Below are 144,179 nucleotides of genomic sequence, written 5' to 3'. Positions count from 1 at the left end.
ACCTTTTTTGATAGTACATTGAATGAAGATAATTTCACAATGTTTGCTATAATCTAATCTGTTACAAAATATGGTTACAAAGATGACAGACCAACTGGCCCATCTAAAGATGATCCTTTATGTATTATCAAACAGACAGGTACAGTTATTCACGGCTTTGTGAATAGATTTCCATCCTAACCAGGAGAGGCTCAGCTCTCTTTCTCTCGAAGAGATTCAGAAAATCCATCTTCACCACATAAACGGCAAACCTGGTCTACAGGTGCAATGTTCTCTGGAAAGACAGATTTGCCTAATATCCAGCCCAGCAGTGTGCCCTGATATAACTTGTAAGAATGATATTGGTCCTCTCTATCTAATGCACTTGAAATAATAAGCCAATGGAAATACAATTGAGTCTCTTGATTAGATCACTCCCGAGTCTACACTGCTCTGCTTAATACACACACCTACCTGGATAACTGTGATGTTTTAATCATTTCGTCCTTCCCTGCATCCTTTCCAATGCCTCAATATCCCTGCCATGTGGGACACAGAGCCCTATTGAAACCTAACCACACCCTTACTGGGACAAAATGATACTCTTTTCCTCTGCTGAAGCCAACCCAGAACTCTGCTTTAGCAATAGCTTTATTGCATTGGGCATGAATCTTTCAAGACTGAGTTTATTTAAGTAGTTTATTTACTAGTGTCACAAGTAGGCTTACATTAACACTGCAATGAAGTTACTGTGAAAATCCCCTAATCACCACACTCTGGCTTCTGTCCAGTACACTGAGGTAGTGCCAATGCACCTAACCAGCACAACTTTCAGACTGTGGCAGGAAACCGACGCAGAGATGAGGAGAACGTGCAGACTCCTCACAGACAGTGACCCAAGCCAGGAATCAAATCCTGAAGCTGAGAGATTGTGCCACCCCAATGTATGTATTACATGTATGTATTACATATATAAAATGCTAAATATGATTCAGATTGTGTCGAAACTACAAAAATTTATAATGACTCAGCTGGTTATTCATCAATACTTTAAAAAGCTGTTGCTTTATTAAAATTATTGACAATAGAAGGAATGATCTTCTCAACACTCCTGCATTCCTTTGGTGATATGTCACATTACTGCTTTGAATGAACCCATAAAAAAACCATTTGACCGTGAGGCAAAGAAACATACCGTTGCGCTATAGTTGCTTTAGAAGTCTGCGTTGTAGGTTGAGGTTTTGCCCTGGGCCATGACACGTTATTATCCCTCATGCTGTTTGTGGTTGTGTTTTAAGTCATGGTCTTGCAGTGACCTGGCACCAAGTTTGTTTGCCAACGTGCTGATTCTAAGCATTGAGCGCTGGGGAATTGTGGCAACCCAAACATGACCTTTTGTGGCTCATTTCACAAGAGGTCAATGCCACAAACCCTTGTTATTTTTTTCTCAGCCAGCTTGAGATCAATTTCTCTTTGAAAACAGATTCTCTGTAAACATTGAATGGAACTTTGCGTTTTTGTGCTTCCTAACATTCCTTAATAACATGAGAACTGCAGATATTTACAGTCAATTCTGTCTGAATTTATATTCTATCAGACAGGTCTGAATAGTAACATTAGAAGAATTATCCACATAAGCACTTTGAAACATTCCCAAACTGTTAACAAGTCATTTACAATCTCAGGAATGAAGAAAAAGAAATCCGATACTTCTATTTTTGCCAGATTGGCCAACATTTTTGAGTCAAATAAGTGGTTGGTTAAGCATTTCATGCAATATCGAACCACATCAGAGAACATTGCAATGTTATATACAGTATAATTATAGAGGAATAATCCCCACAAATATTTGCAAACACTTTCAGACAGTTTACAAGGCATTTATAATTCAAGCACAAGAGGAAGCAATTGAATATTTCATACTTCAGTTTCTGCCAGCATTTTTGAGACAAATATCTTGATGAGCACTTTGTATAACATTAAACATCAAAGCATATCTTAAGTTGGTATTAGAGGATTAGGAGCAAAGCGTAACTCTCAAAGTTCTTGATAGCCTTGGGAATACACTGCCTGAGAGTGTGGTGGAGGCAGAATCAATCGCAGCTTTCAAAACAGAATTGGATAATTATCTGGAGAGAAAATATGGGGACTGACAGAATTGCTGTTGCAGAAGGTTAGCGTGGACACAAAGGGCCAAATGGCCTCCTTCTGTCCTGTGACCATTCTATGATTCTTACAATCCTCATGAATTTCATTACATAATTCCATTTCAACTTGCCTCATCGCCTCGCTCACGTTGAATGATTAAAGTGTCATCAATTGTGATATCGACAGACAGGGAACATCTTCCGGGATCAGTCAGGTTCACTGGAATATCTGTCGGAAGTCAAATTCACTAGAGTATCTGCAGGGCTCAGTCAAGTTCGCAGGCATATCTGCAGGGATCACTCAAGGTTTCCAGCATATCTGCAGAATCGGTCAATGTCACTGGCATATCCGCAGGGATCAGTCAAGTTCACTGGAATATCCACAGCAATCAGTCAAGTTCACTGGCATATCAGCAGAGGTCAATCAAGCTCACTGGAATATATTGCAGGGATCAGTTAAATTCACTGGAATATCTGCAGGGATCAGTCAAATTCACTGGAATATCTGCAGGGATCAGTTAAATTCATTGGAATATCTGCAGGGATCAGTCAAGTTCGCTGAAGTATCTGCAGAGATCAGTCAAATTCACTGGAAAATCTGCAAAGGTCAGTCAAGTTTGCTGGAATATCTGTATGGATCGGTTAAATTCACTGGAACATATGCAGGGATCAGTTAAATTCACTGGAATATCTGCAGGGATCAGTCAAATTCACTGGAATATCTGCAGGGATCAGTCAAGTTCACTGGAAAATCTGCAAGGATCTGTCAAGTTCGCTGGAATATCTGCAGGGCTCAGCCCTCTTTGCTGAGCTCACTTCCCACTGCTCTGCACCTCAGGGGTGCCTTCAGTTTATTTGTCAAAGTCTCCTTCGTTTACCATACATGAAAGGCAAAATCAATTCATAATGTCGCCTGGGGTCACAAGATCCCAACTTTCTGATGTAGAAATTCATGACATCTGGCAAACTGATCAAAAGCTCAGTTTTAGCTTCAGACTCAAAGCTCGTCTTTTATCAATCCAAGCAGTTTCAGTGCTTATCCTAGAAAAGCTTAATAACTCTGGCGTTCATTAGCTGAACATGTTTTCTTCTTTAGAAGGTGGAGAAGTTCCATGTTCATTGGACCAGAAATTTCAGTATAGGCCACACAATTGCCCAGCATGATTAATATGCATTTGCCCTGAGCTCAGACTATCCTGTCCATTGATCAAATGCAGTCTTCGCAAATCATAACATTCTTTAAAGAGTATCAATTAAAATGTTACACGATGCCTGCAAGGAAGTGTTGGACATTCTTGAAAGATTTTGGCCACTCACTTTGATTGATGAACAGTTGAGAAATGCTTCTCAGGTGTGACCATTTTGTCATCCAGAGGAAATGTTGCATGCACCTTGCCCCTTATAGAAAATAGAGCCATGTCATGATCATGTTAGAGACTGCTTACTTTTAAAAGCTTTCTTAAAGAAACAGCCAATCCCAAAGTACCCATCTAGAACAACAAGACAAAACTTGGTGGCAGCAGACAACAAGTAGAAGACGCCCAAGAAAAACTTCAAGAAAAACCTATAGACATGACAAGCCTTCAGATCTTTGCAAAAAGGAATAAAAGAAAATTGATTAAAGATCCATTTGAAAAGCTTGAAGCCTTTGTGGTGTAGCAGAAACAAGCTTTGACACAGAGCCAGAGTCCAGATCGCAGTTAGCACAGACCAGAATTCACATGCTATTCTGATGAAACAGCAACAAGTGTAGAGTTTAGTACAAGCATAGAGTATACATTGCTACTCCAAAGCAGAGAGCTCAGCTAATATAACTGGAGAAAGAGGTTTTCTCATATAGAACCACTTGTGGTTTGCACAGGATGGAATAAAAGAATCTGGTCAGGGCTTTACTGTATGTAGTTGGACCTATTGTGAACGATCTACGAACCACACACGAAATTGCTGAAGATTCCCCCAGGCATTCAACTTGTGTTTCACCATTTAAAAAAGTTTAATTGTTGAGTAAGCAAAATTCAATAAGAAAAAATCCCAGTGAATGCATGAAATCATTTATCAATGACCTACATAAGCTAGCAGAAAGTCATGACTGTGAGATATTGGAGGAAGAATTGATTTGTGATCACATAGGGGGGAGGAGGGGTTCCTAAATAAAGTTCTATTCAATCTTTTGTAAACAATCTAATATAATTAAGGCAGTAAAAATTACACAAAGGCCAATCTTGTAAAAGAAAATAAATCAGTTTTTTGTAGCGAAAGTGATGTCCCTTTAAAATGAATGAGTGAGGCCATTCAATATGCTGACCACAGAAGAGAAAGTGCAGTGAATTGGAATCCTGTGATATCCAGGTAAGGAGGTCCAATCCCATCTTCAAACATTTGTGATGTGACAGAGAAAACCTACACAGTGGAAAGAATGCCCAACAGAGGGCAGCATAGTGCCACAGCTGTGGGAAATTAGGACACTTTAAAATTGCTCACCTAAAACATAAACAGCCTACAAAAAGGAAGAGAGAATAACAAGGTCAAACCAGATAATGTATCAGAAGTGGAAGAACCACAGAAAAAGCCAACTTTCCTATGTAAGGTGAAAGAAACAGAAAATAATTACTCGAGCATTAATCTAGACGTGGATGGAAACTCCTTGGAGTTTAAATTAGATACAGGTACAGGTGTTTCAGTCTTATCTGATGAAGTAAAGTGGCTTAAGCCCATTACACTACAACCATTGTCTATCCAAATACAAGGTCTAGATTGGACTATGCAGGAAGTCATAAGACAAACACCTGGTAAAATTAAATCATTGTTACAAAGAGAGCCATGCTTACAACCAAATTTTGGTTTACAAAGTTGATGAAGTTGCTGATATTTGGCACACTAAGGCATTCAGCAATGGATTTCTAACATATTTACAAGCTTTGGAAAGCTAAAGACTGAAGCTCATGAAACCCTAAGAGTTGATGCTAAACCAATTGGCCTCTTCACATTGAGGGAAGTCTTTCACATATTCCTGGGCAAAGCCAAGAGTGAAATTCATCACATGTTACAGCAGAAGGTTATTTCTCCAATGACCATGGAATAGTCACAATCCCGATGCCTAATGGCTCAATTAGAATCTCTGTGGACGTGACTCAACAAAACAGCAAGAGATAATCTCACCAAGTGCCTTTGACATTCAATGGCATTACCGTCACTGAATCTCCCACTATCAATAATTTGGGGGTTACCATTGACCAGAAACTAAACATGATCAGCCATGTAAATATTGTAGCTGTAAGAGCAGGTCAGAGACTGGGCATTCCGCTGCAAATAACTCATCTCCTGACTCTCCAAAACCTGCCCACCACGTCAGAAATGTAATGAAATACTCTCCACTTGTCTGGATGAGTGCAGTTCCAACAAAGCTCAAGGAGCTAAAGACATCCAGGACAAAACAGCCCACTTGATTGACACCAACCCATCATCATCAACATTCATTCCCATCATCACCGACACACAGTGGCAAAAGTATGTACCATCTACAAGAAGCAACACAGCAATTGGCTCTTTTGACAGCACCTTCCAAACCTGCAACTTCTTTCATCTAGAAGGACAGAGACAGCAGATACATTGGAACACCATCATCTGCAAGTTCCCCTCAAAGTCACTGTATTGTTGTTCCTTCACTATTGCTGGATCAAAGTCTGGAATTCTCTTCCTAAGGTAGAATTGCTTTTGCTCCAGAAATACTTTGGAGAACAATGTCTCACAAGCTGGAAGACAGGAAAGGAGTAATGTGCCATATGAACCATACAGTCGCACACAGATCCTTGAAGGAAGAACATGACCACAGAGTAAGAGCAGTCCTTAAAAGTTCCACAAGAAATGGATTTGACGTTGAGCAAAAAATGTGAATTTTCAAAGTCAGTGATTAAATTCCTGGGGTCCGTAGTGCAAGCTTCAGGAATAACAGCCAATCCACAGAAAGCTAAGATCAGCCATGATCTTATTGAATGGCGGGGCAGGCTCGAAGGGCTGGATGGCCTACTCCTGCTCCTATTTCTTATGTTCTTATGTTATGTTCTTATGTTCTTATGAATAGCTTTCCCACAACCCAAGAACGTTACAGAGCTGCAAAGATTCCTTGAGATGGTCATCAAGTTTGTAGGTTCCTATCAAATTTGGCAGGAGTCAATGAGTTATTGGGGCACCAGTTGAGTCAAAGCCTACAGTGGTGCTGGAATATAGACCAGAAAAAGGCTCTTCACAAAACCAAAAACCTTCAAATTTTACTTGAAAATTCCACTGTGCTGTGACCCTGAACTGCCAACAACTGTAGCAGTGATGTATTGTCTATAGATCTGAGTCAGTGTTGTTTCAAGTTCAAAAGATGGTAGAGATAGATCAGTTTTTTGCACCTCAAGTTCACTCACAGACACAGAGAAAAGGTATGCAACAATGGAGAATGAAGCACTGCAGCAATAGAGGCATGCAAGAAGTTGTCATATTATATGGTTTATATTTGAACTGACCACAAGCCTTTGGTTACTCTTCTTAACCTAAAGGAGATTGCAAAGATGCTGCCTAGGATTCAACAATTCAGACTGAGACTAACTGAGATATGATTCAGTAACTGAGTACGTCCAAGGGAAGCACCAGATGACAACAGGTGCATCACCAAGAATATCAGTGAAGCAATCAATATGGAAGCTTTGAATTTCAATGAGGAAGTGAAAACATATGCTTCACTTATTAACAAACACTTATTGGCTATTGAAAAGAGGTTACAAAACATTAAACTAACACAGCAGCAAGATGCCGAATGTATCCAAGTGATGGAATATTGCCAGAAAGGAAAATGAATGTTACACCATCAGTTTTCAGCCATTAACCTCTGCGAAGGAATTCCTCATGGGTCTTTGATTCTGGAACTCACATGAACCAATATTTATTTTCTCTGTGGTTTCTGTACTATGAAACCGTCTTTTTGCTCTTCCTCTATTTACTGCACTTGCATGGAGGGGAATGTTACAGATCCTCCTTTCCACATGTTTTTGAATATATCCTTATCTGAGAAAGGATGTCCTTGCTATTGAGGGAATACAGTGAAGGTTTACCAAGCTGATTCCTGGAATGGCAGATCTGTCATATGAGAAGAGACAAAGTCAGTTAGGATTACATTCACTGGAGTTTAGAAGAGTGAGAGGGGACCTCATAGAAAATTCTAGCAGGGTTAGACAGGGTAGATGCAGAACGAATGTTCCCAATGGTGGTGTAGTCCAGAACTAGGGGTCATAGTTTGAGGATAACAGGTAAATCTTTTAGAACTGAGGAGAGGGGAAATTTCTTCACCCAGACGGAGGTGAATATGTGGAATTCACTATCACGGAATGTAATAGAGGCCAAAACATTGATTTCGAGAAGAAATTAGATATAGCTCGAGAGGCTAAAGAGATCAAGGGGTATGAGGGGAAGGGAGGGGATCAGGATATTTCATGATCAGCCATGATCAAAATGAATGATGGAGCAGACTCAAAGGGCCGAATGGCCTACTCCTGCTTCTAGTTTCTATGTTTAAATGTGCAATAAACTCGCCTTTTGAATTCATCCTACCTCAAGTTTTTGTGGGCTTATTAATAGGAATTGGATCACACAAGAATCCGAGGAATTGGGAAATTCGCCACCACTTATTAAAATGGAAAAAAAATCAAAAGTCTTTTTGTTTACAGATGGTTGGGGAGAGGAAACCCTAACTCCCTCGACACCCACACGCTCCATCTGTAACAATGAGAAGGTGACTAAGAGTGCAATTTTCAGCTATTCAGCAGAAGCTACTATTTGATATTAGTGCAGGTGATCATGAGAGAATTCAAGAGTGTGAGAAACACTGGGGAAACAAACAGCCTCATAGTTTCAATTCCAGACACGAAACACAGAACTTAAATTTGTTACAGCCTGGGGAAAGAATATGGAAATGAGACCAACAGAGTGAAAGTATAATAAATTGAAGGATTTCCACTACCACATTCTTATACAGTTCAGATGGATAAAGAGGGAAATATGGAGAGAAATGAAAAAGCCTTGATATCCTTGGAAAGATAGCCAGCAGAAACATGGGCTTGCTATTCAGACCGGGAAGAAGATGAAGGAAAAGAAGCCATACAAAGCTCTGCAAGCACCCAGGAGAGAGAGAGAGAGAGAGAGAGAGAGACACTCATATCGAATGAAAAGAGTCCACATAGGCCTCAACCTCAGAAACTGATCAGAACAAGATCAGGGAAATTTGTCAAGGCACCTCAGAGACTAACCCTATATTTAGCTAGTATAAAACTAGGAGTATGTAACATCTGCTGATATAACCATGATGCAATGGCTAAATAACAGCAATCTGGAGGGAAGAAGTCCAACCTGAGAGCTACATAGAGCTGTAAGTAAATAATAACGCTTTATGTGAAATACAGTAGCTTTCTTAGGGAAATAGCCAAACACTAGAAGAACCTGATCTGGACCCCGAACAAGAGACAGCAGAATTTGACACGCAGCTTGAGGTTCTCCTGCTATGTTGCAAAATGAAAGATGATCTGTCAAATTTCCCCACCTGCATTGTGCATTGAAAATGGCTATGAGGGTAAAGTAAAGAAAGACAAAGAATGCAAGTTGTTCTCTGAACATGTCATTGCCTTCCTGAGAGGAGGGCTAAATGAGTATTGAGGTATGTCAGGCACTGCATTTGCTTGGTTTTCAATCTGTGAACATTGATACAAAATCAAGCACAACATAAAGAGAGCAGGTAATGAAAGAGTCATATGTGGCATGGGGTGTATTGCCCTGATCCAACACTATACTGAAAGACTTGGTAAGGGGCCAGAGAATTTGCATGTACTTTAGATAAGGCAAAGGAATTATAATTGTGAAGTCATATCTGATCGTTTGAACACGTTAGAAGTCTACTTTGAGTGTAACCAGCTCTGGATTGACATCAAGGGCACCAAAGTTGGATGACGGGAATTTACCACCATCCAGATAATTTTGTCAGACACAGTCAGTGCTGCTGAAATACTGGCTAGTCATATCTGTGTTTTACAGCGTTGTGTTTACGAGTTGGCGTTGTTATGTAGAAAATGCCTGTGGAGTTACTTTAATGCTCATTCCCATTCTTTGAGCTGGTTTCTCCTCGGGGCCTATGTGGCCTCCTCATCAAAATAAAGCCAGTTTCAGGTCAGAAACTGAAATGCCCCAGGCAGTAAAAATTCTAATCTTAAGACTCATATTGAGCGTGCTGTAGATTTGATCTTCCCTCTTACTTTTGTTCTCTCGAAGAAAAGGATTCAATTCAATTTGATTTTATAAAACTATTCTGTTGTACCACAGGGTCAATTTTACAAGTACACACTACTCACTACAAGGGAGAAATCTTGGGACCATTGTGTAATACATGAAGTGTAAACATGCCGCCTGTGATTTGTGGCAGCACATACTTGGGAAAATAGCCTGCACTTGTTAACTTTAACAATAGGGGCAAACAAAATGTGTAACAAAGATTCACTTATAGTTTGTTGGATTGTGTAAAAACCATTCTGCTGTGCCCCAATCTCAGGTGAACGTTTTCTGCCATACTTCTAACTTCTCTTTCTAATTTTCACTCCAACCATCGTGTCAATTTAGTTCCAGTGTTGTGCTGTGTGCACACCCTACACAGAGCAAGTAAAATGGCTCAAAATGTTTCACAGGATTGGACTTTCTCACATCATTGATGGTCCTGAACCTGAACCCACATCCCAAAGGTGATTCAGATTTACTTATTAGTCTCACAAGTGGGCTTACATTAACACTGCAATGAAATTACTATGAAAATCCTCTAGTTGCCACACTCTGGCGCCAGTTTGGGTATGCTGAGGGAGAATTTAGCATGACTAATGCAATGCACCTAACCAGCACATCTTTCAGACTATGGGAGAAAACCGGAGCACCCGGAGGAAACCCATGCAGAGACAGGGAGAACGTACAGATTCCACGCAGACAGTGACCCAAGCCAGGAATCGAACCCAGATCCCTGACCCTGTGAGGCAACAATGCTAACCATTGTGCTACCATGGGGGATCGTGACATGCCACACCACGTACACTACCTACAAAGCTTTTTATTGCCTAAAGGATTTTGTACAAATTACAATAAAATGGTTATAAGGAAGAGGTAAGTTTAGAATTTCATTTCTAATTCTTAAAGGGAATACACATGTTTTGAGAATTCAGTATACAATCTGTGCAGGGGAAGACATGGTAAGAAATGAAACTGAATGGACCATATGGCACTGACTTAGGGGGAGACAATGGGTACTGTATTATCACTGGACAAATATTCCAGAAATCTAGGTTAATGCTCTGGGAACCTGGGTTCAAATCTCACCATGGTAGGTGTTGAAATTTCTGGAGTTAAAAAAAAGTCTAATGATGGCTATTGCTGATTGTTGTAAAAAGTCATCTGCCCTTTTGGGAAGGAAATCTGCCTGGTCTGGCCACCATATGGCTCCTGGTCCATTGCAATGTGATTCATTCTTATACAAATCCCCTCTGAAATGGTTCAGCAAGCCACTCAATTCGAGGGATGGACAATAAATGCTGGTCCAGCCAGCGATGCCCACACACCCTGAGCAAATTTTTAAAAAATGTAATGGCAAATTCAGTCCCGTCAACTGTGTTAAGTCCTCCTTACTAGCATGTGGGGGCTGGTGGTCCAAACCCACAACTATTGCCATTTAAAAGGACAAAGACAGCAGATACATGGGAACACATTCCAAGTCACTCAGCATCCTGACTTGGAAATATGTCGCTGTTCCTTCACTGTTGCTGGACCAAAATCCTGGAACTCCATCCCAACAGCACTTTGGGTGTACCTACATCACATGGACTGCAGTGATGCAAGAAGGCAGCTCACCACCACCTTCTTTTGGGCAATCAGGGATGGGCAATTAATGCTGGCCTAATCAACAATGCCGACATCCAAATCTTCAATGGATGAATAAAGAAAAAGTTCTGGTTGTTTGTTCACACACTTGAAGTTACATTTTGCTGACGTTCAGGATAACTTAATATGTATGGGGGCTTTTGTTGATTGTTCCTTTCTGACCAACTGCGAGAGAGTGCGTGTGCGTGTGTGTCTGCACATGTGTGTGCTTGCGTGCATGTATGTATGCACAAAGGGCATCTACATCATATGCGTTGTTGAAAAGATCTCTGCTCTCCAAGTTGCAGGCAGAGTTCCTTTACTATCAATTCTCTGCAGACTGATTTTATTGCACAGATGTTTCTCCCACATGTTGTGGGGATGAAAGTGTGTTCCACCATGGAGACATGGATCTCCTGTAGGGCGGAGTGTCGTGGCACCAGCTGTCTGGTGCAAGACGTGGCAATTCTGGACAAGCCTGACATGGTACACGCCTGGGTGCAATCATAAGGCCACCTGAATCCAGGCCAAGAGTGATTAAATGCAGGACGTGTCCTGACAGGGTCCTTCTAGTCACAGTGGAGGGTTTGTACAGTCCACATCAAATGCATTTTCCAGCTATTATTGGAGCTAAGAAGTGATATGCAGATGGTTGTTGTAGCATTGGTTTGAGTGGAACACAATCGGTAAAAGTTGGACAGAATCAAAGAACAAAGGACAAAAAACATTGTTATAGAATCTGTTTCCAACACCTCCTCCAGCAGCTGAAATTGGGTAAAGTGCAAGAATCATACTGTTAGTGCCTGGCATGTCTTCTGAATAAGGAGATCTGTGCCTTTCACGGTTGAAGCACTGAACAAACTACTGTCCACAATTGGCAGTTTCCCATCTCGCCTGCCACGGGACTCGTAGTGGGCGGGACAGGACCATGCAAAGGTCCATGGACCCTGAGTGGGATTTTTCGGCCTCACTTGCCTCCAGACCAGAAAATCCCAAAATCTGACAAGTGTTCTAATCCTTTTCTGAATAATTTGCTGGAGATTTTAAATCCTGGTGATGCCACAAAGCAAGATTCCCTTCTTTAGATTTGCAAGAGCTTGCTTCAGCCCACATGTGGAATAGCCGGCGAAGGCTGGTGAAAAGACCAAACACAGTCTCACTTACCTACTGGTCGCGGGAACAGATGGTAAAGACATTTTCTGGATCAGGAGGATTGCCAGGGTGGAAATCTCTAAAGTTCGCCAACATCTAATAACTTAATGATGAATAGCAGCATTAATGGCTTAATGATGAATAGCAGCAAGAGCTCACCCTTGAACTTCACTGAGAGAACTTACAAAGCGCTGAGGCTAAGTTCTGTTTGAAGAAATGTGTTTCTCTGCCAACATTCCAACCTACATCCTCAGTTTATATGTACCCATGGGAAAATGGAATCCAGAAGGAAAGGTCCACCTTATTTCACGGTGGTTAGCACTGCTGCCTCACAATGCCAGGGATCCGGTTCGATTTTGGCCTTGGGTGATTGTGTGGAGTTTGCACATTCTCCCCATATCTGCATGGGTTTCCTCCAGGTGCTCCGGTTTCCTCCCACAGTCTAAAGCTGTGCAGCTTAGGTGGATTGGCCATGCTAAATTGCCCCTTAGTGCCCCAAGATGTGTAGGTTAGATGGATTATCCATGGTAAATAAACGGCGTTACAGGGATACGGCAGAGGGGAGGGCCTGGGCGGGATGCTCTTTTGGAAAGTCAGTGCAGACTCGATAGGCCAAAGGGCCTCCTTCTGCACTTGAGGGATACAATGATTTTACATTTCTAGCCAATACATCACTTATTCCCAATGGGACCAGCCAAACCGCAAGCCATCAGATTTTGGTGGCCCCAGGGGTAACAAAGATACAATGACCTAAAAGCAATGGGCTACTTAATTATTTCCATCTGAACACACTTGTACGGACACTTGTCAGTCAGCCACTATCCTGGGTGAAGTATCAATTTAGATTGTACAAGATGCTCAGCACGTAAGGATTGTATCTTTCATTAACTCAGGACATCCCACAGCCAGTGAAGGACTGCCAATGTTGTAATGTAGGACAAATGGAACAACACTGGCAGGTGAAGAAATTGGTCTCCATGAGACATAGGCAGCGATACAATGCTGTAATTTTTCCTGATCAAAGTAATGCTCACTTTAATAACATTGATACCCTGGAGGTGAAGCTTGTCTGTTCGTTATGTTTGACTAATTTCATGGCTGCTTCCCAAAAACATATTTTCTGGCATGTTTTGGTAGCTGTATATAGAGGTTTTTGTTTGAAGGAACAATGCTAGACCCAACAGGATACCAGCTATCTTTTGAGGATGCTACGACTGACAGTCAAAGAAAGAAATAACTTGCAGTTATATGATGCATTTCACAATTACTGGATGCTCCAAAGCACTAAACAGTATAGTCACTGTTGAAATGTAGGAAAAAGTAGGAAATGTAGAGAGGCATGATGGCACAGTGGTTAGCATTGCTGCCTCACAGCTCCAGGACTTGGGTTCAATCCCAGCCTTGGTCACTGTCTGTGTGGAGTTTGCACATTCTTCCCATGTCTGCAAGGGTTCCCTCCAGGTGCTCCAATTTCTTTCCACTGTCTAAAGATGTGCAGGTTAGATGGATTGGCCATGATAAATTGCCCCTTATCATCCCAGATGTGAGAGATTAGCCATATAAATGCCTGGGGTTATAGGGGAGAGGGCCTGGGTAAGATACCAAGTCAGAGTCAGTGCAGACTTGATGGGCCAAATGGCCTTTTCTGGGCTGTAGGGATTCTATGATTCTATGAAACACTATAGCCAATTTGCACACAGCAAGCTCCCACAAACACCAGTTTGATAATGTTCAGATACTCAGTTGTAGTGTTGCTGCTACAGAGATTTATATCATCTAGGACACTCCCTTTGTTATTCCATAGTCTTGTGCTGTGCAATTTTTGCAACCACTCAAGAGGTCTGAAGGCCTTAGTTTAGCATCTTATCCAAAAACTGACACCTTTGACAGCGTAGCACTCTCTCAGCACAGTACTGAATGAAGGATGGGTGTTTGATTAGGACAGGTGTAAATGTTGTCCATCTTCATAAAGATGACTGTGACAACTTAAATTACAGTTGTCAACAATTGGCAGATGCAAATCGCACCCACCAATGGGAAAATTGGAAGCCTGAAATCAAATCAGAAACCCACACAAGCTTGGTGAAAATTGACAATTTCTATCCCCTGATCAAGGAACAAACCAAAGTTCTGTTCAACCAATGCTCCTTCACTTAGCTGATCAGTGCTGGTATTCCCGACACAATCGATTTTGGAGTTGGACCTTATAGGTATTTCCATGCAACATGCAAATTTCCTGGAAATGACAATCACATTTGGTATTAAATGGACATTTTTGACATCAATCACAGAGAGGTCAGAACTGTATTTGTGTGTAAATTAGTTACCGATACAGCTCTCCTCTGAATGTTTAATTAAAATCCCTGCTCACTGATATGTATTATCCTGTCACTCAGATTTGATAATACTTAATGGTGACAGAGTGCATCTCGTCCCCTGTCCATCTACAAAGAACAAAGAACAAAGAACAACACAGCACGGGAAACAGGCCCTTCGGCCCAACGAGCCCGCGCCGCCGTCCCACTGTCTCAGTGTCCTATTCGTGATTTTAGTCTACGCCTAATGTGCGAGGATCAGGGAGGTCCAATTTAGGGACAATTTAGTACCCAATCAATCAGCCTAAAAGCACATCTTTGGGGATGTGGGAGGAAACCGGAGCACCCGGAGGAAACCCACGCAACCACGGGGAGAACGTGCAAACTCCCACAGACACAGGCCCAAATCCATGTGTCCGCACAGCAACAGAGATAGTCTCTGAGCTGTCATGTTGCCCTCGAGATGGTCCAGTTTAAGCACACTAACGACATGAAGCAATAGGCAACTCCCGAAGCAACGTCCAAGAGCAGCCCACTACAACCTGCCGCATGCATGCCCCTTGCTGGACTTAAATGCCTGTGGAGACAAAAAAATTCATTATTAAACAGGCAAAGACTGTAACATCCTGAGGCAAAACGTATTCCCAAGCCTACAATGTTTAGTAAGGCCTATTATATCCCCCTATATGTAGCCCGCTCATGTGGCTGTCTAAGTGACTCTTAAACAACCCTAGCGTGCCTGCTTCCACCACCTTACTTGGCAGTGCATTCCACACCCCCACTACCCTTTGCGTGAAAAACTGCCCTCTAATATTTGTCTTATACCTAGCCCCCCTCACCCTAAGCCCGTGACCCCTCGTTCTATCCATTTCTAATAGCGGAAAAAGCTTACCACCATTTACTCTATCTATCCCCTTCATAATCTTATAAACCTCTATTAGATCCCCCCTCAGCCAACGTCTCTCAAGGGAAAACAGCCCAAGTTCATTCAATCTTTCCTCGTAAGACAGCCCTTCCATACCAGGCAGCATCCTGGCATCTATATTTATAATTCTGGGATCTCACTGTGACTTTTAAAAAAATTCTTCAAATGAACAGCAATATCTAAACCAAAACAGAAGGTGAAAAAGCAAATAAAAGAGAAAGTAACAAGGAGTGATTAAGGTGAATGGAAACACACACAGCAACACAGAAAATAGGAGGAGTAGGCCATTTGGCCCTAGAAACATGCTCTGCCATTCATTATGATCATGGCCGATCATCTAAACTGTTCTACCTTTACCTCATTTGCTTTGATCCCTTTAACCCCAAGAGTTATATCCAACTCCTTTTTGAAAACATACAATGTTTTGGCCTCAAATGCTTCCTGTGGTAGAGAATTCCACAGGCTGACCACTCACCAGGTGAAGAAGGTTCTCCTCATCTCAGGAGTAAATGGTTTACCCCATATCCTTAGACTGTGACGCCCCCAGTTCTAGATTCCCCTACCATCAGGAACATCCTTCCTGCATCTACCCTGTCAAGTCCTGCTAGAATTTTTTAGGCTGTATGAAGTTACCCCTCATTCTTCTAAATCCAGTGGATATAATCTTATCTGATTCAATCTCTCCTTAAACATCAGTCCCACCATCCGAGAAATCAGTCTGGTAAACCTTCGCTGAACTGCCTCCATAGCAATAATATCCTTTCTCAGATAAGGAGACCAAAACTGCACACAATATACCAGTTGTGGTCTCAGCAAGGCCCTCTATAAGACATCCCTGCTCCTATACTTGAATCCTGTTGCCATGAAGGTGAAGATATCATTTGCCTTTTTCACCGCCTGCTGCATAGATAGCTTCAAGGTGAGGATAGATCACTATGTGCAGACGGACATGTTGATAATGTTAGAGGGAGAAGATGAGGAGGAGACTGATTTGATGCATAAAAAAAGGCGAAAAATCCCTGTGGTCCACAGGCAGCTCTCCTCTTTGAGGGGGAAAGTTTAACAGACAAGGACAAATGACCTCAGCCAATACAAGAATGTACCCTGTTGGCATCACTCTGCATCATGAACCAGCCATTCAACCAACTGAGCTAACCAACTTCCCCTTGTGAGGAATAAACAAGTTGAGAGAATGGTTTTGCGCTGCAAACTCTGTGTAACGTAAGGTGGTGGTGCAACAATCCATTGTGGTTATGAGTGACCAAAAGAATAAACAAATACATATGAGCAGCTAGTGTCAAGTATTACCAGCAACCTTCAGCAGTAAGACCATGAGTGATGGACACTAATTATTGAAGAATATGCATGGGGCATAAGGGACAGGGAATATAAATGTGACTGACATATGAATAAATAAAGATGCAGATATCTAAATCATACCGAATATAACCTTTTCAATGCAATAATTGTTTGCCATCATAGTGCAGTTAATGTAATTGAATATTTCCATTGTATCCTGCTAGATGTTGAATGGAAAATAAATACATATTTTTTCCTTTTTGGATGCTCCATCTGCGGAATTCCATATTATTAATGTAAAAAATGCCTGTTAAAGCTTACAGTAAAACAATAAAAATTTGTAATCAACACTCTTATAAATGAATGACTTTTAATATCCCAGATGTGAGTGCACTCACTAAAAGACAATGAAATGATCCCATATGCCTATAACTAGATGAAGTACATTTTTCGCAATGAAAAAGCCCTATGCAGAACACAGGATACATTCCATGTATTGCTAACTTGTGCCAAATGCACAACCCTACAAACTGGTTTGATGAAGAAAATTGGAAATATTGTATAGCAAATTAAAATGTCCGGAGAGAGAATGAAAGTACCATTGAGTTACTCCACGCCATCTATGATCTACATACATGCATTCTTAGAAAACGACTTCAGAGAGAACATCACTATCTGAAGATAGGGACAGCATGGTGGCACAGTGGTTAGCGCCAGAGGTTTGATTCCCGGTTTGGAGTCTCTGTGGAGATTCCTGGCTTGAAGTCTGTGTGGAGTTTGCACATTTTCCCCGTGTCTGCGTGGGTTTCCTCCCACAGTTTAAAGATGTGTGGGTTAGATGGATTGGCCATACTAAATTGCCCTTAGTGTCAGGGGGCTAGCTGGGGTAAATACATGGGGTTATGGGGATAAGGCCTGGCTGGGATTGTGGTTGGTGCAGATTTGATGGACCAAATGGCTTCCTTCTGTACTGTAGGATTCTATGATAAAACTTGGGGAAGAGACATGTTTGACTCAGGGGAAATATTTAAACTAGAGTAATTTTTAATGAAATCACCTACGTTTTGTAAACTCCCATAGAAATAATTAAGACGTAGCTATACAGGACCCAAGTAGAAAATTAACAATTTTAACCAAGTATTTATTTCCAGATATTTAAAGCTGAATTAAAAACATTCAAATAGTTGTGATGGGATTTGAACTTTCAGTTCAGAAGGGACTGTTACTTTATTAACATAGTCTCTACTGCTATTGTGTATGCAGACAATTGACCATCAAAAAGCTGCCTCTCACTCTATTGGCAAAGTGAGTACTATGCCCTGGGAAATCATAAAATAGAGAGCAAAGGAAATTAATGAAAAACATAGCGTGGCAATCTCCCATCAATCTCATAATGAAAGATTTCTGCCCATAGTGTTATATTATTTTCCAATATCCTGCCTCCCATCAAATAAAAAATCTTAGGATTCCATTTTCTGATTTTCTTCTGCAATTTAGAACAACAGTAGTGCAAATTTTGTGGTGATTTTCAAAAGCTGTACCACCCGATTCTTGCCAAATGAGTGACTGGCAGAAAAATATTTGGTGGGGAATTTATTACTCATTTGCCCACCAGATTTATATTGTAGGGAAGGTCTTTAAATGAGCAGCTAGTAACTATTTACATATGCAAACAGATGACTTAGACCACTTGTAGAACCCTCAAGTTTGAATTTTTAAAATTAATTGATGGGATGTGGATGCCGCTGGCAAGGCCAGCATTGCCCATCCCTGGTTGCCCTTGAGAAGGTGGTGGTGAGTTGGCTTCTTGAACCATTGAGGTCACTTAGGTGTAGGTAGACCCACAGTGCTGTTAGGGAGAGAATGCCAGGCTTTTGACCAGTGACAGCAAAAGAATGGCAATAGATTTCCAAGTCAGGACTTGGAGGGAAAGATCCAGGTGGTGGTTTACCCAGCTATCTGATGCTCTTCTCCTGCTAGGTGGGTTTGTGGGTTTGGAAGGTCCTGCCTAAGGAATCTTGGTGAGTTCTTGCAGAGCATCTTGTAGATGGTAGGCAGGGCTGCCACTGTTCGTCAGTTAGAGGGATGGAATGTGTGTGGAAAGGGTAGCAATCTAGCAGAGACTGCTTTGTCCTGGATGGTGTTAGGCTTCTTGAGTGTTATTGGAGTTGAAATCAGCCAGGTGAGTAGAGAGTATGATTTGTGTCTTGTAGATAGTGGACAGGCTTTGGGGAGTCAGGAGGTGAGTTACTCACTGCAGGATTTTTAGTCTTTCACCTGCTCTGATAGCCACAGTATTTATATGCCTAGTCCAGTTCTGTTTCTAGTCAGTGGAAACCCCTAAGATCTTGATAGTGGGGGAATTCAGTGATGGCAATGTCATTGAATGTCAAGAGGCAATGATTAGATCCTCTCTTGTTGGAGATGATCACTGCCTGGCATTTGTGTGGTGCGAATGTTATTTGCCACTTGGCAATCCAGGCCCAGATATTGTCCAGGTCTTGTTGCATTTGGATATGAATCACTTCAGCACCTGAGAAGTTGTGAAAGGTGCTAACATTGTGCAGTCATCAGCAAACACCCTCACTTCTGAACTTATAATGGAAGGAAGGTCATTGATGAAGCAACTGAAAATGGTTGAGCGTAGGGCACTACGCTGAAGAAATCAGTGATGTCCTGGAGCTGAGATGATTAACCTCCAACCACCACGACCATCCTCCTTTGCGTCAGATATGACTCCAACAAATTGTCATCAAAATGAATGTAAAATATATGCAACTGTCATGTCAACTTTGCACTGAGATGACCTTAAAGAAACCACTGATATAAAATAGAACCATAGAAAATTACAGCTCAGAAATAGGCCTTTTGGCCCTTCTTGTTTGTGCTGAGCCATTTTTTGCCTAGTCCCACGGACCTACACTTGGACCATATCCTTCCACACCCCTCTGATCCATGTCCCAGACGGCTGTTAATGTATTTTTATTTGAATGTCTTTTGTGGGACCAGAAGGAAAATTAGCACTCTTCTGACCTGGTGTTGGTTCAGTGATGCCCACTTCTGCCCTTCCCTTGACCATAAATTGCATTCCTCCAATAACTGACCCTTGGCCGGCCTACTCCATGTAGAGATCAGACAGATTTCCAATGTAATGAAACAGCAAATTGGATTAGCACCGGTGAGAACCTGAGAACAATTTGGGCCTTTGGACTTCCATTGTGGGTTAGGTGCTGCTGGTGCGCTCTTATACTGTGCCCATTTTCGTCCCTGAATCAAATGTCTCCTGTATGTACCTAGAATGTAGAACACAGCCATTTAGTCTAACTGGTCCATACCTGCGCTTATCCTCCCCTATTCCTGTCTTCTACTTCATCACTCTATCAGTATATCCTTCCATTCCGTTGCCCCTCAAGCACTTATCTTTCTCCTTCTTCAGTGTATCTATGTTATCTGCCGCATCTTTTAGGCTGTCAGTTCCACATTCTAACCGCAATCTAGATAAAGAAGCTTCTTCCGAATTCATTCTTGGATTGGTTCAAGACTGTCTTATATTAATGGATGATAATTTAGGATTCCTTCACAGGTGGAAACATCTCAAAGTCACAATGTTTGTTTACAATAACACAGACTTCCTACATTGGGTACAAAATGATTTAATGAGAGCTCACTGACTTTTCAGGTAACATTTCCAGAGGGAAACACAATATAAAGTGATGCCTTTACTTTGTTACACTATAAGCTTACCCCTTGTTATCTCTGATTGCACCGTTTATTAAGATCGGTCCTTTGCGAACATTACCACAAAACTCAAACTTTCAAAACACAATTGGAACCTTCTGATTACTAAGACCTGGCAGAAGAACTTCAATTTCGTTAAGAATTATAGTCACTAAAAGCCATGATAAAGGAAATAACTAGCAATTTAGGGGCAGTGATGGCCTAGTGGTACTATTGCCAGACTATTAATCTGGAATCTCAGCTAATGCTTTGGAGGCTTGGGTTCTAATCCCACCATGGCAGATGGTGGGATTTGAATTCAATTTTTTAAAAATATGGAATTAAGAATCCAATGATTAAGAATCCAAAGTCATTGCCAATTGGTGAAAAAATCCATCTGGTTCACTAATGTCCTTTAGAGAAGGAAATCTACCATCCTTACCTGGTCTGGCCTACATGTGACTCCACACCCACTGCAATGTGGTTGACTCTCAACTGCCCTTGGGGAACAAGGAATGGGCAATAAATTCTGGCCAGCCAGTGAAGGCCAAGTCTCACCGATGAATAAAAAATGATATGACTCCTCAGGCCTCCCCCAAAAACATTTTATTGCCAGTGACATGTTTTTGAAATGCTATCAGTGGTATTGTCCGAATTGTGGCAGCCAATTTGCACAAATCAAAATCACACAAATAGCAAATTGATCACCAGCTTTACTGATGTTGTTGAGGGATAAATATCAGCCAAGACACTGGGAAGAAGTACCTTTGCTCTTCTTCTAAAGATCTGATTTGATTTAATTTACTATTGTCACATTATTAGCGTACAGTGAAAAGTAGTGTTTCTTGTGTGCTATATAGACAAAGCTTACTACTCATAGAGAAGGAAACGAAAGAGTGCAGAATGTAGTGTTACAATCATAGCTAGGGTGTAGAGAAAGTTCAATTTAATGCAAACTAGGTCCAATTAAATTCTGACAGCAGCAGGGAAGAAGCTGTTCTTGAGTCAGTTGATACGTGACCTCAGACTTTTGTATCGTTTTCCTGACGGAAGAAGGTGGAAGGGGGTATGTCTGGGGTGCGTGGAGTCCTTAATTATGCTGGCAGCTTTTCTGAGGCAGCAGGAAGTATGGACAGTGTTAATAGGTGGGAGGCTGATTTGAGAGATGGACTGGGCTGCGCTCATGACCTTTTGTAGTTCGTTGCAGTCTTGGGCATAGTAAGTGCCATACTAAGCTGTGATACAACCAGAAAGAATGCTTTCTATGGTGTAGCTGTAAAAGTTGGTGAGAGTCATAGCAGACATGCTGAATTTCCTTAATCTTCTGAGAAAGTAGAGGCTTTTGTGGGCTTTCTTAATTATAGTGTTGGCATGGGGGGATCAGGACAGTTTGCTGGTGATCTGAACTTGAAGCTCTCAACCATTTCTACTTCATCCCTATTGACGTAGACAGGGGCATAACCTCCACTGCACTTTCTGAAGTTGATGACTATCTTCTTTGTTTCACTGACATTGTGGGAGACATTATTGCCGTCGTACCAGTTCACCAGATTCTCTATCTCCTTCCTGTACTCCATCTCATCAATGTTTGAGATCCAACCCACTATAGTGATATTATCAGCAAGTTTGAAAATCGAGGTGGAGGGCAATTTGGCCACATAGTCATAGGTATTTCAGGAATATAATAGGGAGCTGAGGACACAGCCCTGTGGGGCACCAGTGTTGAGGATGATTGTGGAGGAGATGTTGTTGCCTATCCTTACTGATTGTGGTCTATGGGTTAGGAAGTTCAGAGTCCAATCGCAGGAATAGTAGCCAAGTCCCAGATCAGAGAGTTTGGAGATGCATTTTGTAAGAATAATGGTGTTGAAGGCTGAGCTATGGTCAATAAATAGACATGTGACATAGGTATCTTTGTTATCTAGGTGTTCCAAGGTTGAGTGCAGGGCCTGCTGTGGACCTGTTGCGGCAGTAGGTGATTCCAGGCAAGCTGGAAGGCTGGAATTGATTTGTCCCATGGTTAACCTTTCGAAGCCCTTCACAATGATGGATGTCAGTGCCATTTAATTCTATCTAAGGGAACCGGCGGGCTCTCAGTTTAATGTCACCTTTAACAGCACAGCATTCCTCTCATGCTGCAACGGAATATCAAGCTGGACTTTGTGCTCAGGTCTCGAAAGGCTGAAACCTCGGCTCAGTTTCCCTCTGTGGGGATTCGCGGGGCAACATTCCAGCGCCGGTGCCTCACAAAGCAACGCTTGTTTGAAATCAACGGTCTTTTGTATCTTAGCAATGTCTTGGCCAGGGGTCCGTTCAATAAAATGGTTTTCCACACTTTGCGAGGCTTTGTCCCATTAAAATGCAGTTTTCCAAACATTTATGGTCCTCTTAAAATCTGGGCAGAACTTCTATAAATCTGGATAAAAATGATTAAATATGCACTAAATATGTAAATATATAAATGGAAAGTATTGGTAAATATTGGAATAGAATCAGAGTGGACAACAGGATGGTTTCTTTACTCTTCCAGTTGTTCCAATCTGGAACACACTGCTTGAATAAGATTATGGAGCACATTCAATAATAACTTCTGAAAGGAATTGGATAATGATTTGAAGAGGAATTATTTACTGGGCTATGGGAAAAGAGTAGGGGGGAGTGGAGCTGTTTGAAGAGCGGCAACGTAAACTAAATGATACAGTTTCTCAAAGAGCTGGAATGTGTTCAATGGGATGAATGGCCTGTTTCTGCACTATATGATTCTATCCTATGATATAAGATGACGAGGGGGAGGTGATGGCCTAGTGGTATTATCGCTGGACTATTAAACCAGAAACTCAGCTAATATTCTGGGGGCCCGGGCATGGTGGAATTTGAATTCAATAAAAAAAATCTGGAATTAAGAATCTACTGATGACCATGAAACCATTGTCAATTGTTGGAAAAGCCCATCTGGTTCACTAATGTCCTGTAGGGAAGGAAATTTGCCATCCTGACCTGGTCTATATGTGACTCCAGAGCCACAGCAATGTGATTGACTCTTAACTGCCCAAATGCTGATTTATTGCTCTCCCTTAGTTGCCAGTGACATCCATGACCTATAAGTGAATTTTTAAAAATTATTCTGTATGATGATAAAAGTGTGAGTTTACCTGGAGCTAACACAGGCCTGTGGCTGTTCTGGGCTATGGTAAGGTGAAGAGGAAAGGGACTGAGACAAAGACTGAATTGATTCTTGGCATTGGTCACAACTCTGTTTGAGAATTAGAGTAGAGGTGTGAGGCTGAAAGATTGAAAATGTTACACCCCTTTTCAAAAAAAGGGGAGAGGAATATACCCAGCGATCACAGGTCAGTCTGCCCAATATCTCTGATGAGCAATAATAACTAAAGACAAAATTAATTGGTACTTTGGAAGAAGTGGGATAGTAAAATGAAAGCCAGGCGAGATCATAGAATCGTACAACACAGAAAAGGCCTTCAGTCCATCGAGTCCGTGCTGAAACATTGTAAACACATGAACCTCCACCTAATCCCATCTGCTAGCACTTGGCCCATAGTCCTGAATGTTATGATATGCTAGGTGTTCATCCAGATACTTTTTAAAGGATGTGAAGCAACCTGCCTCTACCAGTCTCCCAGGCAGCGCATTCCAGACCATCATCACCCTCTGTTTAAAAAAGTTTTTCCTCATGTCAACCCTAAACCTTCTGCCCCTCACCTTGAATCTATATCCCCTCATGCTGACCCTCCAACTGAGGGGAACAGCTGTTCCTTATCCACTCTGTCATGTCTCTCACAATCTTCTACACCTCGATCAGGTCACCCCACAGTCTTCTCTGCTCCAATGAAAACAACTCAAGCCTACCCAACCTCTCTGTATAACTTAAATGTTCTATCCCAGGCAGCATCCTGGTGAATCTCCTCTGTACCCCTTCCAGTGCAATCACATCCTTCCAATAATGTGGCAACCAGAACTGCACACAGTACTCCAGCTGTGGCCTCAGCAAAGTTCTATACAACTCCATCATGACTTCCCTGCTTTTGTAATCTGTGCTTTGACTGATAAAGTCAATGTCCCATTTGCCTTTTTCACCACCCTACTAACATGCCCTTCTGCCTTCAGAGATCTGTGGACAAACATGCCAAGGTTCCCCTAGTGTCCCACATTTCATTGAATACTTCCTTGTCAAATCACTCCTTCCAAGATGTATTGCCCCACACTTTTCAGAGTTAAATTCCATCTGCCACTTATCTGGCCCGTTGTCCATTCTGTTTATATTTTCTTATAGCCAAAGACATTCCATCTCACTGTTAACCACCTGGCCAACCTTTGTGTCATTTGCAAACTTACTAGTCCTATCCCCCATACAATAATCTATGTCATTTATATAAATGATGAATAAAAGGGGGTCCATCACTGTGGCTTCCAGTCACTAAAGCGGCCTTCTGTCATCATCTTCTGTCTTCTACAACTGAGCCAATTTTGAGAGCACTTTATCAAATTGCCCTGTATCCAATGTGAATTTACCTCCTTTACAAGTCTCCCATGTGGGACCTTGTCAAAGGCTTTGCTGAAATCCATATAAACTACATCCACTGCACTACCGTCATCTATACACCTGGATGACCTGATCTGGCAAAGGAAATTTGTTTTTGATTGAGTTCACAGCAATTGTTGTGTCTATGGACTTTGAAAGTAATTTGTTAATGTAACCCATTGTAAATTTGTTAAGCAAAGTTAAAGGCATGGGATCAAACGGATATTCACAACATGAATACCAAGTTGGCTAAAGAATGGAAAGCAAGAGTAGTGACAAACAGTTAGTTGTTTTTTCAAACTAAAGGAGTTGCCGGTGGTTCCAGAGGGAGGTATTATGAACATTGCTCTTTTTCGTATATTATTGAAGACTAGAACTTGGGTATACAGGATATAATTCTACATTTTGCAGATTACACGACACTTGGAAATGCTGTAACCAGTGAAGAGATTGGTAACGTAATTCTGAAGGACACAAACTATGAAGTGAGTGGATACAGCAGATGAAATTTGAAGCAGAGAACAATGAAATAGCGCTTTTTAATAGATCGAATTAAGAGAGGTAACATAAGCCAAGTGGTACAATTTTAAAGAGGATGCAGGAACAGAGAGCCCTAGGGGTGTTTGTGTGCATATCTTTGAAGGTGGCAGATTGAGAAGGCTGTTAAAATGCATTTGGTATCCTGGGTTTTATTAATAGAAGCATAATGTTCAAAAGCAAGGAACTAGTGCCATAATGAAAACAGAGAATGTTAGAAATACTTAGCAGATCTGCAGCATCTGTAGAGAAAGAAAAACAGTATTAAACTTTCAGGTCAATGACCTTACAGCTTAGAACATCATCTCAGTTTTACCCATCATGGGATTTTCATGAAATATCTGCATTTGTATAGTAATTGCCAATTAAATTTACCACCGTAATTACCCCTTAAACTATGTTTTGATCATTAATAACTATAAATCAGGTTCCATTACTTAGAAAGTGAATAAGTAGATGAGTAGAACTTCATTCTTTCAAATAGTGAATTGGAGATTTTAACATCACACTTTTTCTTATTTTATTTTTCTCTCTCTTCATCCAGTTTATCTTCCTTACCATATTTGCTTTCAGACTATACTAACCTGTATTCTGCTATTAACACATTCTGCTATTTTTATTTAGGGCAACACTGACCTTTATTCAGCTACTAACATCAATTCTGGACCAATGTTCTCTTCCTCGACAGATACAATTCCCACTCTCTCTGCCTTTTGTTCCATGATATCTTAGTAATGTAATCTTCTCACCCTATAACCTACCCCTGACCTTCCCCTTTTACCCCATCTTACCCTCACCCCATTTTTATCAGCATAAAATCCATTATATTTCTGCCTTCCTTAAGTTCCAAGGACAAGTCATATTGGATGTGAAATTGGACAAAACTCTGTTTCTGTCTCCACAACTGCTGCCTGTTTTTCCAGAATTTTATGCTTTTACTCTTTTACCCCTCTTCACTTCTTTTTCAGTACCTCATGTGCCCGATTTCACCTTCCTCCTCACTTTTTTCCCTGTTTCTTTCTTAATATTATAATCTCATTGATTGAGGAAATATAGTTTGTTGCATCATTTATCAGCAGACAGTTACTCTTGCTATGCTGTTATTAACATGCACTCCTGACAACACTGTGGGTAGAAAACATATGGAAAATCAAAACATGCATAAACAAGTCTAATTAATGGGAAGGCTTTGAGATAGGCAGAGTGGTTGGCACTGCTGCCTCATAGTGCCAGGGACCCGGGTTTGATTCCAAACTTAGGTCACAGTCTGTGTCAAATCTGCACGTTCTCCTCATGTCAGCATGGGTTTCCTTCAGGTGCTCCAGTTTCCTCCCACAGTCCAAAGATATGCAGGTTAGGTGGATTGGCCATGCTAAATTGTCCCTTATTGTCCCAAGATGCGTAGGTGAAATGGATTAGCCATGACAGCTCAGTGACTATCACTGTTTGCTGTGAAGTGACATGGATTTGGGCCAGTGTCTGCGGGAGTTTGCACATTCTCCCCGTGATTGCGTGGGTTTTCTCTGGGTGCTCCAGTTTCCTCCCACAACCCAAAAATGTGCTCTTAGACTGATTGGTGTAACAAATTATCCCTAAATTAGTCTTCCCTCAATCTTCCCCAGTAGGCATAGACAAAGGTCATAGGTAGAGGAGGGCACTCGTAATGTTAAAATGGTAGCGCGGGCTCGTTGAGCCGAAGGGCCTGTTTCCCATGCTGTGTTGTTCTTTGTTCTAAATGTGCAGGTTTATGTGGCTAGGGCGGGGGAGAGGGCCTGAATAAGTCACTCTATCAGAGAGTTAGTGCAGACTCAATGGGCCAAATGGTCTCCTTATGCATGGTAGGGATTCTGTGATATCTCATTCCATCTAAACTTGGATCGTCAAAATGAACGCTTTCAGTAGTCTATGGTCATCTGGGATAATGGCATCTTTACCTTTTACTACCTGTAATGAATGCAATTCACACACCTGAGCAAATGCTTTCTTCTTCCTCCTGCTGTACCATTTTCTCGGGAGACCACAAAGATATCCTTTTCCTCCTCTTCCTCATTTACAGGCTGACTTCCATGACAATGTCTGTGAATGCAGAGCCAGCTTCCATGTGTATCCTGCTGATATCCTGGTTGTACCTCTGTGACTGCCTGTCTAACACATGATGTGGAGATGCCGGCGTTGGACTGGGGTAAACACAGTAAGAAGTCTTACAACACAAGTTTATTTGGTAACAAAAGCCACTAGCTCTGAAAGTAATGGCTTTTGCAACCAAATAAACCTGTTGGACTTTAACCTGGTGTTGTGAGACTTCTTACTGTGTTTAACACATAACCATGCATCGAATTGCAATGTGCTTCACACTACGTCAGGAAAGTCAAAGCATCTGACACACACAATACTCCCTTCTTATTGTCAGCAACCTTGCCTTCAGACACTCAGCACAGATGCTCCTGGCAGAGAATGCCAGGGATCTGTAATAGCTCAGGCCAAGACCATAAGATGTAGAAGTAGGGTGGCATGGGGACACAGTGGTTAGCACTGCTGCCTCACAGCACCAGCGACCTGGGTTCAATTCCTAGCTTGGGTCACTGTCTGTGTGGAGTTTGCAATTTCTCCCCATATCTGTGTGGGTTTCCTCTGGGTGCTCCAGTTTCCTCCCACGGTCCAAAGATGTGTAAGTTAGGTTGACTGGCCATGATAAATTGCCGATAGTGTCAGGGGGATTAGCAGGGTAAATACATGTGGTTAAGGGGATTGGGCCTGGGTGGGATTATGGTCGGTGCAAACTAGATGGGCCAAATGGCCTGTTCATGGAATCATAGAATCCCTACAGAGCAGAAAGAGGCCATTCGGCCCATTGAGATGATGTAATAATCCTCGACTCCACTTTCCTGCCTTATCCCCAAAACACTTGACTCCCTTATTGATTAAAAATCTGTTTATCTGAGCCTTGAAATTAATATTAATGACCCAGCCCCATCTGCAGTAAAGAATTCCACAGAATCACTACCCTCTAAGAGAAGAAATTCCCTCTCATCTCTCCTTAAATGGGCGACCCTTTACTCTGAGATTAAGTTGGGATTATTTGTTCTCAGTTCTATAAAACCATAAGATACAAGAGCAGAATTAGGCCACTCAGCCCATGGAGTCTGCTCCGCTATTCAATCATAGCTGATTTTTTTTCTCATCCCCTTCTCCTGCCTTTTCCTCATAAGCCCTGCTCCCCTTATCAATCAAGAACCTATCTATTTCTGACTTAAAGACACTCACTGACCTGGCCTCCATAGCTTTCTGTGGCAAAGACTTTCACAGATTCACCATTCTCCGGCTGAAGAAATTCCTCCTCATCTCTGTTTTAAAGGATCGTCCCTTTAGCCTGAGGCTGTGCCCTCTGGTTCTAGTTTTTCCTACTAGTGGAAACATCCTCTCCATATCCACTCTATCCAGGCCTCATAGTATCCTGTAAGTTTCAATAAGATCTCTCCTCATCCTTCTAAACTCCGACAAGTACAGATCCAGAGTCCTCAACCGTTCCTCATTTGACAAGCTCTTCACTCCGGGGATCATTCTTGTGAACCTCCTCTGGATCCTTTCCAAGGCCAGTACATCCTTCCTTAGTTATGGGGTCCAAAACTGCTCACAATAGTCCAAATGGGGTCTGACCAGAGCCTTATACAGCCTCAGAAGTACATCCCTGCTCTTGTATTCTAGTCCTCTGGACATGAATGCTAACATTGCATTTGCCTTTCTAACTGCTGATTGATCCTGCACATTAACCTTAAGATAATCTAACTAAACCAACCAACCAACCAGTAGAATGATGGCTGCGGGAGCAGCAATGACTATAATGGTGTTATTTTGCCAGGTAGGAGTTAAATTGAAGGGAGAAATATATTTTTATTTATATAACAGTAAATATCGCAGTAAATGAAGTACCAACAGTGTAGTCACTGTTGTAATGTAGGAGATATAAAAGTCAAACTGCGCAAAGCTCCCACAACTATAAATCGATAATCTGATTTAAAGAGAATAGTTGAGGAATAAACATTGGCCAAACAGGGCAGAACTCTCTTGCGTCTTTTCAACTGGAGTTGTGGGATCTTTTATATCCACTGGAGGGAGCAGTTGAGGCCTCAATGGTCCACCTAAATGGGCTGGAGGGGGAGTGCAGCATTCCCCCCCATACAGCACGGGAGTATTGGCTTCCATTATGTTCTCAGCTTTCTGGAGAGGCCCTTGAGCCCAGGACCTTCCAACTCTGAGACAAATGAGGGACAACTGAGTCACAGCTGGCAGCTGAGGTTGGGTCCTTATCCACTGGTGTCTACATTCCCTGGAAGGGGTGCTGAATCTGATGTGTCTCTGACCAGGTTGGGGAGGTGGGGGGGAGCGGGGGCAGTACACTTCAGGTCAGGTCGATAACTTAATGTGGGTTAAAAACAGAAAAACCTATCTCAGCATTGAACATGCCGAGCGACTCAGTCTTCGAAGCCCTTTGCCATAAGCAATTCCACAGATGCGTTCTTCCAGCATTTTCTGTTTTTTTTTTCTCTTCAGAATTCCAGCGTCCGCAGTGTTTTACTTAACGTGGATTTCGCGGTTTATTTGCTTGTCAGACGCCGGGGGCTCAGCAGGGAAAAAACATTGCAGACAGTGACTGAAATTTCAGCTCTCTACATTCACCTGATCAGAATGAGGTACAGACATTCCCCACACAGCACTCCAGGGATTCACATAACTCAAGGCGTTTATTTAGCTTCAGCTGGGGTTTGAGAGAATGAAAGGCTGTTTGACCACACACACACATTAGTAACAAACTCGCATCTATCCGCTTCAGTGGAAGGATATGGATGGCCTGAGGGCGTCATGGTGGCTCAGTGGTTGTAACTGCTGTCTCACAGTACCAGGGACCAGGGTTCAATTCCCACCTTGGGTGTCTGTCTGTGCACATTCTCCCTGTCTCTGAGTGGGTTTCCTCCAGGTGCTCCAGTTTTCTCACACAGTTCAAAGATGTGTGGGTTTAGTGGATTGGCCGTGCCAAATTGCCCCTTAGCATTAAGGGTGTGTAGGTTGGAAGGATTAGCCATAGTAAATGTACGGGGTTACAGGGATAGGCCTGGATGGGATGCTGTTTTAGAGAGTGAGAACCAGAGAGCACAACCTCAGGCTAAAGAGACAATCCTTTAAAACAGAGATGAGGAGGAATTTCTTCAGCCACAGAGTTGTGAATCTGTGGAACTCTCTGCCACAGAAGGCTGTGGAGGCCGGGTCATTGAGTGTCTTTAAGATAGAGATAGATATATTCTTGATTAATAAGGGGATCAGGGGTTAGGGGGAAAAGGCAGGAGAATGGGGATGAGAAAAATATCAAGCATGATTGAATGGCGGAGCAGACTCGATAGACTGAGTGACCTAATTCTGTTCCTATGTCTGATGGTGTTATGCAGACTCAATGGGCTGAATGGCCTCCTTCTGCACTGTTGGGATACTATTCCATTCCGTATCTCCCCTGGTCTCCAAGGTTGGACTGACTTCAAGCGTTTGGTTGGACTGGAGTGGTGGGGTGGGGAGTAGGTTTGTGGGAGGGTGGGGAGTGGGTTTGGGAGAGGGCGGGGAGTGGGGTGTGGGATGGTGGAAAGTGGGTTTGGGGGTCGACAGGGAGTGGGTTTGGGGGTCAATGGGGAGTGGGTTTGGGGGTCAACGGGGAGTGAGTTTGGGGGTTGATGAGGAGTAGGTTTGGGCGACAACGGGGAGTGGGTTTGGGGGTCAACGGGGAGTGGGTTTGGGGGACGACGAGGAGTGGGTTTGGGGGTGAACAGGGAGTGGGTTTGGGGGTCGACGGGGAGTGGGTTTAGGGGTCAATGGGGAGTGGGTTTGGGGGTCAACGGGGAGTGAGTTTGGGGGTTGATGAGGAGTAGGTTTGGGCGACAACGGGGAGTGGGTTTGGGGGTCAACGGGGAGTGGGTTTGGGGTCAATGGGGAGTGGGATTGGGGGTCAACGGGGAGTGGGATTGGGGGTCAACGGGGAGTGGGTTTGGGGGTCGAAGTGGAGTGGGTTTGGGGGAGGGCAGGGAGTGGGTTTGGGGAAGGATGGGGGTAACTGAGACCGTGGAAAATCCCAACAAGCCCTCTAAATGGCTCAATCCTATTACAAGCGCAAACAACAACAACGCAGGTGATTTGTCTCTGGGATGGGATTTGACCAGAGCAGTTATCACTGAATGAAATCTTCCACTCCCTGCTTACTGTGCACTGTGTTTGACTTCCAGTGGCTCTCAGGAAGAAAAAAGCAGTTTGGACCAGTATTCTTATCTGATGAAGGACCATCTAGACTCGAAACGTTGGCTCGATTCTCTCCCCATAAATGCTGTCAGACCTGCTGAGATTTTCCAGCATTTTCTCTTTTTGTTTCTTATTTCCCAGTGTTTACTGGTGTTTCATTTTAAAGTCATTTTTAAAGGCAGCACGGTGGCACAGTGGTTAACACTGCTGTTTCACAGCACCAGGGACCTAGGTTCGATTCCCGGCTTGGGGTGACTGTCTGTGTGGAGGTTGCATGTTCTCCCTGTGTCTATGTGGGTTTCCTCCCATATTCCAAAAGACCTGCTTGTTAGGTGCATTGGCCCCAATAGGCGCCTGAGTGTGGTGACTGGGTGAATTTCACAGTAACTTAATTGTAGTATTAATGCACTTGTGACTGATTTAAAAAAAAACCTGGCCACTGATTGCAGCATGAGAAAGAAAGCACGTCCCCGAGGCCATTCGGCCCCTTGTTACTAGCTCCCACACACAGTTACTCCCAACTTTCCTGCTCTTTCTCCCCCTCCAGCGTTTCTGTAAAATCGGGATCCCCTCATTCCCGAGGTGATGGGTAAGAGGCTCCAGATGTGGGAGGTGTGGAGAGTTTGATGCCCGCCCCTGTACAAGCTCTTTATAAATAGCTCGGGACAGCTGAGCTGCGAGCACACAACCCCGGGAAAAGCATTCGCAATGATCGCCACTTCCCTGCTCACCCTGGCCTCCTTCTTCCTGGCAGCCTCTGGCCAGCTGTCGCCCACTTTCTCCCGCACTCTGAGCCGGGATGGCCGATGCATTTACTCCTTCACCGTGGCCAGCCCGCATGAAGAGGCCAGTTGCTCGGAGCCCGGGGAGGCTCTGGCCGCTGTCCGGGAGCTGCAGAGGGACAGGGCTGCCCAGCAGAGACAGCTGGAGTCCCTGAGCGACAGGCTGCGGCTGCTGGAGGCGAAATCCCAAGGGGAGAGCCTGAGCCTGAGCCTGAGCCCAGCCCCCGGGCAGCAGGGGGATGTCCGCAGGCTGCAGATGGAGAAGTTGGACTTACTCAGGCGGCTGGAGAGCATGAAGCAGGAGAACATGCAACTCCGAGCCAGGCAGTGTCCCAGCGCAGAAACTCTACAGGACTCACATCAAGGTGGTAAGAATAAAGAGATCCCCGCTCCATCCACTAACCAGAGGGGTTGACTATGGTGGTGTTGGCATTGGAGTGAGAGTTTGTTCATTGTGTTAACACTGGAGTGAGAGTTTGTCCATGATGTTAACAGTGGAGTGGGAGTCTGTCCATAGTGTTAATCCTGGAGTGAGTCTGTCCATGGTACTAACTGTGGAGTGAGAGTCTGTTCATAGTGTTAACAGTGGAGTGAAAGTTTGTTCTAGGTGGTGTTAACTCTGGAGTGAGAGTTTGTTCTGGATGGTGTTAACTCTGGAGTGAGAGTTTGTTCTGGATGGTGTTAACTCTGGAGTGAGAGTTTGTTCTGGATGGTGTTAACTCTGGAGTGAGAGTCTGTTCATAGTGTTAACTCTGGAGTGAGAGTCTGTTCATAGTGTTAACTCTGGAGTGAAAGTTTGTTCTAGGTGGTGTTAACAGTGGAGTGAAAGTTTGTTCTGGATGGTGTTAACTCTGGAGTGAGAGTTTGTTCACCGTTACAGCTCCCTCTGCTAAAAGGAAAAGTTCCTTCCTATCCATTCCTGTCTATGTCCCTCATAATTTTATACATTCCCCCCCTCAGCCTTCTATGCTCCAAGGAAAACAACCCTAGCCTAACCAGCCTCTCTTATTAGCTGAAACACTCCAGCCCAGGCAACATCTGGGTGCATCTCCTCTGCACCCTCTCTAGAGCAATCACTTCCTTCCTATAATGTGTGGACCAGAACTGCACACAGTACTCTAGCTGTGGTCTAACCAGTATTTTTACAGTTCCATCATAATCTGCCTGCTCTTATATTCATGCCTTGGTTAATAAAGTCAAATATCCTGTATATCTTCTTAACACCTTATCTGCCTGCTGTCTTCAGGGATTTATGGACATGCATACCAAGGTCCCTCTGATCCTTTGTAATTCCTAGGGTCTGAACATTCATTGTGTATTCCCTCGCCTTAATAGTCCTCCCAAAATTCATCACCTCACACTTGTCAGGGTCGAGTTCCGTTTGCCACAGTTCTGCCCATCTAACCAGCCTGTCTATATTGTCTGTAATCTAAGGCTTTTCTTCTCACTATTTATCAATGACCAATTTTTGTGTCATCGATGAATTTACTTATCCAATCTCCTCCATTCACATTCAGTTCACTAATTAACGTACACCACAAACAAGGGACCCCACACTGATCTTTGTGGAACACCACTAGACACAAGTGTCAGTCACAAAAACAACCTTCGACCATCACCCTCTGCCTCCTCCCAGTAAGCTAATTTTGGATCCAAACTTTGCCAAATTGCCTTGCGTCCCAATGGGCTCTTAACTTCTTCATCAGCCTCCCATGTGGGACCTGGTCGAAAGCCTTACTGAAGTCCATGTAGGCTACATCAACTGCGACACCCTCATCTACATACCCAGTTGCCTCCTGGAAAAACTCAGTCATATTTGTAAGACATGATCTCCCTTTGACAAAACCATGTTGATTGTCCTTGATTAATCCTTGCCTCCCAACTAGAGATTACATCTGTGACTCAGAATTTTTTTCAATAGTTTTCCTACCACTGAAGTTAGAATTGCTTGTCCTGTAATTTCCTGGTTTTTCCCTACTTCCCTTCTTTAATAATGGCACCACGTTAGCTGTCCTGTAGTTCTCTGGCACCTCTCCCATGGCCAGAGAAGATTCAAAAATTGTCAGAGCTGCAATAACCTCCCCCGTTGCCTCCTACAGCCGCCTGGGATGCATCTCATCTGGGCCTGGGGATTTATCCACTTTTAGGCCCATTAAATACCTCCTCCGCCTCAATGTTAAGTTAAATCGCTATGTAAGTAAAATCACAATGTCCTTCCCTGATTTCTATACCTGCATCATCATCATCATCATAGAATCCCCACAGTGGAGAAGGAGGCCATTTGGCCCATTGAGGCTATACTTGCCACAGTTCCACCCAACCCCTATCTCCATAGTCCCATATATTTACCCCGCCATCTCCCCTGACATTAAGGGGCAATTTAGCATGGTAAATCAACCTAACCCACGCATCTTTGGACTGTGGAAGGAAACCGGAGCATCCGGAGGAAACCCACACAGACACAAGGAAAATGTGCAAACTCCACACTGACAGTGACCCAAGCCAGGAATCAAATCAGGGTCCTTGATGCTGTGAGGCAGCAGTGCCACCATGCCACCCATCCTTCTCCACTGTGAACACAGGTGCAAAGTGCTCATTTAAAACCTCACCTATGTCTTCTGGATCCATACACCTATTGCCACATTGGTCCCTAATGGGCTGTATTCTTTTCCTGTTCATCCTCCTGCCCTTAATATAAAACACTTTTGTATTTTGCCCCCCCCCCCCCCCCCGTGTTTCCTCATGCCCCCTCTTAACTCTCCTAATTTCTTTTTTAAGTAATTGCCTACACTTTTTACAGTCCTCCAGAGCTTCCACTATTTTGAGCCTGCGGTACTGCCATAAGCCTTCGTTTTTCCATATCCAACCCTGAATATCCCTTGACATCTGGGGTTTTCTGGACTCATTGCTGCCACCCTTCATTTTCACAGGAATATGTTGGCTCTGTACTCTCTCTATTTCCTTTTTGAATTAATCCCACTGCTCTGATGTAGTTTTTCCTACAAGTAGCTGCTCCCAGTTAACTTTGGCCAGATCCTGTCTTATCCAATTAAAATTAGCCCCTCCTTCCCCCATTCAGAACTTTTATTTCTGCTCCATTCTTGTCTCTTTCCATCTTTCTGCCTTAAATCCTACTGAGTTATGGTCACTGTCACCAAATGCTCCCCCACTGAAACTTCTACCACTTGTCCAGCTTCATTCCATAAAATGAGGTCCAGCACCATCTCTCTCTTGTAGGTCTTTCTATTTATTGCTATAAAAAGCCAATGCACTTTAAGAATACTGCCCCCTCTAAGCCTGGCACACTTTGACTATCCCAGTTAATGCTGGGAATTTGAAATCCCTTATTATGACTTATTATTCTTACAAAGGTGGTGGTGGCCGGTTGGCAGGGGGGTATCAGTAAGCACTTCCTAAACCAGCAATGGGTCTACCACAGTTGTGATTTATTCCAGCAAAGCTCTCACCCTCTGATCCAGGATCAGTCTCCCAGGAATAGTCACACCCTAAGATCAGGAGTAGACTCCAGGGTTGTTCTTGCCCTCTCTGCTGTGGGATCAAGTAATAGTTTTAAATTATTTTAATGGTTTAGTCAGTAAAAGGGAAAGATGGCCTTTCAGCAGCTAGAGATTCATTTCCTTGGCAGCTACAAACACACCAGTAATTTAACTAAGAACATCACCCTCTTTTTTCGGTTTCTCAGCCTTTTGGCTAAGATCAAGCATCAGATTAAGCCCGAGATGGGGTGCAATGCCTTATCCTGTCAGCTTGGATCTTGTTTTGTCTCCCCTGTGGGGACCTGGAATTGGATTCAATTGGAATTTAAATTTGGGTTTTGGAGCAAGGAATGGATAAAAGCAAATTACTGCGGATGCTGGAATCTGAAACCAAAAGAGAAAATACGGGAAAATCTCAGCAGATCTGGCAGCAGCTGTAAGGAGAGAAAAGAGCTGATGTTTCCAGTGCAGATGACCCTTTGTCAAAGCTCAGGAACTAAGGCCTTGCCTTGTCCACTCTGAGCAATGTAAAAACAAATCCTCTTATTTATATTTAACATCGACTGCTGTGTTGAATAAATTAAACACCACCCCAGTCTAAGGATAAATCCTCGCTGTAAATGCAGCCAGGATTAACCTACCAGCTGGGACGAAGATTCCTGGAAAAATCCAGGAGGGCATTTCCAATACATTAAAAATTATATGAATGCTTATTCTCAAATTAGTATTTGTAAACTCGATGACCGTTCTGTCCAGCCACCCTTTGATTTGTTTATAAATGATACAAAACAATAGGATACTGAGAGCAGGAGAGACGTTTCTGAGACAGACCCGGACAAAAACTATTTCTATCTTGTCTTGTTTCAGGGAGACAGAGTTTCTCCAGTTTATCATCGCGACAGAAAACACAACCTGACCAAGGCGGTGAGTCCGATACCAAGGATTCTTCAAAAATAAAAGTTTCTCCAATATTCTTCCTGAAAAGTTTTGATTAAAGAACAAAACTGTTTATAGAGAAAATAATTCACACGCTTTTCAATATCGACAACATTTCTTTGCGTTTTTTTTCTAATGACAAAGTCCAAAATAATGTTTCCTATCCCTAGCCTATAACTGGAGCTTCGAAAATGCTGGATACCAGGAGCTGAAATCGGAGATCACAGAGATCCCAGCTTCCAGGCTCATACAACGGAGCAACGCCGGCAGCCCGGCCACAACACTGCACAGTTCAGGTAGTTGCAAATGAAGTGCATGCACTGAAAAATTCCCTTGCTCGACCGATTGTAGCAGAAATCCCGGGACGCAGACAGCTATGGGTGCAAGGCGATTTCATTGAACACTTTGAGCATTTTAACATCGAGCCCTATTTATTGAAGTGGCCAGCAGATGGCGAAAGGGCACCAGCTTTTATAGCAACTTGTATTTCCTACATTTAATACATGCCTCGCAGAACCATCACAAATTAGATTAGATGAGGTGACCAAAAGCTTCGTTTTAAGGAACGACTTAAATAAAGGAGAGTAAGAGTCACAAAGAGATTTCGGGAAGTTACTCGAGATTTACACAAAGAGCGACTGCGGTCAACCTTTTGCTTTAGTTATTACTAAATTAAAAAGTTAAGTTTATTTATTAGTGTCACGAATAGGCTTAAATTAACACTGCAATGAAATCACTATGAAAATCCCCTAGTCACCACACTCCAGCATCTGTCAAGTGAACCGAGCGTGAATTTAACATGGCCAAATGCACCTAAGTAAGAAGTCTCACAACACCAGTTAAAGTCATTTACCATTTATATAGATGATCTGGAAAAGGGAACCGAGTGTATGGTGTCGAAATTTGCTGATGACACCAAGATTGGTGGAATGGCAAATTGTGCGGAGGGTGTGGAGAGTCTGCAGAAGGATCTAGATAGGCTGAGCGAATGGGCCAGGAAATGGCAAATAGAATTTAATGTTGGCAAGTGCGAGGTGGTCCACTTTGGTAGGAATAATGGTAGGAAGGATTATTACTTCCTTGGCGAAAAACTGCAGCAGGTGACGGTGCAGAGGGACCTCGGGGTCCTTGTGCATGAGTCGCAAAAACCCAGCTTGCAGGTACAGCAGGTGGTCAGGAAGGCGAATGGGATGCTGGCCTTCATAGCGAGGGGGATTGAATATAAAAGTAGGGAGGTCTTGCTGCGGCTGTATAGGGCATTGGTGAGGCCGCAGCTGGAGTACTGTGTGCAGTTTTGGGCGCCGCACCTGCGCAAGGATATTTTGGCCCTGGAGGGAGTGCAGAGGAGGTTTACTAGGCTGATACCGGAGTTGAGGGGATTGAGCTATGAGGAGAGGCTGAATAAACTAGGCTTGTACTCGTTAGAGTTTAGAAGAATGAGGGGAGATCTCATTGAGACGTATAAGATGATGAATGGGATGGCTAGGATAGAGGTGGAGAGACTCTTCCCGCTCAAAAAAGACAGTAGGACTAGGGGGCACAGCCTCAAGATAAAGGGGAGGCGGTTTAGAACGGAGTTGAGGAGGAACTTCTTCACTCAAAGGGTGGTGAATCTCTGGAATTCTCTGCCCGTTGAAGTGGTGGAGGCTGCCTCGCTAAATATTTTTAAGAAGCGGGTTGATGGGTTCTTGATAAGAGAGGGGATTAAGGGTTATGGGGAGAGGGCGGGAAAGTGGAACTGAGCCACGACAGATCAGCCATGATCTTACTGAATGGCGGGGCAGGCTCGAAGGGCTAGATGGCCTACTCCTGCTCCTATTTCTTATGTTAAGTCACAACAGGTTTATTTGGTAGCAAAAGCTACTAGCTTTTGGAGCGCTGCCCCTTCGTCAGGTAGAAGGGGCAGTACTGTGTTTACCCCAGTCCAACGCCGGCATCTCCACAAACGCACCTAACCAGCACATCTTTCAGACTGTGGAAGGAAACCAGAACACCCGGAGGAAACCCACACAGACACAGGGAGAAAGTGCAGACTCTGCAAAGACAGTGACCCAAGCCCAGAATCGAATCCCAGTCCCTGGCACTAAGGCTAACCATTGAACTATTGGGTTGCACATAGTTTCAGTATATTTCAGTTAGCCTCATCATAGAGGTTTACAAACTATAGTCAAATTTAGTAAGCTTGGAACTGGAATATAAAATGAGACTGGATGTAAAGTTTATTAAAATTTATTTATTAGTCACAAATAAGGCTGACATTAACACTGCAATGAAGTTACTGTGAAATTCCCTTAGTCGTCACAGTCCAGTGCCTGTTCAGGTCAGTGTAGCTAATCAGCACGTCTTTCAGAACGTGAGAGGAAACACACAGGGAGAATGTGCAAACTCCATACAGATAATGATCCAAGCTGGGAATCGAACCCAGGTCCATGGTGCTGTGATGTAGCAGTGCTATCCACTGTGCTACCATTCCAGTGGTATAGTAGCACCAGAGATAGCACTGCAAATTGGTACCTTGCACCCAAATTCAAAAGAATGAGAAATATCCAAAAACGATTGACAGGAAATAAATCCTCCTGCCCATTCAAGCCTATCCCACATGGCTGATACCTTGTGAACTCACCATGGACACTCCTCACCCAGTTGGGCAGGATTTTCCAGCTGCGTGCACTCATGAACTAGAAAATCCCACCCGAGGTCAACAGACCTTTCCATTGTCCATTCCTCACCTGCTACAATTCCTGTGGTGGGCAGGATGGGAAGATACCACCCATAAACTCCTTGGGAGGTGAAAAACCTGATCAAAATCCCTAGCAAATCAGGGTCAAAAAATATCTGACAATTTCTGATCCGTTAGGGGTGATCAAAACATGTCCAGATCATAAAGATTCCAATTTATATTGAGGTTAATATATTAAAGTTACCTTTGGGACGATTCACAAAAGTTCCCAGAATGATAAAGTAACAGGATTTTTTAAAATTTAAAGAACAAAAAGAATAATTCCACTTTGCAAAGTTTTCTTTTTTTTAACAAGTCTCCTGCTGTAAATTTTTGAATGATAACTTTTGGTGCCAAACTATAAACTAAGGAACAGTAATATAACCAGTCAGTCCTTCAAGTCTGTTCTGTCATTCAAAAGAACATAAGAAATAGGAGCAGGAGTAGGCCATCTAGCCCTTCGAGCCTGCCCCGCCATTCAATAAGATCATGGCTGATTTGAAGTGGATGAGTTCCACTTACTTGCCTGCTCCCCATAACCCTTAATTCCCTCATCGATCATAAACCTATCGACCCGTGACTTAAACATATTCAACAAGGTAGCCTCCACCACTTCAATGGGCTGAGAATTCCAGAGATTTACCACCCTCTGAAGTTGTTCCTCCTCAACTGTTCTAAACTGTGTCCCCCATCACCACCTCTCCCCCCCCCCACCCCCCCTTATTTTGAGGCTGTGCCCTCTAGTTCTGGTTTCCTTTCTAAGTGGAAAGAATCTCTCTATCTCTACGCTATCTAGCCCCTTCATTATCTTGTATGTCTCTATAAGGCCCCCCCTCAGACTTCTAAACTCCAACGAGTACAGGCCCAATCTACTCAATCTCTATCCTCAAAAGCTAACCCCCTCATCTCCAGTATCAGCCTGGTGAACCTTCTCTGTATTCTCTCCAAGGCCAATATATCCTTACGCAAATAAGGGGACCAAAATTGCACACAGTACTCCAGCTGCGGCCTCACCAGTACCCTGTACAGTTGCAGCAAGACCTCCCTGCTTTTATATTCTATCTCCCTCGCTATAAAGGCCAACATTCCATTCGCCTTCTTGATCACCTGCTGCACCTGCAGACTGAGTTTTTGCGATTCGTGCACAAGGACCCCCAGGTGTGTCTGCACAGTAGCATGCTGCAACTTTTCACTATTTAAATAATATTCCATCTTATTATTTCTTCCAAAGTGGATAACCTCACATTTGCCAACGTTATACTCCAACTGCCAGGTCCTCACCCACTCACTCAGCCTATCGAAATATCTCTGCAGACTTTCCGTGTCCTCCACGCAATTCGCTTTTCCACTCATCTTCGTGTCATCAGCAAATTTTGTTACCCTACACTCAGCCCCCCTCCTCCAGATTGTCTATGTAAATGGTAAACAGTTGAGGCCCCAGCACCGATCCCTGCGGCATGCCACTAGTCACCAACTGCCAACCAGAAAAGCACCCATTTATTTCAACACTCTGCTTCCTGTTAGACAGCCAATCCTCAATCCACGCTAACACTTTACCCCCAACTCCATGTACCCTAACCTTCTGCAGCAACCTTTTGTGAGGCACCTTATCGAATGCCTTCTGGAAATCTAAAACACCACATCTACCGGTTGTTTCAGATCTGTACTTCAGCTTCATTTAACCACCTTTGATTCATTTTCTTTTGATACCAACTCAAAAACCTGTTGACCCATCTTGCACACCTCAATTTACCCACCATCCCCAATTTTGGGAAGAGAATTACACATTTTCGCTACACTCTGTTCTCGGTCATGAATGGCCTGTCTGTGGATTGTGTCTCCTTGTTCTGGCTTATTCCAAAAAGATTAAAAAGTCAAGGCACCCAAGAGCTTAAAATCTTTTTTAGTTTATTTATTAGTGTCACAAGTAGGCTTACATTAACACTACAATGAAGTTACTGCGTAAATTCCCAAGTCACCACATTCCATCACCTGTTTGGGTACACTGAAGAATTTAACATGACCAACGCACCTAACTACGCATCTTTTGGACTGTGGGAGGGAGGAAATTGAAGCGCATGGAGGAAACCCAGGCAGACACAGGGAGAACCACACAGACTCCGCAGTGACCCAAGCTGGGAACTGAACCTGGGTCCCTGGCACTGTGAGGCAGCACTGCTAACTACTGTGCCACCATGCTTGCATGTAGTGTACCTTTTCAATCAGGGGGTCAACTCTCAGATTCAGTTTGCTGACTTGGGAACTAAGTCCCTGCTTGTGTGGTATAAGGAAGTTAAATGCAGTGCCTGAATCAACTTGTTTCTTAATCTTGCCCTGGCAGGTTGTGGAATGCTAGAATGGGTAGGAGAACCAGTTACCTTCCAAAAGGCAGACAACATTGCAGGCAAGTACGGAGTTTGGATGAAAGATCCCGAGCCAGTGCCACCATACACCAGGGAGTCCATCTGGAGAATCAACACAGTTGGCACTGACATTCGGCAGCTGTATGAGTATCATGACTTAGATCAGTTCATGAGGGGCCACCCCAACAAAGTTTATGTGTTACCTGAACCAGTAGAAAGCACAGGGAGCGTCATTTACCGAGGGTCCTTATATTACCAGAAACGCAGGTCAAGAACCTTATTGAGATACGACATGAAAACAGAGACCATTTTAGTTCGCAAGGACTTGCCCAACGCAGGCTACCGAGGAGTCTACCCATATTCCTGGGGTGGTTATACAGACATAGATTTTGCTGTAGATGAGCTGGGGCTTTGGGTAACCTACAGTACCAATCAGGCTCAAGGAGCCATTGTGATCTCCAAATTGAATCCAAACACCCTGGAAACGCAGCAAACTTGGACAACGTCTATACGCAAAAGATCAGTTGCTAATTCTTTCATGATTTGCGGGACACTCTACACACTGAACAGTTATTCCAATCACAACGCCATCATCAATTTTGCCTACAACACCAACACTAACAGCAGCAAGGTGCTGAATATCCCATTTGAAAACCGTTACCGTTACAACAGCATGACTGACTACAACCCAGCAGAAAAGAAAATCCTGGTTTGGGACAATTTCAACATGGTCATGTATGACATTAGGCTTTCAAAAGTATGAAAGCCTCCAAAATATCTTTGATGGACTAGAAACAAATTGTTATTTTCTCTCTTTTCAAAAATGTATATAATGGCTAATTATAGCACCGCAGTCATTTAAGCACTAATTTCAGAGCAGGGACCAGCTTATCATTTAAGAGTGAAGAAAATGTTAAAGTAATTCAATATTAAATGTTTTGAATAGCTGTGACTCAGATAATGCTCAATTTAATTAAAAATTCTTGAAAATTTATAACGATGTTAGATTATGCATGTAAAATCATTCCTCATTCTTAACCACAGTCCCAATATAATCTGACAGCATTCAGTTCAACTCAGAACCGGAGTTTAGTTGCTTTACTGATAGCTGTTCAATCCTTTTGTTTCCTTCATGGTCAAAAATTAAAGGTTTGTGGAGTAAAGAAAACGTGGACGGAATCCAAAATTGGCTCAATTAATTCGATACTTGCTTTAAAGAAAAGCCTGGTCCAACTCAATGGTTTGATCTTTTCTTTCGGTGAGCATATACAAGTGTCAGACTGCACTTTTGAAGTTAACATCTTTTGTACTTTCTACTGCTTCAGTCATCTCTAGACCAAAAATAATACAAGCAAATATACATTTAAAAAATAATCGCTGTGCCTTGTTAGTAAATGTAAACAATCATGAAGAAAACTATTCAAACACGAATCTGTATTATTTTCATTAGACATGAGAAAAACAAGATCCTTGCGTGTGTGCTGGAACACAAAAAGAATGTGCTTTCAAATCACTAACAGTGTTTCAAGTTGTACAATTGGACTGAGTTAAGAATTCAAATTTACCAAGTGAGAGATGTGCACCACAAGACTGGATCTCTGCACCCCATACCTAATGTATTCCCACTTTTCAAAAGTACCAGCACTGGATTTTTTTGCTTTTTGTAAAATAAAAGTTGAAGTTGGTATAGAACTTTATGTATGTTCTTTTCTCATACAAGGGCAAATAATTTCAATCAGCATTATTTATGGAAAACACCTCATCTCTGAGCATATGGAAAGTGTTGAAATGAGTATCTTCAATAGGAACCATCATCAGAATTGAAAGGTAGGGAGGTTATGCTAAACCTGTATTGAACCTTAGTTAAACCAGGCTTGGGAATCTGGATGCCGTATTACAGAAACTATATAGAGGCAGTGGAGAGAATACTGAGAAGATTTACAAGGATGATGCCAGAAGTGCACGAGTATACATATCAAGAAAGAATTAACAGACTGGGTTTTTCTTCCCTTGAAAATAGGCTAAGAGGTGACCTCAAAGGTCTTTAAAATTATAAAACATTTTGGTAGCGTGGATAAGTGAGAATGGTTCCTCTTGCGGCGAAGGGCGTAACTAGAGACCACCAATATAAGATAGAAATCCAATGGGGAATTCAGAAGAAATTTCTTCTCCACAGAATTACAGAATACCAAGAGTATTTGAGGCAATTAGCATAAATGCATTTAAGGGGAATCTTGATGAGCACTTGTGGGAAAGAGATGATTGTAGGTTTAGATAAAAAAAGATGGTCAGCTGCTCAAGTGGAGCATAAGCACCAGAAATGGACTGGTTGGTCCAAATGGCCTTTTCTGTGTTGTATATCCTATCCTATGTAATCGCAGAATACACAGCCAACCAATGTTGTCACTTTGGCCCCGAAGTTTCAAACACACATCCTACTGCTCATTTGCTTTAACGAGAAAGTAAAATCTGGAAGAGGTGAGGGGAAGTAGGGCAAGGGAAAGAGAAGTAAATCCATGGTCATTAGCCAAGTCAGTGTTTCTCCATCCAACATTAAAGTTTTGATAATGCAAAATATACCACACATTGCACCTGGCAGCATGATGAAAGTACTCTAAGTGGAGGAAAGAAATATGATTTGCTATTAAACAAGGTAAAAGAATCTGAAAAATTTCAGAGCATATTTTTATTAGTTATGTAACCAAACCAAATTAATCGTAAATAAGATCGTACATATTTAATAGTGCGTTAACCCTGTACAAATGAAAAAATTAAAGTATAATATTTCTATACCAATATGGCTGTTAACTTCTGTACAATGCCAAACGAATACACAGTACAGGTGGAATACAAATCTCAAAAGTCAGACATCACAGCTGAATTTTCAAAGTAAGCAAATAAAACTGAGTGCCAAAACACATTACTGATGGTAAGCAGCCTTTTCAGCAGTGTAGCTTCCCCAAGTGCCACCCCAGCCATGTGACAAAAATATACACATCAATAAATCAATCTTTCAGTTCACGCTTTGTGCCAATGTTTCCAAATACCAATAACAGCAATTCTCTATTGTTTTGTACCTTCATCAGAACCTTATTTGTATCAAACCTGGGTAAGATTTCTGTAATAAAAACAGCTGTGTTGCTAGCACAGTCACTAATTAATGATTGATCATAAGCAGATAGACAAGATATCTTACATTCACGTAGTATAATACAGTACATCCTAAAACTATAATACTAGCATACAATCAAAAAAGGCAATATTAGACTTGTGATTAAAATGGTGTATGCGTAAACACAATTGGAATTTAATAGGTTCAAAAAGGGAGCTGAACTCAGTCATAAGTGAATCACTGTAGACTTTACTGTAATTAAGCTTATGAAAATGTTTAAATGATACATTTTTAACAAGAGGATTATTAAATTGCTGTCTTTAAAAGTGTAAAACTGGTCAGCCTCCATTCACTGGCTTGGCCATTTTTACTTAATTTCAGTGATTATCTCATGGAAAGGAAATGCCACACAAGTCAGACATTGCCTTTTCAAATTTTCAAGATTCAGAAGTCAACACTAAATGTTCATCATAGGATTAGTTTACACATCTGGGCTTTACCGTTGCTCAAAATAATGATCCATTTGATTCTGCATATCTCGAGATAGTTCAGTTTTCATTTAACTACTTCACATCTCACTTCTTTGTTATAAAAGAAATTTCATGTTTTGAGCTCTATTCTTCTGCTCTTATCTCACAGAGAAGAGCTCTCATTACACCCGAGGATGTTTAGAACACCTACTCTGTTCTCACAGCAACTTAGGATTTTGTTTCTTCTGTTTTAACTGCCTGAGGTTTGATTGGTCCAGTTCGAACGGGTTTTGACATGGCCGGCTGACTTGAGTTGGGCTTTTCTTCCACTTTCTCGTCTCTTGTGCTCGTAACACCTGCTCCGCTCTCAGTCGGTTTACTCCCATTGCTCTCATTTTTGTGAACCTTGCTCATTGGCTGTTTGATTTGCTGCTGCTGCTGCTGGTCAGAGAAGAACTTGTGTGTGGATTGAAGCACCTCGGCTCGCTGCTTAGCCTTAAACATAAAGGGGTAAACAATTGAGTATTTTGATGAACCTTTTGGACAAGAACTGGAGGCACGCACTAAAAAAGATCTAGTAATGTGGCAAAGAGCTGGAAAGCATTCACAGAAATTGTCCCTCTTTCAAGGTGTGCTGGAAACCAACCCAATGACAGCACACAGGCAAGAACTGGTTGCAAAGATATGAGCATCTCTGAAACAAGTTTTTGATACTATCCTCTACATGGTATTCAGAAACATGTTCAAAATTATTAAACCTCCCTGCTTAATGTGTGTAAATGCCCAACAAGACAACATGGCTGTGATAATTCAAATACCTGAAAAATTCATAGCAGGCTTCCAATATGTTTATACTGTAAAGCTGCTACAAAGCTGATATGCTTGCAAGCTGTCAAGTTCGAAATAGGGGGATGGATGGGTGTCAAATCTGTTCCTCCAAGAAAACTAATTAATATCAAATCCTATTTTTATTTTGTAGGTTGGATTTATTCTCTTTGTATTGGAAAATTAATGTGTGGACATCATAATGAAATATTATTGGCAGAAAAATATAATTATTTTTCATTATCCCCAGGGTCAATGGTAATTCATACTCCTCATGCAAGTGGAAAGTTAGAAATTTAAGAACTGCAGCAGGAATAGGTTGATTACAATATGCCTGCCAGCACTGATAATTAATGTACTTTCCCAACTTAATAAAAATAGTGGCATTCTTTAATGTTCCAGATCAATTAATTAATAAATAAGCCACTATAAGAATAATGTACATATATTTTTAAGCAGAATCTTGACTGTCCACATTTCATGTTCTGATTAGGACCACAGTCGCATTTGGTATCAAGGTTTTTAACAGGTATAATTTATGTAATTAATTTTTCTACATAACTGCCAGTAATGCTAACCTTCAAATCCTGTTCAGCCATCATTGCAGCTTGGGCCTGGTTTCCACGGATCCCCTGTGTAGGTCCTGAAGGAACCCTTGGTGTATGCTGAGGACGAGTATGGCAGATGATACCTGTGGTCATTTGAGGTTGCATCTGATTTGCCAGGGGCATTGGAGGCCTCTGAACAGGAGCTGAAAAAGTATTTCCATGAGGTCTTACCAATGGAGGGACCAGGTTAGGTTGGGAAAGCATCTGGTGAAAACAATTAGAATGGAATGTAATTCCCCTCTCATGTCCGGACTGTGTGACGCCTGCATTATAATCAGCAGTATCATTTTAACACAAGTGGAAGCTACATAAAACACAAAGGCTGAAGGCAAAACAGGATCCTCATATCAGATGCATTTTATTTAGGTTGAGAATTGATACGTTTGCACTGGGTAGGCAGTAACGGTCAATGTTCCAATTGGTTAAAAGCAAAAGAGACAGCAATTCAGTCTGGTTCTTTGTTTCTGAACATCGCCCAGTGACTCTCGCTGTAAAGTTTCTGTCTGTGGATGTTAAATGTTCATCAAACTGGGTTCCAAATTTGGATGCTCCATTCAATCAACAGCCTAGCACAGTGATCAGCACTGCTGCCTCTCAGCGCCAGGGACCCAGGTTCAATTCCAACCTCAGGTGACTGTGTGCAGTTTGCACATTCTCCCCATGTCTGCGTGGGTTTCCTCTGGGGTGCTCCAGTTTCCCCCCATACTCCAAAGATGTGCAGGTTAGCTGAATTGGCCATGCTAAATTGTCCCTTAGTGTCAGGGGGATTAGCAGGGTAAATACATGGGGTTACAGTGGTAGGGCCTAGGTGGGATTGTTGTCAGTGCAGACTTAATGGGCCAAATGGTCCCATTCCATACTAAAGGGATTCTATGAATCTATATACACACACACACACAAAGAATGGCCATATTGTTAAAATACACCGGAGCTGTTTATATGCGCATCTTTCTGCTTCAGTCAGCATATTCAGGCAAGGAGACACAAATAGAGACTTCCAATAGTTAACCCAATAACTAACCCAATTACTTGACAGTCTGAATTAAATAACATAAAAGAAATCTAATCTCATTGTAGTGACAAAACATTTGAGTAGAAAAGGTTCTGGTAAATTAAGCATAAAAACTGGTGTTACGATAAGTAAACTAAATCAAGAACAAAGACATACTCCTATCAACAGTGAAGACTCTTCAGAATTTAAAGATATAACATTTTTTAAAAACAATCGCAGCCATTTGATTACAGTACAGTCCTTCACAATTACAGTATTCTTTCTGCAGTTGCTCCTTTACAAACATGAAAAAAATTAAAGGTCACACTATTGGGTTGGCTTTAACGTTTCAAGAGACTATTCAAAAAACAGAAATGGCAGGAACAGCGTTAACTTCTAACATGCTACCAAACAAGTTTATTCACCTGGGTATGTTATTGATTACTGCCTTGCTCATGTACTTCTCATTCCTGTTTAATGTATATTTACACAATAGACATTTTAGGCTGCGTTTATAGTGTTACAATGACAACATCTAGCATCTTTATTCTTTGACACCAATTTACAATCAAAAACACAATTTGCTCTGAGAAATAAAATAATAAATTTTGGCTTTTAAAGGACAAAGTGCCACAAAATATTGGTATAAAAATTCTAAATTTTACAGATAAAATAAAATTACATGCAGAAAGAATAAGAAGCTTTAAGGAAGCTGAATGCTTAGAAGCACAGACTGCAAGCTGAAATGCCAGCCTGGGGAGGCAATCGCTATGTGGACTTTGGAGTTTTTAAACTTTGTCACTTAGCCCCAAGAATCTCCCCTTCTACACCACAAGAAAAAAATACATTGGTTACAAAATATTTTATGAGCCAGTCATGACAGAAGAAGATTAAAAGCCTCTGCATGCTCTTCAAAAATGCTGAGGTGTTGTTGTTATCTGAAGGTATGTAACCCAAAAGTAAAGTGTTATAAAGGTATTAGAGCCAAAGGGTCTTCAGTTTGGTTTTAAAAATACACACCTGTGGTGGGAATTGTGCTGGGAATGGTTGTGCAATCCGAACCCCTGCTGCAGAGGAAAATTGTTTCTGATAGACCATATTGTTTATTTTGCTGGACTGACTGTTTGGACTCGTAGAACTGGCTCTAAAAATGAAAAATCAATCACAAAATGCAAGTTTATAAAGATAAATCTGTATTTGTCTGCAGTTATAGGATAATAAAGGTATGACATATATCACTTAACAGATGATAAAGGACAGAACCCCTTTACAGAGCAATGCTTTTTTCAAAATCGAATAGTTAAAATGTAGATTAGTGTCCCCTTGTCTTATTATATTGCTAACATTTTAAAATGTACCATGTATCTAATACATCTCAATGAATTAACTTGGTGTGATCAAGTTGCATGGGTGATTATGACTTTTGTTCAGCTCAACAAATGGCCTCAACAAGCAAATACATCATCAGGAATAGCACATACAGGCCAATCAATGTTCTCACTGAGTGCCAGCAACACAGCTTATATTAATATAGCACTTCTAACGAGGAAAAAAGTCTTGAACTACTTTATAGGGAACTAACAAGACAAAATCTGACACCAAGCAAAAGAATAGTGTCAGGTCAGGTGGCTAACAGTATGGGACAAAGAGACAATGCAGCTGGGAATTCTAAAAATAAGCTGAAGGCATGGCCATCAACAGTGAGACGAAGGAAGTGGGAGTTGATCATTGTCAGAGCTGGAGAAACGCAAAGCTCTTGAAGCACTGTAAAAATGAGGAAGTTAGAGGTGAAGAGGGGAAACATTATGGAGGCACTTGAATAAGGATTAGTTTTAGATTGGACATGGTGCAAGCTGGAAAACAGGTTGCGGTGAATTGGACGCGCTTAGATTTGTGGAAGGTGAAAAGATAGGTGGCCAGCCAGGAGTAGTTGAGTTGGGAAGGAACAAAAGCATGGATGAGGGTTCCAGCAGCAGTTACAGTGATGCGCAGTAATGAAGGAGATAGATGTAGGTCCTATTTGTGAGGGAAAGGATGTGCAGGCAGAAATTCAGCTATGGATCAAGTAGGAGGACAAGGGCCAGAAGGGTTTGCTTCAGTCTGAGAAGCAACTTAAGGTGGGGATGGAATCAAGAGTGAGGGAACAGAGATTGGGATGGGGACTGCACGGTGCCTAGGATGTGGAATAGCAGTTGGAAAAAAACGGGCAACTGGGGGCGGGGGTATAGTTTGATATTATCAATGTACGTGCAGATCCTTACGTAGTGTCACAATTACTTTTCTCTCCATTGTCCAGAATTTACCTGAAAGGACTGGAGGTTGGTGTAATACTTCGTACACTAATTGGTGGTGTACCTGGTTTTACATCTACACTACATCCATAAGGTTTTAGGTCCATCTCAGGCATCTGAAATAAGAAAATATTTCACTTTTACTCACACATCCTAGCTATGAATATTGTAAGCTTAACAGTTACAAAACTGTTTTATCAACTGAATGTCAACTAAACGTCTACACATTTGCAAATTGAACACATTTTTACACCAAATTTGATGATAAAAACAATTCCAATTAATTACTGATCAATCCCTTTCATATCCCTACCTTGCCTGGTGCAGGAATCATGCCAGCCTGTGCTCCTGTTGCAATTAGACCCCTAAAGGGTTGGTTGATCTGTGCTGGCCTACTCAGGTTGTGAGGCTGTGCCTGTGCTGGAGTGTGCTGTAAAGGTTGTAGCGATTGGGGTAAAGCAATCAAAGGCTGTCCTGCTGATCCAAAATTGGGTAAGGAAAGCTGTGAACCCGGAAGAGGTAAAGTTACCTATGAGGAAATGAAAACAGTCAGCACTGGTAACAACAGGTTCTTCAATTTCTCTAACAGTCGTACACAATTACACCAATCTACTGATTTACTCGAACAGCGACAATAGAAAAGCTAGCAACGTTTCTTTAGTTCAGACAGTGTCCCACAGGAAGGATGCAAATTCAGAGAATCAGTTCTGAGGTTCCACTGGAGCACTGCCTCAATCAATTAGAGAACGAGATGGACAAAGCGCTGACAGTTAGTCCCCAAAAAATATTCCCATCTGAGGGAGATGGCCTCGACCCATGATGAAAAGAAAATATATTACAAGGAAAATTAAGAGCTAGTCAAACAATTGATAACCAGAATATATTGCAAGTACACAGAGTGTTAGAGAGGATGCTCTCAATTTTAACATTTTTTTAAAACATAGCTGCCTTTTTAGACTATTCTGATATCTTAGACACAAAGACACCCAATGGTTTTTTTACCTGTTGAAGAGCAGCATTGGGTGACTGTGCTGTGCTGTAGTAATTATTTTGGCCAGGTTGTTGAACCTGGCCTGTGTAGAGGTTGGACGGCTGAGTAAGACCTGGCCTCGCCTACACAGAAACAAGTCGTTAAGTACATTGGTAGAAAGAATAACTATTTTAAATGGCACATTTTTTACAATTAATTAAAAGGGAACTCTACTCTATTTAAAAACTGTAAAACTTCTGATAGGCTACTCACCATCACAGTCCTGTGCCCCAGAGGAATTCAGCTTGTATGACTATGTAAATTAGGCAATATTTGTGACTCAACAGTAGCTAGGTTTACCAGTAAACGGAGGTAAAAATACATTTGTTTTCTAGGAAATCTGGCCATGTTGAGCTATGAGAACCAAATAAATATAAGGCGTCTTTAGTAAAACGCAGTATGGTAACAAGCTGAATTCCTCAAAATTAAAGCAGCATGTACTAGGAGAAGCAGGATCGCCTGTATTGGTGAATAACTTATTGGAATGATTCATTTTTGAGTAGAGTAGAGTCATAAGCGTGCAAAAATGGTGGCATACCTGCCCCCAAGAGTTTATATTTAGCCTAATTTACTTTATCATTCTGTATTTTCGTGCTGGATTAAAACAACGACATGAAAATCAATTTACATGATTTTTCTGATTAAACTAATTACTAGCAATACAGATAATGTATATGTTGTTTTCTTTTGAAAATATTTCTTTAGAGGGAGTACTTACTTTCCTATGATAATGTTGAAAGGTATGGTAGCATATATTGTAGTTGCCTGCTTCGGCCTCTCCTGTTCTCAGACCCTGCACATGCCATTGATTAGAGTTCCCCTTTAAAAGCAGACCCATGCAACACTTTTGATCATAAATGCAGACTGAAAAAGTTTCAATACAAACAATATTGCCCTTATTAACCTCAACCAATGAGTAAATTATTTGTACATACCTGTATCAGATGGGTATCAATAAGTTGAGAACCAGCCAGACCTGACGCCTGATTTAATGAATGCTCATATAGGATAGGAATAGGCTGTGCATTGGAAGTCTGCTGAAATGCTAAACCAGACTGAGCCTTAGCTAGATCTTGGGCTTGAACTGCAGAGAAGTTGTGTAAAGCTGTACTCGAGAGAACTACAGGGGATGGTTGGGAGAGGTTGTTTTGCATGAAAGCCTGCTGGGTCCTGTAGGATGAAATAATGCAGCAAAAAGTTAACAGCACTGATACAGATAAGCGCATGAGGATATCTTTAAATTACATTTTCAAGTTACGTCCCAAATAATATTCAAATTTAATGTGTTACAAGCATTAGATATTTTTGGAAAGGAATGCAAGGTCTGCAAGACAAGAACTGAATCACAATATTTGTGCTGATTTACACAGTAAACCTTCTGGGAAAAATCAAAAAATTAAGCACAGACCAAAGTATCCAGAACAGAATAGAAAAAAAAGTGAGTCTTGCGAGCTTAAATAGTAGTACTAACTACACAAATTATGTTGATTCAAGTGTTGAAATTTTTATTCTTTTTGATCAGTGGGAGCTACCACTGCTTGAACACTTAGTTATTTCTGGGCTGGGCTTACACTAGGCCTTTGATAGGATTTGTACCAATCAAGAGAAGCCACTAGTCTTAATAACAAGGAGAAAAAAATTGAATGTGTAACTGCCACGATACAGATTAAAAATTGCTGGGAGCAACTTTACCTAAAAGGTTGTAAAGATGTGTTGAACATTTCCTGGGCTTGGGAGACAGAAGGGCCCCCTCCTAAACTCAGTTGAGCCTGTGGTTGACCCGGAATTGGTGCATATATAGGTATTGAGATCTGTTGAACTGCAGTTGGCTAATGCAATAAAAAGGAAAGCAATTAGTTCAAGAAACATCACATTCCCTCAAAATAAAATTTTCCACAAGAAAATAGAGATGTTGTTAAGCATACAACTGCAGGAAGTAAATCCATAACTCATTTCCCACAGTCAACAGTCTTCCCCAAGAACAGTAATACATGTTCTCAATAGTGACTATCCTTTTGGAAGAGGGGCATAGTGAACAGGTTCTCTGAATTCAGTACAATGTTCTAGTGTTGAGAGATAAATGCAGCCCTCACTCAAGACTGTACCTAAATGTACTCCTTCTATCATAATTGTTCATTGCGGAAACTCGAATTGATTAGGCAAAGAACCTTTCAATGCCACTTTCAGCTTGTCAATCAGAATTCACAGAAATGCATTCAAGTATAGGAGTCTGCAGGCATACAAGTAATCCAAATATCAGTAATAGATTTATAAACATGATGTTACTTCGTACAAAATATTTTTTTCTTTAGATATCTTCTCTGGTATGTCACACTAAAGTGACTGTACAAATTAACTGGCAACTATCATAAACATTGCTTTGGTGATTTACCCAGGAAGCTGGTGGCCCGCCAGCAATTTAAGAACATAAAGCAGCATGTCCCCAACTTAGGTATTCATTCACTTCAAGGGTAGCTAAAGACAAAAGGCCCTGAAGCACAAACCTTTCAACAGGTCTGAAGGGGAAAAAATAAAACTGGAAACTCCCAGTTAATGAAGTGTCCTCATGTAGGTTTACTTTGGCCAAAAGAAAATTTAATGTCCTACCCAAATGTACTATCCTCAAAAAATCATATAAATGCTGAGAGATTCTGACAGGCATACTTGTGAAGGGCCGGTCTGGTAGCCTTGCTGTTGAGCCAGAGATGGGGGAGCCAAGCGGGGATGTTGTGCATTGAACAAATGGCTGGTGTCCATGTAAAAGGTCGGGATCTGTCCCGCAGGCCCTATGAATGAAATCAAAAATGTTTTATTCTTCACACTTACTGTATTCAACCATAAAAAAATTCAATCATTGCTGGCATTTTCAAAATAAGACAAATTGAACTAGTGTTAAAAGCAAAATAAAGTCTAGAACAGTCAAGACATTAATTTTTAGTGAAAACTAGCATATTGCTCACAGATGCAAATTTGAAGACGACCTTAAAAAGAACCTCTGTATGCTGACTCGAGAATGGCTAGCACATGGGTGCACTAAGCTTCAACTTTCCCAAAAGCACTTTTCATGAAGTGCAATACAATATAAACTGCATCGTTTAAACAAGTTTTCATAAAGCAAACTAAATACCAGATAAAACAAAAGACAATTTTGTTATGTAAAAGCTTTTACGTCTGTTAAACAAACAGCATTTCCTTTCAGTTGAAGAAATTTTAGGCATTCTTTACATATATTGATATTAGCTTTACAATTAATTCTCCTTCAGCTCTGCTCATACTGGTCTCTACTTTATTAATCTTCATTGTTGTAAAATTCCTAGATAAGTTGTTGTTTTAACTGAAATAAACTAAGGCCTGATGCATTCAGATTAAATTGCTCAGACCCAACTTCATATGCAACAAATATGCACAGTGGAAGGAAAAACTGCATTTCAAAGCTAGGAGACCATGTCAGTGTTCCTTAAATTAGTATTCCTATCACAAGAATGTAAATAAACACAAAGAACATGAATTTTCAACAAGCTACAAGGACCCTTGATTTTTTTGGGTACAATTCCAAACAGGTTAGAACACTGTAAATAGGTTAGTCACTGTACCTATTTTGAAATATGCTGTTTCTTCTGGCAAACACTACATCATTAGGGCAGCTACTATAAAATTGCTCAAGTGAAATTCATGGGCAGTTAAAAAATACTTGGGAACCAAGCAATCTTTGATAACTTCAAATCTGCTGACCAGATGTTTCACTGCATACCTGCTGCAGACTGGGAGACATACACCTGTGGACTTTGCTGTTGAGGGGGTATGAGTGAGGTTACACAACCTAGCTGCGAGAAGTGGCTTGCAGGGGCTATGTTACTGTTCTGCAGCTGCTGAGGCTTCACTTTACAAATATTGGGTGGGTCGGAAGTGGTGGTTGCTTTTGTACTCAACGAGGAGGTAGTATATGTTCCTGTACCTGTTGAGAACAAGAAAAACTATATTGCTTAGCTTATACAATCGCAATCTAATCAATTTGAATGCACATTTAGCAATTATCTATATTTACGCCAGCCAGTGCTAAGATGGAGCATAAATGAAAATACGTAAAATGTAAATCTGATCAGAAATTTGCTTCGTCCAAGTTTACCTGCAACAACTAGCTTGTAGGCATTTTCAAACCAAAAAAACTAACAATTAACGTGAAAATATTTCTGACTTTTTCCCCCATTTTAAACAGACCCAAATCCAACATCTCTTCATCTGGTCAGAGCCCATGCAAAGCACATCTTGGTTGGTACATTACTGCAGTAGACTCAGTCTTTGATGAGGGAGGCAAAATTTGCAATTGGGGCACAACAGTCAAATGACATTTCACTTTTTTCAGAATTATCCAACATTCCTGGCATTCTTGGTTAGCACTCAAAGCCTAGAATTAGTTCAGCAAAAAAAATCCATGCCATGCAGACACAATGACTGTTCAATTTCACCAATGTTGGAAAAGCATGGTAGCAGGTTTTGCAATCAATAACTCTAATTGCTTGGAACTGATGGGTCTCAATTTGATTAAAAGATTTAATATCAAAGAATTACAATAAGGGCTGTGTGCCAACAGCTGCAAATGAAACAGTGAAGATCCACATAGATTTGGCTATGCTTTATTATTTTTCTCCTCACAAAGGCTAACAGGTGCTCCCTGTTATTAAATACATAAGCTGCACCAAGTGCTGGCAAGCTGGTTGGTGGTGGAGCACAGAACAGGACATCCTGGTTTTGTCCATACCTATTACCCATTTGTACTTACAGAATGAGTCATAAATCACCATACAGTAAAATAACTTTGGTTGACTTTATCCTTCCTGAAACTAGAGGAATTGCAGCCAAATGAGGTGCCATTTTACTTCCTTGGCTATCATGAGATTACAGAAAAAGCACACAGCTGCAAATACTAAATTAACTCCATGATGTAAGAATATTGAATGGATAAAGCTTCAAAACTTGTTCCTGGTACAAAACATGAAAGGTATCAAAAGGGAACATTCACGTTGCAGACATATAAATTTCAGTACCTGCTGGGAAAGATGAAATGCAGCTATAAAAATGTAAAAGATCATGCTTCTCATTTAGGTGAAGGAATATTCATTTAAATATGGGACATTTTGCAGTTGCTGATGTTTTACTTTTTCATTCAGGACATGTAAATGATTTGAAAATGTAACTGCTGGGGAACCATCTGCGCAAAGCAGACCTCCTTTTACACTGGGTTTAATAGTATTGCCAACTCCTAAAGCCAGTAGCAAATTTACTGGATTTATTGGGCCTGATAATCTTCATCCCAGAGTGGCCCTTGAAATAGCTGATCAATTGGTGGCCATTTTCCAAAGTCTTTGAACTCAGGATGATTTCTAGAGATTGGAAGGTAGCTAATGTAAGCCTGCGATTCAAAAAGAGAGATAGAGAGAAAACAGGCTACTCTCGACCAGTGAGCTGAATGTCAGTAGTAGGGAAATTGCCAGTCTATTATCAAGGATTTCACTGCACAGCATTTGAAAAGCAGTGGTATAATCAGATACGGTCAGCATGGATTTATGAAAGGACTTGACAAGTCTACTGGAATTCTTTGAGGATGTAACAAGTTGAGTTGACCAGGGAGATCTGGTGGATGTGGTTTATTTAAACTTTCAAAAGCTTTTGACAAGGTCTCATAGCAGATTAGCAAACAGTTGGAATAAATAAGTCTTTTTCTGATTGGCAGACAGTGACTAATGGGATTGTGCTAGGACCTTAACTGTTCACATTATATATTAATGATTTGGATGAGGGAACTAAACATATTATCGCTAAATTTGCAGATGGTATAAAATTGGGTGGGAGAGTGAACTATGAGGAGGATGCAGATTTGGACAGGCTGAGTGAGTGGGCATATGTGTGGCAGATGCAGTATAAAGTAGATAAATGTGAGGTTATCCACTTTGGTAGCAAAAATAAGGCGGCAAATTATTGTTTGAATGGGTGTAAATTGAGAGAGTTGGGAATTCAACGGGACCTTGTGTCCTCATGCATCAGCCACTGAAAGTAAACATGCAGATACAGCAGGCAGTAAAGAACGCAAACAGTATGTTGGCCTTCACAGCGAGAGGATGTGAGTATAACAGGGATGTTTTACTGCAAATGTATATGGCATTGGTGAGGCTACACTTGGGCAGTTTTGGTGTCTTTGTATGAGGAAGGATATTTTTGCTATAGAGGGAGTGCAGTGAAAGTTTACCAGGCTGATCCCTGGAATGGTAGAACTATCAAGAGGAGAGACTAAGTTAGGATCATATTCTATTATGGAGTTTAGATGAGCAAGGGGAAATCTCATAGAAGCTTAGAAAATTCTAACAGGATTATACAGAGTAGATTCAGAAAGAACGTTTCCGATGGTGGGGGAGTCAAGAATTATGGGTCACAATTTGAGGTGAGAAGAAATTTTTTCACCCGGAGAATGGTGAATCTGTGGAATTCACATCACAGAAAGTAGTAAGGCAAAAACATTGTGTTTTCAAGAAGGAATTAAATACATCTCTTGGGGCTGAAGGGATCAGGGGATATGGAGGAAAGGCGGGATTAGTATATGAATTTGATGATCAGCCATGACCAAAATGAATTGTGGAGCAGACTCAAAAGGACAAATGACCTATTCCTCCTTCTAGTTTCTATGTATGTTTCTACGCTAAGGTTGAGTACTTAAATTTGCCGTTTCACAGATAAATCTTCATTCACACAACGCACAACAGATTTACTACTTTGTAGTTACCTGACAAGGATGTAGTGGGTGTGACTGAGGCTACTGGAATAGGAGGCATGGATGCACTGGAGAAGGAACTGTAAGTGCTACTGCTACCTCCATTACCGCTGCTGATTGATGATGCTGTCGAGGTCACTGGAGAGCTTTTCTCACCTACCGTTGGTGAATTCTCCCATGCCTTTCGTGCACATTCCATCTTAAAAAGAAGAAGCATTTTTTTTTGCCATTTGTTCAAACTAGACTTTCTTCTTTTTTAGGGAGTTTCAATTTAACATCACAATCTTGCTTTAACATTTAGCATCCCAAGTCACAATGTTCACAATTCAAAAATAATACAAAAAGACTTCAAAAAATGATCTAAGCTTGAGGTAAATCAGGGAATGATATACAGGTATTATTTGCAAAATAACAATAACATATCTCGTATACTAAATAGCTTCTACAACATTCAAAAGCTTGAACAAAATTTCTCTCTCACATCAACTTCATTTCCTAAGTATCATACAGTAACATGAAACAGTGGATAATTGAGCAAACCCTGAGGGACAAAATAAATTTGCATTGCTATAATTTACATCAAACTCATTGATATTTTCAAAATGTTGAGATTCTTGCATCCCATTAAATCAATTACACATGCCAAAGCTCTAAACATTGCAAGTTAAATCACCAGTGTTTTAAAAACATTTTGATAAGTAAAAGGCTTAAACATCCTAAAACTTTCTCTCAAAACGTCCAAAATAAAACTTGTTGCATTTTCTAAAACGTGATCTAGAAAATTACATCAGATAAAATGTCACCTACCTTTGCAACAAGAGCTTTCCATTCTCCGAATGAAATTCAATCTCTATAAAACTAGATCACTCATTCCAACACACACATACATACCACACACACCCACAGTTGCTTAGTTTTGCATTGACGGGGTTGGCTTTGCACACAAGGAATCCAACCGCCTCACCATCTGCCCTGAGCCAATGCAAAGCACACCTTGGTTGCTACAAAGTTTGCAAGCAGGGCACAACAGTCCAAGGACATTTCGCCTTTTTTAGGATTATCCAACATTCCAGGCATTCTTGGTTAGCACGCTGGAAGCCTAGAATTAGTTCAGCAAAAAAAGCCATGCCATGCAAGATGTCAACACGATGACTTCACGTGCACCAATGTTGCAAAGGCATGGTGGCGGTTTTACAGTCATTAAATCTAATTGCTGGCACTGATGGATCTCTCAATTTGATTGAAGGAATTGTAATGAGGGTTGTGTGCCAAAAACTGCAATTAAACAGTGAATGTCCACAAAAATCATAGATTTGGCTATGCTGTATTATTTTTCTCCTCACAAAGGCTAATAGGTTCCCCCTGTTATTAAATACACAAGCTGCAGCAAGTGCTGGCAGGTAGTGCAGCACATCACAGAGCATCCTAGTTTTGTCCACACCCATTATTCATTTGTACTTTCAGAATGAGTCGCTACGCATCATCGTTTAGTAAAATAACTTTGGATGACTTTAACCTTACTGAAATTAGAGCCAAATGTTGAGCCCTTTTACTTCCTTGGCTATCAGGGGATTCCAAGAAAGCGTGCAACTGCAAATACTAAATTATTAACTGCATAATTTATGAATAATATCAAACAGGTAAAGCTTCAAAACCTGTTCCTGGTACAAAACAGGAACAATATCAAAAGGAAATGAAATATTCGCAGTGTGAATATATAAATTTCACTGCCTGCTGGGAAAGATTAAATGCAGCAAGGAAATATAAAAGATCATGTTTCTCACTTGGGTGAAGGCTTATTCATTTAAAGATGGATGTTAAGCAAAGGAGGAGGAATGTACAGGAATGATTAACATTTCAGTCTTTGGACTGCAGTTTCCTCTACAGTACCAAGTCAGCGAAGACACAAATTCAAGGTGGCAGAACATGAATCATTGCTAAAGTTTTATGATGTATTATATTGTTAACTTTATTGTATGCTCTCATCTTTATTTACCCCCTCATTGCTGTCTCACCTTCATTTGTCATGCCACAATCACGGTATGCTATACCCAGCATCAAAGTGCTCAAGGGTCACATAATGCTTATGGAATTGGGATTAACAATCTAAACTTTGAGCGCTCCAATCCCAGCATGACAAATTGCGAAACTCAACTCAAACCTGGCAATGTGCAGGTTGTTGTCAGAAAAGAAACAATCATAATAGTTGCCAAACTGTTGTAAAAACCAACTGGTTTACTAATTGCGTTCAGGGATATGACACTGCCATCTCTATCCTGTTTGGCCTGCACACATGTCCTTGAAAGATTCTACAGCTGGGTAACACAACTATCAACCTACCATAGAATAAGCAAGCGAAATGCTTTTCAGTCAAATTAGAAAAGCACAGGATAGAATCAGGACCACCAACTTTCGCTAATGTCCTCAAAAGGCAGTCATTTTAAAAGTAGGAGAATAAATGGATATGCAACATTATTGAATAGTAAATTAGATTGAACACAGGTTCAGAATAAATCATTTCACATTCATTGCAATAGCATGGTCCTCTCCCCTACCCAGGCTCATCTCCTGACTCAACATTTTCCCTACTGAACTGACTATCCAATTTCCCTTTCTAAACACAAAATGATTCCCACAAAATTACTAGCCCTTGCACTTTCAAAAACAATTAATGTTCCCTTCACTCTCGAAAACGATTGCCCTATCATCAGTGTGCTGTCACTTTTCAAAATAATTAACCGTCTTTCCCTAATCCCTGCCTATAATTCAAAAACTCTGTTCACCTCTCTCCAATCAGCACCAAAACAACCCAAAGTCACAAATAATACTCATTGTCGCCCTGTCAATAAGTTATTTCGCCTCACCCTTTCTAGTATTTGACGTGATCACCCACTGGAGAGGCTTTCAATAAGCACTTTGTCCAGGTCAGAGACTATTCTTCCATGGTTCCATTCTAACCCTCCAACAGGACAGAGAACATTTTCTGCCATTTCTCCATCATTTGCATAACAGTACTTCTAGGGTTTCCCAAGTACCTATTGTCACATCCGCAGTGCTCGTCTGAAAACACTGTTCAGCTTCCACACGTATGCTGATGACACCCAGATCTACATTGCTATTATTTCTTTCAACTACTCCACTGCCTCTGTTGCTAGATTGTTTGCCTGATATACTGTTTTGGATGAGCTGCAATTTCCTCTCACTCAACAAGACGACTGAAGCCAAATTCTGCATCTGAAAACTAAATCAGATTAAGTCAAACTGTTTGTAATCATGGTGTTCCATTTGATACAAAGCTGAGTTTCTGATGCCATATTCTTTCCGTCAAAGATCACCTACTTACACTTTTGTATTGATACTCACTTCCACCTCAGCCCAAATACTGCTGAAACATTCATCTGTCACCTTCAATCTTGACGATATGAATGTTCTCTTGGCTTGTCTCGCATCTGTTACCTCCCCAAACTTCAACTCACTAATTGCTTATATTCAATTCCCCACCAACTCAGACATACCCATCACCTATTTTCTTACTGGCTCCCAACCCCCCAAAGTTTCAAACTGAATATTCTCAGTTTTAAGTTTAAATCAGGCAATGGCATTAACCCTCCTCTCTGCACTTGTGCAGCCCTAAAGCCCTGCTCCAAATTCTCCATTCTTCCAACTGATACATTTTCACAGATTCTACACCAAGGTAAATACGAAGAAATCCACAGCACCAATAATCCTGCAGTGTTATAGGGCTACTACATCAACATTAGGACCATTGCTTTTCTGGTTATGGACTTGAGAAGAGGGGCTACCATTCTGAACATAGCAAATGGTGAGGATATCAGCAGACTGGTGAAATGGGCAGATGTGATTTAAGGTACGTAAGTATGAAATGGTGCACTTTGGGAGAAACATGGCAGAGGCAGCACAATCCAAAGTGCAGAATTTTTAAGGATCTGGAGTACATATTCACAATGCTTGAAGTAAACGTGCAAGCTGATAAGGCAGTTAAGAAAACAAGGGATACTTTGCTTTCTGAACAGGCACACTGAGTATAAAAACAGGGAATTCAAGATAAATCTTAGGCCCCAGCTGGGAATAGTATGCACTGCTCTGGAGAGCACGCTTTGGGGTGGATTCGGAAGTCTTGGAGATTGTGCTGAAAGAACTTAGCATTTCAATATTTTCCATCATTAATTTCTTGTTCAATTAGTGAAAAATAATAACTTGAATTATGTATATATTACTTCCTTTTACATTTCACCTCATTCTCATACCCTGCTTCTAATCATACTGGAAATTTGTAGGATCCAAAGCCATTATCCAGTTTGAAATCAAGATAATTAGTTCTCACCAACTGCTGGGGTACCGATAGCCAAGCTATGTAATGTCATCTGCCGTTCTTGAGAAAAATAATTCATAGAAGACAACAAATACAGCTGCCTGACAGTGGTGTTCAGCAAGCAGTGCACCTTATTAGGCAATTGTTGACAACACAGAAGCAAACTTACAAGACACTTCATAGAAGACTGTACAACACTTGCAATAGCAATTTAAACTGTTTAAATTGAAATCGCAGCTTGGAGCACCCGTGGCACTGCAGGTACAAAGTATTTTTATTTTGGATAAAGTGTGATTGCCATTTATATTTCTGTTCTTCAGCCATAAAGCATACACCAGATAAGTAAATATATTAAGGAGTAGCCACTATTACAGACCATGACAAGTTTAATGGACATGGGATATTCAGGTAGAGAGGTGATGGAAGGTAAGATGTAGGGTAAAACGATGTATAAATTGCATCACACCCAGCTCTCTCCCTGCACATCAAAATACCCCTAGAGGGATCAAGTACATACCTTGAGGGTGAAGTCGACAGTGGCGGGAGAGACTGGTGTCAGGCTGGAGCTCTGTTGTAGAGTCTCCCTCCTGGGGATGGGAAGGGTGTGGGGCAGGGGCACCTGAAATGCAGGCAACACACATCACACTCTCACTAGAACTAGAAAAACTGCAGTATCCAAAAATGTTCAGAAAAATCCTGAACTAATAATTACATTTAGCAAGTTACTACAAGAATTATCCTTATCCCCATTTACACAAGAGGACTGTGGTGATATAAAAGAATGCAAGCTTCAGGATTAATTTCTAATGGCTCAAAATTCCGGACAACTTCATATGCACCAAGTTTCTAAAAAGTGCTTAGGGAGTGGGAAGTCTTAAAATGCATTTAGGCTGCTTTAGTTAAAATAAGTAAAAAAAAGTAATAAGTCAAATAAGTCAATATTTCAAAGGAGCCAACAGTCAGTACTAGGGTGTATAAACATGTCTGCCATTCCCATTTTAAGAGATATTCAACCATGATATATTTAACCTGGTGATGAGATTACCTAAAAGGCACTCCCAGGTTTCAGTTTAAAGCACATTACTCAAGACAATATTCATCGGATCATAAATATTCGTGAAGTGGAACTGCACATCATGATGTCCAAGAAAATGACAACGTACTCTATTTTGGCTTACTTACATTGCTGGCCAAGGAGTCCTCTATTTTGCTACTGCCAGAAGACACAGAATCTGACAATGATGAAGAAGGCACTGTATAATCAGTCATGGATTCCTAAAAGTTAAAATTTGCACATATTCAGATTTTTTAAGGTTATTCACGTGACCATGCCATACATTTGAAATCACACTGGCTACACCAAATACACCAATATCATTTAGACTATTCAACCCTTTTGTTAAAATCCCACTTTTAACAAATCCCACTTTAGAAATTCAGCTTGTATTATTTTAGTTAAGAATCAAGATATCCAATCTTTTTTGGGCCACATCCGAAGTATTTCAGCAATGGCCTGGGTTACCATTGACCAGAAACTTAGGATCAACCACATAAAAACTGCGGTTAGAAGAGAGATCGAAATTCTGCAGCAAGCAATGCATTTCTACTACCCCAAAGCCTCACCATCATCGATAAGGCACAAGTCAGGAGTGTGATGGAATGCTCCGCTTGCATGGATGACTGCAGCTTCAACAACACAAGAAACTTAACACAATTCAAGATATGATAGCCTGTTTGAAAGGCACTCCAGTAGCCAACTTAAACATTCACTCCCTCTACCACTGATACAGATGGTGCACACTGCCGCCACTGTGTAAGATACATTGCAGCAATTCATCAAGGCTCACTTGTGGGCACTTTCCAAACCTGAAACTCTACCACCAAGGAAGGGCAAGGATGGTAGACACACAGCACAGCACACCACTACCACTACCTGCAATCTCAGAACTTCCTCCCTAACAGCACCGTGGGTATAGCCACACCACAGGGACTGTAGTAGTTCGAGGTGGCAACTTACCACCATCCCAGCGCAACTGGGATGGGTAGTAAATACTGGCCTAGCCAGCGATGCTCACATCCAATAAAATAAATTTTTAAGAAGTGGTTCAGATCAGTAATGCACCACGTAGAAGTGTGGTGGAAGCTGGTTCAACAGAGGCATTCAAGAGGGCATTAGATGATTATCTGAATGGAAGAGATGTACTAGGGTACAGGATAAAGCAGAAGAATGGCACTAAGTCATAACGCTCATTTGGAGAGGCAGTGCAGACACGAACTGAATGGCTTCCTTCTGTGAAGCTGAGGAACATGTGGTTTACAATTGGAAGTCTGAACATACCTGAGCTACAGCATAAATTAGCTTCCATTTAAAAATAAAATTAGGTTACAGTAATGAGACTTTAAGGATTGTGTTATTTACTATAGTTTAGAAGTCCATTCAATCATTTAGAGGAATCATTTCCCAATCATTTAGGGGAAACTACCTCTGGACAAATAAACCAGAATTATATAGAGTTACACAACTTTGCTTATTGAAAAAAAAATCAGCCACAAGACTAAAACCTACATTTCTAAAAATTCATCCGTGGGTGTCGCTGGCTGACTAGCATTTATTGCCCATCTCTAGTTGCCCTTGTTCATAGGGCAGTTAAGAGTCAACCACATAAGAACATAAGGAACAGGAGCAGAAGCAGGCCATCTAGCCCTTCAAGCCTGCCCTGCCATTCAATAAGATCATGGCTGACCTGAAGTGGATCAGTTCCACTTTCCCGCTTTCTCTCCATAACCCTTAATTCCCGTCTATCAAAAACCTGTCTACCGGTGACTTAAATATATTTAGCGAGGTAGCCTCCACCACTTCAATGGGCAGAGAATTCCAGAGATTCACCATTCTTTGAGTGAAGAAGTTTCTCCTCAACTCTGATCTAAACTACACCCCCCCTTATCTTGAGGCTGTCTCCTCTAGTCCTGTATTCCTTTCTAAGCGGGAAGAATCTCTATCTCTACCCTATCCATCCCCTTCATTATCTTATACGTCTCTATAAGATCCCCCCTCATCTTTCTAAACTCCAACGAGTACAGACCCAGTCTATTTAGTCTCTCTTCATTGTCCAACCCCCTCATTTCCGGTATCAGCCTAGTGGACCTCCTCTGCACTCCCTCCAAGGCCAACACATCCTTTCCCAAGTGCAGCGACCAAAACTGCACACAGTACTCCAGCTACGGCCTCACCAGTACCCTGTACTGTTGCAGCAAGACCTCCCTTGCTTTTATATTCTATCCCCCTCGCTATAAAGGCCAGCATCCCATTCGCCTTCTTGATCACCTGCTGCACCTGCAGACTGGGTTTTTGCGACTTGTGCACAAGGACCCCCAGGTCCCTCTGCACTGTAGCGTGCTGCAACATTTTGCCTTTTAAATAGTAATCCCTCCTACTATTATTCCTGCCAAACTGGATAACCTCACACTTGCTAACATTATACTCCATCTGCCTGGTCCTCGCCCACTCGCTCAGCCTATCCAAATCTCTCTGCAGACTTTCCACAGCCTCCACGCAATTTGCCTTTCCACTCATCTTCGTGTCATCAGCAAATTTCGTCACCCTACACTCAGCCCCCTCCTCCAGATCATCTATATAAATGGTGAACAGGTGAGGCCCCAGCACCAATCCCTGCGGCACTCCACTAGTCGCCAATCGCCAATCAGAACACCACCCATTGATACCAACTCTCTGCTTCCTATTAGACTGCCAATCCTCCATCCACGCTGACACCTTACCCCAACTCCGTGCACCCTAACCTTCTGTAGCAACCTTTTGAGGCACCTTATCAAATGCCTTTTGGGAATCTAAAAACACCACATCCACCGGTTCCCCTCTGTCTACCGCACTAGTCACATCCTCACAGAAATCCAATAAATTCTTCAAACACGACTTCCCCTTAACGAATCCGTGCTGCATCTGCTTGATCAAACCATTCTTTTTCTAGGTGCCTCGCTATTTCTTCTTTGATGACGGATTCTAGCATTTTTCCAACTACAGACGTTAAACTAACCAGCCTATAATTCCCTGCCTTTTGTCTGCTACTGTTTTTAACAGCGGCGTAACATTAGCTGTTTTCCAATCTTCCGGCACTTCCCCAGAGTCCAGCGAATTTTGATAAATAATTCCTAAGGCATCCACTATCACCTCTGCCATTTCTTTCAGAACCACATTGCTGCGGCTCTAGAGTTACATGTAGGCCAGACCAGGTAAGAACGACAGATTTCATTCCCTAATTAATTAATAAACTAGGTGGGTTTTTCCGACAATCGACAATGGTTTCATGGTCATTAGTTTTTTAATTCCAGTTTTTTAAAATTGAATTCAAATTCCACCATCTGCCTTGGCAGGATTCGAAACCGGGTCCCCAGAACATTTGCTGAGTTTCTGGATTAATAGTCTAGCAATAATACTACTAGGCCACCACTTCTCCTGATGCTGACCTTGTTGAACATTTAACTTTACTGTAAAGGTACATACACTGTTCCATTAAGTGCAGATTACAGTTTTCATTGGAATAAAAAGTCAAAATCAAGTGCTAATTTGGGGTTAAAATGTAACTGAATCGCTCCAAGAAAGATCGGTAACTCAAACATACTTCCTTGGTTTATTTCAACTTTCACTCCTTTTGGATACTTGTGGTTGCATTTTACAAAAACACCCAAGTTAATTTATATTTGTTTGTAAATCGATCTCAATTTTTACTTCAATAGGACTGGCAAAATAAAATTCTCCCTAATGCCGAAGCGATCATGGTTTAGTTTGACTGGAGAATGCCCTTTTACAACAAGACTTCTGATGTTGGTGCTATTGCCCGTCATTTGCATTTTTTCCATTGTATAAAGTTGGATAATTCTCATCTCAGAAACTTCAGTGGGACAGTCAACACTGATCAGACTGTCTGATTAGCAGCTGATAGTGTGTCAATCAATGTAAGTTACTTCATGTTTTAAAAAAATCACAATAATTCACAACCTCCAACATTTCTTTGTACCAATATTCTACTCTTTCCATCCCACGATACTGAACCTTTGCTGATGTGTTGCTATATTTATTTGTGACCATTTACATTGAATGTTATTAGACTACATGATCATGAGGGGAAATTACGACTATTATTTTGCCCTGAAGTAACATCTAAATGCATGCATCTCTAATGCAAACATACAAGTTAGGAGTAGACCATTTGAGCCCTCAAGACCTGTTCTGCCATTCAGTAAGACCATGGTTCATCTGATTGCAGCCTCAACTCCACATTCCACCTACCCGCCTGTAACCTTAGGCATTCCTGCTAGTTAAGAATCTAATGACCTCAAAAATATTCCACCGTTTTCTGGGGGAAGAGTTTCAAAGGTCTACAAACATTCAAAAAATATGTCTTAAACAGAGACTGATTTTAAATTTTAATTTTAGTTCTACTAGCTAATGATTAGTTCTCACAGCTTCAATTGAATAGTGATAAAGGGACATTCTTCTTCTTAATCCGAAGATTTTTAAGGCAAACTACCTAAAGCACTCCTGTAAACATCTCAGGCAGATATCAGTTAACTCAGTAGAGTGCAAAGATCAAACTGCAATTTTTCAAGTTAATCTGAGAAACTTAAATGCATGCACATGGTATATAAAAAAAGCTTTGATTCTATATAATTAGTCGATAAATAGCTACAGAAATGACATGAGAAAATGATTATTCATAAATATTTAATAACTGACAGCCTTTGGTTTATAAAACCATTAACAGGTTTTGTTGCACAATAGGAAGTATTTTGGTAGCTATGGATAAGAGTTGATCAAATTGTTAACAATTTAATTTTTAAATTACCTTTGAATTTTCTTCAAATTCTGGCGTTGGCACAGCGATCATTGTCTTTGCCTCAGTGCTCAATTCAGTTACCATGTTAGGCTCCTGTGTTACTGCAGGCTCTGGGCTCCCAACAGGAGCAGCTGGAGGCTCATCTTTTCCTTCTGTTTCTGTTTGCTGTATGTCTTTGACTTTCCTGTTTTTCATCGAGCGCTCCTTACCAATAGGACCTGGTTTATGCTCTTTGTTCTCCACTGGGTTCAAGTCTGGAAGCTAGAAATAGGATCCAGAATTGTAAGTAGTGACTTAAAGCAGCTCTAAATATGCCTGGTCTGTTACAAGTCACCAAGTTATAAATACAAATTTGACTCCAGCCTCCACCTCTGCCAATCAAGTTCCAGTAAATTGAGTGGCTAGCACTTAGCAAGCTTCTAACAAATGAATATTACAAATCCTGAAAAGTATCTTACATCATCAAGAAGTTGCACTTCAATCTGGGTATACACCATTCTGTTGGTTTACACCACCTATTGGATAACGTGATCCCACTGAGTTTGTGCACACAGTTTGGTAGGATGGAGGGAGCCGGTAAATTATTTTTCTGCAACACAATCTCAGGATAGCACCATATTTTGGCTACAAGTCAAACTATCGACTGTACAATATATACTTATTGGCCCAGAAATGGGGCACCTCATGGTATGTTGCTCTAGTTGGACATTTTTCTCACCCTGTAGGTCAAAAACAATTTCTGCTGCATACTACTGAATGTGTGACCTGATGATGGATACAGTATCTGGTACCTTGGTGAAACAGCAGAACCAATATATCACTTCAGCCAATAAGATTTAAGGAATGAGAAAGAAACATGGGGAAAAAAGGATGAGGAGTGTGAAGGTACAGAAAAACAGAAAATCCAATTGAAGGCAAGAACGACAAAAATAATTTTTGAAATTAATTTAAAACTATCCAAGGACCATTTACTACTGCAGAATTGAGATTCCAGTTTCAATTGTTCCTTTCCTGGACTTGAGAGGTTGAGTAACATTGCAGCAATGTAAATCTCAGCATTAATAAGGTACTTGAACTGCTAAGTATAGCCCTAACTTATTATGGTGCATTAAATGAGTGATGTACAAATGCAACAATTTCTTGAAACTCCCAGTGAGGCTGATGTTGAGTTTGCATTTTCATGAAGCTAACAATGAAGTGATACAAATCATTCAGTAATTCACCAAATCATGGAGGTAGATCTTCCTATTCACAAATTGGACAATTTACACACCAAAAACAGCATGTGCTTTCACCCTCCATAATTTCTGAAGAAATTTGCAAAGAAAGTGCTTTACCTTTTGTGCTTTGATTGGGCCTGCACGAGGCTGCTTCTGTCTCTGCTCTTTTGGTTCTAGTAACTTATTCTCAGTTGCTTTTTCCAATAGGGATGTTTCACATTCTGTTGCAGCTGTAGCAGTAGTGGTAGTGGTAGTGGCTGTTGAGGTGGTGCTGGCGGTGGTGTTACTTTTTGGTGCAGCCAACTGACCTGAATCAATGGCAAGCTCAATTCCACTTTCCTGACTGGAAGCTACTCCCTAAGGGGGAGAATGGAAAGCAATATTATGCAGTCACATTGAACAACTGCATCAGTCAGCAACTCCTGATCAACATTCTAAACCACAGTAATGAATATTAATGAATTACATTTCATAACCAAATGTAGATATATAGCACAAGTTCTTTAAAAGCAAGTATTTATTATTGCACTTAAAAGGCCAGAACAAGGCAGACGACTGATTTATTTTCCTCTAACTTGAAGCTCAGCAAGTAAAACCCAGGACAAGAAATGTCAGAGTAAAAATAGATTAAGAAAATCCTTGGTGTTGCTAAGTTGTAACCTTTGGCTGAGTGCAAACAAATGGAAAATGACAAGAAGCAACAAACAAATATTTTGAAACAACTCATTCGCCTCACAGAAATTAAGTTTTGATAACGTTTCCAGGATACCTGATCGTGTTTTAGCACAACCAATAAAGGATAGCGATGTTTAGAGGTAAAACATTGAGCCAAATTGTGAAATTGAAGTGCCCCAAACCTCCAATTAGAATGGTACAAATATGAATTAAGAAGTGGCTCAATTGAAAAATGTTTTGTCCTTTTAAAGGGTTATAATTTCAATACTAAAGAATGCATGTTGTCCCTGTTTAACACAAAGCATTCCAAAGTATTGCAGTGATGAGTGCACCTTTGAGTGTAGTACTGAGCTTTACAGACCAGCAATTGACCTTTGGTTTCAGCCAAGGTTATATAATTGTCCTCTGAGCTTGTGGCCAGGGAAGGTGAGATTAGAAGAAAGTACCTGCTGGGGATCTCACTTTTCATCGCTATTTGTGATCCCCTCTGAAAACAGTGCATGTACACATGGAGTACCTTGGGCCAACTGACATAAACCTGATTTTTACTTCACTTTATTACCTATTCAATTCTTGCAGAAGAATAAAATACATCAAATCTAAAATAGTGGAGGTGCTTAGACTGCAATTTCAAAGGATTCCAATTGGACTTTATTGACAGGTGGGATAAAATCCTTGTGCAAGCAGTTTTGCAATGACTGTTCAATGTAGCATGGAGTATAAATCCAATATAGTATTAAATGCTCAATTAAGTTTTGGGACATCAGGAGTTGATTAAAATATTGATCCAGATACTCTAAGCTGTTTTTGTTAAAAATTTGCATTTTATGTGCAAAGAGAACAACTCTGTTCTTGAGTGCAAGACAATGCTTGCTTCTGACCAAGTGAACTGCAGTTTGAACTAGGCAGTTGAAATGAATAATAAAAAAGATGCTGGAAATACTCAGTAGGTTAGCGAACATTTGGAGAGGACGACAGGTTGTGTTTGAGGTCAATAGCGTTCAGTCAGAACTGGAAAAAATTAAACAAGTAATCAAGGTGGGAAATGGGCTGAAGAACAAAAGTGAGACTAAATGACAAAGTGATTATGATGCAAGGTAGAAGATGGGAATGTGATACAATGGGTCTAGAGGAACTGTAAATATCAATAGCAAAATTATCACAAACACCTGCCCATTTGCATCCAGGATCCCAAACATTCCTTCCAGGCCAAACAGTGAATTACTTGTACTTCATATACTACTTACAGTGGGGTCCCTTTACATCGCAGGGGCCAAATGCAGATTGCTTGACAGCTTTGCAGAACACTTTGATTCAGTCCACAAACATAACCCCAGTTGGCGATGATCTGTTATCTTAATTCTCTGCTTCACTCCCAGCTCTGTTCTCAGTCTCCTGCATTGTTCCAGTGAAGCTCAACATAAGCTCGAGGAATAACATCTTATGCACCTTTCAGCTTTCCAGATGTAATGAGTTCAACAGCTACAGTTAACCTCATTTGACCCATTTTTGATCAGCTACTGTTTCTGATAATTCTGCCATTCCTGATTATAACACTTCCTGATCCATGGCATCACATTACAATTTCCATTTACCATACACCATTATCCAATTTAATCGGTATCACAGGCCTTCCCCCTGTAGCTGTTTAAAACAGTAACACCTAACTTTTTTCAATTCTGATACAAGGCCACTGGCAGACATATTAATTGTTTCTCTTTCTCCATAAATGCCGCTTGACTTATTGCGTATTTCCAGCATTTTCTGTGAATTTGCAGTATTTTGCTCTAGTAAAAATTAGGGGCTGCCTGTTCAGAGGTGATGTGTTCCAACTCAGGCTGAAGCACCAAGAGTGGCATTTTTAAAAATCTAACTCATTACTCTGCAAATAATTACTCTTACCTCAGGTGTTGGCGAAGATCCAAAAGAAGTCAACGGCTTATTCCATGCACTGACAGGTGGAGGCTGTGGAGGGCTAATGGGTCCCACTACAAAAAGAAGTGTAATTAGAGTAATTTTACTTTATACTATGTCTTTTCTCACGTTCCGAAAGAAAGCTTTCTCACTATTTCCTATCTTCATTTGTAAACGCATAACAGACTTGCAATTAGTTTTTTCTCTGATATCCTTCCCAGATAAGCAGTTCTGTAACCTCGTTAACTGTTGTTCAAATTTGCTCCACCATATGCAGTCAAGGTCAAATAATTAAAAAATCCATGGAATGCAAACTGAAATGTTGCAATTAGAGGAAGACGTGCACTTCCAGAGTTTTTGGGATTCCAGCAACTTTAATTACATTTACAAAAATAAGCTGTAATTCTCTAACTTCTGAACCAATTTCTAGTATTGGCCATCAGTGAGTATTAACAGAAACCTCTGTCAAATATTTTTATAAACTAAATCTTTGTTCTAAAAAGCATGTCGGAGATTCAATACAAATCAAGTGCAGAATAAGTTCCTACAAGGGGTGGGCAGATGGCAGTCCGAAAGACATGCTGGTTAGGTGCATTGGCCACGCTAAATTCTCCCTCAGTGTACCCAAACAGGTGCCGGAGTGTGGTGACTAGGCGATTTTCACAATAACTTCACTTGTTAATGTAAGCCTACTTGTGACATTAATAAACGTAAAAACGTATGAATGTTTATGGCCAGTAATCACATGAATAATTAATGACATTGTATATACATATTTGCAAAAGACAATGATAAATTGCTGAATACAAAGGTCAAAGAAATGTCAGACATAAATGAAGCACCAGTCAATTATGACTCAGGGGTATGTCTGTCTATCCCTATCATGACTACCTGACAGGCAGGTTTTCATCTTAGGAAGCCAGTCAGGATACAGGAAGGAATCAAGATCAGTCACTACCACAGTGTAACTAGTCCACTGGGAACTTTTAATAGGAAGGACTATTTCCAATGGTCACTCAGCCAGTAACTAGTAGGCATAAATTTAAGACTAACAGGAGAAAAAATGGCTGGGTTAGGAGAAATTCTCTTGAGCAGAGAAACAAATATTGGAAGTGTAACCAAGAAAGACTTTTAAAAAGAAAAGTGGATAAATATGTGAAAAATATGAATATGGAGACATAGAAATGGGGATACAACAATGGCTTTTTGAGAAGGTAAATAAAACAAATTTTAAGTGGCACATGCAAAAGGGCGCAAATAGAAATTAAGAAACAAAATAATGATTAGCTTAAAGAAAACATAACCCATACTAACAGTTTGTGGTGATATCAGAAAGCACAGCAGATGAACTCATCTTGTTGTCCCACAGCTCCGTTTCTGGTGTGCTGTGTGCTTGTGAAGGAGCCACTGCCTTGCCTGAAACTGAACACTCTGTGTTATTTCCTGATGCACAGCTTCCTCCTTGCACCTTAGACTGTTCTTGAACTGTAATGGGAGCTTCAGTTGGAGATGCTGTTGGTGCAGAGATTGGAATTTGTGCTGGATCTTGAGTTGCAACAGTAGCTGAAGTCAGGGTCCCAGCCTGTTGCTGGGGTTGAACTTGTGACTGGACTGAAGTTGGTGTCTGTACTTGTTGGGCTGCCTGTTGCTGTTTTTTTGCAAATCGTGGTGGCAGTTTAGAACTCTGGCCTCTCCCTTTCTCATTCACGTTCTTTTTGTTCCAGCTCTGCAAAAACACCAAAATACATTGTAAGTAACACTATTAATACAAATACATGTAAAAATTCTATCAATGGAATGGACAGAGCCAATTTCAGATCAGTGCTTCACATTCTCCCCGCGCCAGATTGGGTTTCCTCCGGCTGCTCTGGTTTCCTCCTGCTGTCTAAAGATGTGCAGATTAGATTGAATGGTAATGTTAAATTGCTCCTTAGTGCTTCTTAGGGCATTAGCAGGGTAAATACGAGGGGTTACAGGGAAAGGGCCTGGATGGGATTGCAGTCAGTGTAACTCGATGAGATTCTATAATGGTGGACAAGCCTTGGGACATCAAGATATGAGTCATTTGTTACTGAATGCATACTTCTTGTCTGCTCTTATAGCCATCATAATAAGTACTACCCAACAATAAAATTAGTGGGATAGTAAGTTGAGATCAAGAAATAAGCCATTTACAATGGCCATGGATAGGTTAGGTGAGTGGACCAAAACATGGCAGATGGAGTTTAACGCAGATAAATGTAGGTTATCCATTTCTGCTGGAAAAATACAAAGGTAATTTCTTATCTAAATGGAGAGAAACATCAAAGTGCTTCACTGCAGAGGAATCTAGGTGTCCTCACGCGTGAATCGGAGAAAATTAGCGTGCAGGTACATCAGGTAGTAAGGAAGGCAAATGCATTTTTGGTATTTAGTGCTGTAGAAAGAGTATAAAAGTCAGGAAGTGTTGCTGCAACCGGACAAGGGATTAATGAGACTGCATCTGGAGTATTGTGCACAGCTTTGGACACCTTGAGGAGGGATGTAGTTGTATTGAAGGTAGTTCAGGGGAGGTTCATTAGATTGATTCCAGAGATGAGGGGTTTGTTGTAAGAAGGTTTGAGCAGTCTAGGGCTAAACTCTCGAGCTTACGAGAATGAGGGATATCTAGTTGAAATATACAAGATGCTAAATAGGGCACTCAGTAAATATACAGGATGTTTTTTCTCATGGGGCAATTTAGAGATCATAGTTTTAGGATAACAGATAGCAGATTTAAAATAGAGAGGATAAAATACTTCTCTCCAAGGGGCATGAGTCTGTGGAATTCTCTATCCTGAAGCGTGGCGGATGCCAGGATATTGAAAAAATTTGAGATAGGCAGACATTAATGAGTTGAAGAGTTACGGAGAATGGGCAGGAAAGTGGAGTTGAAGCCGAGATCACCCATGATCATATCGAATGGCAGAGCAGGCTCGAGTGGCCGAATTGCCTGTTCCTGCTGAGTTCGTATGTTTTTTAATGCAGCTAAGTTTCTAGTCAACGATGATAGATTTGATAATGAGAGTAATGCCGTTTTATGGAAGTACTGGCTAAAACTTTCGCTTGTCGCGAACGTTAACTGCCTGAATTTGCTTGGCGTAGCATGAACTGTTCCTGCCTGCATATTCAAGTAAATACTCTTCGTATCAAATCGGTCACCTGGACAACTTGCTCCTCCTTCTTTCTGCGTTCCTCATCTTGTAGACGTTTCTGCTGTTTCTTTGACACAACTTCAGTAAATCCATCATCAGTTGTACTACACTGCAAGTCTTCAACAGTTGTCACTTCTGGGTGATCATCAATGATCACCACACCTACAACAAGAAATGAAATAGCAGCATAACCACCTTGATTGGTATTTGCAACACCAGACATTATTCTCCAGAATATGAGAATAAAATAACAGCTCACCAAACACAGAAGCAAGAATTTTCCACTCACCAGAAAAACAAAATCATTTTACATAGGAAAAGCAGGGAGATCTATTTGCACTGAAAACTAGAGGGACTCCAAACCACATTATCATGTAACTAAGCTAGAGGGATGGAAAAACCAGCTGTCAGACAACCAATTCAATCTAAACCAGTCACAGAGAGATAGTTACTCAGGGATAACTTTCCCGGATGCTTCTTCCTTATGGAGAAATCAATGGCCAGGTGATGCTCTTCTATGGTGGTACAGCCAAGACTAAAAATTCAGCAATCTGAAAGATTATAAACCCACACACCCCCATTACGGCATCAACGGAGCTCTAATATGATTTCCTAATTTGGATATTTGATAGCAGTCACCTTCAAAGGAACATCAGAGGCAACTCGTTATCTGAGGAAAGATATGTGTCCTTCCCTTGATTAATAAGACCATTATAATAGTTAGTTAAACTTACATTTGGCAGTTTGTTCATAAATATGGGGTAATTAAATCAGAACTGAATTACGGTTTATACATAAACTATAGTCAACTGTTGACAATGAAGTAATACTCACTAGCATAGTTGTTCAAATCAAACTGTGACAGGGCATCAGGCTTTTCTTTTGGTTTTTTAGCCGATTTGGATTCTTCTCTTTTCTTTCCAGTTGCATCTTTAGTAGACTTTGTAGCTGTGCCTGTATTGTTATTTTCCCCTGGATGATGAGCCATATTACTGCTGGTGGGATCAATACCAATCATTGCCGTTCTCTCTTCAAAAGGCCTAATCACACAAACCATACAATCAAGAAACTAACCACCATCCCCTCAAGATAACAGTGCATTACATGCCCTCAACCTTCACTCCAGTCAGGTAAAAGAAAATGGGAAAAAATGTATCCTGCTGAAAGAAGTGTACAAAACCAACTTTGCATGATTATTTTAAGCTGAAAATGTATTGATTAATTCTTGCATATCATTTACATCTGTCCCCTGAATTACAGATCCCACTGTTTAAGAACGACCGATTGTCAAACAATTACCATTTCTTGATTTGTGAAAGCTACATGTTAAAAATACAAAAACCCCATTTTCTAAAATAAAGATGGCTATTTTTGTTCCATCTTCCCCAACAATCATGATATTTTCTATGAACTTTGCACTGAACAAAAAAGTGTGATGTTGGTGATATAAATTAAATATTAGCTTCGGCCAGGCGCTCAAATGCCAACATTAATCACTCCCAGCTCAAGTTAGATGCATGGCAGTGCTTAGTGGATTCCAAGTGCTTCAGCCCTTAAATGTCCAGTGTTCATTTCAGACACCACCCATGTTATAAAAGTACAGCTGACTTTACTGATAATACTCAGCAAAATACGAAGTAATCAGTGGACAAGATTCAATAAATAATAGAAACCTATTCATGCTTTTTTTTTGGATAAATACCACCAGTTACCACTTCATCCAGTGTTTGTCGGACCTGATCTCCAAAACTTGATTACAAATCCACCCATTAAATTCCAAGAACTTGAGTTAAATTCTTCATAAAAATAATAAGCCATATGAAGAAAACATGGTCACAGTGATATAATATAAATTGAAGCAGCACACTGTGACAGCTGCTCTGACATCATAAGAACATAATAAGAAATAGGAGCAGGAGTAGGCCATCCAGCCCTTCGAGCCTGCCCCGCCATTCAATAAGATCATGGCTGATCTGTCGCTGCTCAGTTCCACTTTCCCGCCCTCTCCCCATAACCCCTAATCCCCTCTCCCATCAAAAACCCATCAACCCGCGTCTTAAAAATATTTAGCGAGGCAGCCTCCACCACTTCAACGGGCAGAGAATTCCAGAGATTCACCACCCTTTGAGTGAAGAAGTTCCTCCTCAACTCCGTTCTAAACCGCCCCCCTTTTATCTTGAGGCTGTGCCCCCTAGTCCTACTGTCTTTTGTGAGCGGGAAGAGTCTCTCCACCTCTATCCTATCCATCAGTATTTCAATATTTCAATATTCAATATTTCAGTATATCAGCAGCAGTATATCCTGGAAAATGCATCAAATGCTTAATGAGGACTTTTTAATAAAAATTTAATTTTGAGCTCATGGGGATATTTGTGTGAAAGAATGGAGCACTCAATTTGACCAGTAGATACCAGTAATAATCACTTTCAAGGAAAGCAGAGAAAAGCCCCTTCTACTCCACTCCAATATGCCTTTCACCCAAATTCACAAGCATACTGCTCCCACTAAATGAACATATCCAGCAGCTAGTATTTCCATTGAAAGTGTATTCACTTCTGGACTCCACTATTCCATTGATCTCCTGGCCATGCTTTTAACCCACACCCTCATAACTTTTAGCTCAATGATGAGGTGTTGCAGCTGTTGGACTGAGTTGGCATAGTTAGTATCTCACAACACCAGGTTAAAGTCCAACAGTTTATTTGGTAGCATGAGCTTTCGGAGCTTGTGCTATCATTTGGTTTTGTGAACTGAACTCTTCACTCACCTGATAAAGGGGCAACGCTCCAAAAACTTATGCTACCAAATAAGCCTGTTGGACTATAAACTGGTGTTGAGACTATTTACTGTGCTTAAGCTCAATAAAAACTCTGTTGCCTGCAACCTAATAGCCAGTCCTGCCCATTTGTCAAATTCTGCCCTCATTTGCGTGCACTGACTCCTCATTCCCATTACCTCAGTTTGGGACATTGTTCATGGCCTTGCTCCTTTACATTTCTGTAACAGCCTCCAGTTCCATACCTTAGCTCTTGATTCCTCCTTGGTGTCTTATTCATCTTCCCTTAATTCCACCATCTGTAGCCATGTCTTCACATGCCTAGGCTTCACAATGAAATTTCCCTACTAAAGTGCACTGCACACTCCTCAAAATGCACCTCTTTTTATCACCCCCAATATATTCTTCCTTAGCTCTGTATCTTCTTTTTTGATAATGCCTCAAACACTGTGGAATGTTTAAACCACTATAAATGTGATGCTGCCCATACACTTGGACTTGTACAGTGCACATGCGTATGCGCCTTGCACAGAGCCAGTACAGCTTGCAGGAGTCACCTATTTTGTGAACTTAGAATTTTTTTTCTGCATCATTCATTTATTCACTAGAATAAGCTCCATATTTAACTATTTAGGAAACATGATGCAAATTCTGGCAGTGACAAAAGTGTAAAGCACAAGGTAAAAATCATTATACTGATGGGAGAGGAAAAACACGCAGCTTCTTTACATCGGTATAATGATTTTAAAAAATGTTGCTCTTCTAACTTTGGCAATGTAAAAGGATAAAAATAGCGCATCAATTTCCACAGGTTAAGCGTTGTCAATATTTTTAGCACACAAGTTCACTTGGATAAGTTATTGTTTGCTGGCAAAGTTGTTGACCAAATTTCAAATTAAATGCAAATTGCAGTTTAAGTACTTTAAGATGTCAGAAACCACTCAAAACCGTGCCTTGCTAAAAAAAATGGTTTGAACAGACTTGTCCAAAAATTGAATTGGAAAGGCCATGTATGGCACAGTCTATCCTGTTAAAGAAATACCCTTAAAATCACCAAAAGGAAAACATGCCTTTTCACGTACCCTCTTCTACCAGGCTTTGACGACAGTCCACCTCGTCTTTCATTCTTGCTCCCAGAATAATTTCTGTTCGGCTTGCTTGTTCCACTGTTGCTTCTACGATTCTGTCGGTCTGCACCTGGACGCTGGCTGGAAAAACTTCTCTTTGCAGCATCCCTCTTCGGAAGGAGACTACTTTCTCCAGACTTTGTTGACTGCAAGTTGACATCTACCATTTTCTTTTCGTCTCTTTCACGCCTCTCGTTGAAGTCACTGCTTTCAGAAGCAGTCTCCCACTCTTCATTAGCCTGATCAGAAGAGTTTTGATTGGACAAATCTGGTGACTTGCTCCCAGCTACGTCTAGAGAATGCGCGTGTTCCTGCACACCACTATTAGGCGTTGCATTTGTCACTACATTTGCAGCAGTTTCATTCACTTTAGCTGCGGCTTCTCTCTCTCTCAAACGCCTGAATCTTGGTGGCTTGTCTTGTCTTGGTGGCCGTGTGGGTCTTTGTTTACGAAGTCGTTCCCTGCTGTGGTCAAATTTACGCTCTGATTTAACATGTCTCCTATCAAAAGGAAGCGTTTCAAAATGGTCCATCTTTTTCAGTTCCCCATCGTCTCTTCTGGGAGTATCTAACCTTGGAGGCCACATAGAATTAGAAGGCCCTGGCTTCCTCAATGGCGCAGATCTTGAACCACCACGGCCTCCAGCACCCCGACCACCCCCTCTAAACATTCCTCCCCTTCCACGTCTTGAAGGTTCACCTCTAGGAAGAAAACCAGGTTTTGGCTTTGGGTCATCCTCTTTTAAGGGGGGCTTTTCTGATGATCTATTATCAATCTTGAAGTTACTTTCAGACCTAAAGGACTTTTGAATGGGTTTGCTCTCAGGCCGACCTTCTTTCTTCAAACGCTTCCCTTTAGTTGGATTTTCTTTGTCAGAAATTGTATCACTTGCACTTTCATGAGCTTCAGTATCAGAATCTGTTTCCGAGCCATGTTGTCTGCGGCGTTTAGGAATCTCTTCAAAATCAGAGCTTTCACTACGGGTTTCGCTTTCTTCTCTTTGCCTAAATGAAGGTACACTCGTAACATGTTCTGACCTCTGTCTTGGCTCCCTGTAACGAGGGTACTCTCTGCTGCGGCCTCTTCCTCCACGCCCACGACCGTTATAGGATCCTCTAAAGCTGCGCCCTCGGGAATAAAACTCTCCACGACCTCTTCCCCTATATCCCTGGTCAGGAAACCAGTCACGTTGCTCCCTAACATCTTTTCGATAGTTACGAGGGGGTAACCCAGAATCCCGCCTGACAGGAAACCTATTATCAATACGCTGCCTTTCTGAGATCTGATTTTTAACATGTGGTTTCTCTTGCTTCTCATCTTTTGGTGTTTGGACTGAAGTAGCTTGATTGCTTATAGTTTTACTAACTGACATGACAGGAGCAAGTGACTCAGTTTTATCTATTAATGGCTTTACATCCTGGCTGACCTTTTTAACTACTGGTGCAGAACCATCTGGAAGAGTCTTTTCAGGTTCGGGTTTGATAGCTTTGATTGACTGAGATGGTTCTCTCTTTTCAGTTTTTGCAGCTTTACTACCTTTGATTGGAATGGAATGACGTTCCTCTTTTTCTTTTCTTTGTTCACGTTCTTCTTTCATATCTCTTAGCACTGGCTTTTTGATTGGGCCAGAACGACGCACTGGCCTCATGTAGCCTTCATCTCTCCTACTAGATCCAGGTCTAGGACCCCAACGTGTGTCATACCTGGACTCTCTTCTAAATTGTTTTTCATTCTTTATTCCTTCAAATGTTTTATTTTCTTTTTTTGACTTTTCTTCTAGTTTGTCTTGCTGATCTTTTGATTCAGTAGCCCGGTTTTGTATTTTAATTACAACTGGGAGAGGATCACCCTTCTGATCCTCCAACTTCAGTGAGTGGTTTGACCCGTGGGATAGACTTCTCTTTAAAACTGTTCGAGTTTCTGCCTGTATTGTAGGTTCCTCCTGCGAGCCCCGGGTCACAGCCGAATCCACAGATTCTAAGTTCACAGTGTCAGCCACCTTGTCAGTCTGAACAGGTTGCATATCTTCCAGTGGTTTGCTTGTAAATTTCCCCTTTTCATCTTCTGTCTTTTCCCTAAAAAGTTCCTGGTTCAACAGATTCAAATGTGGCGATAATTGCCTCTTTTCTGTGGAGTAAGCAGGCTTTCTCTCTTGTTCAATAGTCACCTCAGACCTAAAGGTATAACAAAACAATTAAACATCAGTGTTTCAGAATGCCTGAACAGTGGAACATACATACATTGTAATCATGCACCACAAAATCAGCAATTACATTCATCATTGAAGCACCACCTCAGTTTCTTAATACATCACAAACTCGAGATTTCGTAACAGGTTTCCTGCTACACTATGCATGGTCGGCACAGGCAGCCCTTGCTCAGCTAGTGAGCCTAAATAGCACCAGTAAGCTATCTGAATGTGACAGGGTATTGTATCTGAACCCCATTTTGTCTTCATCCAGTATCCACACAAAATATCAGCAGACAACATTGAATAACAAATAGGAACAGATAGCCAGGTAGATTTTTATTTCCTTCTGGCCATATTTCCTACCCTGGAAAAGGTACAATATCAAATTAGAACAACTTTGTTAGTCTGGCTAAGATTAACAAATTTAGCACAGGCCACAGAGTGAACATAAGAAACAGGAGCAGGAGTAGGCCATCTAACCCTTTGAGCCTGCCCCGCCATTCAATAAGATCATGGCTGATCTGAAGTTCCACTTTCCCGCTTTCTCCCCATAACCCTTAATTCCCTTGTCTGTCAAAAACCTATCTACCCATGACTTAAATATATTGAGCGAGGTAGCCTCCCAATGCGCAGAGAATTCCAGAGATTCACCACCCCTTGAGTGAAGAAGTTCCTCCTCAACTCTGTTCTAAACTGCGCCCCTCCCCGGCCCCCCCCCCCATCTTGAGGCTGTGCCCTCTTGTCCTGCTATCCTTTCTAAGCAGGAAGAATCTCTCTACCTCTACCCTATCCAACCCTTTCATTATCTTATACGTCTCTATAAGATCCCCCCTCATCCTTCTAAGCTCCAACGAGTACAGACCCAGTCTATTTAGTCTCTCTTCATAGGCCAACCCCCTCATCTCCGCTATCAGCCTAGTGAACCTCCTCTGCACTCCCTCCAAGGCCAAAATATCCTTGCGCAAGTGCGGCGACCAAAACTGCATACAGTACTCCAGCTGCGGCCTCACCAGTACCCTATACAGTTGCAGCAAGACCTCCCTGCTTTTATATTCCATCCCCCTCACTATAAAGGCCAGCATTCCATTCACCTTCTTGATCACCTGCTGCACCTGCAGACTGGGTTTTTGCGACTCGTGCACAAGGACCCCCAGGTCCCTTTGCACCGTAGCATGCTGCAGCTTTTCGCCCTTTAAATAGTAATCCCTCCTACTATTATTCCTGCCAAAGTGGATAACCTCACACTTGCTAACATTATACTTCATCTGCCAGGTCCTCGCCCACTCGCTCAGCCTATCCAGATCCCTCTGCAGACTTTCCACACCCTCCACACAATTTGCTTTTCCACTCATCTTTGTGTCATCAGCAAATTTTGTTACCCTACACTCAGCCCCCTCCTCCAGATCATCTATATAAATGGTAAATAGCTGAGGCCCCAGCACCGATCCCTGCAGCACTCCACTACTCACCAACCGCCAAACAGAATAGCACCCATTGATACCAAGTCTGTGAACCAGACTTGTAAGGATCAATGGTCTTTGAAACAAGCAAAGTAACTCTTACCAACACTCATCTTCGAAGAAGTCATGCCACAAAACCCACCTTGAATCTTTGGATTCTTCCACCACTACTGGAGGCGTTGTAGCTTGCTGTGATTCTGAATGAGGATATGGTTCTGAGTTCCATACCAATCGAGGCTCCGTGGATTGAATGGTGAGATCCCTGGCTGGTCGTGACAGATGGTCAAATGATTCAGGCCCTGAACCAGAATTATCCATCTGATCTCTTCTCATTAGTTTTGTTGGCATCATACCTATTAGGCACAAGATAGAAGTAATGATTTTCAAACAGACTGTCACAGCAATAGCTTGATCCCTGAAAGGGGTATTCATAGACCCGTAGGATCCCTATAAAGATTAGAGTACAGGTTTAATTCGAGCAAAATGGAAGTAAAAACAGATCATAAGAAACAATATGTCGGGCATGAAAAGCATTAATCTACCTTATGAAACAACAGTCAAGCCTTATTATTAATCTACTTAAATTCACATTCTGTACCCTATAGATGCTTCATGATGAATATGAAATATCTGCATTCTATTTTGAAACTTAAAAAAAACTTTGATTTTGATATACTGATGCCCAACATGCTGATGTTTTATTGGGCATCAATTACGTCGAAAGTTACTGAGAAAGTTCTCTTGAAAAAGGTGAGCTTGTGACTGGCTGACTCTTGTATAACATTTTTTCCAAACAGCTTTATGTATCTGAAGAAAGGAAAGTTGCAAGACTACAACAAAAGTAGGCTCTTGGAGGGAGCTGGCAGACATGATGAACTGAATGACTTTCATCTGTGCTGTAAGCATTCTCCAATTCTATACAGAGAATGCTAAGTTACTGGTAGTGCTCAGCAACTAAAATCACATAAGACGGGCATTAAACTAAATTCAATCCCGCTTGCATCAAGTCCGCACACTCTTTTCAGCATGATTCACTGCAACAGCAGGTACTCTCGAGTTGACAATCTGGGAAACTACAAGCCTATGAGTCTTGCATCAGTGGTGGGGAAATCATTGGAGAAGATTCTTAAGGTCAGATGTACTCACATCTGGAAGAGAATAGGCTTCTGGCGATAGGCAGCATAGTTTTGTGAAGGGGAGATCATGTCTCAGGAACTTGACTGAGTTCTTTGAGGAAGTGACAAAAAATATTGAACAGAACAGGACTGTGGATGTTGTACACATGGGCTTTAGTAAAGTTTTCGCTAAGGTTCCTCTGTAGACTGTTACAGAAGACAAAGTTATAAGAAATCTGAGGTGAGCTGGTAATATGGATACAAAACTGGCTCGGGCATAGAATGTAGAGAGTAGTAGTGGAAGGGTACTTTTCAAACTGGAGGTCTGCGACAAATGGTGTTCCACAAGGATCAATGTTAGGGCCTCCATATAAATGATTTGGAGGAAAATGTAGGTGGTCTGATTAGTAAATTTGCAAATGATACAAAAACTGGGGGAGTAGCACATATTGAGGATGATTGTCAGAGGATATAGCAGAATATAAATCAGCTGGACACCTGAGCCAAAAGATGGCAGATGGAATTTAACCCAGACAAACATGAGGTGATGCGATTTGGAGGGTCTACTGCAGAAGTAGAGCCCTTAGAAATATTTGCATAAAGGGATCTAAGCATGCAGATCCATAGTTCCCTGAAGGTGGCAACTCAGGTGGACAAGAAGGCATATGTCATGCTGGCCTTCATCGGTCAGGACGCTGAGTATAGGAATTGGAAAATCATGTTGTAAATGTATAAGACTTTGGTCAGGTCGCATTTGAAGTGTGTACAATTCTGGTCACCATACTGCCAGAAGGATGTTAACGCATTGGAAAGGGTGCAGCAGATTTACATGAGGATGTGCCTGGTTTGGAGGATGTGGATTATGAAGAAAGGCTGAACAAACTTGGATTGTTTTCATTGGAGCATTGGAGGATGAGGGGGGAACCTGACAGATGTCCACAAAATTACAACAGGCATGGATAGAGTGAATAGTTAGAGTCTTTTTCCCCAGGGTCAAATATTCGGATAGAGAGGGGAAAGTTTAAAAGAGATGGAAGGGGCAATTTTTTTACACAGAGGGTGAATGTATGGAATGTGCTGGTGGAGGTGGTGGTGGAAGCAGAGTCTATAATAATGTTCAAGAGACATCTGGATAGATACATGAATAGGCAGGGAATAGAGGGATATGGACCACACAGAGGCAAGAAAATATTAGATTAGAGGGGCATTTATGTTGGCACAGACTTGGTGGGCTGAAGGGCCTGCTCCTGAGCTGTACCATTCTTTGCTCCCAGAGCACTAACAAGAAAACTATGATCACACTAAAGTTCAAGATAAAAATATCACATCATATATAGCTACTTATAAAATTACCAACCAGGGTGCATTTGTGTCATGTCCATTGGTGGCCTTCCAGACATCATACGTGGATCCATGTAGGACTGCATCATAATCCAACGTGGATCAAATCCCATGGAAGCCAAGTGCTGATGATGAGGTGGGGCTAAAGGAGTCTGATACAAGGGCCTATGCTGTGGAGGCGGCACAGGAGCTCCAGATGGCTGAGGCTGGGACTGGGCTTGAGGTTGGGTTGGAGTCTGGGATTGTGTTTGTTGTTGATGAATGCCAGGTGATTGCTGCTGCCATTGCTGTTGTTTCATCATCTGTTCCTAAGAAAACAAAATTAATTCAACAAAAGATTCCAATGTATAGACAGTTACAATGCCTTAAAAGCATTTTAGTAGTAGCAGACAGCACCATTTAGAATTGCATTTGAACTAACAGATATAGAATATTCCCAATTGCTTGTGTTCAATGTCTGGTGCAGCACAGCCATACAAACGTTGCATCATTTACCCAGCCCAACCTCAAAAATGGACCTCTTATAGAAGTACAAGTTTTCCATTTCATAGATTAGGCACCCTTATTGGTCAAATCAAGATGTAGAGATGCCAGCATTGGACTGGGGCGAGCATAGTAAGAAATCTCACAGCACCAGGTTAAAGTCCAACAGGTTTATTTAGTATCACGAGCTTTCAGAGCACTGCTCCTTCATCAGGTGAGTTGGGATTACGTTCATCACCTGATGAAGAAGCATTGCTTTGAAAGCTTGTGATACCAAATAAACCTGTTGGACTTTAACCTGGTGTTGTGAGACTTCTTACTGGTCAAGTCAAATTGCAGACTTCATGATTAATCAGCCTAACTTTACTTCACAGACCCTGGCATAAAACTGTTATTAAAAAGGCACTTGAAATTGTGTTGAGACCCCAGAATTCAAAGACAAACTGGGACTTATTTGTACAAAAGCTTCAGGTACCTTACAAGCAACAGTATTGGTTTGTGCTAGACTAAAACTCTGATTCTCATCATGCTAATACCTGGCACGAGCAGAGCCCTTGATTTAACAAGTGCTGATTAACTGTGCTAAGAAAAACATTACATCGATGTTGTGCGCTGATGATGAATCAATTTCCTTTGAGCCAATTCCACAATCCCTTAGCTCACTCAAGGAGCCAGCCTATTTCCTACCTGCTGTCTCTGGAATCGGGGTGGCAGTGACTTCTGAAATTGCTTGGAGTAACCTGTGGGAACAGTAGGCCGTGTTTGGGACCCCAAGTCACCATCAGTGTCATTTGGTGCTTGAGTAACCTCCTTCTCGTTGAAAGTACTGTCCAATTGATTGATAGACTGAGAAGCATCATCTGTCAAAAAAATTCAATCTTATTGCTAATTTGCTGGGTAGTAACAATACCAAGCCTGGTTAAAACAAAGCTATCTTTATATGATGAATAGGTACACATTAAAAATTAAAGGAAATTTGGGCTGGCAGGTGGTAATCACAATTTTGTACTCTGTTGTATTCAAGAAGCCAAAACCAACTCTTTTTTCAGAAGAGCATTTTGATTGCATATATTCTTGTTTTCACGAAGAAAAAGATACACTTTACACTTCATATAAAATGCAAAGGAATCATGAAAAGGAAACATGAAATTCACATAAAATTCCTCTATAGATGAAGAGTTAATAAAATTAAAAGAATTAAAATAAAAACCTGCAGCTAAGTATAGAACTGTTGTACAGTGCTGTTGGTACTGCCATATGCCTGTATCATTGAGGGTCACTTCTAGATTCTTGGCAGTGTTTGATGAGGGATCTGTGGAAGGTAAATTGCCTAAACGGTTGCCCACAGCTTCAATGCAAAATGGAAACCCTACCGTAAAGCTACAAACTGAAATACCTTCACAAAGCCATTTTAAAATCTAAGAATCAACAATAACATGCATGCATGTAATGTCCAAGGTGCTTCACAGGAATTCCACGGAACAGAATTTGACACAATGGGATGTTATCTCTCTATGTGACAAAGACTAAACTGTTACATTTAATAAGTGCCTTAAAGGAAGACAGATATTTAGGAAGGGAACTCCAGAGCTTAGGGCCTCGGCAGCTGAAAGCATGGTGGAGCATCAATGTTGAAATAATTAAATTCTGGGATGTGCAAAAGGCTTCAATTGGGACTGCACTGATGTTGGCTGTTTACTACTATGCAAGTGGATGGCACAAGTCCTGAGGTCAACTAGAAACAAAGGAAACTAACAAAGAGAAATAAAGCACCACAACTTTAACATGTAGCAGGATGAGCACAAGGTCAGAAAATTAGTGTTAACAAGCATTCTGACTCAAACACCAGGTTATGCTGTAAAACACACGCTTCTCAAGGAGCAGCTAAGAGAAGCTGCCAAAGCATTCAGCCCACCACAGCCATTACTGCAACAAGTGCAATAATGCTAAACATTAGCTCATTAGCATTTATTATTATGAAGTGGGAAAGGGTGCCAGGTGCAGACCACCCTATTCTGTTCCTGACCAGATTTGCTTTGAAGAGAAAGGATGTAGAACTTCCCTGCATTTTAAAAGCAAACTGGAAATGCTACTCTAGGTAGCTAGGTGCGAGAGCACTAGTGCTGCTCTAACAGCAGGCAACAACATTCCCTTCAGTTGCAGAGACATTTGGCCTGATGAGAAATATCTCCCAATCTGATGATATATTGCCACAGCTAGAGAATAAACCTTCAATTTGCCTACTTCATGGAGGTCTGAGATACAACAGTTTCATCCCTTCCAAAGACAAATAAAAGATTGCAGAATGGAAGGGAAAGAGGTTAAATTACAATTCTAGCAACAATTTTGGTAATGGATGATGATTAAACTCAGCACATCGCAAAAGAACCCACAAGTTCCCCAGATAATGAACTGCTTACTTTCCTCAAAGTCAACAAACTGTCTTGATTTCTTCAATGCACAGTCGCACAAGCATATGTCTAACGATTGGAAAACTAAATATTTCAATGTTTGTGTCCGCAAATACAAGCTATGTAATTTCTAACTGAATCAAATACGTAATCCACACACAATTCTAAAAGCATTTAAACACAAAAAATGGCAGAAAAAAATCTATGTGCATTACATATAAAAACAAAACAGTTCTCAAAATAAAGCAGGAACGATTGACGCATTATTTTTAAATCTATTACCTACTTTTAAACTTTTAGCAGAGCTAAGTGTCAGACTGCTCCTGCACATCATATTCCTGACTAAAAGTTAATGATAGGTAGGCAGTGACCTCGTAAAATTGGAACATGGCTGAAATAAACCTTGAAGTTAGAATCCAAACCCTCTGCAGAGAATAATCTGGCTATCTACAAAATGATTTCTTATAAATTAGATACCTGCATCAGTTTTAATGCTGTTTTTGCGTTCCGTATTTTGGCCTTTGAAATCATCAAATTCACTCCGTGGTTCCTCCTGGCTCTTCTCCATCTCTGGCTCTTTTTCATTTGCATCTTCCTTCTCCTTTTCCAATTCTTGTTTGTGCTCTTTTTCTAGTTCTTCCTCATTTTCCTTTTCTTGTTCTTTCTCCTTCTCCTCTTCTTGTCCTTGTTGTTTCTCCTCTTCTTTCTCCTTCTCCTGTTCCTTTTCCCTCTCTTTTTGCAGTTCATTCACCTTTTCCTGTTCTTGCTCCCCCTCATGTTTTTTCTCCTTCTCCTGCTCTTTCTCAGTTTCTTTCGGGTTTTCATTTTCTTTTTCCTTTGCTTTTTCATTCTCATTTGCTACTGCATTTTCCTTCTCAATTTCCTTGGTGTTTATGCCCTCATTGCTCTTTGTCTTTTCCTTCTCTTTTGCTTTTTCCTTCCTTTCTTTTGAAGGAGTGCCATATTTTTCATCAAGTTTCTTCAGCTTTGCTGCACATGCTGCCAAACGCTGCTCCTCCATGCGTCGCTCTTCTTCCTCACGCCGTTTTCTAGCTCTTTCAACAGCTGCTGAAACATCAGACATTGATGGCTTCCTTCTCTGCCTCCAAGCTTCATCACCTTCACTAGGTAATATAGATTTGGTAGTAGCATACTTTCCAGGTCCAATCTGACGATTTGGAAGTGCATGCTATGATTTAATTGAATAGAAAAGTAAAGAATTGTTCGATTAAGTTATTAATCTTGTACATCAATTGATCTAATTACCAAAAGATTTACTAAATAAAGGTGTGAGGCAGCGTTAACTTAAATCTTTCTTGAACTGATTTTTTTGTTGTTTGAATTACCTGGGGAGCTGGTTTCTGATTAACAGGAACACTTCCTGTTCCACGCAATTCACGTGCCGCAGCTAGCACTGATGCCCTTCCTGAATCCTAAAGTGTAAACAGATATCAGCCTGTTATTCTAAACTTTACACCCCACAGCAATTTCAATTAACATGGCCAACAATTCAAGAATTTATACATAGCTGAAAGGAACCACTGCTTACAAGAACGGCAATGACTTTTAGGATTGAGACTGGAGTATTTGCATTCGATATCAAATAATTACACACGATTATGCGTGCTAATTATACTTTTCCACTTCGTCCAATTTATTTCAAGAGAAACTGGGGTATATTCTCATTTGTTAACAGATACTTAACCCTGTCTTATGCTTAAAAGTATTATTTACAATACAAATTCAGAGCATCTTTGGGGAGGCAAAATTGACGACAATCTATTTCCTCTTGTACAGTAGAAGTTCCATTCAACGCCATGAAGAGTGACATGAGGGCACACCATGAAAAACACTGGGCATACCTAAAAATGAGGTGCAACCTGGTGAAGTCATAATACAGGACTACACACGTGCATAAACAGCATGTAATAAACATGCAGCATAAACAGCATGTAATAAATAGTAATAGAAAGAAATTTCACAACCAACAAATCAGATCTAAGCTCTACAATCCTATTATAACCACCGTTTAATCAGAGTCCCTACAGTGCAGTAGAGGCCATTCAGCCCATCAAGTCTACACCGAATCTCTAACGGAACATCTTACCCAGGCTGCTCCCCACCTTATCCCTGTAACCCCACACACTTACCATGGCTAATCCATCTAACCCACACATTTTTGGACTGGTGGTGGATAATTGAACAACTCACTGAAGGAGAAGGCTCCACAAATATTCCCATGTTCAACGATGGAAGAGACCAGCATAGCAGTGCAAAAGATAAGGCTGAAGCATTTGCAACAAATGTCAAGTGGATAATTCATCTCAACATCCTCCGGAGGTTCCCAGCATCATAGGTGTCAGTCTTCAGCCAATTTGATTCACTCCATGTGATATCAAATGGCTGAAAGCACTAGACACTGCAAAGGCTGTGGACCCTGACAATATTCAAGCAATATTACTGAAGACTTAAGCTCTACCCCTAGCCAAGCTGTTCCAGTACAGCTACAGCCCTAGCATCTAGCTAGCAATGTGGAAAATTGCCTAGGCATATTCTACATGTAAGAAATAGGAGAAATCCAATCATGCCACTCAGATACTCTCGATCTTCAGCAGACTGGTGGAAGGGGGTCACCAATAGTACTATCAAGCAGCACTTACTCAGCATTAACATGCTCACTGACACAGTTTGGATTCCTGCAGGATCATTCAGCTCCTGTCTCATTAGCCTTAGTTTAAACATGGACAAAACAGCTGAATGCCAGAGGTGAGGTGAAAGCGATTGTCTTCGACATCGAGGTAACATTTGACAGAGTACAGCATCAAAGCTCTCTAGCAAAATGGAGTCAATGGGAATTTAAAGAGAAAATGCTCCACTGGTTGGAGTCATACCTGACACAAAGGAAGATGGTTGTGATAGTTAGACGTCAGTCATCTCAGCTCCAGGACATCACTGCAGGAGTTCCAAAGGGTAGCGTCCTAGGCCTAATCATCTTCAGCTGCTTTATCAATGACCTTCCTTCCGGTGAGGATGTTCACAGGTGACCGCAAAGTTTATCACCATTTGTGACTCCTCAGATAATGAAGTAGTTCATTTCAAATGCAGCAGGATGCAGGCAATATCCAGGCTTGGGCTGACATGGGATAAGTAGTATTTGCACTTTACAAATGCCAAGCAATGACCGTCTCCAACGAGAGTGGATCTAAACATCACCCTTTGATATTCAATGAAATTACCATCGCTGAATCCCCCATTAGCAACATCTTGGGGTTACTGCTAACCAGAACTGGAACTGGACTAACCATATAATTACAGTTGCAACCAAAGCAGTACAAAGGCTAGGAATCCTATGATGAGTAATTCAACCTCCTGACTCCCCAGAGTCTGTCCAGCATCTACAAGGCACAAGTCAGGGGTGTACAGGAAAACTTGCTCCGCTTGCTTGGAACAGTGCAGCTCCAACAACACTCAAGAAGTTTGTCTCAGGCAAAGAAGCCCATTAGCATTCTACACCTTTCACAAACAGTCAATCCTTCTACCACCAATGTGTAGTTTCTATAAGCAGCATTGCAGGAACTCACCAAGGTTCCTTAGACACATTTCAAACCCATGACCGCTAACATCTTGAAGGACAACAACAGCCGATACATGGGAACACTGCAAGTTCCCTCTCAACATCCTGATTTGGAAATATAAAAAAATGAAGTGTGCTGGGAGATTTACAAAATAAAGCAGTGAAGTCAAAATTAATCAGTCCAATTTTATGTGGAGAAACAACCTATCATTAACCATTAGTAGTTCAGCATTTTTCACATTTAACACGATTTTTCAAATTTATTTTATGTAATCAGGAAAGTGTAAATACAAGGGAACACAATGAAAGAGAAACTTTACAAGTCAAGAACAACTGACAGTTACTTCAACAATGAAATCTTCTTGGCTGTAAGGATGTCATGAAGTTGTGAAAGGCTCTCTGAAATTCATATTTTTCATTCTATAGAGTGCTCTATTGTTAACAGTGTCACATTGAGATCAAAACAGGGTCTACCTGACGGTCAGTGTGTAGGCCTCTGGTCAAAGAGCTCTTGTTCGGTGACTGCGGCGCTGCTTGCAATGTTGCACTCTCATCTGATGAACCTTTATTGCTGGGACACTCATTGATTTCTTTTTGGCCGTCAGAACTCTCTGAAGTTTTTGACCCAAGGCGCTCAGCTTTGTTGGTTTGCTCATCACTGTCACCACCAAAGGAAACGAGAAGTGAATTTCAGCAATCTTCAAAACATGGCATCCCAACAAAAGTCAATGTGACTATTTCACATCCAAACTTTCCCCTCCAATGGTATGTCAGTTACAATTCCAAATATTGGTAACTTCTTTTTGATTTTAAACTAAGATAAACTTTGAATGTAAAGGAATTTACCCAAATGAAGCTCACTGTAACACGCTTCATTGAAACTAAAGGAAAAAATCATTCCAAGATGAAATGCAGAACCGAACATTAGCCAATTTTTGTGGAATAAATGAGGGCCAACCCAGATTAACTGGCTGGGAGAAGAAAACGGATGAGAAATGTGGGGTAAGAAATGCCAAAAATGCAAATCAAGTTTGAGTTTAGCAAAAGATATGATTAATATGAGACAAATTAACATCTTACACGAACTAGGGATGTGAAGTATGGCAATGTAATAGAGTTATAGGGAATTCAACTGCACAGGAAATGGATTCCTTCAGGATGGTATCTTGCCTCTCCGGTGCTCAGCTCGATGCCTCAAAAGTAGTTACAGGACATTCTGGAGGGGATGGTGAACAGCCAGTGGTCGTGGTATATATTGGTGCAAATGACATAAATAAAAAAGGATGAGGTCCTAAAAGCAGAATATAGGAAGTTCGGCAGTAAGTTGAAAAATACAGTGATCTCAGGATTACCATCAGTGTCACATGCTAGTCAGAGTAGAATAGCACGATATATCAGATACCTGAAGGGCGAGCGAGCAAGTGAGTGAGTGTGTGAGAGAGAGATTGTATACTTGTGGGACATTGGGACCAGTACAAAGTGGTGGGGTTACAACTGGGCAGGGCCAGGACTGATGTCTGTAAAGGAGTATTTTAAGGGCGTCAGTCAGGACAGAGGTGGGGGGGGAATCCTGTGCAAAAGGTCAGCGGAAGGGGAATTGAGGACAAAAACAAAAATAAAGAGGAATAAGAAAAGTGACAGGCAGAGAAATCAAGGCCCAGAATCAAACAGGGCCACGTGAAAATGAGTGGAAACTGGACAAATAATGTTGAAGAGACAAGTCTTAAGGATTTGTGCCTTAAAGCATGTTGCATTCACAATAAAGTAGATCAACTAATTGCGCAAATAGATGTGAATAAGTATGATATAGTTGGGATTAAGGAGACATGGCTGTCGTGTGACCAGGGATGGGAAATGAACAACCAGGTATTCAGTATTTAGGAAGGACAGAAAAAGGAAAAAATGGTGCAGTTGCATTGCTGGTTAAAGAGGAAGTCAACAACAGCGAGGAAAGATGTTAGCTCCGACAATGTAGAATGTGTCTGGGTAGAACTGCGAAACACAAGGACAAAAGGTTAGTGAGGGTTGTACATAGACCTCAAACTGTAGTGGTGATGTTGGGGATGGAATTAAACAGGAAATTAAAAATGCAGACAATAAAGGAACATCTGTAATTATGGATGGCATATAGATTGAGCAAATCAAATTTGTCACAGTACCATAGAGGAGGAATTCCTGGAGTGTATGCAGGGTGGTTTTCTTGGACCAATATGTTGAAGAAACAACTGGAAGACAGCCATCCCAGACTAGGTATTATGTAATGAAAAAGGAAAAATTGGCGATCTGGTTGTTTGGGGATGAGCCACCTTGATATGATAGAGTTCTTCATCAAGATGGAGCGTGACATAGTGGACATACAGACTAGGGTCCTGAGTCTTAATAAAGGAGACTACCATGGAATGAGGCATTAAGTTGGCTATGATGGATTGGGAAACGTTATTTAAATGGATGATGATGGATAGGTAACGGCAAACATTCAAAGACCGCATGGGTGAATTGCAACAATTGTTTATTCCTGCCTGGTGCAAAAGTAAAATGGGAAAAGTGACCAAACCATGGCTTCCAAGAGGAATTAAATAGTATTAGCTTCAAGGGACATACAAATTGGTCAGAAAAAAACAAGGCCTGAGGATTAGAATTCAAAGGAGAACGAAGGAATTGATCAAGTAAAAGTTTATATAGACATGTGAAGAGGAAAAGATTGCTGAAGACAAATGTAGGAACCTTACTGTCAGAAACAGGGGAATTCGGGAAACAAAAGAAATAGCTGACCAACTAAATGCATACAGTTCTGTCGTCACAAAGAGGGACATAAATAAGAGGAATGTTTGGGAACACAGTTTAGTGAGAGCAAGAAACTGAAGGGAACCAGTATTAGTAGAGAAATTGTGTCGGGGAAATGGATGAGATTGAAGGATGAAAAATCCCCAGGGCATGATTTACATCCCAGAGTACTTAAAGAACTGGCTCCAGAAATAGCACATGCATTGGTTATCTTCCAGGATTCTATAGATTCTGGAACAGTTCCTACAGATTGGAGAGCAGGTAATGTAACCCCACTATTTAAAAAGTATATTAACCCACAATTCAATTTCTGTAGTACAACGAGTATTATGAAGGATTTTGAAGTCAATGGCAACATTACTTAAGCTTGTACAGAATGTCAGACTAAAAAAATCTCTTTGGTAACACAAGATACTGCCTGATTGGGAAGGGGGTAAATTTACAATTCAAGGTTACTAACTATCTCAGGCAATAAGCATTGGATCCACAGAACAGACACTAGCATATGTACATTTTTTTAAAGCAAGAAAACCAGCCTAGGCAACTATAAGCTCACACACATAGGAACATAGAACAAGAGTAGGCCATTCAGCCCACTGAGCTTGATGGCTGATCATCTTCCTCAACACTACTTTCCCAGAGCTAGTTTCATTTTCTTTGATGTAATTAATCTTCAAAATCTATCAATTTCTGTTTTAAACATACTCAATAATTGAGCTTTCACAGCCATCTAGGTGAAAAATTTGAGTGAAGAAATTACTCACCTCAGCCTTAAATCACCTGCCCCTTGACTTCAGACTCATCAGCTAGGGGAAGCATCTGATCAACATCCACCCTGTCACACTAAGAATTTTCAGACAAAATCATTCCTCGTTCTTCAAAACTCTAGGCAATACAGAACTAGTCTCGTCAGATCTACGCTAAGATAATTCTACCATTCCAGGGATTAATCTGGTGAATTTGCATTGCATTCCCTCAGTGGTAAGTGTATCCCTTCTTAGGAAAGGGGACCAAAACTGTACAGAATACTCCAGGTGAGGTTTCACCAAGCTCTATACAACTGCAGCAAAACATATTTACTCCTATATTCAAAATCCCTTTTGATGAAGGCCAACACACCACTTACTGCACCTGCATGCTAACTTTGTGACTCATTAACGAAGACACCCAAGTCCCTTTGCATTTCCCAACCTCTCACCATTCAATATTCTGCCTGTTTTGTCCACCAGAGTGAATAACTTCACACTTACATTATGTTTCATCTGCCATGCTCAAGCCCATTTACTTAGCCTTTCCAAGTGAGATCAATAACAGTTAAAATGGAAGGGACTTGTGCAACAAATAGATTAATAGTGCATGGGCTCAAGGAGACAATCTTGATCAACAAGTCTCAAAGGATATTACATAAACAAAGTAAATAGTGCCATTCCTCATGATGTAACTTATTTGGACTTCCAGAAACTTTTAGACAAAGTTTCACAGAAGTTAAAGAAATTACAGGCCACAAAATTACAAGATGGACTCACATTACAAAAATGTGTTCTCAATTTACAAAGGACACACAAAAAAGCAGTGAAAGAGACTTCAACTGGAAAGGGAAAATGGAACAGAGAAGCTTAAGCTATCCAAGTTAACAAAGATGGTACTTAAATGCCTGCATTAAAGCCCTGAAATTACAGTTTGCAGTATCAGCAACAAATGTTCAACACATCTGTCAACAGTCTTGTTAAAATTGTAGAAGAAAATCCTCAGTTATCTGCTAATACTGCCAACAATAACTTCTGGGTTTAAACATTATAGATAATATACCCTCGCAACTTCAAAGTAGGATCAGAAGAGAACAAAAAGCTCAGTCAATTCAGGAAGAGTTTAAAAAGGTTAAAAAGGGAATTTATTGTGCAGGTTCAGTCAGCAGTTATTAAGGCAAATGCAACATTAGCATTCATGTTGAAAGGGCCAGAAAACAAGAACAGGGATGTATCCCTGAGGCTGTATAAGACTCCGCTCAGACCCCATTTGGAGTATTGTGAACAGTTTTGGGCCCCATATCTAAGGAAGAATGTGCTGGCCTTTGAAAGGGTCCAAAGAAGGATCACACGAATGATCCCTGGAATGAAGAGCTTGTTGTGCAAGGAACGGCTGACGATTCTGTGTCTGTATTCGTTGGCATTCAGGAGAATGAGGGGGGTATCTTATTGAAACTGACAGGATACTGCGATAGAGTGGATGTACAGAAGATGCTTCCACTAGTAGGATAAACTAGAATCAGTGGACACAACATTAGGCTGAAGGGACGATCCTTTAAAACAGAGATGAGGAGGAGTTTCTTGAGCCAGAGTGGTGAATCTGTGGAACTCTTTGTCACAGAAGGCTGTGGAGGCCAAGTCATTGAGTGTCTTTAAGACAGAGATAGGTTCTTGGTTAATAAGGGGATCAGGGGTTATGGGGAAAAGGCAGGAGAATGGGGGATGAGAAAAATATCAGCCATGATTGAATGGCGGTGCAGATCTGATGGGCCGAGTGGCCTAATTCTGCTCTTATGTCTTATGGAAAGGTTGAATAGAGAATGGTAGTTTGGTGGCAATGATTCTGCACTAGTGTTGCAGAGGCCCAAAATAATTTTTTCAATGCTGAACTTTACAAGACAAGTTATGCTTTAAAATGTCTCCTTGAATTTGAGGTGAATGGAAAGTTCTGGATAAGGATATGGCCGTACTAAAGATCTCTGTTGCGAGCTAGGTCCACGTGATCTGGCTGCCAAATGGAAAGAAACTCCAATAGAAACCTGTTGGAATATCAAGTGACAACAGTCCTCACACCAGGGACACTTGTTTTATGAGACGAGAGCAGGGGAGAGAGAGCACATGAGCGAGAGCGACAATGGAATTACTGCAGTGTGAAGAAGCAAAACAACTGTTGCTGTGAACAGCAGATGATTGTTATGTGTAAAAAACTAAGCAGAATGATGAGGGTTGTGTTCTAGTCAAAAAGAGGACCAAACTGACAGAACGTTTGGAGATTTAAGGAACAGGAAGTCACAGGAATGAGCCATGCCAATCAGAGTCAGATTTGGAAGGCTTGGGCTGAGTGGAATGGTTTTCAGACAACTCTGGAAGTTTCAACAGGGAGAATTCAGTTGTTGGAAAGCTGGGAATAACTTTGGACCTGCTTTCGTAATGCTACATTTCCAAAAACAGTGCACTGCAAAAGAGGTTACAGGATTAGGTTAGTTAATGCAAAAGTATGTTTTCAGTTTGTTGTCTTAGTTGCCTGTTAAGTAATGTTTGATATATATTGATTGTAGTTTGCTTGTTACATTAGAAATCTTAAAGCAAAAATCCTGTACTTCAATGATTTCCATCAGTCACTGGAAAAATCTTTTTAATTAGGTTATTGGTCCCTTCTGGGATTTTAATACAAATGCTCTGGAGATACCAGTTCAAATTCCACCAAGGCAATGGGAGAATTTAAATTCAATTAATAAATAAATCAGAAATAAAAACTAGACCCTTCGACGCCACCAGATTGTCATGACAATCCACAAGGTTCATTAACGTCCTTCAGAGAAGATAATTTGGTCTGCCCTACGTGTGACTCCAACCTCACAGTAGCTGCCCCACTGCCCACTGAAGTGGCCTCTCAGGGCACCTGATTGTACCAAACTGCATCTGAAAAATCAGAAGATTGGACAGACAATCTGGCATTGACTCAAGTACCAGAAACAAGGATACATTGTCCAGTTGACCCTGCAAAGTCCCCACAAAAGCACAGAATCGATATGGTGCAGAAGTTCATTTGTCCCATTGTGCCTCCATTGGCACTCCGAATGAGCAACTCATCTAGCATCCATAACATTGCATATTCTTCCTTTTGCAGATAACTGTCAAATCCCTTTTTGATTGCTTCAGTTGAAACTGCCTCCACTACAGTGCCAGTCAATACATTGCAAACCCTAACCACTCACTGTGTAAAAAGGTTTCTCCTTTCACTTTGTTTCTTTTATTATTTACTTTAAACCTGTGTCTTCTTGATTCTTTCGTGAGTGGGAACAGTTTCTCCCCATCTACTCTGTCCAGACACCTCTTGATTTTGAATACTTTTATCAAATTGCCTCTCAGCTTTCTTTACTCGAGGGAAACATTCCTAATGTCTCCGATCCATCTCCATAACTGAAGTTCCTCTTCACTGGAACCATTCTTGTGAACTTTTTCTACACCCTCTCTAATGCATCACATCCTTTCTAAAGTGAAGTGCCTAGAGCCAGATGCAATACAGAGGTTGAATGCATAACTTATACAAATTCAACATAACCTCCATGCTCTTGTACTCTATGTCCCAATTCATTAAGTCCAAGATATTCTGCTTTATTATCTGCTTTCTTAATTCATCCTGCCATCTTCAAAGATTTATGCACATATACACCCAAGTCCCTCAGTTCGTGCACCCACATTAGAGTTGTACAATTTATTTCATAATGTCTCCCCAACATACTTCCTAGCAAAATGAATCACTTCACATTTCTCTACATTGAGCGTTATTCACCCATTCCACCAACTTGTTTTTGCCCGAGGTTCTACACTATTTTGCACTGTTCACAATGCTTCCAAGCTTCATATTATTTGAAAACTTTGGCATTGTATGCCAAGATCCAGTGCGTTAATGCACTGGAAAAGCAAGAGTCCCAACATGGTCTCCTAGGGAACTCTTACTACAAATTCCTCTCAGAACATAAACATCCACATACATCTTCACAAACATCTGGGGACTTGTTCCAAAACAAAAGTCTGTCCCATAGACTAGTAACACCGTAGTCTGACATACTCACAAACTCAGAATCATTGCTTGCAGACATCGTTGCAGATTCTGCTATCACCAACCCTGGGTATCTATAGACTTTAGCTTGTAAGTCGACCTTTGAAGCTTCGATAAATAGAGGTTGATTAATATACCGAGTATGAAAGTGAATTGCCAGTGTGGGAATGGATGGTCGCCACTTTTGTTGCTGATCTTGCGGGATCCAATCTCTGTTGATGTGCCTGAAATTCCCAGGCATCTTTGCAACACTACCCGTATTGCCCTTGCACCCAATTACAAGTCAAAACACCCATTTGTGGGGTGAAAAATCAAAGCCAATTACTAATGAGAATATAGCATGTTATGGCTGAAAGGATCAATTTATTTGCCAAGTAAAAAACATGATTTTTGGGGCTGAGAATGGGTGTCATCTTAAACATTAATGCTCTAGCCCACAGGCAACCAACTTGCCAAAGCTGAATGAGAGTCAGCAGGGACTCAGATTGATTCTAGATCCCTTGAAGTTTCACGGAATCAGGTCAAATTTGGACAAGAAAACACTACTACCTATCACACTCGATCAATATTCTATTATTATAGCTGATATTTCAAGTAAGTGATACACTTTGATTAGTATCAACTGTTAGGATTGGACTGTGTTGAGACAAACAAAAGAAAAGTACACAGGTTTGGAAAGACATCAAGATATCTGCACAAGAAAGATTGTTGAAAGCAAGCCTGAAATGCAATTAACTGACAGGTTGGTCTACTGTGAACCTAGTACTTTCAAAATTAGGAAAATTGAGGCAGAACTAGCCAAAATTAAACATTAGTCAGGGATTCAAATTTTGGATGTCAATGACTACACCATTAGATATACCAAGAATTGGTGACAATTTTCTTTTTTAAAATGCCCTAACTTTTAACGTAATGAAAGTAAACGTTGAGCAAACAGATTTTATAGCTTTGACTACTGCATAACGTATCACTTAAAAATTAAACCATACCAGCTTTCACCGTCTTCCTTCTGGGTAGATGTTCCTTCATCCTCATCACTAAAATTGAGTTTCTCTGTATAATCCACCTCTGACTGTGCTCCTGAAATGCACAAAACGTTCAACTGAATGCCTCTATTTGAGCTTTTGGTGAACAATGAACTCTAAAATTTTTCCATTTTACCTGCCCAGCCATCATCAGTTTCCGTGTCCAGGTTATCAAGCTCCTTCAATTCATTTTCTCTAATAATGGAGGGACGCTCAAGAAGATCTTGACACCATTGTGAATGTTGTTGCCTTAAGGAACTACTTTGGTTTCTAACCAGTATTGGAGAGATTGGGAGAAAGTTAATTAGTAGAAAATATGGATTAATTGGAAAAATTATTAGGGAGACATAACATTTAGGAGTGATTTCAACCACAAAGGTAAAATACAGAAATGAAAACTCAAAAGCAGAAAGAGGGAAGAGCCAAAAGCTGTACAATTTATTTCAAATACAAACTAAAAGAAAAAGTTAAGAAGCTGTTAATATAAAGGCTTATATAGTATTCAGTTATGTGCAGCCTGGGGATAAGATAGTGCTCATTGAAAACAGACACTTATTCAAACTTAATTTCAACTGTACATCATTTCTGTGAGGACACATTACAAATGAAAAGAATTCTTTATAACTTCAATTCCAGCATCGTTTTAGACTTCAGACATGTTCAAAGAGACAATACAATTCTCTAAATTAACTGACCTAAAACGGATTTATGAAAGTAAGTGAAAATGTATATCAACAGAAGCATGAAGACATCTGGATAATCTGTAGTATATAATCACTTTCAGAATTTATAGTACTTACTTAATATTTGGTGCAGGATATGGTAGTCGGTGTGGAAATTGCATTTTAGGTGAGTGAGCCATCTGAAAATTGCGGGAAAAAGCACACATAACCGATTGACTCATTTGATTTATAAATTAGATAGGAAATTTAGTATTTTATTCAAAGTTTCACAGAATTTCAAGTTTTTATGGTATTCATTTACAGTTGCCTTTATAAATTGCTACCTGTGCAGCTTTAACTGGTGATTTCAAGGGTGAGTTCCACTTGTACAGTGCCTTAAGACTTGGTAAAATCTTTCAAGCTACTTCGCAGGAGTACAAATGGACAAAAACTGAGAGGATTACAGTGCGGTGCCCAAGAGCTTGCAAAGAGGCTAGCTTAAAGCAGGACAGGGATGGAGAGGTTTAGCGAAGAAATTTCAGAGCTTAGGGCTTAGTAATCTAAACGCACACTAAGTCAAGTTAGCTTCAGACAACAACGAAGGCAAATAATGAAAATGTTCGTGGTCTGTAACAGATTTGAATAGAGTCTCAAAAGAGATATTGATTTGCTAAGTGTTTAAAAAAATCATTGCCTTGCTGCTGAAGCTTCTCCTTCCAGAGCCAGTTTTTCCTTACTCTCTCAAAACCTTTCAGGATATTGAACACCTCTATCAAGTCACCAAACTTTTCCAGTCTTTCCTCATAACTGAAGTTCCTCACCCTTGATACTCTGTTTTGTTTGTGTTTGATCAATCTGAGGTGCTTCCTACGCACCTCCAGGTCACATGAAACACCCTAAGGTTTGCACATGGCACAGGAAGTGTAAGCACATTCAAATAATGAATATGCTATAAAGAACTTTGGAATGTAAAAAAGATGTGAAATGTGCTATATAAAACTCAATGAATTACTTACATAAGGTGGCAATATTCCTCTAAATTGTGGTGCAGGTGGAATAATCAGCTGTCCATTTATCTTTGTCAGAGATAATGATACCTTTTCCCACTTCTCAAGACCTTTGTGGCTTTCATTCTGTTCTGGTGTGGCAGTCCCTCCATCTTCTAAAGGCTTACCATCTTGGTCCAGCGATCCACCAGGCATAATGGGAAGAGTTTTTCCACCACCATCTCGCCAGCTAGAAACATCTGTATAGTTCAACAAAAAACATACTTACACATATGTTTTTATGTTGGGTCAATCAGAAGCAGTCCCTACCACCCACTCTTTCCCCTGATTTTATCCTCCCTTTCCTTCTCCTTTTTCTCAATTTTACCCCCCCCCTCCCCACACACACACACACACACACACACACACACACACACACACACACACACACACACACACACACACACAATCTCCCTCTTTCTATGCCTTTTAGCTCTGACAACAGATCATCTGGACTTGAAACATCAGCTCTTTTCTCTCCTTACAGATGCTGCCAGACCTGCTGAGATTTTCCAGCATTTTCTCTTTTGCAATCAGAAGCAGTATCTGATCCCAACTAGCATGCCACTCTAAATGCAATTGCTGTGCTGTGAATTTATAGAAACATGACTGACAACGCAGTGATACACTTTGCTGATACTGCAGGCCTTGCACACAAAATTTACTGTAATGACTACAGTTTCAGAAACTTAATACAAGTAAGTTGCTTTTTTGTCTCCCTAATACTTAATTATTTTCAATATTTTCATGTTTCAATCTAAAAGATTAAATACAAATACTTTTGTTGTCTCAAAAGCAGAGGAGCTGCTCAATGAGAACAAAAAGACCGAGGTTCATATAGTTTATCTTCCAGCATCTTGCTCGTTTCATTTTACAATAATGGAATTGGTGATTAATTGCAGAGATCAATGTCTCATCAATTGTTATAAGAAAGATCCAAATACGCGATGAGGAAATAGTGGTAGAATGGCTCATGAATCATTGGTCCAAGGTCACTATCTCTCCCAGTTATGCCGCAGCTTTCATGCATTGTATCACAAAACATTATTTGCAGGAATTTTTTTTGTTATGGCCCTCAAAGAACTCCGCAAACCAAAGGAACCAAATTTACTGAATGATGCCTAAATCAAGAAATTACTAAACAACACTTTGTGTAGCTCTTATTTTGTAATGAATCAGAATGAACATAAATTAACAGGCGAGTTACAGTTGATATGAACTACAAATATTCGTTGGCATTGCAGACATAACAAAAACGATACCATGGGTTTTCTCGACAGTCCTGTCCACCAATCCCAGCCACAAAAGTCTCCCAAGCTTGGATCTTCCCAAGGAAGAATTCTAGCCCCTATCTTTCATATCCTTCTCCATAAGCAGCACTCTATGCAACTTTAAATACAATGGCATGCTCTTTTCAACTCTCAACTCCTGTCAGTTGTGATAGCGTGAATCTATCAGAGCTGCCTTCACTATAACACTCATTCGGGGCGCTCAATGAGAAGTGAAGGCAACAATGGCAGTGGTAGATTTGTAATTCCGACAATGTTTTTGGTGTAGAATTGCATTCGAGAAGGATTAATCAAGTTTTCAACGACCAAGTCCGTGATCAGGTCAGTATTTACTATAGTCCAGGATGGTCTGGTTAGATCTGACGTGTGAGCTTTACAAAGCACCTCAAATAATGCAAATAATAAATTATGGCAGAATACATCAACAGGATTGCCAACACACAGACTTAGCTTGCAGCTGGTTTACATGTTGCATTTATCAACATTCTGCAAGCCACTACAGTAAAGTGTTTTTTTGGAAGCGATGCCATATTTTCTTCCGTTTTAATATGCTATCCTACTTTAAGGCATGATCCATGAAGAAACATGCTTAAATTTACATGATTTCTTAATGCAAGCCATAAGGTATCTCCCAAAGCCAGTGAACCACTTTTAAGGGTCAGATTACGTAGTGATGGACAATATATTCTGTTGCACTTTTCAAGATGAGGACTAAATAGTCCTCGTATTATTCTCTAAGAAAAGGTTGAGGTGACCTCCTAGCCTCTAAAATTATGAAGATATTTGAAAGGGCAGGTGTGGCATTGTTTCCAATTCTAGGAGATGAGGAATTGGGAGCAGCTCAAAATGAAGGTTTATAAATAAAAGATGGTTATTAATGAATAATAAAACCGTTCAAATATTCACGCAAACATCTGTAGTAGAATAATAATTAGTAAGTGGAACTTGCTGCCACAGAGAACAGGTGAGGAAAATAGCATTGATACATTTAAGAGTAGTGAGATAAGAATTCATTAATCTTTTGCACTGAGACCTATTCAGTCTGTCGTGCCAGTGTCTTTGAAAGAGTTGTCCAATTTAGTTCCACACTTCAGTGTTTTCCCCCCAAAGCACTGGAAATTATAATTTACACATCCAACTGAATTTTGAAAGTTCCTATGGAATGACATCACCCTTTCAGGTAGTGTTCTGGACCTTAACCCTGAAAATACAAATTCACTTCCTCGCTAAAACTTTTGCCAGCTATTTTAAATTTACTATCTGATGAACAGAGGAAACAGTCTTCCCCCAACTTCTTCTAACAAAACCCCTCAATTTTGAACGCCATTATTAAATCTTCAATGAACTATAGTGAGATCAATCAATCTTCTCTAATTTCTCCACACAACTCAAGTCCCTCTCTCAGGTATAAAGCTCTTTATCCTTTCCTAAATTGTGGCACCCACAATTGTATACAATATTCCAGCCGAGACCAAACCAGAAATTTGAAAGCTTTAGCACGACTTCCTTGTCTTTGCATCCAATGCTCCCACTTACAAAACTAAGTATCCCATTCAATTTTAGTTACTCTATTAGCCTTCCTCACCACTTCGAATCTGTACCCCAGTCTCTCTTCTCCAGCACTGCCTCCACCTTCCTGCAAAATAATACCATTTAGATTTTACTGCCTCTCCATGTTGTTTCCTCCTGGAGTGCATATATTCCCAATTATTCACATGAAATGCATTTGTCCTTGTTCTGTCCATGTCAGTCCATCTCTGTCCAACTGAAGTCTGTTACTATCCTTTTCAATATTTACTACAGGAGACAAAAACATAACAGGAACTAGCTCTATCATTCAATAATATCATGGCTGACTCAAACTCCATTTTCTCACCTTAACCCCACATCCTTTCAAAAACCAGTTAATCTCAGTCTTCAATATACTGCACATTCTCAGATCTCCGAGGCAGAAAATATCAAGGATTTGTAACAGAGTGCAGAGATATCTCAGATCCACACTGCCAATCCCTTATCCTGAGACCATGAACCTTAGTTCTTTTCTCTCCAATAAGAAAAAGCTTCTTAGCATCTATACTGTCGAGTCCCATGCCTGAATTTTCCAAGTTTCAATGAGTTCACACCTTGTTATTGCAAGCCCCGGAGAATAGAGGCTCATTCTATTCAAGTTACTAAGTTTTGAATCATTTGCAAACTTCAAGATTGTGCACTTTGTATCAAAGCCTATATAATTTATACAAAATAAGAAATGGTCCAAATACTGATCCCTAGAACTTACTCCAACTGTCATGAGGTAGACAGAAGTCAAAGGATACTCTGTAATGCTTAGATGAAATTGCATGGTACGAGGCTTGTGTGGATTAACAACACCACCACAGACAAGTTTGGCAGAATGGCCTTTTTCTGTGCTGTATATTTATATTGCATTTAAAATTGAAAACTGCTTTTTAAATTTGTTAAAGTTTCAGGACACCAGGTGACATTATTCTGATAATCTTCAATTCACCCAGCCAAAAATCTTTTGGTACAGTACCTGGTGCTGTAAGTCACTTTGTAAGGCGTACCTATTCACTCCTAATCCAAGCAAACATATTGCAACTTAGTCTTTCCTGGCATAAGACAAAGGCCTTATGGTCTGGTGCAGAACTCTTCTACTTGCTTATTTTTTTTCAGTTTAGAATGAAATAATGAAAAGTTACGTAAGGGGAAATAAGGAGAACCAGACATTCGGCAGTAAAACAAGGAAATAATTGCCTCCACATAAAGAATTATAGAAATCTCTAATTTTCTCTGGTATAAGGCTATGGGTACTGGATCAATTGAAATCCTAAGTATATGGACCAAAAACAGGAATGTAGGTATGGTACAGATCTGATGATTCAGTTGAATAGAATAGATTTGAGAGGCTGAATGACCTCCTCCTGTTCCTCTGTTCTCATTTCTACATTAAATTTCAATAAACTATTGAAATGCAAAGTTTATTTATTTGTCACAAGTAGGCTTACATTCACACTGCAATTAAGTTACTATGAAAATTCCCTAGTCGCCACGCTGGCGCCTGTTCGGCATAGTTTGACATACTGTAAAATAGTTATCCAGCATGCTATGAAAATGGAAATACTGGTTGATCAAAAGTGTTGTTTAATGGGGAGTTACATCTACCAATGGATTTATTGGATGCCATGTCAGGATGGAGTAATGCACAGTACAATATCAAATACACAAATTATAATGGTGGTTGCTAACAAAAAGGACTACCAGTACCTCTGCAGGAAAGTTTGGTTAGCCATACCGAGGTGACCCAAAGGTGCTGCAAAATCTTTGGGTTCTGTCTAGCTTCAGAATGGTTTCTTTTTAATGTTTATTTATTAGTGTCACAAGTCGACTTAATATTAACACTGCAATTAAGTGAAAATCCCCTATCTGCTGCACTCCAGTGCCGGTTGGATACACTGAGGGAGAATTTAGCATGGCTAATGTGCCTAAACAGCATGTCTTGGGGAGGAAACCGGAGCACCCGGAGGAAACCCATGCAGACACGGGGAGAAATGTGCAGACTCCACACAGTGACTCAAGTGGAGAATCGAACCCAGGTCCCTGGTGCTGTGAGGCAGCAGTGCTAACCCATGCCACCGTGCCGCCCTTGATGGAGTTACCAACCTTTCTGGTTGATAATTTGTGTTCATCAGAAATTCTAATTAATAGAACATTATGATTGGTGCAGTGCCAGGTAACACAGTCTATAATATATTTGGTTAATAGCTGAAGGAACTCTTAACACAAGAACATGCTAGTAAAGACAAATCCTATCTAAATTTAGGGCCCCCACCCATTTTATAGTCGTAAAAATTGATAACTGGCATAGGGTACAATGGTATGTGAGACTATACTGCACCAACTGGCTAAGAGTAGCTATGTAACAATAGAAAACTGCAAGTGAGAGATTTAACAGATGGTAACAATTCAAAAAGGTACAAATCGAAGACCTACTTTGTGGGCGCAAGCTAGGTCCAGATCCATGCGGGTCATCAGGTATCTCCTTTTGATCTCCAGCTGCCTGCAGGCTGGGGAACTCATGCTGAAAGTGTGTGTTTAAACATTGGATTCCTGAATTGATTAAAAAAAAAAATCACAGAATAAGGAGCCAGAAGCACACATATTTCTGCATAGATTTTCTCCAATTTCCATGATCCAATAGGCAAGTGCAGCAAAATTTATATCAGTGAACTTGAAATTTAACAACATTTTTCAAGCCGCCTGTAACATTGCAAAATACCCCAAGGCATTTGGTATTAACACTGAGGAGAAAAACAGGTTGGGAAAGATTAGAACCGAGTCAAAAAAGGAGAAGTTTGGAGGAAGCTTGTAAATATGCTGTGAGAAATAACATTGTAAAGATAATTAGGAGGCACTTCTTGTTTTGAAATGGATGAATGCTGAGTTAGGCTGAGGAGAAGATGCAAAAAAACCCAGAATTTGGAGGACCAGTGTCTACTGGATGGAATCAAAGATAGAAACTGATTTACAAAGACATGGCGAGAGGTCATACAGGATTTGGAAACATGTACAAGAAAGGTTGCAGATGAAATCCTATGTTCTAACTTGGCCTAGATGGGAAAAGGCAGACTAGCCGTGCAGCAAGGAGTTACAGCTTGATGCTTTGCTTAGACTGAATAGTATATTGAGATTATGAACTGCTTAGGCTAGCTGAAGTGGACAGGCAGGGAGATGGGTGGGGAACCTAGAGCAAGAATATCGGGATTAAAAAAAAAGGGACTCTTATTTTCCTCCTGTTACTATAATGGGTCAAAAGTTCACAATGGAAGAAATAGCTGTGGAACTTTGGGTGATGCCCGGTCAGATAAAATTAGGTCCAATATTTAATGATACAGATCCTATCCCATTTCTTTCTGATAGACAGAATGCTTTTTTGGCTTGACAGGTAGCATTCTGTTAGTGGCTAATACCATTTGTGCTGATATTGTATAGCATGACCATGAAAAAGCCAGCTCCACCTGTTGCTTACATTTTTTTAAATACCTTGCCCTTCTAAGCTAATTTGAGGTAGACTGGTCACTTTCCAGGGCCAAAAGTAATGGTCTTAGGCCTGCTCATGTGGTTTACAGCACAAAATGATCTGAGCAGGGTAGCCTTACCCCACAGGATGTCTTTGATACAACTATCATCAAGCTTCCAAGGTGAGCAAATGGCTTAGGCCCTATTTAGATAGTTGACAATAAGGCCAATTTTATAGTGCATGGAACTGTAGGAATTCCAATATGCATAATGACAAGTGAAGGTAAGCTTGTGGTATACCATGGTAGAGACCCTCCTGGTAGATTCCTCAACTGGTACATCAAGGAAGGGGAGTTCATCTGACTGCTCCATTTCAAAGGTGAAATTGAACGCAGGATAGAGCCCATTAAGACATGCAAGGGAATTGTTACATGCTGTTTGGATTTAAATCTAGCAAACATATCACCCACATGGGACTGGAAAGGGTTAAGAGGAGATTTACCTGGATGTTGCCTGGGCTGGAGAGTTTTAGTTATGAAAAAAAAGTGAATAAACTGGGGTTATTTTCCTTGGAGCAGAGGAGACTGAGGGGACGTGATTGAAACGTACAAAATTATGAGACATAGACAGAAAAGAAAAGAATTTCCCCTTGATAGAGGGATCAATGACTAAGGGGCATAGATCTTTGGTAAGGGGCAGGAGATTCAGAGAGGGTGGTGGGAGTCTGGAACTCTGCCTGAAAGGTGGTGGTTGCAGAGATCCTCATAACACTTAAGAAGTGTTCAGATGTGCATTTGCGATGCCTAGACATACAAGGCCATAGGCCAAATGCTGGGAAATGGGATTAGAATAGTTAGCTAGTTTGTCTTTAACCAGCCAGACACAATGGGCCAAAGGCCCTTCTTTCGTGTTGTATACATCCACAACTTTATATCGTGATATAAGAATTTAGGTGCCGGTACCAGGCTAGGTAGGGTACCTTTACACTGTAGAGATTGGTGGTGTAAGCAACATGTCCCTTCCATGCTTCAAGGGCAAGGTACAGACTGTGTCCATTCAGTCCATAACTTGCAAGACTCAAAACAATGTCCAACATTAGATGTGATTCCACGATTGGACAATACTTGCCAAATAATCCTTAGTGAGCTAAAAAATTATGCTAAAATCCAATTTAAGATTGTCAATCAGGCTCAGCATGGCATGAGTGCGTATACTGGACGCTGTGCATGTTAATTCACAGGGCTCTGTTCTTTATAGACAGAAAAAATATGTTCACACATTTAGCCTGTTTCAGATCATCAAAACACGTGAAAGCCATTTTCTGCTTCATACCTCAAGGCAATGCCTTCATCAATTAAGAGTCAAGTTACCTCGTTCAAATTTCAAACAATGCTTGGTAGTTAACTTTCAGTCACCAATGTTCATAGCAATCCTTTAATAGAGTCCACTTGCTAACTAATTAGCACTGTTTTCTCACACACTATAAAACTATTGTTTCCCCTGACACTGGTATTCTTGTGAAGTCAGTTATAAGACAAGTCTGGTTTATTTTACAAGCCTGCATGTCTAACATAGATGCAATAACTAGTGGTCTGTTAAATTACTTATTTTAAAGTACTGTCCATTTCAAAACCCAATTTAAAGTAAACAACTTTAACTACAGGACAGGTTCTGCAGAAAGCAATAGCCTAATATGGAATGGTAAAAGATTAAGTTGGTCAAAAGATTAGTTTGAAACAAATCTGTATTTTGCCCTTGAGGTCAATCAGGGGAAGATATTACACTGCATATGTGAGTAAGAGAACGTCAATAAATGTTTTGCTTTCTTCAGTGCCTCATACAACAAACATTTCAATAATACAAGGGTAAACAGATGGTGAGGAATACAAGTGATGTAGGCTGATGAAGGATCAATGGGGCAATCCATGTAGTATGTTCCACTCAGCAGTGGAAATCAGACAACTTCCACAGGAGCATAAGCAAGGCAAAATAAGAACAGGTGCTACCAGGTGTTGCTGTACATTTTTCAGTGGTTGACTGAAGAATGAGACAGGCGATCAAGAACAAATTGATCAGTTAGATGGGGGCAAGAGAAAAAGAGGTTGCTCCCACCACCCATATCACAAATAATAATACTGTAGCATTGCAAATATTTTGAAACTTCGACTCAAGCATTCACCCATCAAGCTTCTAATATTATTCAGCAGATTAATCAACAAACATAATATACACAACCAAAGTCAGCAATTGTCTCATTCCAGCTTGCAGATGCTTACCGTCTCCTTGCCCAGTATGCTTGTTATTGGGCTGGGCCCAGGATTTCACAACAGGTGCCTCCTGTGTGCTTGGAGCTGGGGGGTCTGAACTGGACTGCTGTGTTTCTTGCACCTGAGCTTCAGTGGTACTGTTACTGAAATCACAATTTTTATTATTAGTTCTCTCATGTAAAACAAATGATAGAGAAATTTCAAGTCTATTCCACTAAATGTTGACAAATAAGAACTTAAGAAATAGGAGCAGGAGTAGGCCATCTAGCCCCTCGAGCCTGCCCCGCCATTCAATAAGATCATGGCTGATCTGTCGTGGCTCAGTTCCACATTCCCGCCCTCTCCCCATAACCTTTAATCCCCTTGCCTATCAAAAACCTATCAACCCGCGTCTTAAAAATATTTAGCGAGGCAGCCTCCACCACTTCAACGGGCAGAGAATTCCAGAGATTCACCACCCTTTGAGTGAAGAAGTTCCTCCTCAACTCCGTTCTAAACCGCCCCCCCTTTATCTTGAGGCTGTGCCCCCTAGTCCTACTGTCCTTTCTGAGTGGGAAGAGCCTCTCCACCTCTATCCTATCCATCCCATGATGGATATTTAACAAATTATACTAATTCTGACAATTACTACATTAGCTTTGGCCAAATATGTAATTTTCCTTTAGTTTTATTTAAAGATCTCCTTAAGAAGGCAAATTTAAAACATTTATAGTAAATGACTTCTCAACTACTTTACTTCAAAGTAAAATCTCTAGCTTCATATTTCAATGTTAAAAACATTCTGAAATAACAGCGTTGTCAGAATTCTTGATTATCTGTACCATAACATATTATTCATGATTTTTCTTAAAAATTATTGTACATCTCACCAATTTATCCCAAGGTGGACAAAATTGTGGATGTCAGTGATACACCGCCTTCAGGTGACAATGGCCTATCCTAAAGAATGCTACACTTGACTGCATACACAACTGCATTTGCAATATGAAGGACAATAAACTTTGTTTATAGTAAATAGATTAGCAGGTTTACAAACTGGAATCAAAACTCGTTAATTTCTATAGTTTGCGTACTTCATGAAATAAGATGCTATGAAGACACCCTTATGTACCTCTCCTCTTGCTGTTCAGATTTGGTGACCCAACCTGATCCATCCTTTGGTATGATATTTACATTGGGATCATTTCCCTTGTTCTCTGCTTTGAGGCTTGGTAGATTGGCAGGTGGCGGTATGCGTCGTGAGCTTGCCACCTTTCCCAGGCTCTGCAATCCATGGCGTGCTGCAACTGTGGACAATGACCAGATAACAGTTTGGGACAAGAGCATAGCACCGAAGATCTAATGGGTGTGGGACTTCATTTTGCACTCCTGACTTCATATTTGTAATTGGTATGTAATAAAACACAACTACTTTCACACAATTTCTCTTAGCATCATAACTAAATTACAAGTAAACTGAGTGCAGACTTCTGCTCAGAACTAGTTGTAACTGCCAGCATTATTTGGCCACAAGAATGTTAATTGATGCTTCTCTTCAGCAAAATCTGAACATAGGTCAGGTTCTGCAACAATTTATAATTCTTTCATATCAATAATAACATCTAAACATAATCTAAAAGTTGAACTGTGGTCCAATGCTTTCAGTTGCTTTTTAATTTTCAAGGAATTATATGAACTTCCTTCAGGTACCAATTATGAAAACTGTTGGGCAGCACAAGCCACATCTGCTGCAGTGTGTTAATTCAAGAACCAGGAAGTTATGGATTCATAATATGGTGTGTATATTCTCAATTTCCACTGTAGCAACAGGAGAACTTGGAAGAAAGGTACTTTGCCAAAGTAGAAATGAGTAGGTGAATGAACATAGTTCCAATTGAATAGCAGCATTCAGAGGATAAGAGAGCAGCTTATCAACCTATCCTCTCAACCGCCCAAGAAAAAGCATAGGCAAACAGGGCAAAAATACTGACAATGACGCTAACAGAACTGCATGCACAAACCAAGAACAGGCTCACCTGAATTTTTCTGAGTCTCTATTGACTTCCCTTTGTATGTGTTAAATAGGTTGAGTGTTGCATATTTAGTTTTCCCATCCTTTGCCTTTGTGCTCTGGCCTGACCTCTCGGACATTTCGATGGAAATTCATCGAGTCTGGCACAGCCTGGATCGCCCTCAGAACCAGCCGCCTCCTGCAAGGAAGGACAGTTTTTCACAAACAAGATTTAATAGGAAATTACATTTGACGTAAGCTCAACTACAAATCAGAAACACACTTACACCGATCAACACCCAGGCTGCCTCAATTCCACCATTATGAATTAAACAAATTTCTTTAATTAATTATTCATCTAAACAGGATATTCATCAAGGGATAGCTATTTAGAGTGACTCTGCAAGGACGATAAAAAAAGTTGCAAGAAATTATCTGCCATGTGCAAATTTAAAGCAGACTTTTGTGTTAGTCTGTACCCAAGTGGAATAGAGACACAAGAATTTAGGGTTGTCATCATTTCTGAGGAAGTTTTTTTTTAATCCGCACACCAAGTAAAAGGACGAGGTACTGGTACTTGTGAATAAAAAGTTTTCTGCAGCACTTAAGGAGTTTGTTCCCTTTTATTTGGATAAATCAATAATAAACAGCAAATTTATAATTATTTGAAAAGAAACCACAGGAATGCTAGTTCATTAGTAAGGTTTTCAGCCACCTTTCTCTATACTCCACCTACCTTGCAAGTGTTTAATTCTTGCTGTGATACAGTTCCAGGCTCCCTGCCAAAAAGTTATTCTGTATGGATGGATCGTGGTACCACGTGTCAGGCTGTTCAATTAGAATGAATCACAGCCACGTCCATCACTGAACCAAAACGAAGGATGAATCACAACCCAAGTCCAATTCTTTCCTCACTGAACTAAAACTAAGGATGAATCACAGCCAAGTCCAATCCTGTCCTCACCAAACAGAAACTCAGGATGAATCACAACCAAGTTCAATCCTGTCGACAACAAACAGCTACATCTGCATTTCACTATAATTTCCAGAAAATGATTAGGAGCCAAAACAGGAGCTCAGTTGAAGTATCTTCACCACTGAGGCTTACACACAAGTATGCTCACATATGGTGAGTTGGGTGGGTGAACACCACAAATGAGCTGCTGGTTTTCAGGCAAAGACAGTTGCATGATTCACTGTCTTTAGAGAACTTTGGTGGTACTGGGGTGCAGTTTGGGCTGGAGAGGGGGAATGGAGAACTGATTGACAATTTCAAAAATGCCAGTAAAAATCTTTGAATCTCAGCAGAATAAATTATCACATGTAGGGCCAGCCAACCAGAGAAGAAACTGCCTCCTCTCCAATGGCCAATTGGAATTTCAAAGTTTCACATTTCTGAAACAGTAAAATCTTTCCTTTGCTACATGACCAACCTTGTTAGTAGGCGTCGTCAGTTGAGGGAGAGACAACCAAACGTTTTCTTTAATCATTTTTCATTTGTACAAGCTATAAATTGTGGGCAAAACTTTACCTGGAGTCAGCTGAGGGAAGTGCAGGCCAACTTGGACTAAACTCACAGGAAAAATTTTGAAGGTGGTATTAAGTGTACCTGATATGAAACACGAGCAGGAGCTAAGTGACAGAAGCAAACTGGCAAAATAAAAAAGCCTTAATATATATCAAATATACCAATCTAGTTTAATAAAAAGATGGCCTGAGGTCGACAGCGATGCTGTCCCTAGATTCAAGGATGATTCAGAGATGGGAGTTTGGGTCATGGGTCTTCATATGACTCAACTAGCCAATTCTCAAACTGCAAATCGTGGTTGTATGTCCTGGCTTCAGGTTCAATTACATTATATAATTTGGCTATCTGGCACTAACAAATTTACATGTTCAATTTCTTTGCTAAACCTGAATGGTAGGTTGTTTCATACACTCAAATACAACTTATGATACGACAGTATGACTGGAATGTTCTTGAATCTGTTCTGAAAATAATTAGGTACACTAATTTAATGTTAATATATGAAGCACTTCTCGACCCACACCCTTTTATTCCATCTGTGCGCCTCTAATTCAGGCTTTGCGCACATTTCTAATCGTAACTGCTCTACAATCGGTGGTTGTATTTCAATTGTCTAGGCCCCAGGCTCTCAAATCAAGGGACATCACCATTGTAAATCAGAAGCCATCATTTTTAAACTAGTTTGGCCTCAACATATTTGATATACATGAAGGCTTTTGATTTGAACCAGTTTGCTTCTGTCACTTAGTTCCTGCACTCACTTTACATCAGGTACTACAATTTCAAATCATTCCCCAATAACCTCCCTACTTTGCTTCCCATAATCTCTCTACCTTGCTTTCTTCCTCAAAGAGGCTCTTCAAAACTTACAAGCTTTTAGTCATCCGACCCAATACCTCCTCTGGGGTTCAGTATCATACTTTGTTTTATAACGCTCCTGAGAAGCACCTTGAAAAGTTATATTACACTGAAGTGCTACACAAATACAAGTTGGCATTAGTTGTTAGGAATTTGCCATTACGAGAGATTTCATTGAGACCCCCAAATTCAATATAATGTAGCAATCCTCAATATCTGTCTTCGAATCTGCTACACACATTTTATTTCTTCCTTGTGCTGTGTTCTGACACTTCACAGTAGTGGTTACAGCAATTGTAAATGCCACTAACTAGAGGGCCCTATAAAATATGTAATTACACCTAAAATGTGAATGGAATGCAGTGATTGCTGCTACTTTTCAAATTACTCAAAAATACCTTACACAAAGCAGCCATGAATCACTATGTCCAGTTTCATGTTGGCAGTATGGCAAGTTAGCACAATAATATTATGAAGAACTAGCAATAAATATTAGAATTTAACTGCTTCAGAAGTTGCTGCAAACTGTTTACACAATTTTAGAATTTGTATCAAAAGGGCTCAGACGTTGCAATAGTAATGTTGATGAAATTGCCACTGTGCACCATCATTACTCCCCTGAAACTGACAGCAAATTTTGGATTCCACACATGCATAAACATGGAAACCCAGAAGTTGCAAGCAGCAATTCAATGTTTTCTCAAATGGTAAGCTGACGTCTTTCGCAGACTGCAATCAATTAGAAATCACTGAATTGATGAGAACATCTCATTTCATGCCGCAATATTGCAATTAAACAAGGCCTCCTCGCTTTGTCAATGAAGTCCAACCTGGCATTTAATAACATAAAAAGTCATAATTTAAGCCTAATAAATACTCTGGCCATGGAAAACACTTTTTGTAAGGCCATCTGTTTCCCAACGTCAACAATTCCAAATTTATATTTTATAAAAAAAGCTTGTTATTTCAGTTTCTAATGTGCTTGCCACAATCATTTATTTTTCTCTGTGTGATAGTTATAAAAGTTTGAAGGATGATTTGTGCAACTCACTTGTTGGTTTGCTGTCAATGGAAACACTTTCATGTGAATGGCCACTTACCACACTAGCTAACACCACTATCCCTTCTCACTTGCAGACCACCTTGATTTGGCACTGGATTCAAATTAATTTTAGGAAAGGTGAAATCCACAGCAGAGATCATCAGATTTCTGTTGGCAGCTCTCTTGGAAGTCAGTGACAAGTGCTTTGCTGACTGCAAAATTCTGGTTAATACGTTTATGGTATTTTGACAACGGACGTAACATGATTGTGATCTAAAGAAGAAAGCCTGGTATGGTGCTCTTATGAAGTATGTTCCCTTTTTGCCTTTCCTAAACTCACCATGGTCTCCTACCATTTTAATGTCTCAGAAAAATATTTTCAGGTACTTGGAAATCTGACACTTTAGGTCCTCTCCAATCCATGCATTACGAAGGAACTCACCAATTATATTAGAAATTTCTCAGGACAGCAAATATGTTTATTATGAATTGCTACACATTGTAAGCTAATAGTGAACCTCCAACAGACACCTGCTGATCAAAGGTAGGTAGTTATCAGTTTTAAACTACAGTGACATTCTGCATATCTTTACATTTTGCCTATCTGTTCCTGTTAAAGATGAGTAATTTCCACAAATACAGCTGAAACAATAAGTAGATGGTGAGGTATTTGGGAACACATCTCCTAGAAAAGTCAAATGGTTTTTCGTTGCTCTCTACCTCAAGGTGAAAATATTTCACCACAGTGGTAATGGCAATTATAGTGATCTTTTCCACACCATACTCATATTCAAACACTTCAATACAAGCTTATTTGAAAAGTTAGTTACGAGTGTTGACATCAGTTATTTTTGTTTCTTTATAGCTGAAATCTATAACCATTCCAGTGAATATATTAAAAGTACAATTTTACCCAGTAAAAATAAGCCAGGGTTTAGAGTGACGACCATACAGGGTTGTTTTGCTGTAAAAAGGATAATTCTTTGGAAGTATACCCAGTTGCCAACTACTGCTCTGCCTCTGTCAAAATAAATCCACCATTTCTACGCGTAACTTTGTTTCAGAATATCTTTAAGATATGAAATACAAAGATATCAAGTAGTCTGAAGATGAAGTCCATCACCTGATTTCACTCACCATACACAGCCATGTCTCATTATTCATGCTCTCATAATTTTATTAAAAAGCTGATCATTGTTCTGCAGTTCACAATTTCAAATAATAATTTTAACAAAAAATATAATTTAAGCAAACCTGCAAACCAAATAGCAACACCATAATTGGTTGTGGAATAGGATTTATAGCTGTAATGATTCTGAATGTGCTATTAGGTCACAGGAATAGCTTTAAAAAATGTCTCAATTCTACTTAGTTAATGATTGCTTTAAAAGACTTGATTGACAAAATGAGTTTTAAAACTCAAAACACAATAACTCAGACTTATGTTCTGATTTTTTTTTCTAATCTGTACAAAATCAATACATGTATTTTATACGTGCAAACGTGCATTTTCCCAGAGACACTTGACAATTTGCCATCTATTTGGTTTAGAAATGCCGTTTTGTCTTGTGGACGCCAATATTTTTATTTTGGACATTTCTTTTAAAAATGCATTTGGGTAAAAAAAAAGTTACTCACCCTTGGACTAGGATCTAGATCAAAATACTTGAGATATTACCACATCCTCACACTATTGACAGCAGAGGTAGGTAGCACTTCTTTTGGCTTTGTGCCTATCTGTACTTTAATGGAAAACCTTTACTTCAGGGAAACTAGATGTCTCCATGCCAGTGCATTGACCTAAAAGGCCATGAAAAATGTTGCCGTGCAATTTTAATGCTTAAATTCACCAGCAACTGCAAATTGACCCAATCGAAAATGCTATTTTGAGCTTTTTTTGTATCAATATTTCAAATTGCTTCAATTTAATAAAATGTTTGAAGCTATGGCAAAATAATGAACCAAAAGATTTTAACAATAGCTTTTCATTGACTACTAATTTCCTGTGAGGTTTTAAAGTATCAAAATTCCCAGCAGCAATAATATTTAATCAAAATTCACATCTGGTTAATTATTACATGCATGAATTCTCTAAGTTGCAGAATAAGGTATGCACATTAATGGCATCAGCATAATTCTAATTAGAGGTATGTGGGACAGAGTTGATAAAAATTATGATGTGTAGAAGCATGGAAGTTTGTGCTGTATAATTTTTAAATGCTTCTTTTATAATTAACACAAATCATTTCCTAGAAATTATAGATCAAAAAGGTTAACATGTCCTGCTTGGGACCTTCAATTAAGCTAAGGCTGACATGCATCATATGGCTGATGTGGAAATTCAAGTATTGGGATGACAGCTACTGGAGGCATTGCTAATTGCATAGTCCTTGTATTCAGCTGCACCCATTACCTGGAGATTCACTGGAGCTGTAAAGAGGAAATAAACAAACTGGTGATTGGGTTTTTGAGATGTAAATTTGTCTTATGTTTCTCTGTAAATTAATATTTTATAGAACTGTACAAGAAGTGCTCAAGTTATATTCTTCACCACCTGGCTTGCTGAAGTATAACAGGCATTACCTGCAGGAGTAGCTAATAATAGCCACATATCCAGGGTTACATCATACACCACGGCCAGATTACACAAGGAAAAACTGCTAAAGTCTAAATCCCTTACTGCTGAAACCATCACATTGCGTTCATGACGTAATCAGAAATATGCTATCAATACATTAGTTTTATGGTACATTCTTATCACACACCTTACCATTTAAGGGAAGTTTCTGTTACTTGTTGCCCTGGCTAGTTCTGGATCAAAACACAAATTAAATTTGGGAATTTGGAGGGAAGAAAAAGGAAGAGGTGAGACTCCAAGCTGAATTCCTTGAAATTGAATAATTAATTGGAAGAGAGTCAAATTCCGTTGACAAAGAGCAGACATAAATTTACATAGGTCCTTTCATGTCCTCAAGATGAAAGTGCACATGACCGTGCAGCAGCCTGGAAGATACTGAGCGGGTCTTGTTTCATGTAAATACTGAATGTGCACAGCCATGCAAAAAAAAAATAAAGGGACTGCACACTGAAAAACTGGTTGCACAGAACACCAGTATTTTGAAAAAAAAATCACTGCTTCATAGTTCAATGTATGTTTTGAAGTGTAAGTACTTATGGAGAGAAAACCCCTAACCTACTCCCCCCCCCAACTTCTGCCAACATTAAAGTGTTCACCTATGCTTTGCCACCTGAGCTGAATTGCTCCAATATTTTCTTAACTGGCTTCAGATTTCCCAAAAGCTCCAATTTGTCAGAACTATTATTTGTTTCTTGTTTTGGACTTAGTCCAGTGAAACAACACATCCCTCAACACATGCAAATTTAAAATTGCAATTCCCTTCTTCAAATCCTTCACAGCCCTATCACATGATGGCTACAAACTCCAACTTTAGTCTTTGGTATATCCTGCACTCCCTTCATCCCAGGCAGATCTTTCAGTCAACACAGGATTGTACTGTGGAGCTCCCTCTCTTTGTTACTGCCTCATCACTTCACTCATCTTTAAGAGGCCTTCCCAACCACTGCTCATCACCTCTCAACTGTCCCAATATTACCTGTCTTATCTCTCTCCCCTGAATACTGTGCAATATTTTCTATTTTAAAGACATTATATAAATACATATTGCAGTGTTATTAAATTGCAGTTTATATGTACTTAAACTCCACTTGTACTCCTGCACATTAAAAATTGAGTATCTGCTGACACCATTGTGTCAGCCAATGAGATGGAAGCAAACAGGGACTTCCAATTTATGTGGCCTATTTGTGTCCAAAATTAATAAACAACAATTCAGTGAAGCAAGTGAAGTAGTGAAACTGGAATAGATAACAAAATTGAATCAATAATTCACATGATTAGTAAAGGCAGGAAGTAGGGAGACTTTTAGATACAAGATCTAGATAGCCCAGAGGTGAATGAATAACTGCAGAAAATGTTCTTTTTAATCTTGATGAACAAACCAGAGCAAGTTAGCAACCTGAGGGATGCCCAAGCATAACAATTAGTGTCCAGATATAATAAAAATCAAAAACAAAATTGATGAACTGGAAGAAAACAAAGTTAGATAAATAAAAGAGAGCAGTGAGAAATACTGAGAAAAAGAAAGTACACAGTAAAAATATCTCAACTAGGATTGAAGATGTTGCATCAAGAGCTTGAGTACCACATTAAACAAAAAATAAATCTGAAAATTAGGGCACATAATAAAGTTATGCTGGTAACACAGAAGAAATGCAGGAGAAATATTCAAAGGACACCAAAGAAACATGTTCAAAGAATTAAAAACATGGAGCGATACCAATGGCCAATATTACAGTTAACAAGATCTGCTACAGGACAAAGAAAACAACGGCATGCGGTCCAAAAGTTTGGCATATGAAGGGAGCTCCTACATTATATCAGAAGCAAGCAAAAAGAGCATAGGAAATGTATTAAAAGGCTAATGTAAAAAGTTCATCAGGCTTGGATGATTTGCACAAAAGTAACACTGAAGGTTAGTGAGAAAATTGGAGAATTTGACATTCCAAGCAATGGCAACTAGAGCTGCAACTTTTAGAATTATTGGCAGTGATTCCCGAGGTATTGGTCTATTAATAACACCAGTCTTCACATGAAAGGGTAAGTAGAGACAGTCGGAGGGATGATTCCGCAAGTCCAGGGTGTTGCATTGGCAAATCTTCAATCAGTGGGTGGAATAATGGCCACTGCTTTGCTTGATCACACACTCACTACTGATACTCCTGTCACCATTTAGGTCGTTACTCTCTCTCTCACCATACCATTCCCAGAATACGGTCTTCGTTTCCAGTTTCTCAAATCCAAAGGGAACACACTTGAAAATCTATGGTGGAAACATGGCTTATCCATTCATTGCCAGAACAGATTGGACTACACAAAGCATCACCAGGTCCTGTCACTGTTTGCCAAAACTCAAATTCCAAGAATAATCGTGGATTGCAAAAATAACCCATGGCTTGCCCATCCTGCTTTCACATCCTTCTCTAATGCTCTCTGAACTCATCTTGCACCCATGACCCTAATTCCACTGAACTGCTGATTACCCAACTTCCAGGCCCCTGTTCAATGTTAATAGTTTCCTCTCTCAAATACTAATCCCCACTCTTGCAAGTTGGCTATCATCACCCTGCCTCAAAAATCTACCCTTGAATCCTATTCCTTGCAAACTAATGTCACCAATTTCCAAACTCTCCTTCCTTATCAAAATTCTGGAACATATCGATGCTTCCCAAACTTGTGTCCAAGTTTCCTACAATTTCATTTGTTAATTCTAGTCATGTTTCAATCCATATCCTGAAATAACTTCTATCAAAGTCAAAAAGACATTCTGCGTAACGAAGACTATAGCAAACTACTCTTTCTCATTCTTCTCAACCTGTTTGCAATCATCAACACTTCTTGCTGTGTCTTGACACTATTCAAAAACAGCATACATGTGATGTTGCCCAGCTTTACCTCATCACCATCTTGCTTGCACTGTTTGTCCAACATTGACATAGTAGAAATATCCTCCAAAACATTAGGAAGACTGAAACCATTGGATCTAGTCTCACCACAAATTTCCTTCTCTAGCCACTGATTCCTATCTTCTCCCATCATTTGTGGCTGGGCCAAACCGATCACAACTTTGTTGCTGTATTTGACCTCAGAATGACCATGTAGCCACACATCTATGCCGTCACTAAGGGTGTTTTCTTACACCTCAATAACACTGCCCATCTCTGTTTCCAGCAGTTGTTTAGACCCTCATCAATGCCCTTTTGTTATCCCTAGATTTAACTACAATATTTCAAAGCTAGTCTGGCTGGCCTCTCACCTCCCAGTTTACAGAAACTTAAGCTCATTCAAAGCTTGTTTCCCTTAACTCACACCACGTTCTATTCACCCATCACCTGTGCTTGTTAAATTACATTGAGATATTGCCTATGAATCAATTTAAAACTTTTCATTCTTATTTTCACATTTGTCCATGACCTCAATCCTCTATCACCTACTCCAAATTTCTGCAGTCCCCAAATCTGGCATCTTGTGGATTCCCAATTTTGATCACTCAGGAAATGTCCCATGGAAGGGATACAGTGCAAATTCCAGTAATTAAAACGTTAAAATACAAGGGCAGGCTCCATAAATACGACTCATATTTTCTTCAGTGTAGAAGGCTCAGGTTGATCTACTTGAGCTGCTTAAAACATATGATAAAACGTTTGGCAGGAGAATCCAGAACAATGGGGCTTAATCCTCAAATTACAGGATTAGGCAGGCACTTTTTCCCCACATAATGGATGTTTAAAAAAGAATATGGCACTAGCGGCAACGTAAACTGAAGCATTGAGCATAATAGTGGATGTATGTTAATTCTTTATAAAATTACTGTTTCGATCTGAGTAGGTACATGCTCACTTGGCATCATAATTTTGGATGGCAAGTTCAAAGAATATTTACTAAAACAGTAGAAGGGATGAAGGACTGGAGTTATCTGGAGAGACTAAAGAAACTGGAATGGTTCCCCCAAGAGCAGAGAAGCTGAAGAGGATATTTAAACAGTGTTCAAAACAATGAAGAATAAATAACAAGAAATTGCTTCCAATAGTAGGCTGCTGGCGACTGGAGAACACAGGTCAAACAGACTCGGTAAAGAACCAAAAGAGAGATGAGAATTCTCTTGTTAAATAAATGCAGTGGGGGTTAAATATGATCTTTAATGCTCAGTCTGAAAGGAGATGGAAGCAAATTAGATAACTACTTTCAAAAGAGAATTGAATATGGTAAATACCTGATGTGGGGAAAAATGTGGAAGGCTACAAGAAAAGAGCAGAGAACACATAGCTCTTTCAAATAGATATTTTTCTACAGCAAAGGACTTGGAACTTTAAACTGACCTCTCAAAGACATTGACTCTGGGTGAATTGAAATTTTGGTGATTGAGATCAATAAGAGTTTGAAAGGCAAGAGTATCAGAATGTGGGACAATGGTGTACAAATACAAAGTACAGATCACACATGCTCAAATTGAATGGGGCTGAACAGCTAATGCCTATTCCAACAGTAAAAATGAAGTAGATATGGTACATGACCATACAAAAAATATTATGGTCCACGCCCAATACAAAATACAACATCAATTTGCTAACGGGATGGTTATGGTCACTTTAGAAGCATGGACAGATGTTAGAACATAGAACATTACAGTACACGCCCTTCGATGTTGTGCCGACCTGTGAAACCAATCTAATGCCCATCTAACCTACACTATTCTAATATCATCCATATGTTTATCCAATGACCATTTAAGTGCCCTTAATGTTGGCGAGTCCACTACTGTTGCAGGCAGGGCATTCAACGCCCTTCCTACTGTGAGTAAAGAACCTACCTCTGACATCTGTTCTATATCTACCACCCCTCAATTTAAAGCTATGTCCCCTCATGCAAGCCATCTCCATCTGAGTAAAAAGGCTCTCGCTGTCCACCCTATCTAACCCTCTGGTCATCTTATGTGCCTTTATTAATTCACCTCTTAACCTCCTCCTAACAAAAACAGCCTCAGGTCCCTCAGCCTTTCCTCATAAGACCTTCCCACCATACCAGGCAACATCCTGGTAAATCTTAGGAGAATATGAATTAATGAAAAATGGAACATAATTGAATTACATAAAGTAAAAAAAGATTTATTTTTCAAAATCAGTTCAAAGAAATGCAAGAAGTGATACTGGACTGATATTTAAAAGTAGACTCAAAAGCAAGGAAGTGACAATAAATACGTTGGCTAGGTTTTAGTTTTGGGCAACTCACGCTATAAAGGAAACAGAATGATTGTAATGATGCAGTATAAGAATCATTAGAACAATATTGGAATATAACCATTCAAAACTAAAATTGTGTTTTCAGGAGACAAAGGGAAGAGAACCTGTATAGCTTTCAAAAGGGAACTGAATAAATTCTTGAAGGGGGTCATTTTGCAGGGCTACAACGGCAGGGGACAGGCACAGGCATAATGGCCAAATGGCATTGTCCAGTATCATTTCATGATAAATGTGTAAAATTATAACACTCCTATAGACAGTAAATGTACAAAGTATCATCACTCAAGATTTGTTCTAGAAGGTCAGATGTTATGAATTTCTCCTGGTCTAATTATTATGATGCAGAATGTATCATCACAAATGAATATTTCCCTTGGGGAGAAGGTGGCATAGTGGCAATGTCACTAGACTTGTAATCCAGACCTTCAAATCCCAAATTAACAAATCTGGATTAAAACCGCAAATAAAAATTTGGTGAGCATTAAAACTGTCATTAATTGTTGTAAAAACCCATCTGACCAGTGGCACAGTGGTTCAGTGCCAGGGACCTGGGTTCAATTTCGGCCTTGGGTGACTGTGTGGAGCTTAGATGTTCTCCTCGTGTCTGTGTGGGTTTCCTTTGGGTGCTCTGGTTTTCTCTGGGTGCTCCAGTTTTCTCTCACACTCCAAAGATGCAAGGGTTAGATTGATTGGCCATAAATGCCCCAGGATTAGCAGAGTTAATACAGTGAAAGGACTGGAGTGGGATTGCTGTTGGTGCAGGCTAGGTGGGCTGAATGACCTCCTTCTGCACTGTTCGGATTCTATATGTACTCCTGATCCACAGCAGTGGTTGATTCTCAACTGCCCAGCAAGTCATAGAGCTGAAGGATAATTAGACATGGGTAACAAACTCTGGTCTTACCAGTGATGCCCACATCCCATGTAAGTATTAAAAAATGAAACGAGGATATCAAAGGAGAAATTAAAATCTTGAAAAAATTAAATACCATTGGCAAGGAGCAGTAAAACAGAAGACTTGATGGCTCAAAGACTCTATGCAACAAATAGCGTCCTTCGTCCAAATGTGCGCTTAGATAGCGAGATCATTCAACTAGAAAACATCACAATGGCGTCCGATTCTGAAGTCTACCAGTGTCTTCTAAAAAAAATCCTCCTGGACTATTTCCCCATTGCTTACTCCAGCAGAATTTAGAGAACAATCTTTTTAAGCACCGATACTGGGGATTGGCATTGTTCATCACCTTATCCATTGAAGTCATAAAAATACGCGAAGATTTCCAAAACAGTTCTGAAGCCAACGTGCTGTACACAATGTTTTAATGGCTGCGTCAAAGCACTAAAAGTTCAAAGATCTTATCTTTCAAAGTTCCACTCGCACAAGCAGGTTTTTTTAAAGTGTTTTTCTGATTCAGAAAGGATATTGGATGTTCATTGTAGGGAAATGTTAGTCATTAGAACAATTGATAGCAAACAATCGGTACAAAATTGCACATTAATACCAACTAAAAGAAAGATCCCTTAAAAATAAGGGTAAGTCATATCCTCTGCCTCATCCAGTTATGCATCACATCTGGATCACCCAAACTAAAATATCCAGATACATGCTGCATCCTGCTGAGAAGGCCCCAACATAATCACGCTTCCTCTTCCGTAACTCTGCCTTTCCTCGGGGACAAAGGCATCCTCAACATGATGGGAACGCTAGAACTCAGCGATTTGCAAAATCTACAACCGAAGATCTCGCATCCACATTTGTATTATAAAACCCATCGTTAAAGAAAATCAATCTAAAACTCTGCTGCATTGCTGCAATGGAGGGGGGGGGACACACAAAAAGAACCATCTTCCTTCTTCCTCTCTTACAAAGATTATGTAACCTGAAATGCCCTTTTGGGTTTGTTAGCCCCACCGCCGCTTGGAAATTGAGCAGACGGTAGAAAAGGCAGACCCAGAGGAAACGCACGTATATAATCTCCCCGCCGAAAGCCTAGCAGGCCTCGGTGTAAAGTTTGAGAGGCCAGCGGCTGCTGCGGGCTGAATACGGCCGCGAAAGCTGCACTGCGGCAACTCGCCGGCCTCCGGCACCAGAAATCACAGCAGCGGGGCAGGCGGATGGATAGTCAGCGCCTCCCCGGGCACACAACCAGGGAAGGAAGGAGCAGGGGCCGTCCCTCCCGGGGAGGATGCCCGCTGCCTCACAGCGGGAGAGAGAGAGAAAGGGCGCGGGGCTGGGGGGCAGCAGCCGCACTCGGCTCAGGCGCTGGCCCAAGGCACGGGCCGCATTCGCCTTCTTACCTCGGCGCTCGCTGGTAGCCCGCTTTCTTGTGTCTCCCTCCCACAGAAGGAAAAAAATGTCGTGAGAAGCGTGTCGGTGAAGAAGACAGATGTGGCCTGAGGCCCGGCGATGGAAGAAGCTGTCAGTCAATCTCTCTCGCCGCTTCGATACCCCCTTCTCTTCTCTGCCCCGCTCCACTACTTCCCTCGCATCAGTCGTTGCTCCGACTCGCAAAGATGGCCGCCCGCCAGAGGCCGGCGCGATGACGTCATCGCGCTGCCGGCCGGCTGGCGGGACCCACGCACGCCGCCGCTCTGACGTCAGTGCGTTGCCGAGCGGCAAGATCCACGCCTGCCCCGGCCCGCCGCCGCTCTGACATCAGCGCACCGCTGGCCGGCGGAAACTACGCACGCTGGGGCTCTGACGTCAGCGCGCTGCCTGCTGACGGGATCCACGTCCGCCCGGAGCACTGACGTCAGCGCACTACCGGTGGGACTAGTCAGCGAGTTGTGGCTTATCCACGCCTTCTGTGGTTCACGAAAGGCGTCAGTGCGTCTTATTGTGCTGCGCACAAAGGGAGGATCAATGTCTCGTAGTCTGTGATTATGGATGGCTTGCTGTCTGGTAGTTTGGTTTCAGGGAAAATAATCTTATTTACTGGTGTCACAAGTAGGCTTACATTAATACAGTAATGAAGTTACTGTGAAAATCCCGTAGATGCCACGCTCCAGCACCTGTTCGGGTACACTGAGGGAAGATTTAGCATGTGGCCAATGCACCTAACTAGCATGTCTTTCTAGAGCAGCCCATGCAGATACAGGGAGAATGTGCAGACTCCTCACAAACGATGAGCTAAGACAGGAATTGAACCTGGGTTCCTGGTGCTGTGAGGCAGGCCACCATGAACAGAGGATAAGGCCATTCAGTATCTCCAGTCTTCTCTGCCATTCAACTAGATGGTGGCTGATCCCCTACCTTGAGATCATTTTGCTGCAGTATCCTTGATAGGAAGAATGAACTCAGATGAATAACTTAAACACTTAAGCCTGATTCAATGGACAAACAGTTTATTGATTTATGTCAGTGGGGAGAAGTCACAGGCCCCAGCCGTCTGCAACTCCACCAACAAAATCATCAAATCTTGTATGGTTACTCAGCTCATCCCAACTGGACATGCCATTCAATTATAAAGGTTACAGATTACATACATTACATATAGATTCAAAAAAATTAATAACTGGGCATCATGAGGACGCGTGATCAGCTCGTGAATAGATAGATGTCTTCTCTCATGTTTCCCACACCCTCTTACCAACTGTCCTTGGGCCTTTTCTATATACATAGACATAGGTTCCTTTGTCTCAACTTCACCTCTGCCTAGTAATTGTTAGCAGTTACAAAGTGGTAGTTGCCTGTGGGTGACTAAAGTTGGAGGCTCTGTTGAGTGAGCTGTCTTCTGTCTCTGTATTACTGAATATCCCCAGAATGTGGTCAAGTCAGCTAGCCCCATAATGCTTTTTGAACTGTTATACTCCATTTTGATTAGTATTGTATATTACTATATGAAATAGAGTAAATATACATTGCAGGGGCATTCGCTTTGGACCCACCTCAACAATCCCCATATCTTTAATATCTAAAAATCAATTGATCTCTACCTGAACATAATGACTGAACCTGGGTAGAGACTTTCAAAAATTCACTGCCTACCAAGTAAGGAGATGCATCTCAGTCCTAAATGGCCGAACCATTATTCTGAAATTGTGCCTCTTAGTTGTAGACGTTCCAGTCAAGAGAAACATCCTTCTTGCATTCTACCCTGTTAGAATGTTGCATGCTTCGATGAAATAATATTAAATAATATAATGTTTATTTTTGTTGGTTCCTTTCTTAATTTACAATTTGACTTTTGTCGTTCATTCCCCCTTAAAAATTAGTTACTTTATGTTCAATGAAAATACAGCAGTTGCGGGAAACCTGAAATGAAAACCAAAAATGCTGGAAATGCTTAGCTGGTCAGGGAATGTCTGTCGAGACAGAAAGAGTAAGCTCACCTCAGGTACTGTCTGGCTCTTCAGCTGTTAGCATTCCTTCTCCTCAAAAAAACGTAACTTTAGATTTCTCTGTGTCCTTGCATTTACTGCTCTATCTTCGACCTTCCTTTCCTCTCCAACTTTCCTTTCGTCTTCACGGTACCTCCTCTCTCCAACCTTCCTTCCCTCTTCAAAGGGCTTGAATATACAGTTGATTCACAGATCTGTGCACATTTTTAATGGAATTCTTATGTTTGAATTCCTCCCAATCAGGTTACTTTCCTGCCACAGATGACATCCCATGCAGCTGTAACGAAGGTTAACTCTCTCGTCTTGTCATTCTTGATTTGCCTGAGCACACCATCCTCTTCCAATATCTCTTCACTATTGTCTACTGGGTGGGAGTGTACTTACCTGACTCCATTCTTCTCCATTCAGTTGTAGCTAGAGAAATGGCCTCTCTTCCCCACATTTAGACAGTTATCTCCCGCCATCCCCCTCAAGGATCCATCACTGGTATATTTCCCATTTCTCATCTCCTGTTTAAAGCATGTTTTAATGGCATGTTTTCATTGCTAAGTAAGAAAACTTCCTCAAATAGCACTGACTCCATTTTAGTTTAGTGCAGTTACTACAAATACTCATTATTTTTAACAAACACATGGGTGATACAAAAATTGGTAGGATGGTAAATGGTGAGGAGGATAGCCATAGATTACAGGAGAATATAGAGGGACTGGTCAGAGGGGCTGATTGATGGCAAATGGAATTCGGTCCGCGTAAGTGTGAGGTGATGCACTTGGGTAGGACAAACAAGACAAGGGAAAACATAACGAATGGCAGGATCTTGGGAAGCACTGAGGATCAGAGGGAGTTGGCATTCAGCCAAGTGGCCAATTACATGAAGGACTTGACATGAAAGCACGACAAGCTCTGATGCTTGATTCAATATTTCCCATCAATGTTCCCATATGAGTCATGGAGTCCTGATTGAATTGCAGCATTTCATTTGTAGCTAACCCAAGACTTGGATAAGATCATAGATCATCGAACCCTACAGTGCAGAAAGAGGCCCTTTGGCCCATCGAGTCTGCACCAAACACAATCCCACCCAGGCCCTACCCCCATATCCCTACATATTATACCCACTAATCCCTCTAACCTACGCATCCCTGGACACTGAGGGGCAATTTCTTAGCGTGGCCAATCAACCTAACCCACACATCTTTGGACTGTGGGAGGAAACCAGAGTACCCGGAGGGTATCCACGCAGACAGGAGGAGAATGTGCAAACTCCACACAGACAGGGACCCAAGCCGAGAATCGAACCCAGGAGCTGTGAAGCAGCAGTGCTAACCACTGTGCTAATGGGCCGCTCATAACTTGAATTATGATCAAAAACATGAGAAAGAACTTTGTCTGAATCTGGAATTGAATCTGTCTGGAACTTACTGCCTGAAAGGGTGGTGGAAGCAGTGACTCTCATAAGTTTTTAGATGTGCATTTGTGATGACAAGGCTAAGTAAGGGCCAAGTGCTGAAAAGTGGGACTAAAATAGGGTGGTTTGTCTTCGACCAGTGCTGACGTGATGGGCCGAAAGACTTGTTTCTTGCTATGCACCTCTATGACTCTGACACTGCGACTCATCTTGCTGCTTTCCCTATCCCTTAATTCCCTCTTGCTCACCAGTTATCTCTCTGACCCATGGTTTTCCTCCCCTGATCCTCCTGCTCGCTGCTTACTTCTGTCAGCACGCCCAATCGCCATGTCCCTCTGCTGACCCGCCCTGCCCATTTGCCATTACCCTCTTCAACTCACTACTTCCCTCCCCAATCCTCCTACTTGCCTCTTCCCTCTGCCTACCCTCCTGCTTACAGCTTCCCCCTGCCTACTTTCCTACTTGCTGCATCATTCTGTCAACCCTCCGACTCGCCACTTCCCTATGCTGATCCACTTGCTCATTGCCTTTCTTGTATCTTCCCACGCGCCACTTCCCTGCCCAGCAGCCTTGTTACTTCCCACGCTCTGCCCCCGTCCCAACCCCTCGCTGTGAGCAGGGGCTCAGGGGAGGGACTGCGAATGGGAGGGAATATACAAAGGAGTAAGGGGGGGGGGCAGGGGTGGAGAGTGGGAAAATCAGCAGGAGTGAGGAGAGCATGCAGTGAGTAGGAGGGTCAGAGAAGATAAGCAGCGAATCGGGGTGTTGGGGAGGCAGCGAGTGGGAAGTTTAGGGGAGGGGAAGATGGAAGCAGCAGAAGAGTCTAAGTAGAATTAGTAAATATGAAGAGGATGTTAATCAACCAGTACAAGACAGCCAGTAGGTTTTAATGGAAAATTACAAGTTGAACACAACCCACCCTTATTTTGTGTTTTTTATGGGAGAGTGATTTTCGCTTTGCTCAATGTATGTTTTGGGAACACAGTTTTTTAAAATTCATTTATGGGATGTGGGCATCACTGGCCGGGCCAGCATTTATCACCCACTCAGAATTGCCGAACAGAAGATGGTGGTGTGCTGCCACTTGAATCGCTGTAGTTGCCGTGATGTAGATACATCCATAGTTCTCTTAGAGAGGGGGTGGGGTGGGGAATTCCAGAACCACAGAGTCGTCACAGCACAGAAGGAGGCCATTTGGCCTATTGTATCTGCACCAACTCTTCAAACGAGCATTGTGGCTTAGTCCCATTCCCTTGCCTTTTCCCCATACTCCTGCACATGAAAGAGAAACAATCATCTAATGCCCCCTTGAATGTCTTGATTGAAGGTGCCTCCACCACACTTCTAGGCAGTGCATTCCAGATCCAAACCGCTCACTGTGTGAAAAAGTCTTTTTTCACATTGCATTTGCTTCTTTTGCAAATCACTTGAACTCTGTACACCCCCTATCCTTGATCCTTTTACAAGATGCTGTGGAAATGCTGGTATTGGACTGGGGTGGGCACAGTAGGAAGTCTCACAACACCAGGTTAAAGCTTTCGGAGCACTGCTCCTTCATCAGGTGAGTGAACTGTGATTCCAAATAAACCTGCTGGATATTAACCTGGTGTTGTGAGACTTCTTACTGTGCTTTTACAAGATGGCACATTTTCTTCCTATCTATTCTGTCCAGTCCCTTGAGGATTTTAAACATCTCTATCTAATCTGTTTTCAGCCTTCTTTGCTCCAAGGAGAACAGTCCCGACTCTCCAATCTAACCTCATAATTGAAGTTTCTCTTACCTGGAATCATTCTTGTAAACTTCTTCTGCACTATTGCCAATGCATCCACATCCTTCCTACAGTGGTACCCAGAACTGTACTTTATATCCTGTCTCTTCATGCTCTTCCTACCAAAATGCACCACTGATGCACAGTGGCAGTTGTGCGTGCCATCTACAAGACGCACTACAGGAACTCACCAAGCCTTCTCAGATACCATCTTCCAAACCCGTGATCACTGTCACTCAGAAGAACAAGGACAGCAGGCACATGGGAACACCACCACCTGGAAGTACTCTGCCAAGCTACCCACCATCCTAACTTGGAGATTACTGCTCTGTTGCTGGGTCAAAATGCTGGAACTCCTTCCCTAACAGCACTGTAGATGGTTCAAGAAGGCAGCTCATCATCACAGACAATGAAATGTACGATAAATGCTGGCCTCGCCAACAATGCGGACATCTCAAAAATGAATTAAAAAGATTGGCCAAATCATCAATGGATTGTACAGGAAAGACAGGGCCTAACGTCTTGAGCAGGTTTCTCCTTCATCAGAAACCTCTTTATCTGGAATTTGTGCAAGAGACAGCATCCTAGTTGAATTGCCAACATTCTGGGCTTGTTCTGACTTCTGCAGGAATTAAAGATTAATCTCTTGTACCCTACTTTAAGTAATTCTGGAAGATAAATAATATAAGCGTTTTTAAACAAGTATATTGTCTCTTTGACCACGTTTGTTTATTGTTCATTATTAGTGGATGGCATGCTAGCACAGTGGTTAGCACTGCTGCCTCACAGTGCCAGAGACCCAGGTTCAATTCTGGCCTCAGGTGACTGTGTGGAGTTTACATGTCCTTCCTGTGTCTGCATAGGTTTCCCCCAGGTGCTCTGGATTTCTTCCACAGGCCAAAGGTATGCAGGTTATGTTGATTGGCCATGCTAAATTGCCCCTGAGTATCCAAAAATGTGTAGGATAGGGGGATTTGTGAGGTAAATATGTGGGGTTGCAGGGTTATGGGGTTAGGACCCGGGTGGGATGCTCTGTTGGGCCGAATGGCCTCCTCCTGCACTGTATGGATCCTAGTTACAAAAATAGTAGGAAAGAGGTAAACAAGGTTGTTTGACTGGATGGGGTAATTGGACGTGGGAAATTGGATAATGAAATCTCCAGAACTGCATCCAACCAATTGATAACCAAACATTCCAATTTCATTTGGATGAATAAATTACTTCATATTTTAAATAAATCTGCTGCACTCAAGTTAGAATTATTAATGTGTAGAATCTTGCAAGGCCTCACATTCTCCCCATGCTTGCGTGGGTTTTCTCCGGGTGCTCCGGTTTCCCCCCACACCCCAAAGAAGTGCTATTAGGCTGATTGGCAGTAATAAATTGTCCCTAAATTAGTTTCCCTCAATGTGGATGGCCATAAAACATTACATAAGGGTCATGGGTGGAGGGGGGGACTGGTGGTGTTAAGATGGCGGCGCAGGCTCGTTGGGCCAAAGGGCCTGTTTCCCGGGCTGTTTTTGTTCTTTGTTCTTTGTTCTCTCACTATTGACTCTTGTAGAGTCCAAGTGATGCAGACTTGCCATTTATTGGTTTCTATGATGCAAGGAGCCAAGGCAAACCTCTGCAATCCACTGAAGTGATTGCTGATTAGTCAGAGTTCCTCCTGCACTGAGGAAGGGCAGGGGTAGATTTAGAGGTGAAAGTTGATTCCTAAAAGATTACAATAAAACGTACCTTTGGTAAAACATAAGTCCTGAAATTTATTTGTTGAACATCCTCACAGACAGAGAGTGGCATTAGATAAAAGCAAATTACTGTGGATTCTGGAATCTAAAACCGAAAGAGAAAATGTTGGAAAATCTCAGCTGGTCTGGCAGCATCTGTAATTTTGACGAAGGGTCATCTGGACTCGAAATGTCAGCTCTTTTCTCTCCTTACAGATGCTGCCAGACCTGCTGAGATTTTCCAGCATTCTCTCTCCGACAGTAGCATTAACCTGCTCCCTAATAATGCCTAAGACCAGTAACTAAATGCAGAAATTATGGGTCAGCCACATCATCAATGGATTATCCAGATTTGATGTTGTTTTGAGAGGTTTCCTTTATCAGATATTGCTTCATCTGGAATTTTTGCGCAAGGCAGCATCCTAGCAGAATTATCAGCTTCCAAGATTTTCCTGGCATCTTCAGGAATTAAATATTAACTTCTTGCACCCTGCCGTAAGTAATCTCGTGAGAAAAATGATACAGCCATTTAAAAAGTGTATTTTTAATTTTCTTCAAACACTAATTAACTAATCGCTAACAATAATGAAAAGTAGTAGAAAAGGGCAACAAAAAGGCTGAATGACTGGGTGGGGTGATTGGGTCTGGAAGCTTGGCTGATGAAACTTCTCGAACTGCCTCCAACTAGAATTGGTAACCAAACATTCCAGTTTCATTTTGAGCAAATACAGTGTTTCAACTTTGAAACATCTGTATCACTCATGCTAGAACTGTTGTTTTGTAGAATCTTGCAAGGTCTCAAGCTATTCAGTCTTCCACAGTCCAAATAAACAGACTTGCCATTTTTATTGGTTTCTGTGGTGCAAGGAGTGAAGGCAAACTTCTGACTAAGCAGCAACCATTTAATTAGGTAGCAGAGTGTCTTCCACACTGAGGAAGAACAAGGGATAGGTTAAGATGTGAAAATTGATAGGATACACTAAAAGGGTTGGCTGTGCTTAGAGTGGAATAGTCACCTGACCAAGATGACTTAAATCCAAGTTTGCTAAAGGAAGTAAGGATACAGATAGAATCCCTACAGTGCAGACATAGGCCATTCAGCCCATCGAGTCTTCCCTGGCTCTCTAAAAGAACATCTTACCTAGATCCACCAAGCACCGTTTCCCTGCAACCCCACACACTTACCCACTAGTCCCCCTGACCTACTTTGGACTCTAAAGAGCAATTTAGTACGGCCAATCCACGTAACCTGCATATCTTTGGATTGTGGTAGGAAACTGGAGCATCTGGAGGAAATCCACGCAGATACAGGGAGAATTTGCAAACTCCACACGAACAGTCACTCAAGGCTAGAATTGAATATTGGTCCCTGGCACTATGAGGCAGTAGTGTTACCCATAGCGCCACCATGCTGCCCCTAGCTGAGGGGCTTATCATAAATCACCCATTCTTCCTTGAACATGACTTATGTGCTAGAGAATTGGGAAGTAGCAAATGTGATCCCCTTTCGTCCATCTCTGCAACATCGCAAAGATTGCCTTTTCAGCTAAGCAAAAATGATTTTAAGGAGTGATACTGAGAGGGGAGGAGTGACCCCACCAATGCCTTTTCTTTTTAAATCATAGAACCCTACAGTGCAGAAAGAGGCCCTTCAGCCCATCAAGTCTGCACTGACCACAATCTCACCCAGGCCCTACCCCCATATCCCTCCATATTTTACCTGCTAATCCCTTTAACCTGAGCATCTGAGGACACTAAGGGGCAATTTTAGCGCGGCCAATCAACCTAAACCATACATCTTTGGACTATCGGAGGAAACTGCAGCACCCGGAGGAAACCCAAGCAGATACAAGGAGAATGTGCAAACTCCACACAGACAGTGACCCGAGCCAGAAGTCAAACCCAGGTCCCTGGAACTGTGAAGCCGCAGTGCTAACCACTGTGCTACCATACCTACTTCCTTAGAAGACTAGGGAAGTTTTGGTATGTCCATTAAGACTCTCACCAACTTTTACAGATGCATTCTTTCTGGTTGCATCACAGCTTGGTATGGCTCCTGCTCTATCCAAGACCACAAGAAACTACAAAGGGTTGTGAACAAAGCCCAGTCCATCACACAAACCAGCCTCCCATCCACTGGCACTGTCTACACTTTCCACTGCCTCAGAAAAGCAGCCAGCATAATTAAGGACCCCACGCACCTCAGACATTCTCTCTTCCACCTTCTTCTATTGGGAAAAAAATATAAAGCCTGAGGACCTGTACCAACTGTTTCAAGAACGGCTTTTTCCCTACTGCCATCAAACTTTTGAATGGACCTACCTTGCATTAAGTTGACCTTTCTCTAGCTTTGACTGTAACACTACATTCTGCACTCTCTCCTTTCCTTCTCTATGAAAGGTATACTTCGTATAATGTGCAAGAAACAATACTTTCACTGTATCCTAATACATGTGACAATAATAAATTAAATCAAATCAAAAAAACCTGATACCCCCAATTCCCTCCTCTTCTGTCCATAATCAGTATGCTTTATTTTTGAAAATGTAATTGTGTGTATTTCTAAAGCCCCATTAGTATGTGAAGAATTTAAAAAGGTACCAGCAGTATGTTTAAACAAAGGATTATTTATTCACACGCGAATCCCAAAAAATCAAAATGCAACATCAATCACACACCACACAATCAGGAAAGATAAAACTAAAACTAAAGAAGGTAGTGCACTTCTACAAGTATTAAACTAAATGAATAGTTGAGAGTTTACATATCTCAGAGTCCAGTGAAGAAGGAAACTTTTTCCAACTTCTGACTTGTATGTCAGATAAATTCAGAAAGCTGGGATTGGATATCTGGATTAAATGCAGGGTTCATTTGAAGAGCGGATTGTTCAGCTGATTATGTGCATCAGCCCTTGTGGCCATCAAATCCGAGTTCTTTCGAGATAAACCTGGAGCTTTATAATCAGGCCAAGAAGTTTTTTGAAAGAATTTTGAGCTTCATGGTTTCTTAAAGTTGAAGGAGGCACAGATTTTTTCCTGCAACTGTTGTCTTGGTAGTGTAACTCTGCAGACTGACTCCACATCTCTTCTGAGTTTTGGGATAAAGGATTTAAAAATATATAATTTAGGGGATGTTGGCATCGCTGGCTAAGCCAGCATTTATTACCCATCCCTAATTGCATTTCAGAAGGTGGTGGTGAGCTGCCTTCTTGAACTGCAGTCAGGATGGCGAATGAATTGGAGGGGAATTTCCAAGTGGTGGTGTTCCCATGTATCTGCTGCCCTTGTCCTTTTAGATTGTAGCAGTTGTGGGTTTGGGACGTACTGCCTAAGAAGTCTTGGTGAACTCCTGCAATGCATCTTGCAGATGGTACACAAGACTGCCACTTTCTTCCATAGTGGAGGGAGTTAATGTTTGTGGAAGGAATGCCAGTCAAATGGACTGCTTTGTCCTCGATGGTATCAAGGTTCTCAAGTGTTGTTGGAGCTGCATCCATCCAGGCAATTGGAGAATATTCCATTCCACACCTGATTTGTGCCCTTTACATGGTGGACAGGCTTTGGAGAAACAGGAGGTGAGTTACTCACTACACAATCCCCAGCCTCTGACCTGCTTTTGCAGCCACAGTATTTATATGACTAGTCCAGTTCAGTTTCTGGTCAATGGTAACCCCCCAGGATGTTGATAATGGAGAATTCAGCAATGGTAATGCCATTGAATGTCAAGGAGTGGTGGTTAGATCCTCTCTTATTGGTGGTGATCATTGCCTGGCATTTGTGTGACATGAAAGGTACTTGCCATTTCTCAGCCCAAACCTGGATACTGTTCAGGTCTTGCTGCATGACATGGACTGATTTAGCCTCAGAGGAGTCAAGAATGATATTGTACGTTATGCAGTCATTATTGAACATCCCCACTTCTGACCTTGTGGTGGAGGGAAGGTCATTGATGAAGCAGTTGAAGATGGCTGGGCTGAGGATACTATCCGGTGGGATTCCTGCAGTGATGTCCTGGAGTTAAATGATTGAGCTCCAACTACCATAAACCCTTTCTTTGTGCCAGGTACAGGTCTAACCAGCAGTGAATTTTCCCCCTGATTCCCATTGACTCAAATTTTGCTAGGTCTCCTTAATCCCACATAAGATCGAGTGCTGCCTTAATGTCAAGGGCTTTCAATTTCACCTCTTCTCTGGAGTTCAACACATTTGTCCATGTTTTAATCAGGGCTGAATTGACAGTGCTCACTCCCCTGCACCACCTGATGATGCTCACCTCCTTCCCATATCCCTGACAATACTATTCAACAAATGTTGCCTTACCAACCTCCTGACAATCCCCAGCCTTTTACTGACAACACCTACAAGACCAAGTTATATGTTAGGAATTCTGTGTTGACTTACTTACCTCCTGACTCTCCTGACCTGTCTGCTATCTACAAAGCAAGGCGTTTTAGAACGGAGTTGAGGAGGAACTTCTTCACTCAAAGGGTGGTGAATCTCTGGAATTCTCTACCCGTTGAAGTGGTGGAGGCTGCCTCGCTAAATATTTTCAAGAAGCGGGTTGATGGGTTTTTGATAAGAGAGGGGATTAAGGGTTATGGGGAGAGGGCCGGAAAGTGGAACTGAGCCACGACAGATCAGCCATGATCTTATTGAATGGCGGGGCAGGCTCGAAGGGCCAGATGGCCTACTCCTGCTCCTATTTCTTATGTTCTTATGTACAAAGCAAAAGCTGTGTGTGTGATAAAACACTTGCCTGGTTGAGTACCACTACAATACCACTGAACAAGCCTGACACAATCCAGCATAATCAGCTCACTGGATTGGCACCTCATTCACTGTCATAAACATTCATTCCTTCCATCACCGAAGCACAGTGGCTGCAGTGTGTACGACAGCAAATCAATAAGGCTCCTTCAGTAGCACCTTCCAAACCCACAACCTTCTCAAGAGCAATTACGGATGAGCAACAAATGCTGGCCTTGCCAGTGACATTCACATCACATGAAAGAATACAAGAAAGCAAACACTTGTTTTTCAAAGGGATTCAATATCATTCAAACAGCATTAATGAAACTACACTGAACCATTGCCACATTAAGTATAAATATGCCTACATGGTGCTGCAGCAATAATAGGAAGCAACAGTTAGCGAGAATACAGCAGAAAAAGAGGCCACTTGGCCATTTTTCCTGAGTTTGTTCTTTTAGAAAGCTATTCAATTAGTCTAAACCACCCTGCTCTTTCTCCATTGCCTGTGTTTTCCTTTTCAAGTATTTATCTAATTAGTTCAAAAATTACGATTGAATGAGCTTCTCCCACCCATTCAGGCAATGTACTTGCTGCATGAAAAAAATCCTTGGCTCCACTCTGGTTTTCTTGTCTATTATCTTAAATTGACAGCAAATTAGTTACTAGTTTTCTGGAAACAAATTGTTATTCCTGTTCCCTTTAATCACCTCTACATAGTAATTAATAGCTCATGATTAGTTGCATGGTTTAGTAATTGATAAAAACATATTGAACATTACACTCATGGGCAGGATTTTCCTTGTGCCCCTGCTACATATTTCATCACAGCCGCGGTGGCCCGTCGTTGGCCAGTGGTTTGATCTTCTGGTCCCCCTGTTGTTAACAGGGGTTTCTTTTGTAAGCGCAGCCACCACCATTACCTTTGGGAAACCTGCATGTTCGCATGTTCCAGTGGGCTGGAAGATCTGTCAGCAGGAATGCTGGAAAATTCTGACCATTAAGAAAACTCTGTTGGAATGCCTGCTTCTTAGTGAAACATTCTTTCATAGCAACAACTACAATACAAGTCTAGGGGAGGTGGAGTCTGCTTCCTATTCAACACCTCACGGTGCCTAGGCATAGAAGCATTGGCGAGTTTCTACTCCCTGGACCTAGAAAACCTGACACTAAAATGCCGCCCCTACTAGCTTCCAAGGGAGCTCACCTCTGTTATTCTGATTGAAGTTTCCATCCCTCACCATGCAGATGTGAACATTGTCCTGGACAAAATATACACCGCTACGAATAGCCTTGAGACAAAATACCTCGAGGCCTTGTTGATCATGGCCGGAGACTTCAGTCAGGCCAAGCTCAAGAGCTACCAAGACACCACCAACACGTCTCCTGTTCCACCAGAGGCCCACACATTCTAGACCACTGTTACACAAATATCAAACATGCCTACCACTCTATCACTCACCCACACCTTGGCAAATCAGACCTGCTCCTGGCTTACAAGCAAAAACTGAAGTGGGAGCTCTGTCAAAGAAAGTCATGCAATGTTGGTCTGAGAAATCGGATCATCTCCTACGGGACTGCTTAGAGTCAGTGGACTAGTCAGTATTTAAAGACTCTGCGACCAGCCTGAACAAGTATGTCACTACTGTAACTGATCTCACTAGTAAGAGTATTGAAAACTGTGCGCCAAAAAAGCAAATCCGTGAGTCCCCCAGCTGGAAACCATGGATGAACAGGAATGTCCACTGCTTGCTGAAGTTCCAGTCTGAGGCATTCAAGTCAGGCGACACTGATCTATACAAGAAAGCTAGATGCGATCTAAGACAATCCATCAAAGTTGCCAAAAGATAGTACCGGACAAAGCTAGAGTCCCAGGCTTGCCACAAGGACCCCTGTCGAGTATGTCAAGGTCTGCAAGGCATAACAGCTACGAGATGCAGGCATGTAAAATTGCCGACTCCTACGCACCCCTCTCTGATAAGCTCAATGCATTCTCTGCCCATTTTGAACAAGAAGTCAGTGAGAGCATGCCCTCTATCCTGGAAGCCTCGGATTAACCTGTATCTGAAGTCAGAGCAGCCTTTGCGAATCTCAACCCATGGAAAGCGACTGGCCTGGATGGAGTACCCGGACGAGCACCCAGATCCTACGTGGACCAGCTGGTGTGGGTGTTCACAGACATCTTCAACCTCTCTTTACAACAGTCTGAGGTCCCTATCTGCTTCAAGAAGATGACCATCATCCCGCTACCTAAGAAAAGCCAGGCAGCATGCCTTAATGACTGACGGCCAGTGGTTCTGACACCCATCATTATGAAAGGTTAGGCATGGCGCAACTCAATTCCAGTCTTCCGGATTGCCTGGATTCACTACAGTTCACCTACCGCCGCAACAGGCCCACAGCTGAAGCCATCTCCCTGGCCCTACACTCAACCCTGGAACACCTAGGTAGCATAGACACCTATGTCAGACTCCTATTTATTGACTACAGCTCAGCTTTCAACACCATTATTTCTATGAAATTCAACTCCAAATTCTGTGGCCTGGGCCTCAGTTCCTCCTTCTTCAACTGGATCCTGAACTTCCTAACTCACAGACCACAATCAGTAAGGATAGGCAACAACACCTCCTCCACAATCATCCTCAACACCGGCGCCCCACAAGGCTGTGTTCTCAGCCCCCTACTATACTCCTTATACACCTTCGACTGTGTGGCTAAATTCCCCTCCAATTTGATTTTCAAGTTTGCTGACGACACCACCGTAGTGGGTCGATCTCAAACAACGATGAGACACCTGATGAAGGGGCAATGCTCCAAAAGCTCGTGCTATCAGATAAACCTGTTTGACTGGTGTTGTGAGACTACTTACAATGAGACAGAGCACAGGAATGAGATAGAGAATCTGGTGAGCTGGGTCTCCCTCAATGTCAACAAAACAAAGGAGATAGTCATCGACTTCAGGAAGCATAAAGGAAAACATGTCCCTATCCACATCAATGGGGACACAGTAGAAATGGTTGAGAGCTTCAAGTTTTTAGGTGTCCAGATCACCAACAGCCTGTCCTGGTTCCCCCATGCTAACACTATAGTTAAGGAAGTCCAACAACACCTCTATTTTCTGAGAAGCCTAAGGAAATTTGGCATGTCACCTAAGACACTCATCAACTTTTACAGATGCGCCATAGAAAGCATTCTTTCTGGTTGTATCACAGCTTGGTATGACTCCTGCTCTGTCCAAGACCACAAGAAACTACAAAAGTCATGAATGTAACCTCACAAATGTTTTGGCCTCCACTGCTACTTACACTGTGACCTCTCAAAAAGACCTCCCGGCAACCTAACTATTTCTAATTTAGCCAATTGAACTGAAACTAAATCTGTTTCTCTCTTCACAGATATTGCCTAACCTGATGAGAGTTTCCAACATATTTATTCATATTTCAGATTTACGGCATTTGTATAGTTTTGCCTTCTGTATCAACTGAAGCTGTTGGTAAGCTCTTCCCTTTGGTGCCATCTAGTGGCCTCTTAGCTGGGTGTGCCACTAAATGGATGAAGCCTGGGAATTAAAATTGGGCTAAAGGTTCTGAATTGGGCTGCTTGGAGACTTTTTAAATTTCATCCTACTCTCTCCATGTTAGCAGGTAGCTGAATGTTAGAGTGGAGTTGAGTTGGATATGTGAAGCATATGTGCAGCTGGCACATCCAGCCAAGCAGAACTTTCTAACTAATGGATGTGACAGTAACTTCAATATATTGAGTTTGAGTCAACAGAGTTTGCTTGTCCATGCAGACAAACCATGCCTGCTTTAACAGCACTAGCAATGTACATTTAGCAAGCACCTTACATTTACAAAGCCCTCTCCAAAGGCTTTACCGAGATTAAATCAAAATGCTAAATGGATACCAAAGCAAAATAGAAAATACCATGAGGCGTGACAAAAGAATGGGGTCCCCAAAGGAGGTGGAGGTGTTTCTGGCTGGAATTTCGAAGGTGGGCTCTCGGTGGCTGAATTAAGCTCCCACTGGTGGAGCAGAGGAAAAGGGAAGAGACAAGAATCAGAGGAACTGAGAGCTATGTTGGGCTCATTGAAGAAACATTTAGATGAGCATATGGAATGGCACAGCACACAAGGCTATGGACCAAGTGTGGAAAATAAGATTAGTATGTTTGATGACTGCGGCGCAGACATGATAGGCCAAAGGGTCTCTTTCTGTGCTGTAAAGTTTTATGCAGTCATTACAGAGATAAGATGAGAGGTCCTATGACACCAGGTTACAGTCCAACAGGTTCACTGGAAATCATAAGTTTTCAGAGCGCTTCTCCTTCATCTGGTGAACTCGGAGCAGAAATTCTGCACTTTGAGTCTGCTGCAATATTCAACAAGATTAAGGCTGATCATCAACCTCAACTTGACCTGCCTGCAATATCACTGAACCCCCTAATACATTGAGTACCCAAAAATCTATTGCCCTCCATCTTCAACCCAAAGACTGAACATGCATAGCTCTCTGGAGTAGAGAATTCCAAAAATTCACAACTTTCAGAAAGACACATTCTTCCTTGTCTTTTCCTCTAGTTTTGACAGCCAAAGCAGAGTCAGGTCTCAGTAATTCTGGCATTACAGCACTTTACTATGTGTACTGTCACTTACTTGATCCCTCGGAGCACATTCTGGGGCACTTGGACAGTGAGTGAAAGAGGAGGAGTGTGGAGTGACAGAAAACAAAAAGAGGAGCAGACAGCAACTGAGAAATCCATTGGGTAGAAGCTTTGTTGGTATCTCACCCAATAAAAGAGCTTGGGAACCTGCACTTGATCAGACAAGCTTTAAAAGGGGCGATGCTTTCTGAGCATTAGACACTGGATTATTCCAGTGTGCTGTAGATGGTTGCCTAAGTGGGGGAACTGCTGTAGCCAGATTTGCAGAACCATGCATAATGATTGCAGGCAACACTCATCAACAATGAAACTTGCATCAACTCCAGAACTATTTTGCAGCAAAGCGACGCTCTCCATGGCCTCAAAGCAGCCAGTGCCTTTCTCACAGAGACATCAGGGTGCAAGTGTTGACTGATTTCATCGAGGGAAACAGAACTATATTCAAACCAATAAGTATTTTGGTATCGAAGGAAATCACAGAACATGAAGGTGTGGCACAGTGGTTAGCACTGCTACCTCACAGTGCCAGGAACCCGGGTTCAATTCCAGCCTCGGGTCACTGTCTGTGTGGAGTTTGTGTATTCTCCTTGTGTCTGCGTGGGTTTCCTTCAGGTGCTCCAATTTCCTCCCACAGTCCAAAAATGTACGGTGGTTGATTGGTCATGCTAAATTGATCCTAGTGTCGGGAGATTAGCAGGGTGAACGGGTGTGGTTACCAGAATAGGGCCTGGGTGAGATTGTCGTCAGTGGGCCCAATGGCCTCTTCTGAATTGTAGGGATTCTATGATGGTTCTATGAAATTCTGGTAGCTAAGTGGATTTGAAGTTGAAGATCGGTCATTATCTCATTGGACGGTGGAGGAGACTTAAGGAATTGAATAGCTTACTCCAGCTCCTATTTCATGTGTTCTTATGACTGCACTTCACGCCATTCAGTGGACACCCAACAACAGGGACTTGGCTGGAAACAGCTCAGGTGACAGTGGTGTCTCCTGTAACTGCAACACATCCAGACCTCTGCACCAGCATCCTCTGATGCACATGTGGCAGAAAGAGTGTTGCTCCTTCATCAGGTAAGTGACGAAGGAGCAGTGCTCCGAAAGCTTGTGGCTTTTGCTACCAAATAAACCTGTTGGACTTTAACCTGGTGTTGTGAGACTTCTTTCTATGTCAGGTGGCAGGGACACGATTATTTGATTGTTGTTGGAAAGATTTAAGGCATTTTAACAGAAAATGAGTTCATGGATAAATTGTATGTTAGTTATGGAAAAAAACCCAAAAAAGGATGCAAGGACAATATCTGGGGAATCTCCTGACCCACACAACATACCCTCACAGGAGGGGGAAAAGCCTGTGAATCCAAAGAAGACAAAGTGCTAGAGAAGCAAGATTGTCAACAGCTCAGGGATTGTTATAACTTTCTGTTGTTCCTCCCTGTCATCTTATTTTTTCATTTGTTTACTGTAATCAAAGCAAAATCTAAAA

General features: G+C 41.2%; 2 protein-coding genes across 7 annotated transcripts; one reads left to right on the top strand and one right to left on the bottom strand.

Moving 5' to 3' along the window:
* Nucleotides 1-32,490: 32,490 nt before the first annotated feature.
* On the top strand, nt 32,491-43,798 carry myoc (myocilin). Of its 2 annotated transcripts, none has more exons than XM_080195902.1 (4): nt 32,491-32,956; nt 36,956-37,012; nt 37,195-37,320; nt 42,085-43,798. In XM_080195902.1, the coding sequence occupies exons 1-4, from the start codon at nt 32,518-32,520 to the stop codon at nt 42,867-42,869; spliced, it is 1,407 nt and encodes a 468-aa protein (XP_080052028.1). In that variant the 5' UTR covers nt 32,491-32,517; the 3' UTR covers nt 42,870-43,798. The 2 variants fall into 2 exon arrangements, with proteins under 2 accessions (XP_080052028.1, XP_080052027.1); XM_080195901.1 differs by having other exon boundaries at nt 32,491-32,959.
* A 962-nt stretch (nt 43,799-44,760) lies between these two features.
* prrc2c (proline-rich coiled-coil 2C) lies at nt 44,761-126,556 on the bottom strand. 5 transcript variants are annotated; one of them, XM_080195896.1, is made up of 35 exons: nt 126,338-126,556; nt 112,759-112,932; nt 111,855-112,029; nt 110,753-110,886; nt 107,451-107,567; nt 102,142-102,371; nt 101,264-101,325; nt 100,600-100,733; nt 100,428-100,518; nt 92,317-92,500; nt 89,615-89,701; nt 88,746-89,457; nt 86,545-86,717; nt 85,391-85,682; nt 83,061-83,271; nt 79,210-81,441; nt 76,198-76,403; nt 75,371-75,525; nt 73,505-73,916; nt 72,179-72,264; nt 69,719-69,958; nt 68,391-68,642; nt 63,712-63,804; nt 58,209-58,395; nt 55,185-55,388; nt 54,098-54,219; nt 53,126-53,262; nt 52,369-52,603; nt 52,152-52,253; nt 51,406-51,516; nt 50,717-50,932; nt 50,416-50,519; nt 49,133-49,256; nt 47,092-47,325; nt 44,761-46,183 (listed from the first exon to the last, which is right to left on the bottom strand). In XM_080195896.1, the coding sequence occupies exons 2-35, from the start codon at nt 112,871-112,873 to the stop codon at nt 45,917-45,919; spliced, it is 8,436 nt and encodes a 2,811-aa protein (XP_080052022.1). In that variant the 5' UTR covers nt 112,874-112,932; nt 126,338-126,556; the 3' UTR covers nt 44,761-45,916. The 5 variants fall into 5 exon arrangements, with proteins under 5 accessions (XP_080052022.1, XP_080052023.1, XP_080052024.1 ...); XM_080195897.1 differs by having other exon boundaries at nt 79,222-81,441; XM_080195898.1 differs by having other exon boundaries at nt 76,198-76,355; nt 79,222-81,441.
* Between the last annotated feature and the right edge of the window lie 17,623 nt (nt 126,557-144,179).

The sequence above is a fragment of the Carcharhinus amblyrhynchos genome, chromosome 9 (assembly GCF_965287045.1).
Source record: "Carcharhinus amblyrhynchos chromosome 9, sCarAmb.v2.hapA, whole genome shotgun sequence".
NCBI classification, from domain to species: Eukaryota; Metazoa; Chordata; class Chondrichthyes; order Carcharhiniformes; family Carcharhinidae; genus Carcharhinus; species Carcharhinus amblyrhynchos.
Note: the sequence above shows the minus strand (reverse complement) of the source record. Positions and strands in the feature narration are given on the sequence as shown.

Excerpts from the sequence above, each read along its gene's own strand:
- myoc (XM_080195901.1), top strand. The coding sequence starts at position 32,518 with ATGATCGCCACTTCCCTGCTCACCCTGGCCTCCTTCTTCCTGGCAGCC. Across the intron at positions 37,013-37,194 it reads AACACAACCTGACCAAGGCG|CCTATAACTGGAGCTTCGAA; the intron begins GTGAGTCCGATA and ends TCCTATCCCTAG. Across the intron at positions 37,321-42,084 it reads CACAACACTGCACAGTTCAG|GTTGTGGAATGCTAGAATGG; the intron begins GTAGTTGCAAAT and ends TTGCCCTGGCAG.
- prrc2c (XM_080195896.1), bottom strand. The coding sequence starts at position 112,873 with ATGTCCGAGAGGTCAGGCCAGAGCACAAAGGCAAAGGATGGGAAAACT. Across the intron at positions 102,372-107,450 it reads ACCTAGCTTGCGCCCACAAA|ATGTTTCTAGCTGGCGAGAT; the intron begins GTAGGTCTTCGA and ends TGAACTATACAG. Across the intron at positions 53,263-54,097 it reads ACCAGACCGGCCCTTCACAA|CCAACTGCAGTTCAACAGAT; the intron begins GTATGCCTGTCA and ends TTATTGCATTAG.